The 116,150-nt window shown below is 38.4% G+C and overlaps 20 protein-coding genes, 2 long non-coding RNA genes and 1 pseudogene across 43 annotated transcripts in view; 10 read left to right on the top strand and 13 right to left on the bottom strand.

Moving 5' to 3' along the window:
* Positions 1 to 11,028: 11,028 nt before the first annotated feature.
* LOC108170063 (serine/threonine-protein kinase BLUS1-like) lies at positions 11,029 to 12,329 on the bottom strand (annotated as a pseudogene).
* Positions 12,330 to 19,631: 7,302 nt separating this feature from the next.
* On the bottom strand, positions 19,632 to 25,025 carry LOC103453496 (cellulose synthase-like protein E1). Its single transcript, XM_070814646.1, has 8 exons — positions 24,338 to 25,025; positions 23,471 to 23,566; positions 22,077 to 22,217; positions 21,626 to 21,838; positions 21,406 to 21,505; positions 21,094 to 21,269; positions 20,541 to 20,894; positions 19,632 to 20,231 (listed from the first exon to the last, which is right to left on the bottom strand). The coding sequence occupies exons 1-8, from the start codon at positions 24,947 to 24,949 to the stop codon at positions 19,686 to 19,688; spliced, it is 2,238 nt and encodes a 745-aa protein (XP_070670747.1). The 5' UTR covers positions 24,950 to 25,025; the 3' UTR covers positions 19,632 to 19,685.
* A 2,709-nt stretch (positions 25,026 to 27,734) lies between these two features.
* LOC103451376 (photosystem I chlorophyll a/b-binding protein 6, chloroplastic) lies at positions 27,735 to 29,618 on the top strand. Its single transcript, XM_008390787.4, has 5 exons — positions 27,735 to 28,094; positions 28,195 to 28,374; positions 28,456 to 28,493; positions 28,766 to 29,280; positions 29,407 to 29,618. Exons 1-5 carry the CDS (start codon positions 28,045 to 28,047, stop codon positions 29,425 to 29,427), a joined length of 804 nt encoding a protein of 267 aa, XP_008389009.1. The 5' UTR covers positions 27,735 to 28,044; the 3' UTR covers positions 29,428 to 29,618.
* Positions 29,619 to 29,771: 153 nt separating this feature from the next.
* Positions 29,772 to 33,264, top strand: LOC103451387 (pollen receptor-like kinase 3). Its single transcript, XM_008390797.4, has 2 exons — positions 29,772 to 31,830; positions 32,326 to 33,264. Exons 1-2 carry the CDS (start codon positions 30,405 to 30,407, stop codon positions 32,892 to 32,894), a joined length of 1,995 nt encoding a protein of 664 aa, XP_008389019.2. The 5' UTR covers positions 29,772 to 30,404; the 3' UTR covers positions 32,895 to 33,264.
* Positions 33,265 to 34,209: 945 nt separating this feature from the next.
* On the top strand, positions 34,210 to 36,328 carry LOC103451397 (uncharacterized). Its single transcript, XM_008390806.4, has 3 exons — positions 34,210 to 34,583; positions 35,269 to 35,390; positions 35,806 to 36,328. The coding sequence occupies exons 1-3, from the start codon at positions 34,337 to 34,339 to the stop codon at positions 36,127 to 36,129; spliced, it is 693 nt and encodes a 230-aa protein (XP_008389028.2). The 5' UTR covers positions 34,210 to 34,336; the 3' UTR covers positions 36,130 to 36,328.
* LOC103451406 (sm-like protein LSM1B) lies at positions 36,276 to 38,756 on the bottom strand. The gene is made up of 5 exons (XM_008390814.4): positions 38,377 to 38,756; positions 37,560 to 37,628; positions 37,334 to 37,449; positions 37,170 to 37,232; positions 36,276 to 36,773 (listed from the first exon to the last, which is right to left on the bottom strand). Exons 1-5 carry the CDS (start codon positions 38,435 to 38,437, stop codon positions 36,696 to 36,698), a joined length of 387 nt encoding a protein of 128 aa, XP_008389036.1. The 5' UTR covers positions 38,438 to 38,756; the 3' UTR covers positions 36,276 to 36,695.
* A 1,368-nt stretch (positions 38,757 to 40,124) lies between these two features.
* On the bottom strand, positions 40,125 to 42,100 carry LOC103453506 (protein DEEPER ROOTING 1). Its single transcript, XM_029097647.1, has 7 exons — positions 42,095 to 42,100; positions 41,891 to 41,963; positions 41,511 to 41,809; positions 41,284 to 41,394; positions 40,572 to 40,744; positions 40,435 to 40,503; positions 40,125 to 40,224 (listed from the first exon to the last, which is right to left on the bottom strand). The coding sequence occupies exons 1-7, from the start codon at positions 42,098 to 42,100 to the stop codon at positions 40,125 to 40,127; spliced, it is 831 nt and encodes a 276-aa protein (XP_028953480.1).
* Positions 42,101 to 46,607: 4,507 nt separating this feature from the next.
* LOC103439005 (uncharacterized) lies at positions 46,608 to 50,952 on the top strand. 11 transcript variants are annotated; one of them, XM_070807314.1, is made up of 11 exons: positions 46,665 to 47,018; positions 47,289 to 47,383; positions 47,723 to 47,819; positions 47,905 to 47,946; positions 48,046 to 48,153; positions 48,792 to 49,065; positions 49,295 to 49,533; positions 49,665 to 49,877; positions 49,992 to 50,090; positions 50,179 to 50,259; positions 50,361 to 50,952. In XM_070807314.1, exons 6-11 carry the CDS (start codon positions 48,792 to 48,794, stop codon positions 50,835 to 50,837), a joined length of 1,383 nt encoding a protein of 460 aa, XP_070663415.1. In that variant the 5' UTR covers positions 46,665 to 47,018; positions 47,289 to 47,383; positions 47,723 to 47,819; positions 47,905 to 47,946; positions 48,046 to 48,153; the 3' UTR covers positions 50,838 to 50,952. The 11 variants fall into 11 exon arrangements, with proteins under 11 accessions (XP_070663412.1, XP_070663408.1, XP_070663427.1 ...); XM_070807321.1 differs by having other exon boundaries at positions 48,787 to 49,065; XM_070807311.1 differs by lacking the exon at positions 47,723 to 47,819 and having other exon boundaries at positions 46,608 to 47,018; positions 48,787 to 49,065.
* Positions 47,605 to 48,014, bottom strand: LOC139189067 (uncharacterized). The gene is made up of 2 exons (XR_011572568.1): positions 47,880 to 48,014; positions 47,605 to 47,793 (listed from the first exon to the last, which is right to left on the bottom strand). It is a non-coding gene; the product is annotated as an uncharacterized lncRNA (long non-coding RNA).
* A 1,861-nt stretch (positions 50,953 to 52,813) lies between the features above and the next one.
* On the top strand, positions 52,814 to 56,027 carry LOC103451293 (protein LAZ1 homolog 2). 2 transcript variants are annotated; one of them, XM_029089168.2, is made up of 9 exons: positions 52,814 to 52,926; positions 53,414 to 53,608; positions 54,004 to 54,060; positions 54,290 to 54,398; positions 54,543 to 54,730; positions 54,805 to 54,893; positions 55,006 to 55,255; positions 55,377 to 55,604; positions 55,699 to 56,027. In XM_029089168.2, the coding sequence occupies exons 2-9, from the start codon at positions 53,426 to 53,428 to the stop codon at positions 55,897 to 55,899; spliced, it is 1,305 nt and encodes a 434-aa protein (XP_028945001.1). In that variant the 5' UTR covers positions 52,814 to 52,926; positions 53,414 to 53,425; the 3' UTR covers positions 55,900 to 56,027. The 2 variants fall into 2 exon arrangements, with proteins under 2 accessions (XP_028945001.1, XP_008388937.2); XM_008390715.4 differs by having other exon boundaries at positions 53,346 to 53,608.
* Positions 56,028 to 56,110: 83 nt separating this feature from the next.
* LOC103451282 (uncharacterized) lies at positions 56,111 to 61,431 on the bottom strand. The gene is made up of 13 exons (XM_008390706.4): positions 60,880 to 61,431; positions 60,504 to 60,659; positions 60,164 to 60,376; positions 59,984 to 60,079; positions 59,779 to 59,895; positions 59,407 to 59,676; positions 58,932 to 59,088; positions 58,645 to 58,722; positions 58,201 to 58,301; positions 57,862 to 58,032; positions 57,326 to 57,400; positions 56,974 to 57,060; positions 56,111 to 56,691 (listed from the first exon to the last, which is right to left on the bottom strand). The coding sequence occupies exons 1-13, from the start codon at positions 61,270 to 61,272 to the stop codon at positions 56,338 to 56,340; spliced, it is 2,268 nt and encodes a 755-aa protein (XP_008388928.2). The 5' UTR covers positions 61,273 to 61,431; the 3' UTR covers positions 56,111 to 56,337.
* Positions 61,432 to 62,374: 943 nt separating this feature from the next.
* On the bottom strand, positions 62,375 to 66,218 carry LOC103451256 (protein trichome birefringence-like 16). Of its 5 annotated transcripts, XM_008390695.4 has the most exons (7): positions 65,965 to 66,168; positions 65,725 to 65,876; positions 65,315 to 65,466; positions 65,006 to 65,203; positions 64,458 to 64,670; positions 64,151 to 64,352; positions 62,375 to 63,652 (listed from the first exon to the last, which is right to left on the bottom strand). In XM_008390695.4, exons 3-7 carry the CDS (start codon positions 65,463 to 65,465, stop codon positions 62,824 to 62,826), a joined length of 1,593 nt encoding a protein of 530 aa, XP_008388917.2. In that variant the 5' UTR covers position 65,466; positions 65,725 to 65,876; positions 65,965 to 66,168; the 3' UTR covers positions 62,375 to 62,823. The 5 variants fall into 5 exon arrangements, with proteins under 5 accessions (XP_008388917.2, XP_008388907.2, XP_008388922.2 ...); XM_008390685.4 differs by lacking the exon at positions 65,725 to 65,876 and having other exon boundaries at positions 65,965 to 66,218; XM_008390700.4 differs by lacking the exon at positions 65,725 to 65,876 and having other exon boundaries at positions 64,151 to 64,346; positions 65,965 to 66,199.
* A 2,392-nt stretch (positions 66,219 to 68,610) lies between these two features.
* On the top strand, positions 68,611 to 71,409 carry LOC103451249 (methylthioribose-1-phosphate isomerase-like). Its single transcript, XM_008390678.4, has 10 exons — positions 68,611 to 68,696; positions 68,784 to 68,891; positions 69,017 to 69,072; positions 69,160 to 69,318; positions 69,399 to 69,498; positions 69,617 to 69,759; positions 69,888 to 69,993; positions 70,332 to 70,470; positions 70,553 to 70,821; positions 70,903 to 71,409. Exons 2-10 carry the CDS (start codon positions 68,796 to 68,798, stop codon positions 70,981 to 70,983), a joined length of 1,149 nt encoding a protein of 382 aa, XP_008388900.2. The 5' UTR covers positions 68,611 to 68,696; positions 68,784 to 68,795; the 3' UTR covers positions 70,984 to 71,409.
* A 1,529-nt stretch (positions 71,410 to 72,938) lies between these two features.
* On the top strand, positions 72,939 to 77,810 carry LOC103418090 (ATP-dependent DNA helicase Q-like 3). The gene is made up of 19 exons (XM_008356240.4): positions 72,939 to 73,245; positions 73,385 to 73,495; positions 73,626 to 73,633; positions 73,729 to 73,812; positions 73,937 to 74,077; positions 74,189 to 74,223; positions 74,563 to 74,646; positions 74,803 to 74,891; positions 75,010 to 75,162; positions 75,267 to 75,363; positions 75,558 to 75,561; positions 75,694 to 75,843; positions 75,939 to 76,031; positions 76,114 to 76,179; positions 76,273 to 76,406; positions 76,515 to 76,606; positions 76,716 to 76,840; positions 76,931 to 77,037; positions 77,177 to 77,810. Exons 1-19 carry the CDS (start codon positions 73,092 to 73,094, stop codon positions 77,631 to 77,633), a joined length of 2,184 nt encoding a protein of 727 aa, XP_008354462.2. The 5' UTR covers positions 72,939 to 73,091; the 3' UTR covers positions 77,634 to 77,810.
* LOC103418091 (protein STRICTOSIDINE SYNTHASE-LIKE 4-like) lies at positions 77,698 to 82,200 on the bottom strand. Its single transcript, XM_008356241.4, has 6 exons — positions 81,873 to 82,200; positions 81,444 to 81,656; positions 80,695 to 80,762; positions 78,692 to 78,928; positions 78,313 to 78,445; positions 77,698 to 78,190 (listed from the first exon to the last, which is right to left on the bottom strand). The coding sequence occupies exons 1-6, from the start codon at positions 82,020 to 82,022 to the stop codon at positions 77,918 to 77,920; spliced, it is 1,074 nt and encodes a 357-aa protein (XP_008354463.2). The 5' UTR covers positions 82,023 to 82,200; the 3' UTR covers positions 77,698 to 77,917.
* A 981-nt stretch (positions 82,201 to 83,181) lies between these two features.
* On the top strand, positions 83,182 to 83,631 carry LOC103406838 (uncharacterized). The gene has a single exon (XM_008345821.4). It carries the CDS (start codon positions 83,182 to 83,184, stop codon positions 83,629 to 83,631), a length of 450 nt encoding a protein of 149 aa, XP_008344043.2.
* Positions 83,632 to 86,034: 2,403 nt separating this feature from the next.
* On the bottom strand, positions 86,035 to 90,037 carry LOC103406954 (aldehyde dehydrogenase family 7 member A1). Of its 2 annotated transcripts, none has more exons than XM_029089097.2 (15): positions 89,785 to 90,037; positions 89,518 to 89,654; positions 89,203 to 89,289; positions 88,987 to 89,118; positions 88,745 to 88,817; positions 88,553 to 88,575; positions 88,362 to 88,425; positions 88,108 to 88,153; positions 87,685 to 87,865; positions 87,418 to 87,594; positions 87,103 to 87,267; positions 86,880 to 87,020; positions 86,689 to 86,786; positions 86,436 to 86,585; positions 86,035 to 86,336 (listed from the first exon to the last, which is right to left on the bottom strand). In XM_029089097.2, the coding sequence occupies exons 2-15, from the start codon at positions 89,650 to 89,652 to the stop codon at positions 86,282 to 86,284; spliced, it is 1,527 nt and encodes a 508-aa protein (XP_028944930.1). In that variant the 5' UTR covers positions 89,653 to 89,654; positions 89,785 to 90,037; the 3' UTR covers positions 86,035 to 86,281. The 2 variants fall into 2 exon arrangements, with proteins under 2 accessions (XP_028944930.1, XP_028944933.1); XM_029089100.2 differs by having other exon boundaries at positions 89,761 to 89,960.
* Positions 90,038 to 93,216: 3,179 nt separating this feature from the next.
* On the top strand, positions 93,217 to 95,827 carry LOC114819657 (cation/calcium exchanger 4-like). The gene has a single exon (XM_029089081.2). It carries the CDS (start codon positions 93,677 to 93,679, stop codon positions 95,636 to 95,638), a length of 1,962 nt encoding a protein of 653 aa, XP_028944914.1. The 5' UTR covers positions 93,217 to 93,676; the 3' UTR covers positions 95,639 to 95,827.
* Positions 95,828 to 96,187: 360 nt separating this feature from the next.
* Positions 96,188 to 97,454, bottom strand: LOC114819660 (protein LURP-one-related 6-like). The gene is made up of 3 exons (XM_029089094.2): positions 97,052 to 97,454; positions 96,695 to 96,937; positions 96,188 to 96,589 (listed from the first exon to the last, which is right to left on the bottom strand). The coding sequence occupies exons 1-3, from the start codon at positions 97,286 to 97,288 to the stop codon at positions 96,455 to 96,457; spliced, it is 615 nt and encodes a 204-aa protein (XP_028944927.1). The 5' UTR covers positions 97,289 to 97,454; the 3' UTR covers positions 96,188 to 96,454.
* A 1,988-nt stretch (positions 97,455 to 99,442) lies between these two features.
* LOC114819659 (uncharacterized) lies at positions 99,443 to 101,844 on the top strand. Of its 2 annotated transcripts, XM_029089089.2 has the most exons (8): positions 99,443 to 99,652; positions 99,785 to 99,828; positions 99,904 to 100,022; positions 100,404 to 100,486; positions 100,693 to 100,814; positions 100,953 to 101,117; positions 101,288 to 101,381; positions 101,484 to 101,844. In XM_029089089.2, exons 2-8 carry the CDS (start codon positions 99,804 to 99,806, stop codon positions 101,683 to 101,685), a joined length of 810 nt encoding a protein of 269 aa, XP_028944922.1. In that variant the 5' UTR covers positions 99,443 to 99,652; positions 99,785 to 99,803; the 3' UTR covers positions 101,686 to 101,844. The 2 variants fall into 2 exon arrangements, with proteins under 2 accessions (XP_028944922.1, XP_028944917.1); XM_029089084.2 differs by lacking the exon at positions 99,443 to 99,652 and having other exon boundaries at positions 99,659 to 99,828.
* Positions 101,845 to 102,388: 544 nt separating this feature from the next.
* On the bottom strand, positions 102,389 to 104,942 carry LOC114819654 (DNA-directed RNA polymerases II and IV subunit 5A-like). Of its 3 annotated transcripts, none has more exons than XM_029089065.2 (6): positions 104,632 to 104,891; positions 104,199 to 104,319; positions 103,876 to 104,084; positions 103,614 to 103,793; positions 103,012 to 103,125; positions 102,389 to 102,667 (listed from the first exon to the last, which is right to left on the bottom strand). In XM_029089065.2, exons 3-6 carry the CDS (start codon positions 104,074 to 104,076, stop codon positions 102,542 to 102,544), a joined length of 621 nt encoding a protein of 206 aa, XP_028944898.1. In that variant the 5' UTR covers positions 104,077 to 104,084; positions 104,199 to 104,319; positions 104,632 to 104,891; the 3' UTR covers positions 102,389 to 102,541. The 3 variants fall into 3 exon arrangements, with proteins under 3 accessions (XP_028944898.1, XP_028944908.1, XP_028944890.1); XM_029089075.2 differs by having other exon boundaries at positions 104,199 to 104,299; XM_029089057.2 differs by lacking the exon at positions 104,199 to 104,319 and having other exon boundaries at positions 104,632 to 104,942.
* Positions 104,943 to 106,607: 1,665 nt separating this feature from the next.
* On the bottom strand, positions 106,608 to 108,076 carry LOC103418201 (protein LURP-one-related 6-like). Its single transcript, XM_029089052.2, has 3 exons — positions 107,514 to 108,076; positions 107,156 to 107,398; positions 106,608 to 107,050 (listed from the first exon to the last, which is right to left on the bottom strand). Exons 1-3 carry the CDS (start codon positions 107,748 to 107,750, stop codon positions 106,916 to 106,918), a joined length of 615 nt encoding a protein of 204 aa, XP_028944885.1. The 5' UTR covers positions 107,751 to 108,076; the 3' UTR covers positions 106,608 to 106,915.
* A 7,604-nt stretch (positions 108,077 to 115,680) lies between these two features.
* Positions 115,681 to 116,150, bottom strand: part of LOC139192477 (uncharacterized) — a 2,403-nt gene continuing 1,933 nt past the window's right edge. For all 3 annotated transcript variants that reach the window (XR_011576652.1, XR_011576651.1, XR_011576653.1), the window contains one exon: positions 115,681 to 115,952. This is a non-coding gene — a long non-coding RNA (uncharacterized lncRNA). The remainder of the gene's footprint in view (positions 115,953 to 116,150) is intronic.

The following is a 116,150-nucleotide window of genomic DNA, read 5'->3' as shown; positions in this document are numbered from 1 at the left end:
ATGTCTCTTTTGCTGCAATGCGAAGTCATAACATTGCAGAAATATATACATCAAGAAGTCGACTGGTGGCAGGTTTACAATATTCATATGACTACTCGGTCGCTATGGATGAGCCACACCACCTAACACACTCAACTGGTTAAAGGGTGGGTGTCAAATTCACAATTATATAAACAAAAATCGTTGAGTTGTTGCGTAAGGTTCTTTTTCTGTTGCTCTTTGATCAGAGTATCACAAAATACTTGTGCAGATATTTCTTAGCATGAATATGTGATGTATAATTCACGAAAGTAAAATTTATAAGCTTGGTTGAACGATAAAAGTATGAAACAATGAATTGTCTTCAGTATATTTCATTTCAATATCAAAGCATAGGAATCAATACTATTACAATATTAGTTTTAGGTGTCGGATGATGGTAGCGGTTTACTAAGCCATTATGTCAGAAGATATTCGACACATCATTTAGTTAATGTTGGATAATAACGAAATACTGTCGGTTATATCCGACATAAATTCCTGGCGGATATTTAGTGTCAGATGCAACCGTCATAAAATTATTATAAACACCAGTATTTTTTAATTCTTTTTTTTTTATAAATATTTTTAACATATTCCGGCAATTTTTAAGTCAATGGTGGCGGTTATTATTTTAGTATTATGACAGTTATAACTGTGAGATCCCACATCGTCCGGGAGAGAGAATCCTCTATGCCTTATATGTGCATGCTCACCTCATTTAACACGAGACCTTTTGGGAGCTCTCTAGCTTCGGGTTCCGTAAGAACTCTGAAGTTAAGCGAATTCGTGCGAGAGCAATTCTAAGATGGGTGACCTACTGATAAGTTATTGTGTGAGTTCCCAGAAACAAAACCGTGAGGGCTTCGGGTTCTGTAGAAATTCTTTTCCTTCTCATTGTCCGGCTCTGTCATCAACTTTTCAATCTTCTGCCTCATTTGCTCATCTCTACTCACCTCCCAACCTCTTTCCTGCCCTTCTCACAACACCCCAACCAGATTCATCAAATTCTGCCTCTGCTCTTCCAAGCTCATATTCAATGCCACCAATCACAGCACCATCATTTTCCCTTCAAGTCCTTATATCCCACAAACATTAACACAAAGATCACCCAATATGGCTTCCCCACTCTCAACTCTTTCTACCTCACCCCCAAGTTTCACTCTCCCCACCCACCATGGCTAAAGTTTCCCTTCAATAGCTCATTTGATGATATTGCCCGGCTCACGCACACTCTCACTATTAGCACTCATATAGCCCTCGTCCTTCCAAGCTCTACTTGGTGAACTTAGTTGAGTGACAGCCTGTTTGGGTTAAAACCAAACTATAGGCCCAAAGGTGGAGTCGGCCCAACCGAAGGCCCAGACGAAACTTAGGGGGCAGGAAATGGGCCACTTGCCCACCTACTCAAGGGCCAAGTGTTGTAGGCTGATCAGACTACACAGCCCAATAAAGCACTTTATGGTGGCATTCATGTAAAAAGGCTGATGAGTCATCACCTTTGAACCGCATTCGGGCAAGGTTGTGGCTACAGGAACCCAAGCCAAAGTTGTCTATAAAAGGAAGCAGAGAAGGCAGGATTCAGGACACTCAAACAAACAAACAAATGCAAGCCAAAACTCTGCTCAAAGCCAGATTTGCCTTCCAAACAAAGCTGTAGTCAGCAAAGCCTTCCTCCCATTCGGGACCAGCCTTTATCCCCCGCGGGATACTCTTTTCTTCTAACCTTTGTAATAGCTCTGCTACCTTGTTCAATCTTGTTGGTAGTATCGATTCACTTTTATTATTCTCCCTCTCTCTCCTTAAAGCTTTCAGACCTTTGACAAAGTTGTAAAGATATGGACCTGCAAGAAGATCATCCTTAACTGACAAGGTTTAATCTTGCCCGACCTTCGTGGCTCTGTCTTTGTCTTTTCTTTCTTTAAGAGCCTAGCAATATGTTGTATATTTCCAGTTATATACAAGGTGTTTCTAGCAAATTAATCATGATGAAAAGACATCCTCAATACTTAGATCCGGTTTGAATATATCTTCAGTATTCAAACCAGATCCAAGTTCTAAGCCCGCAGGGCATGTAGATTTGATCAGTTTAAAAGTCCTTGGCCTCAAGGCATAAAAAAAGAACTTTATGTGGACTTAACCCATCCACGACAATCCTTGATAAACGAGAAGTCCGAAGTTACTTGGGGCGCAAGTAATCGACCTATCCCTTAGTTTTGTTTCTACTATATCCTGATTACTATAGAAAGCTTAAGTATGGAGTGAATTCTGATAGAAAGCCTCAAGGCCTACACCTAAGGCCCCACGAAGGCATCTATTTGGATTCACTCTATGCTGCGGTCTAGATAGTCCGAGTACAAGGATGAACTCTAATGGGAAGCCTCAAGGCCTACACCTAAGGCCCCACAAAGGCACCCATTTGTGTTCGTCCTACCTCTCGGACTCGGGTAATCAAAGATATGATAGTGATAAAACTCCAGCAACCATAAAAACCACATATGATGTATCCAAGCACTGGTTTAGTTTGACAGGAAGCCTCAAGGCCTACACCTAAGGCCCCATAAAGGCACCTGTTATATCTAACACGGTTTCTCGGGCATATGCATATGCACAACTAAAACCTAACATCTATTCAACATCTGCCATACTGAAGATGGCAGTGGCACGCCTGAGCACCTACAAAGTTAATCTTGATTGTGAGCCTCAAGGCCTATACCTAAGGCCCCACAAAGGCACCTTTCAAATTAACTCTGTCCTTCTCTTTCAGCACTACCCGACGAGTCTTGCTCGAGGAGTCTTGCCCGATCAAGGCTTGCCCGACGAGACTTGCCCGACTAAGCCCGAGAAGAAAGCAGAAGCCCGACAGAAGCCCTCGACCGGCGCCAATCTCCCAGGGGAGCTGTGTGCTCGTTTGCCAGGAATTCATCATCGACGGATATTCCTGCCCCGAACATAGTTTTGGCACGCCCGGTGGGATAAAGGCTGATCGAAAGATAAATAAAAACATGCCAGATGATTTACAGACCACTTTGTATCAAATGCTGCGAAGGTTGGAGAAAGCCTACACAGGTTCTAAAGGTGACGATGACTGGATTCCTCCCAAAGGGAAAAGACAAAGGACCAGCCAGACAGACGAGATGATCGTAGTTAACCCTGCATTCCCCTTCTCAGAGGCCCCCATAAATCTGCTTAATATGACATGGGCGGAAAAAGGAAAAGGGAAGATTACGAAGGAAGAAGAAGAAGGAAAACTGGCTAAAAGACCTACGGAGCAGATAAGCAAGCTGCCCGAATATCCAAAAAGCTGCCATAATCAAAGGGTTGGTTATGTGTAGTAAATGCCAGTGTGAATGCGAGCTCGAGGTTCCCCCAGCTGGAGTCCTCATTGATCACGAGTTAATCAGGAGGAAAGAAGAATATACCAGAAGAGAAGCCCGCGAAAAGATTAAGCAGGCAACAAGGAAGGATACTTCCCGAAGCGTTTTTCAACGTTTAGAAGGAGATTCCCAACCCAAGTCTTTGTCAGAAGTGTTCCGAAACCATGAAGTTTCTGACGAAGCAGAAAATTTGGAGACCAACCTCCGAAGAAATACAGATTATCTTCAGAATGGCCAAAAGGGGAGGGAAATCAAGAAAGCTGATGGGATAGCTAATCCTGTTAAGAAAACAAATCCTGCACATCTTGGGCGGAAATGGTATATAGTTGGAAAGGACGGGCAGCCCACCAAGCCAATGGGAGCCTCTATGGTCAGAAGGGTTCAAAGGCAGCACAAAGCCTACATGAATTCCCTGAAGACCCCTACCACCTCTGAAACTTCCAAAAATCAAAAGCCGGAGAGACCAACATCTGGAGGTAGTAGCCAGCTGCGTTGGCGAAGTAGGAAGGAGGTGGAGAAGGCCAACAGCAAAACGGAGGGCGTAGGAGATCATGTGCCACCGAGCCAACATCCTGGGAAATATAGGATCTTGAGAAGAGCTCAAGAAGATCTGATTATGGTGCCAACCCCTGGTTGGAAGCCAGAGCCTACCCATGAAGGAACTGTCACACCTGAAAGGAGGCCACCCTCTCTGCCATTGGTGGATCCTTTTGGAGAAGTTCCAAAGCAGGCGTTGTATGAGGGCATGGATCAACCACTACAGGAAGGAATGCTAGAGCCATTACTTCCAGCCGATGCAATGGCCTGGTTAGACGAATTCATGGACCAAATTGGGAGCAAGAAGGAAGATTTGCTCGAACCTAATGACTTCCACATCAACATGACGTATGTATTATCCGCCGCGTTTGGCGCCAGGCCGGATCAGCCCGCTACTATGGAGGGTGATTACTTAACAGCTGAACCCATGATGGCTCACGTTAATGTGGAAGTAGCTGAACAAATAGATTCGGGCAAGGCTGAGCCTTCAGGAGCATCCAGAGGTGGTCCTTTGAGGGTTTACACAGACGAAATGGTGTTCAGTCGCCCGAGTATTTCGTTGGCCAATCATCTGAAGCCTATATACGTTTCAGCTCACCTGGAAGGTGTGCCCTTCAAAAGAATTTTAATTGATGAAGGAGCAGCTGTTAACGTGTTACCAGCCAAACAAATGAGGAGGATGGGGAAAGGCACAGAAGATCTTATTCCCACAGACCTTACGGTCTCGAGCTTTTCAGGTGCTATCACCAGGACTCATGGGATATTGCCTTTGGAGGTGGACTTGGGGTCCAAAAAGATAATGCTGGCATTCTTTGTGGTGGACTGCACCGCCACTTACGGGGCCCTGCTGGGAAGAGATTGGATCCATCAAGGTTTAGCCATACCTTCCACTCTTCATCAACAAGTGGCTGTATATCATGAAGCAGGTGCAGAAGGACCAGGCTTTTGGGAGATAATAGAGGCCGAATCACGGCCATTCCTCCTCTCAGCCAATGTTGCGGAAGCAAGTTTCTACAATCCCAGCGTAGGAAACTTGAAGTGTTCAGGAGCTGATAAGAACGGCCGCCTAACCAAGGTGACGGCCCAAAAGCTTCTAGAACAAGGGATGCTCCTTACCAAGGAGGAGTGGGAAAGACCCTGTCTCATACCAAATTCCCTACACCATCAATGATTGAACAAAAGAAAAGAGATCAGGTCATGGCAGTCAGATCCCTGATTAAAAGACTGCTGGTGTATGGAAAGGGAAGAAGACAGGAAAATGAACTCTTAAATAAGGAAGAGCAGGAATGGCAGGAGAAAGCTTCAACCAGCCAGCAAGGAAACGAAGAAGAATCTTGCAAAGAAGAGTTAGATAGGGCTATTCAAATGGCCGAATGCATCTATGATATAGACGAGCCAGATGATCTGCCCGAGAACCCAGAATTGGTTGAGTTCTTGTGTGCAGAACCTGATAAGCCACCCCCAGAAGTCCAGGATCCTTTGGAAGTTATTGATCTAGGCACGGAGGAGGATCCAAGACCAATTCAGATCAGTGGTTTATTAGGAGTTGAAGATCGGGCCAGGATTATTTGTCTTTTGTAAGAGTTCAAGGACTGTTTTGCTTGGCATTATACCGAGATGCCAGGGTTAGATCCAGCCTTGGTGGAACATAGAATGCCCATCAAGGAAGGATATAAACCAGTCAAGCAAGCACCACGGAGGATGTCAAAGGAGATAGAAGAAAAGGTCAAAGAAGAGATTGAGAGGCTGGTGAAAGCTGGCTTTATCAGACCGGCCAAATACGTGGAATGGTTAGCCAACATTGTACCTGTTTTAAAAGCTATAACTAAAGCAGTACGATGTTGTGTTGATTATAGGAATATTAATAGTGCTACGCCAAAAGATGAATATCCCATGCCCATGGCCGACCTATCCATAGATGCAGTAGCAAAACATAAAGTTTTATCTTTTATGGATGGGAATGCCGGTTACAATCAGATAAAGATGGCACCAGATGACATTCATAAAACAGCTTTTAGGTGTCCCGGTCATGTGGGGGCATATGAGTATCTAGTCATGCCATTTGGGCTCAAGAATGCTGGCGCGACCTATCAAAGGGCAATGAATGCTATTTTTCATGATCTAATTGGCCAGAGCATGGAAGTGTATATTGATGACATCGTGGTGAAGTCTAAAACATAAGAGCAACATCTAGTAGACCTCAGACGAGCGTTGATGAGGATGCGGATCCACAAATTAAAGATGAATCCAAAGAAGTGCGCATTTTGGAGTGAGAGCGGGCAACTTCTTGGGATTCTTGGTGCATCAGAGAGGTGTAGAAGTGGACAAAAACAAGTCTCGGGCAATATTGGAGTCACCTCCACCCATTAACAAAGTACAGCTTCAGAGGCTACTAGGCAAAATCAACTTCTTGAGGAGGTTCATTGCTAATTTAGCGGGCAAAATCCAGCCGTTGACTCCTCTATTAAGGTTGAAGGACAAAGAGAATTTTGAGTGGGGGCCGACCCACCAACAGGCATTTGACAGCATCAAAACCTACCTAACGTCTCCACCAGTGTTGGTACCACCTCAAAGGGGAAATCCCTTGAAGCTGTATATTTCTGCTTCGGAAAAATCAATCGGGAGTTTGCTAGCCCAGAATAATGAAGGTGGAAAGGAGCAGGCTGTATATTATCTCAGCAGAATTCTAACCGAGGTAGAGACAAGATATTCTCCGGTGGAGAGATTGTGTTTAGCTCTATACTTTACTGCCAACAAGCTAAGACATTACATGCTACATTGTCACGTGCACATCATCGCCAAAACGGATGTGATAAAATACATGTTGTCAAAGCCTATGCTAGCAGGAAGGATCGGGACGTGGATTTTGGCACTGTCAGAATTCAGTTTTCAATATGTCCCTCAAAGGGCAATCAAAGGCCAGGCAATTGCTGACTTCCTGACTGAGTATCAAGAACCTCAAAATGAGGTAATCAACATCCCGGGAAGTCTGGAGGTTACTAGTGTTTGGATCCCATCGAGAAGTGATGTTTCGGGCGAAGAAGACTGGATCCAGCAAGAAATAAGAAGAGTAACTGGCCTCTGAATCACACCTTGGAAGCTGTATTTTGATGGATCCCACACTCAGAAGGCAGCAAGAGCTGGGATTGTGATTATTAATCCCCAAGGGGTTAATCATTACTACTCATTTCTGCTCGATTACCAGGGAAATACTAATAATCGGGCAGAGTATGAGGCTCTGATTATTGGTCTGGAAATCCTAATAGATTTGGGAGCAACTGAGGTGGAGATCTTTGGTGATTCAGAATTAGTAATAAACCAGCTGAATGGCGAGTTTAAATGCAGACATATCACCATGGCGGGGTACTATATGGCAGCGACGCAATTATTAAGTTTCTGGGAGTCGGAGATATCGGTCAATCACGTTCCTAGGGGATCTAACTTAGCAGCCAATGAGATGGCACAACTAGCTTCAGGAGTGCCAATACATGAAAGGAAGTATGGTGTGGATGTCGAGATCCAAACAAGAAACCTTCCTTCTATCTTAGACAGGGGATTCAGTCTGGACGTAATGGTTCTAGAAACCAAGGTAGAAGATTGGAGGTCACTTATCATTCATCATTTGAAGGATCCTTATTCACCCACAAGTAAGAAGAATAGGCAGCAAGCAACCAAGTATGTCTTGTGGGCGAAGAATTTGCTGAGGAAAACTCCAGATGGGTTATTGTTAAAATGCCTAGGCCAAGAAGAATCCATGAGAGTGATGGCCGAAGTACATGAGGGGATATGTGGAGCACATCAGGCAGGTACCAAGATGAGATGGCTGCTCAGAAGGTATGGTTATTTCTGGCCCGACATGGAAAAAGATTGCAAATCCTATGCCTGCGGTTGTGAAGAATGTCAGAGGCATGGACCTCTCCAGCACGTGCCTTCGGTGCCTTTGAATCCAGTGGTCAAACCTTGGCCGTTCCGAGGATGGGCAATGGACTTCATCGGGCAAATCTATCCAGCCTCCAGTAAAGGGCATACTTTTATAATTGTAGCAACGGATTACTTCACCAAGTGGGTGGAAGCATCAGCAGTGAAATCCATAACTTCAGCAGTGGTCAAGAATTTTATCGAGACCAAGATCCTGCATAGGTATGGGGTGTCTGAAACTATAGTAACAGATCGTGGGCCATCTTTTGTTTCAAAGGAGGTCGAGGAATTTGCAAGCAAGTACAAGATAAAGATAATCCAGTCCAGTCCATACTATCCTCAGTCAAATGGGCAGACAGAGGCTAGCAACAAAATCCTGGTCAACATTATCAAAAGGATGGTAATGGACAGTCCAGAGAAGTGGCACGAGATGCTGGGAAATACGTTGTGGGCATACAGGACTTCTAGAAGAGCGGGGATAGGCACAACTCCTTATGTCTTAACTTTCGGGTAAGATGCAGTACTTCCCATGGAGATCAACGTTAGTTCCGTAAGAATTCAAAACCAATTTGGGTTACATAGTGCGAAATATATCGAAGCCATGTGTCAAGGCTTAGAGGACTTGGATGCAGCCCGAATTGAAGCCTTGAACCAAATTCAAGAGGGAAAAATAGCTGTTGCCCGAGCCTATAATAAGAAGGTAAGAATAAAATCGTTCAAGGAAGGAGATTTAGTGTGGAAAACAATCCTCCCGCTGGGGGCTCAACTTCGAGGCTTTGGGAAGTGGAGCCCGACATGGGAAGGTCCTTTCATTATTAGTCAGGTCTTGACTAAGGGAGGATACTATCTAGCAGACCTCGAAGGCAATAAGCAGAAACACCCCATTAATGTGAAATTCTTGAAAAAATATTGTCCTACATTATGGGATGTTAGGGATTGCTATATTGACGAGGGGGCAGAATAAGGCGAACTTCAGAAGTTTCATATGCAGTATTTTGTTCGTCAAGCATTCAAAAAGGGGGCAGAAAGACAGAAATTGATAGAAGTATTTATTTCATGTCGACAAATTGGTGAAATTACAAGATTCAAAGCCTATGTATTACATTTGATCCTCTTTGAAAGTGGTGGTATCTTCAGCTGGTTTCCCGATGTCTTCATGGATGGAACCCGATCAGGTGATTGGGTTGTGCGGCCAACATGCGCCTGGTAAAAGACCCTCCAACGAGACCGTCACCATATATGATGGTGAAGCCCGATTTATCACCACAGATTGCGAGAGGATAAACCATCAGGAGGAGACCGCCCGACCAGGGGTGTTGGAGATAGAAGGGTGATCGACCAAGGGTGTTGGAGATAGCAGTTATCAGGAGAAGTTTTTTTTCTTCTCGCGAAAATGAAGCTTTAGAAATAGCCACTCAAAAACTGGAAAACCCATGTCTCAGAGGAGGCAAGAATGCTCAAGATGGGTTGAAGTCGAAGGCCAGAATGAAGAGGATTTGCTGGTGGGGTAGAAGGATTTCCATAGCCGGAATTTATAGAAAACCAGAGGGTAGTTTGGAGGTCGTGATAAGCTCAAGGGGCACGCATGCTGATATTCAATCAATGTTGGCGTTTGGGATCCCCACCTTAACATTAATTGAAGGGGGCACTGTTTGGGTTAAAACCGAACTATAGGCCCAAAGGTGGAGTCGGCCCAACCGAAGGCCCAGACGAAACTTAGGGGGCAGGAAAGGGGCCACTTGCCCACCTACTCAAGGGCCAAGTGGTGTAGGCTGATCAGACTACACAGCCCAATAAAGCACTTTATGGTGGCATTCATGTAAAAAGGCTGATGAGTCATCACATTTGAATCGCATTCGGGCAAGGTTGTGGCTACAGGAACCCAAGCCAAAGTTGTCTATAAAAGGAAGCAGAGAAGGCAGGATTCAGGACACTCAAACAAACAAACAAATGCAAGCCAAAACTCTGCTCAAAGCCAGATTTGCCTTCCAAACAAAGCTGTAGTCAGCAAAGCCTTCCTCCCATTCGGGACCAGCCTTTATCCCCCGCGGGATACTCTTTTCTTCTAACCTTTGTAATAGCTCTGCTACCTTGTTCAATCTTGTTGGTAGTATCGATTCACTTTTATTATTCTCCCTCTCTCTCCTTAAAGCTTTCAGACCTTTGACAAAGCTGTAAAGATATGGACCTGCAAGAAGATCAGCCTTAACTGACAAGGTTTAATCTTGCCCGACCTTCGTGGCTCTGTCTTTGTCTTTTCTTTCTTTAAGAGCCTAGCAATATGTTGTATATTTCCAGTTATATACAAGGTGTTTCTAGCAAATTAATCATGATGAAAAGACGTCCTCAATACTTAGATCCAGTTTGAATATATCTTCAGTATTCAAACCAGATCCAAGTTCTAAGCCCGCAGGGCATGTAGATTTGATCAGTTTAAAAGTCCTTGGCCTCAAGGCATAAAAAAAGAACTTTATGTGGACTTAACCCATCCACGACAATCCTTGATAAACGAGAAGTCCGAAGTTACTTGGGGCGCAAGTAATCGACCTATCCCTTAGTTTTGTTTCTACTATATCCTGATTACTATAGAAAGCTTAAGTATGAAGTGAATTCTGATAGAAAGCCTCAAGGCCTACACCTAAGGCCCCACGAAGGCATCTATTTGGATTCACTCTATGCTGCGGTCTAGATAGTCCGAGTACAAGGATGAACTCTAATGGGAAGCCTCAAGGCCTACACCTAAGGCCCCACAAAGGCACCCATTTGTGTTCGTCCTACCTCTCGGACTCGGGTAATCAAAGGTATGATAGTGATAAAACTCCAGCAACCATAAAAACCACATATGATGTATCCAAGCACTGGTTTAGTTTGACAGGAAGCCTCAAGGCCTACACCTAAGGCCCCACAAAGGCACCTGTTATATCTAACACGGTTTCTCGGGCATATGCATATGCACAACTAAAACCTAACATCTATTCAACATCTGCCATACTGAAGATGGCAGTGGCACGCCTGAGCACCTACAAAGTTAATCTTGATTGTGAGCCTCAAGGCCTATACCTAAGGCCCCACAAAGGCACCTTTCAAATTAACTTTGTCCTTCTCTTTCAGCACTACCCGAGGAGTCTTGCCCGAGGAGTCTTGCCCGATCAAGGCTTGCCCGACGAGACTTGCCCGACTAAGCCCGAGAAGAAAGCAGAAGCCCGACAGAAGCCCTCGACCGGCGCCAATCTCCCAGGGGAGCTGTGTGCTCGTTTGCCAGGAATTCATCCTCGACGGATATTCCTGCCCCGAACACAGGCAGTTCCCCCACCAAATCTTACCATTTTCACAATTGAATCGCTAAATGACTCGGTAAAAATAAACAAATTGATGCAAGAAGATTGAGTTGGAAAAACCGGGTCGATATCAAACTCATCCTCATTGAATTTCCCCTGCTAATTCTCATATCCCTAGTCATCTGCATCACCAACTCCCTTTCATCATCTTGTTTTTCCTCTTGAACCTATCTTCAACGCTCGCAAACCCAGAAGCACATTCATCATCAAAGAATCTCCTCCCTTGCAGTTCTTGAAAAAATAGTGCCTTAGCAGCCTCTCTGCAATAGGTCTCTTCCCCTGGTCTTGATCGAGGCAAGATCCCACCAAGTCTTTGAAAGCCTTAGAGAGCTTCTTGTTCTTGAAAGCTTTGTTCTGGGTTTCGTAATCTGAAAGCCAGAACCTTTTAGTTATCTTCAGAAGCAGAGACTTTGATGGCAGAATGTTAGACAGCGGAAGGCCGCCACGAGCCAATTCCAGTGCCGTGATCCCAAAAGACCAAATATCCCCATTGTTTTCATTCCCATTGTGCGAATATATCACCAAAAGACCAAATATCCGAATTGGCCTCGTAAACAGAAGCAGAGACCTCGAAACCGATGAGCTAAACAGACCCATCAGAATTAATCAATATATTTTCATTCTTGATGTCTTTGTGGAGGTGGCCCTGATTGTAAAGATACGACATGGCGTTTAACGTCTTTTTGAGAATGATAGCAATGCAGGGCTCTGGCAATCTTTCTGCTAAAGTAGAGAAGATTATGGATTGCAGTGAACTAGTGGACATGAACGGCTTAACCATCCAAAGACAGTGGTTGATGGTGAATGATCAATGCATAGAAATAATTTTGGGGTGGGAAAGAAGAAATAGAGTCTTAGTGCAAGCAAAATAGGCCTATGATTGGTCAAGATGGACTTAATGATGACGATAGTAGAATTCATGGCAGTGGAGACGGCCTTGTGGACGACAAAGCTGCTTCCGTATCCAATTTCAGCAATGATTTAGTAGGAGGCAGGGTCTAACAGAAATTGGACCTTTTTGGTTTCTGGGTTTTCTTGGTTGGAAGAGGAGGAAGTCGCCATTTGAGGCGAAAATAATGAAATCTTAAAGGATCGAAAATGAGTTTTTGGGATTTCTGGGAAGTGGGTTTTGATGGAGAACATGAATGTATTCTGAGGGAGAAAGAAAAGTTGGGTTTTAAGTAGTAATCTTGTGAAAGGTTTAATGGTGAGTGTATCTTTGGGATGATGCATGTAAGTGTCTACTGCTATCTTCTTTTTTGGAGCTTTCCTACTGCAGTTGGGGGTGAAATTATCATATCAAATCGCCCTATGATTAGGTTACTTAAATATAATCTTGATTCTGTTATTATAGGGGTTTATGGTAATTAGGATTGGTTAGTTTAGTAGTTTGCCATCTCAACATTTTCTTGGGAACAAAGGCAATTGACAATCTTAACAATTTTCTTCTTCTAAAAAACAATCTTGCCTTTTATTTTGTGATGCAAATCTTTGAGTGTTGGATACTAAGGCATCAAGAGTGGAGTCTTAGCGTCATTGGGTGAGTTGATTAAAGTTGTGATTAAATTTTGTGTCACCCATATTCTAAGTTCGATCTCATATATTTTTCAGTAGTAAAAAAGAAGTACAACTAGAAAAGTGATTAGTTGTAAAAAGTATTACTATGAATCCGTGGCAGATGCACATTGGAACCAAGGTGGTCATAAGACCACCTAGAGTCCTGAAAATACACATGTGAAGGTCTTTCGAGAACTATTCGAATGCTTGGTATAAGTCCCTTTTGTGCCCAACAAGTGTTTGAAGTAATGCATTCTAGGCATATTTAGGCAGCCCTCAGCAGGTTGGGTCGAGAGCACTCGACAAATTCTCTTGATAGCACTCATCAGATTGCTTTGGCATATGTTGATATTTGTTAACATGTGCACAAAATGGTTCGGTTGACGACAATTGTTCAATGAAATACCTTGATGAATAGACTGAATTTTTTTTTTTTGCGTGCTTCGAGCTCTATTTTGGGTCGAGAGCACTTGACAAATTCTCTTGATAGCACTCATCAGATTGCTTTGGCATATGTTGATATTTGTTGACATGTGTACAAAATGGTTCTGCTGACGACAATTGTTTAACAAAATACCTTAATGAATAGACTGATTTTTTTTTTTGCGTGCTTCGAGCTCTATTTCTAATAAACGATTTAGATCTTTAACACTGCGACCACCAATCTTCGAATCTTGGATCTGCAACTGTTATGATTTAAACATCAAGAGAGGTAATGCATACTAGATTATGAAGACAATGACTGAACTTAAACACATTAACTTTTCTTTCTATATCTAGCGTTCAACTTGTTTAAGAAACAAGCCAAGCTTGACTTAGACATGCACAACTCGTAAAGCATGTGAGTAGCTCGTTAATAAGAAGCTTGATGAAAATGTTATTGAAGAAGACCATCTCAATGTTGTAAATTAGCTTGTGTTTGACTTTTCTTTTTACTCCTCTTGAGATCGACAAAAAAATAAACGAGCCAACCAAGTTGAGCTCTTATAAAATTGTAACAAAGCCAACTTAAACATGATGAAATTCGCAACATTTATAGCCCTAGTTAAATTTGGAGAGGTGATTTCACATACCTTTTTTATTTTTTCACACACTCACTTTATTTATGATCGTTGTTGATGCACAAAACCGGAGGGGTCTTGGAACAACGTAAATTCGATCGTGAATCTGCAAGAATTGTAAATAACACAAGATGTATCGTGGTTCACCCCAATGTTTGGACTACATCCACACTGATATTGTATTTCTCTGAGAGAATTGTGAGGAAGAGAGCATCTGTAATGTGAGAGTGAGGCTTTGAGAGGGTGAGAGGGCTTGCTCTGAATATGAGAGCTTAGGGGAGAATTGGCCTCTCTTAATGAGGAGAGTGAGGGGTCATTTTATAGAATAAAGGCTCCTCACTTATTACATATTTGCCCCTCAATTTATTGCATAATTACATTTGAGTCCCCCGAGTATTTATACAAGATCTAAATACGGAGGCCCTAAGTATGGTACAAACAGTAGTCCTCCAAATCTTCAGTCAAGAGAGTCTTTTGGCTAAAGACTTGAAATTCAATCCATGTGTGGGTCGAAGTAACTAGATGTTGTCTTGAACTGATACTCGATATGAGGCGGTGCTCAATTTGAAATAATGCTCAACTAGAAGTAGCACATGTTGCGAGGTTGCTCAGTTTGTGGTTTATGTTGCCTTGGTTGGCTCGGCTTGTGGCGTTGAATGTGAGGGAGTCCCTTTTATAGAATAAATGCTCGCTCCTCAATACATAAGTGATGGGTTAGGAGTGATGCTCGCGGCGAGGCGGTTGCTCAACAGCCGGTGATGCTCTCTAATGATGGTGAGGGAGTCCCTTTTATAGAATAAGGGCTCGTTCCTCAATACATAAATGATGGGCTAGAGTTGATGCTCGTGGCGAGATGGTTGCTCAGCAGGTGGTGATGCTCTATAATGAAGGTGAGAGAGTTTTTTTTATAAAATAAGGGATCGCTCCTCAATACATAAGTGATTGGTTAGGAGTGATGCTCGCTAATGAAAGTGAGGGAGTCCCTTTTATAGAATAAGGGTTCGCTCATCAGTACATAAATAATGGGCTAGAGTCCCCCAAGTATTTTTCATGAGGCCCAGTTGAGGCCCAATATATGATACATAATGTAGTCCCCCAAGTCTTCGGTCAATAGAGTATGTTTGGCTAGAGACTTCAAATTGAATCCATGTATGGGCCGAAATGACGGTTGTTCGGAGGCAGTATTTGTATACCCTGCACTGAAGCTTTGTAGGTGAAGCTTTGCAAGTGAAGCTTTTGAAGCTGGAGCTTTGTAAATGAAGTTTTTGAAGCTGGAGCTCTGTAAATGAAGCTTTTGAAGCTGATTGACATGAGTGATGCTCATGAATGTTTATGTTGATTGACATGAGTGATGCTCATGAATGTTTATGTTAATTGACATAAGTGATGCTCATGGACGTTGACATGAGTGATACTCATGGATGTTGACATAAATGATGGTCATGAATGTTTATGTATGACTGACATGAGTGATGCTCATGAATGTTTATGTATGATTGACATGAGTGATGCTCATGTATAATTTTGGAGTACTGGACGTACTTTTGATCACCTGGTTGGTGATAATAGCGGCAGGCTGCCGAATAATTTTGGAGTACTGGACGTACTTTTGATCACATGGTTGGTGATAATAGCGGCAAGCTGCCGAATAATTTTGGAGTACTGGGCGTACTTTTGATCACCTGGTTGGTGATAATAGCGGTAGGCTGCCGAATAGTTTTGAAGTACTGGGCATATTTTTTATCACTCGGTTGGTGGTAATAGCGGCAGGCTGCCGAATAATTTTTTGTAGTATTGGACGTACTTTTAATCACCTGGTTGGTGATAATAGAGGGTCTGACTCTTTTGGGCATATGGGCCTTCGCTTTCCACATAACATTCCAGCCTATTACTTTAGGCTGGCCATTTTTTTTTTGTTTTACTTTTTGATGGGGTTATACAGATATCTGTGAGAGATAAGAAAAATAAATTACATCATTCAAAACAAAGGTTTCGACATAAAAGCTTCGACAGTTGCAGATCGTTGGTGTGTACTGCACTTACTGCGTACTGGGTTGTTGCAGATCTTTTTCCATGTGCATATTGCGGTGGCTTCTTCAGAAAAATGGGAACATGCATGATGAAAGTTTTCTTTTTCAAAAGTTGATGGCATCTTCTACGCTGTCATCGTGCCAAGTTGACTCCCTTAATCAATAAAAAGCTTGGCCTGCTGTGCATTAATTGCTTATTTTCTTGTAGTTTTTTCAGAAAAGTGGGAAAAGTTGGTGGGGATCAAGGCAGTCAAGTGCAACCATCCTTCATTAGGATAGTCCTTTCTTATAGCTTCCGCAATTTGCAAAAGATGCTCGATCTGGGGCTCATCCAAGTCGGGATCACTCTCATCCACAACTTGGTTGAGATGTTCACAACATTCCCATATGCTCATTTCCACCTTATCCAGTTTTCCATATTCTTCCCTCATCCGCTTCACAAAGTTGACGCTCTGGTAAATGTGATTGATTATGTAGAACTCCTCGACCCCATCTCACCTCTCGCTGCTAACATCATAATCCCTAAAAGTGTGGCCGAATGCATTCGTCGGAGGCTCCACAAATCCACCATCCAACACCAACTCATTTTTCTCGCCAGATTCAAAGACTTTCTCCTCCGTCTCAACCACTCCAAAGTCGGGCTGCTGAACAATGATGGTTATCCTGCGGGGTTGACGAACAATCTAAAGGATCGATTGGGGAGAAACGTCAGAGGCAGCGGCGATTGCAATAGCATGGTGAAGGTGTGGGGGGAAATGTGAAAGTATTTATAGTTAGCCGGAGAGTCTTTCCTTGAGAATTCCCAGTAACCGAGTCATTCCCTGACAATTCCCGCTCACCGAGTCCTTCACTGAAAATATTTTCGAGAATAGAGATCTGCGTTTTTCCATGAAGCTGACAGGTCGAGAGGTGTAGCCACAAGCAATGAAGTCAAAGGTTTCTCCTATGAAAGGCTAACCTGACTTTCATTTTGGAACTTGACCCTTTTGATTTTCCTTCCCATTCTTGTTCTGGTCCTTCTTGAATCCTCCAGTGCTAGAGGTGCACACATCATTAACGCTGATTTCAAGCACTATTTGGAGTGGTGGAGGCACTCGAGATAGTCTTCGCGGAGGAGGACGCAGTCATTGGGCTCACGGCAGCGAGACATGCACTCGTTGAAGTCCACCCAGAAATCGTAGCACCGCCCTTTGTTGCCGGTGATTCCCCACCTCGATGCCATTTTATTCTCTTGCGCGGTGGATGATTGAGTCGAATCAGTTGTATCGACGGTCGGTGGAGGTTAAAAGTTTATCAGCGATTGCGATGGTTGGTTCACTCTAGCTGCTGACTGTTGCTCTGAGCAAAAGAAATGAAGGGACGAGATCGCTTCGAGAGAGCTTGCAGAAGCCATAGATGGCAGATGAGATGGAGTCCGGTCTAAGTAAGAGAAAGTGGATAAGAAAGTAAGTGGAAAAGCACTGGCAGTGAAGAGGACAAATTAGAATATTGGTGTGGTGTTTGGTTTTCTTGGGTTTTTTGCAGATTTTGCAGATCCACGACGGAGGTAAAAAATGAAAGAGAACCGACACAGTTTTTCGTGTCGTTTCCCACAGAAGGCGCCAAATGTTGATGCACAAAACCGGAGGGGTCTTGGAACAACGTAAATCCGACTGTGAATCTACAAAAATTGTAAATAACACAAGATGTATCGTGGTTCACCCCAATGTTTGGGCTACGTCCACACTGGTATTATATTTCTCTGAGAGGATTGTGAGGGAGAGAGCCTCTGTAATGTGAGAGTGAGGCTTTGAGAGAGTGAGAGGGCTTGCTCTGAATATGAGAGTTTAGGAGATCTCAGGCCTAAGAATTGGCTTCTCTTAATGGGGAGAGTGAAGGGTCATTTTATAGAATAAGGGCTCCTCACTTATTACATATTTGCCCATCCATTTATTGCATAATTACATTTGAGTCCCTCGAGTATTTATACGAGATCTAAATACGGAGGCCCTAAGTATGGTACAAACAATCGTCAAATTGTATAAATTAAAAAAAAAAAAGCAAATAAGAATAAGGGTAAAAGACTGTTTACTATTCTCATGTTTCGTGGTTTTCAACATTTAGTACATCACGTTTTTTTCGTCCCAGAGTCATACCTAAAGTATTAATTTTGGGACAGTCTTATACATCTGTTAGTTAAACTATTAATTCTCCCGTTAAGTGATGACGTGGTGCCCATGTAGACAATGATTGAGCGCCACGTGTCATTAAAATATTAAAATAATTAATTTAAAAAAAAAACCATCCCTCCCCCCCCCCCCCGCCCCCGCCCCCAACCCAGAAGAAGGAGGAAGAACAAAAAAAACAAAAAACAAAATACGAATCTGCAACCCAGAAGAAGAAGAAGAAGAAGAAGAAGAAGAAGAAGAAGGAAGAAGGAGGAAGAAGAAGAAGAAGGGAAAAAAAACAAAAAATGAATCTGCAACCCAGAAGAAGAAGGAGGAAGAAGAAGAATAAGAAGAAGAAGAAGAAGGAAAAAAAAAACCAAAAAGCCGAATTTGCAACCCAGAAGAAGAAGAGGAAGAAGAAGAAGGAAAAAAAACAAAAAACAAAAACCGAATCTTCAACCCAGAAGAAGAAGGAAGAGGAAGAAGAAGGAGGAAGAAGAAGAAGAAGTAGGAAAAAAAAAAACCAAAAAGCCGAATCTGCAACCTAGAAGAGGAAGAAGAAGGAGGAGGAAGAAGAAGAAGGAAAAAAAAAAGAGGAGGAAGAAAAAGAAGAGGGAAGAAGAAGAAGAAGAAGGAAAGAAAAAAAAAAATCTGCAACCCAGAAAAAAGGAGGAGGAAGAAAAGGAAGGAGGAAGGAGGAAGAAGAAAAAGAAGAAGAAGAAGGAGGAAAAAAAAAATTGAATCTGCAACCCAAAGGAAGAAGAAGAAGGGAGGGAGAGGGTGAGGGTGAGGGTGCGGGGAAGATGAAGGGTTTTTTTTTAATTTTTTAATTTTTAATTTTTTAATATATATATATATATATATTAATTATATATATATATTTATTTATTTATTTTATAAATAATTTATTTTTAATTTCCATGTGGATGACACATGGCGTTCAGTCATTGTCCACATGAGCGCCACGTCACAATTAACAGGAGACTTAACAGTTTGACTAACTGATGTATGAGACTGTCCCAAAATTTACATTTTAGGTATGACTCTGGAATGAAAAAAACTTGATGTACTAAATTTTGAAAATCACGAAATATGAGAGTAATAAACAATTTTTTACCCTAAGAATAAAAATATAAGTGTGAAAGAAGCTAAAAAGAGTGTTTGATTATTCTTTCTTTAAACTCACTAGGGCATCATGGTGATTTGGAAAAAGTAGCTCAACACGAGAGGTCCAGAAATATTGTGGACTTGGACTATGGAGGTACATGTTCTTACTTATTAATGTTGCAGCCGAAACTTATTGGGCTTAGTTTATGGAAACTTTGCTTTGATCACTATCAAAGAATTTAATGGTGCATTTCTTTCTTCTAAATTATGGCTCCACTTGTGCATTCCTATTCTTTTGGAGGGTGAATTAGTAGAATTTTTTTTTAACAAACAATATTATTTACATTAAAGGAGAATGGGTGGGTTTATTCTTACAATGAGCTAGCAATAATTTCATTTAAATTCGCATTTGACGAAAATTGAATTGAAGATCTCTCACTTACAAGTAAAGAAGAATACCACTAGACCGTAATATTATGTAGCAAGTAGTAGAATTCTTAGACAAGAAAAATAAAGAGTACATCTTTTAGACACCCCTATATTTAATAGTAAAAAGATATGTATATAATGGATACATATATAGGCCAAGTCCTTGCTACATGAAAATAATAGAACCAAAAAAATAGAAAATGAGGGAAACTAAGGCAGATACTAGGGTAACAGATAGTGGAATGCTTCCCTTGTCCTTCCTTATAAGCATTCCTTCAATGATAGGGTAGTTCATTACTATGACATAGAAGGATATGAAAACTTGTATGAACATCTTGTCCAACTCCCCCACAAAGATCCCTCTAGCAATCCCCACAGCAAACGATGCCATGTTCAAGATGACTAGGGCAACCATTGGAGCAAGAAATAGTAGTGATGTTTGGAAATCAAATACTCCCATATTGTAACGCTTGAGTTGTTCGACGTTGTCGACTTTATTCGTTGGAAAAAAACTGGCTTCTCTCATACCAAGTTTCTTCATGAAAGCATCCACACTACCATATAAATGGGATGTGACTGACTTCATCATCCATATCCTCTGCTCATTTACCCAATGTCGAAATGTTAACCCCGTTGCGAGCACCTCGTATAAATGTTTAGAATGGGATGATAGGAATATGAACGAAAATACAATGAAATAAGTATTTGAGACCTGCAAAGAACAAGACCGTCATACTATCATGTCAAAATCCTTCTACTAAAGTTGTTTAACAACTAATTAAGAGGGTAATGCTTTCTTATATACTATACAAATACTTATATCAACAGACTGTGAGCTTAAATTTTTAACCACACGTGTTCATAATCAACCATAGTAAATGGTTCAGTTTCAATCTTAAGATCATAAAGCAAGTGGACATTTCCCTCGATAGTGGAAGTAATTATATATTTTGAATCATTTATACAAAAGAATTTTTAAAGAAACTTGTAAAAAAATATAGGTATAATGAGAGAAAATTACCTGAGGGTATAAAGGAATGCCATTGAGTAGGCAGAGTTGAGGAATGGTAGCAAAGCCCCAGAGCGACAAGAAATAGAAAATGGGGAAAAGGGCAAGTTCTGCATAACACATGCTGTGAAGAAAATTGCGCGTTTTGAAAGGGCCATATATAAGAGGACTAAACTTGGAGATAGCAACATCAACCAAGCCAGAGGACCATCTTGTCCCTTGGACCAAAAAATCATCCAAATTGGTGGTGCCACTGCCCAAGAATTGTGGCCTTTTTGGATCAAAATACACTGAAATCCAACCTTTGCAATGCAAATGAAACCCTGTGAAGTAATCTTCCACCACCGAACCGTATAAGAAACCAACCTGCATGCCACAAATAAAAGAAGATCACCATTAGCATAAAGTTGGAGGAATGCTAGGCTCAGTCACCTCCCAAGCCGGTTACTACAAGCTCTTGATATATTGTACAACTGACACGTATCAACTTCTCACAATTGACTAAACTTGGCACAGTTCTTTTTTTTCGGAATAAGTAAGGTTTCAATAGATTAATTGTACTTGCCTCTTTACCCCATTTGGTGCCATCTTCATAAACACAAGAGGCTAGTAGTTGGATTTCATTTGGCTGTGCATTATTTCTCTGGATGAGCATATGATCAGGCTTGTTGATTTGGCGGACGGATTTGATGAACTCATTGGATGGACCAAAACATTGTCTAAGTTTCATTGCATCCCCGGCTGATCATTCAATAGTGAAACTAATTTAGTGGCCTAAAAAACGTATGAACGCATATAGTACAGACAAGTTCATAATTTTAATATATATGCTTATTAAACCAAATTAAGGTATTTCATTAAGTGAAATTGTATTTACCTTCACTAATGGAACTTTCACATAAGGACACCCTCTTGATGTAGTAGCCAGTACCACACACGCACGGCCCTCCAAGCCCATCATAACCTTTCCATAGCACCTATTTATATACAAGTTGTCGAGACCAATTCTAGTCAAAGATTATTATTATATGCATTTCTACATATGATATGACATGTAATTGATTAATGTAAAGTTTGGTCCTTGAGTTCTTATGTACCTTAAGTGCTGATCTCAGCTGACTGTCATAGATATCGTTGTTACTGATGTTGTGAAAATTTTGAGGGAATTGAACAAATGCTAGAGAGGGTGATATCTTGGGGTCAAGGTGGAAACACATTGCTTGCCGAGCCGAACTTGCATCATTGCAATGCATGTCACAATCTAAACCTAATATGTAAGGCGAATTACTTATAACTCCCGACACACGTAGCTGATCAAAACAACATCAACGTTACTTATCAAATAGTCTACTATGTAGGTAATTATGTCAAACTGTCAATCTGAATTATCAATTAATTGAATGAACTATTTTTTAAGACATAGTAGTTAATTGACAGCTAACTTGACAATATATAAGTAAGTAATACACATATATGGTAAGAGAATATTACTTAAAATCGACACATAAATAGAGGAAATTTTACAAAAGGAGAGAGATGCATGCATACAAGAACATTGAGCGCTCCGGCCTTGAAATTGTGAGGTTGAGAAGGTCTTTTTTCACGAGAAACATAAATAAGAAGAGGCATATTTTTGGCTTCATTTGCTTGAATTGCATCAGCATCATCACCGGACGTTTCTTGTATTACCTGCCAAAATTCCAGATATGGTTCTTATGATGAATTTGTATATAATTAAAACAATATTGTCTTTCCTTACAAGAATATTAGGTTCTTTTGTGGTTGAATTCTTATAGCAAGCCTGATGTTGACAAAGTTAATGATATGAATTGTGTGGAGATCGGTTTTTTCCCACTTGTTGGATGTATTGGCAAAATAGAAAATAATTTGGAAATTAAATAGGCATGTCAGTTGTGAGGCACGGCTTATCAACGTTTCTATTACTAGGAAAATACTAATTACATGTTAATATGTAATGAAATCATAATTTTAGGGGTGTGCTATCCACACACTCCAAATTACTTCTCACGCACCCCTTGTTAATTTCTGTCCGTTGATCTTCTTCAATTCATTCGATCTGACGGTCAAAAATTAGAAGTGTGTATGAGAAGTAAAATGACGTGTGTGGATATCACACCCCTAATTTTAACACTGACAAATCAAAACTTCATATGACATATCGGTTCAATAATACAATATCTCGTGATGATAAACTTACACATAATATTATATTGGACTATAACGCCATAGTTGCAATAAACTCTTTCTATGTCAGTACTTTTCGTCACCGAGCATGCCTTTATTTTAGGGAACTTTAACGAAAAGCTTCCGGTACTGTTCACTTTAACGAAAAACCACATTTTTACACTAAAAAGTCAATCATGGTAGTATTCACTTTACCTTTTATTTTGTCCTTATCGTTAAAACTCAAAGTTTTCAAGTCATTTTCATTAGTTTTCCTTTTATTTTATTGGTTTTAAATAAATATGTCTTTTGCATTGAATCCGGATCCTCTTTGTGAGGATCCCGGGGATCTGTCAATCTTGTCCGTTCATCGTACTTCATGCAATCAGAAATTATTTTAAATATTTATATTTAAAATTAAACACAAACAGTATTTGGCAAAAGTTGACAGCACGATATACGATGAATGAACACGATTCATGGATCCCCAGGATCCTCACCAACTAGATCCTGTTAGTTTTGCATTGATGAGAATTACCCAAGAGGATCCTTGCCGGATCCTCTTTGTGAGGATTTTAAGAATCCTTCAATCACATATGTTCATCATACATCGTACGGTCATAAACCATTATAATTTTTTTTTATTTAAAATTGCATATAAACAGTATCTGACAAAAAATAACCGCATGATATACAATGAACGGATGTGAATGTACCGAAGCTAAAGTAAATCAACAAACAATGGACAACATTAATACCTCGACGACTGCAGAGTGATCTTGACGACTGTCGCTCCTAGTGTCCCCAATCCTTGCATTTTCTGTTACTCTTTTCTTAAACACCTCGTATTTCTCCTGCAATCAAATCTTCGCCATAAGCTTTGTTGCTGAGAAATATCATTGATAATTATATCTATAAACATGAGGAATTTGTTTTGAGAAATAACAAAAAAAAAAGTCATCATGCACTCATTCCGGCTATTGTTCTTTTTGTCATTTTAACTGACCATTTTATGTATCTTCTAAAAACTAATGATCCTCCCTCTATTAAAAAATTGGTACATAAGATATGCTCAATTGAATACTAAAATTAACTATCATTCAGAATACTAAAATTGCGTATGTTCTCTCACGTTCAACTAGTGAGAAAATGTAAGAGGAAATTTTGGTGTTGATTGACACCATTGTTCTAAAAATCCCTGCATAGGCACTATAACAGCTGACCATTACTCTGATTAGCCTTTAGGTGTTTGAAAATTAAGAAAATGCACCTAGATTTGCTTAGGCATCCGTCTAGCCCGCGACTTTGACTTAGATAGGAAATTGATGGCTTTAATTTTGCATTTTAGTTTTTCAGTAAAATGTAAAAGACTTGTTGAATACTTGGATAAAAACTTATTATATATACTTGTTTCCTATGTTTTCAATATATTTTAATACTTTATCATTTATAAATCATTTTATTTTATAATTTATGCATCTTGCCTAAGCCTCCACCTAGCCGCCTAGGTGCTAAACCTCAATCCGTTACCCGACAAAACGCCTAAACCCCAATCTGCGACCTGACAAAACGCCCAATCCGCCACACAAATACGTACAAAAAAAATTAAGGGAATTATAATTAACCTTCATATGCTTTTTCTCTTGTACGAACTCACTGCCCCCAAAACCACCATCCTCATCGCCATCATTCTCTCCTGCAGAGAAATAAGCCCCCGGAGCCGTACACTTGATTCCATACCTCTTACAAAACGGAAGCCACCATTTTGCAAACCTCCAAGCCTCTCTCATCCCATTCAAAGTCACGGCAGCACCGGCGTCATCAGAGAGATACACGTGAAGCTTTTCCGGTGGATAGTCCATTGCCATGGCAGATAACACCGTGTTCATCACCACCACGGTTGGCTCCTTCTCCGGATCCGCGGTGCAAATAAACACATCAATCGGCGGAAGCTTGTCATCCTCCGGAAGCCTCTCTGGGAACACGGTTCGCGAAACTGCGCACCATCGGAATGATTGGCTGAGGAGCCATTCGAAGGCAAGGATGACTTCCGAGGCAAAGACAAGAAGCCACGGTAGGGTTGCGGCTTTGGTTTTGGGGTGTTGGAAGAAGAAAGAGGCCCTATAGGAAAATAAGAAGACTAGAGCAACCGAGTGGACGAGGATATGTGTCCGGTTGATGAAGTTTGAAAGCTTGTGGACGTGGCAGAGATGGAGAGGGAGCTTAGAATTCTCCATAGCTTCTTCTGTGGCAATTATATGTGTTCTTGCACTCAGGCATCAACAAGCAACATCCTCCACCTCCTTTTAAAGGACAATAACACTGTTTAATTATCGTTATTAAAAATAATAATAATAATGTCTACTAAATGATGAAATCATAAAACTGATCGTCAATGTAGAGATTAGACAAATTGTTCACACATCACCAACTCTCAACACTATTTAAGTTAATAAAATTACTGGAAAACAGCTATATTTTTAATTTTTAATTTTTTTACTTTTGGATATAACTGAGTATTCAATGAGATCGATTGATATGCCTGAATTATCTATGTTTTATTTTTATTTTATTTTTTACGAAATAAGAGCGTTTTTTGTTTTTCTTGATCAGCACGGAGGTTGACTTGTATGACTTAATATTAATGTAATGGGTTACTTTATATACATTGACAATATACATCTTTGCTGCCAACTATATTCACACATATATACCATACCTAAATATCATCATATAATAATAACAATTTTGACCATACGTTTATACAATATATATATATATATATATATAGAGAGAGAGAGAGAGAGAGAGAGAGTATTCCACCAACTTTTGCTGATGAAAATCCTTTGTTCTAGGATTTTTTTGAATTTTTTTTTTGCTCCACAATATAAATACACCATATTTTTTATACAATATATATGGAGTATTCCACGAATTTTGATATGAATTTGTACCTCAATATTGATTTTTCCTCTGGATTATTACAAATAGACAATTTCTTGAATGAATAATTTTCACTTCCATACGTAAGATATATACTTCCTATTGTCAGAAGACAAAATAACAAAACATTGCCGATATTAATTTTGATGATATAAAAAATATATATAAAATTAACATCTTGAACTTGATTAAAAGTTCATTTGGTTGCTTTTAAATAATTTAAAGCACATATCAAGTTCTGGTTCTAATTAAGTTGTAAGTTCTAACAAATATTGTCGATTAAAAGCCCTTATGTAGATAAGGGTTTCGACAAAAATATACAAAACGGCTCTAACAATAGAGTAAAATAATTTAAACATGTGAAACCCTAATCAAACTCTAATCCACGGCTCTATAGCTAATCACCTTCTAATTATGATAAATTAGTAATTCCTTATGTCTGACTTTTCTCTTTTGTTTAATTCAAAGGACTTGTCATATATGAAATAGTATTAATCGAGCTTACGTTTCAAATTTCGCCAAGTACCGAAATTGTATTTGCAACCACGACTTCCTGGCTGCAATCTTGAGTCCCAAGTATCAAAGATTCAAATCCACAGCCATCAGAGAAAGAGGATGGAACCTTCTTCTTTTCCGTTTCGGAGGCTCTGTTTGGTTGATGTTTTGGTGGGTTCAAGGTCGACGGATCTGACGGCTTCTATGTTGTTAGGGTTTTTTGTTTCTGTATTTTTGTTTTGGGCTCAACCTTTGGGTTGGGTTTTGATTTCCATCCACCTAGTCGGCAGCATACAGAGGCTTGGACTAGGCAAATACCACTTTTCCTTGGACCAAATAAAAAAATTCTTGGAGCAGGACGTAAAATAAAAACTTGATTCACTTAAAGGAGTTTTGCTCCAATAGTACCTGTATCACTCAGTTATATAAGTTTTCTTTTATGTAAAATTTAACTGTTATAAAGATTTTGTGAACACGGAAAATTCCCGAAATTTCGATGTCTACAGATTTATTAGATCTTTATTTTATATACAAAGATTAACAATTGATTTTCATAATTGTGGGAAAAGAAAATGTTCTCTCTTTATTGAGAAAGAATTCACATTGATGAGAGAAATGACTTTACATGTGCTTATAAGTGGTTCGTCTATTTTCTCGGTTCGGAGTTTGGCTTTCTCTGAGGATGTGACGGCGGCGGCGGTGTGGTCTTTGCTAGCTGGTGTTGGCCTCCCGTTGTGTCTTGGGTTGCCGCTCTCATTTTGCTTGGGCCATTTACTTTCTATGTAGTTGTCTACCCGGTTGTTTTTTAGCCTTGTACTAGTTTTTTTATTTAATGAAAGTTATCTTTGTGATAAATAAATAAAAAAAAGCATTGCAAATAAACAAGGGAGTTAGTGACAAATGGCAGCTTGTGGTAGCTGGCAATTAGGTATCACGCATAAGTCCTTTCGGCTTAAGGTTTGGGTATGTCTGGCGTCGGTGGTGAGAGTAACCAATTTTCAAATAAAGTTTTATTTACCAAAAAAAATAAAATTATCATCCAGTGCTCTTTAATGAATAAAATAAAAGGAGGTTTAATGAAAATCGTTTGGAATAAGTCTATTTCAACAAAAAAAAAATCTATAATTTTATTTATAAAAAGAGCTTAAATTTTAATGAAAATGACAAAAGTTTAATATAATAAAAAATAAAATGGAAAGAGTAATAAAAAACTGATGCACACTATTTCTGAAACTGAACGGTACTATATTATTTTTTAAACTAAACAGTACTACATTATTTCTATAGCTGAACAATACTACACTGTTACTAAAATTGAACACTATTTCTGAAAACTGAAAACTAATTATTTCTTAAACTAAACACGAGTACTACATTATTTCTGAAATTAATTGAACATATTATTTATTAAACTAAACACAAGTACTACATTATTTTTGAAATTGAACATGAGTATAACTCTGGTTTAACCAATTGACCATATAGCTGCATTTGCACTCCAGAGATAATTGAATTGACCCAAAAATCTTTCAGCAAAACAATGGGACTAAATTGTTCTTTAAAATGTTACTTTTGCATATGAGGCTTTACAAAAGGTTAACTGGGTAAGTTGATTGACTGCATCTAGTTCTACTGCTAGCTCATAGCTGTGTCCAAACGCCAGTTCTGGCCACATCCAACCCATACCCCAAACTCTTTACTGCAGTTTTTACAAGGCTTGGATAGGAGCCTCATAGCTCGACAGACACGTGTCGAGTTCCCAATGGCTCTTTCTTGTCCTTGTTGTCATGAATTATCCATCTTCCTAGCTAGAAGCACAAGAAAAAACCTGGAGCAGAGGAACCTCCCAAACTCTTCACAATTTGAGTAGCTGAAATATATTGCCCATCTCTCTATGGCCTTGGCCATTGCCTCTTCTGCAATTTCAAGCATTATTCCAACCAGGTAATTACAATAATTTCGTAATTAATCACTCCCTTAATAACCATTAATCTTGTTATTAATATCCAAGCAGTAAGCTTATGGATGGAATTATTTTTTACAGGGAAGTGCCTTGGAAATTTTCCTCTGGAAAAGTAGTCACAACATGCTTGCTGGGAAGAACAACCGCAGCCACCCGTTTACATGCAACAAAAGGAGGAGTCTCAAGTGTATGTGAACCACTTCCTCCAGATAGGCCATTGTGGTTCCCTGGCAGCTCACCTCCTGAATGGCTTGATGGCAGGTTTAAATTAATTTTAACTAAATCTAATTAATTAATTTATTTATTTATGCTTTCACTCTGACTTCTTTGGTGAAACCGTAGCCTTCCTGGTGATTTTGGCTTTGACCCCCTTGGATTAGGTGAGAATTTGTTACTTTTAGAACAATTTTACGGTCTGGTCGGCTATCTTTTGAACACGTACTCAATACAAACATTTGAAAATTTCATTGTCAAGACCCCTTAGGTGGTGTATTTACTAGATTATCTGATTTGTAGGTGTTCATACTTAATACGTGTTTGCACCCTAAAAATTTTTGTGAAAAGTTTATATAATTTGTACACTTCTATGAACATGGTCTTAAGTTTTTAATTTCCACAGAACATATAAACCCCAATTTGATAATATTTGCAGGGTCTGATCCAGAATTACTAAAATGGAATGCACAAGCTGAGCTGATGCATGGCAGATGGGCAATGCTGGCAGTGGCTGGAATTCTAATTCCAGAGTGGCTTGAAAGATTAGGCTTCATAGAGAACTTCTCATGGTTTGAGGCTGGTGAGAGAGAGTACTTTGCAGACCCAACAACCTTGTTTGTGGTACAATTAGCATTAATGGGGTGGGTTGAGGGAAGGAGATGGGCTGACATAATTAACCCTGGAAGTGTTGACATTGAGCCTAAGTTTCCCAACAAAAAGAACCCTAAACCAGATGTAGGGTACCCCGGTGGGCTCTGGTTTGATCCCATGATGTGGGGAAGAGGGTCTCCTGAGCCTGTCATGGTTTTGAGAACAAAGGAGATTAAAAACGGGCGTCTTGCGATGCTCGCTTTCGTAGGGTTCTTGTTTCAAGCCCTTTATACAGGGAAAGATCCCATTGACAATTTGATGGCTCATATTGCAGATCCTGGCCACTGCAACGTATTTTCGGTAACGTGATAAAACTTCATTACCTGCTCTCAGTTCTGCTAAGAAACATATTTTTCAGGACTTTGGTTTTCGGTGTAATGCCCTTTGTTGTGTTGATAAATTGTTGCCAACAATTCATGTGTGCAGGCTTTCACTTCTCAGTATTGAAGCTGATGAGGACTTTTTGAGGCTTGCAAACACACCAAACTGCCTGGAATTAAGTGCCTCTGTGCGTTACGCAATACTCTCTTCATGTTATAAAAATCAAATATATATTTTACATATCAAATATATATTTTTTTAAAGTTTTTATGTTACAATTACTAGTTCCTTTAGAGATTGAATTCATCGTTTTGCCATTTCTGATCTTAAAATGAAAGTTTCTTGAAAAAGCATACTAGATACACAATCGCATGGTATAACCAGTATCACGCATATCATAACATGTGTATAATTAGTTATTAATATTATACCAACTATATAAACTCGTCGTTCGCCTATATTACAGCATGTGAATCAGTTACTTCCCGTGACATTCTATTGCAGATAGCATGAGTATTTGGTGATCAAGAACTCTAGATGAAAAATCTAGTTTCTCCTACTGGCTGCCTAGTATTATTTACACAACACATATTGACTTGTGATGAATCATGAAAGTGTGGCAGCTAGAAAAAAAAACAACACAAACATGGTGTCTCCCTCTACCAACTCTACCCAACTTTAACGAATGAATGAAAATAACGTTTGTTTTTGTACGTAATTTTTGGAATTGGGAGTCCTAAAATGTAGGGCATCCAGTGGCTGACAAGGTCAATGCAAGTTTCACAACCTCCACAACCTCTCTCTCTCTTCCCCCCTCTCAAATCCCCCACAAGAGGCAAATACAGCTCTCTCTCTTCTGTCCCCAACCTCTATTCTTAGATTTTGTCTTGTAAAATCTGGTAATCTCCATTCCCCCAATACACCTAAACATGTCACACCCAACTCCTCCTCCTCCTCCTCCTTCCCCTCCTCCCCCATACACCCTACATTGATGATCACAAACACACCAAACCCTCAGACAACAAAACCACCCCATATCGAACAGCGGCTCATTTTCTATCCGGTGGAGACGACACCACATTGTCCCCCTTCCGGCCCTGCAAATGGCCGCTGTTCCCTCGTTCCTCTTCCTCCTCATCTTCCTCTCTTCCTCCCCTCACCTCTCCCTCTCCTTGTCACAAGAACAAGATGCTCTCTTGAAGCTCAAGAGATCTCTCTCTCCAGCAGATAATCCGTTGGACAACTGGGACCCAAACACCTCCCCATGTAACGACAAATGGGCTGGGATTGTCTGCAACGAAGATGTCATCACCGGTCTCCATTTCGCCAACATGGGTCTCTCCGGAAATTTTGACGTTGATGCATTAAAAGACATTCCTACCCTCAGAACCATTAATCTCATGAACAACAAATTCTCAGGTCCAATTCCAGATTTCCACAAGCTTGGTGTCTTGAAATCCTTGTTTTTGGCGGGAAACGACTTCTCCGGCGAAATCCCAAAAGACTACTTTTCCCATTTGACGTCGTTGAAGAAAATTTACCTTAACGGTAACAATTTCACAGGAAAAATCCCAGAGTCATTGACCCAATTGACCAAGCTAGAAGAACTTCATTTGGAGAGCAACCAATTCACAGGCCCTATACCAAAATTAAAGCCAGGAGTATTGAACTCCCTTGACTTTTCAAACAACAAGTTACAAGGTCCTATCCCGGAAACCCTGTCGAAATTTGACCCCAAGGCGTTCGATGGAAACGAAGGACTATGTGGCGGGCCACTCAAGTCATCATGCAAGCCGCCTCCAACACCGTCATCTCCTCCGCCAAAATCCCCATCAAAGTCTCCGCCAGAATCCCCATCAACATCGCCGCCCTCAACTCCAAAGAAGAAAGAGGAAGATAGAAAATCAAAAACCATCATCATAGTCATCAGCGTCATTGTCGGTATCATGGTTCTGCTCCTGCTTTTCGTGCTGCTCACGAAGAAGAGGCGAAAACGGGAGGACAACTTCAACGTGCTCGGCAAGGAACAGATCGTGGATGACCATCGTAATGTACAGGAGAAGGTGGTTGAAGTTCATATTCCAAGCACCACAAATCGCAGCGTGGGAAGTACAAATGAGTCGAATCGTAGCGTGGAGGTCAACCAAAGCAATAGCAGAAAAGGTAGCGGGGACTCGAAAAAGGGGTCGAGTCAGGGGAAAAACAGCATGAACGAGCTTTTGATGGTGAACGAGGAAAAGGGTACATTTGGATTGCCGGATTTGATGAAGGCGGCAGCAGAGGTTTTGGGGAATGGAGGGTTGGGATCAGCTTATAAGGCGGTGATGTCTAATGGGTTTTCTGTTGTGGTGAAGAGGATGAGGGAGATGAATAGGTTGGGGAGAGATGGGTTTGATGCTGAAATGAGAAGGTTTGGAAGATTAAGCCACAAGAACATCTTGACTCCTTTGGCTTACCATTATAGGAGAGAGGAGAAGCTGTTGATCTCAGAATACATTCCTAAGGGCAGCTTGCTATACGTTTTGCATGGTATGAATTTGTCTTAGTTTTATTCAATTAATCTTGTTTTAGGCCTCAGTATATGCTAGAATCATTTTTTTTCGATTGACTGGTGAAGAGTACCAATCTTGCATATACTTGGTATGTCGTTAAAGTTGGTCGATATTATCAAATATCAGTAGACTATATTGGCCAAATATCAACAATGTACCAAGTACTAAAAGTGGTATTCGTAACAAAAAAAATTCCCGCTTAGAGAACAGGCTACCATTCTACGATTTCTTAGTACATTGTAGATTGGTATAGTGCCAAACTCTTAATTTTCCTAATAGATCATATTGTTTAACAATATAACATGTTAGATTGTTTAACAAGACACTTCTCACTAGACGAATGCAACAAAAATTTCCATTGGATAGATATAAATATCAATTTTTGTTTCTTGGTGGTATACATATATAAATTTCTGATGCACATAGAAATCTAACCAGACTAATAAATATATGCACACTATTGAATTTGCAGGTGATCGTGGAATTTCTTATTCGGAGCTGAACTGGCCTACCCGTCTGAAGATTGTCCAAGGAATTGCATGTGGAATGGGATTCATCCACACAGAGTTTGCATCCTATGACCTGCCCCATGGAAACCTAAAGTCCAGCAACATTCTACTAAAAGAAGACTATGAGCCGGTCCTCAATGACTATGCCTTACATCCTCTCATAAACCCTAGCAATGCTGCACAATCCATGTTTGCTTTTAGGACCCCAGAGTACATAGAATCCCAGCAAGTATCTCCAAAAGCCGATGTATACTGCCTTGGGATTGTGATCCTTGAAATCCTCACCGGGAAGTTTCCATCTCAGTATCTGAGCAACGGGAAAGGCGGAACCGACGTCGTTCAGTGGGTCCAATCAGCCATGGCTGATCAAAGAGAACAAGAGTTGCTAGACCCAGAGATAGCAAGTGAGACAGACTCAGTGGATCAAATGCTGCAGCTTCTGATGGTTGGAGCTGATTGCACTAAGAGTGAGCCTGAGCAAAGGCTTGATTTAAGCGAAGCCATTAGGAGGATTGAAGAGGTACAAGCTTGAGAAGCTTGCAGGCATGCATATATATAAAAATATATATATGCTAATATGCTTGCTATATATTCTTCAATGGATTTACTTCAATACAAATGGGATTTTCTTACAAAGGTGAGAAATTGAAAGGGCTGATGAAGGGATCAGAGAGTGTTACTGCAACCACAGAAGCAAACGGAAAACGAGTGAAAAATACTAAATTAAAAAAGGGTGCTAATTCAGGAAGTTTTTTTTTTTTTCTTACCATATATATAGGTGAGTTAAAAAAAGGGTAGGAGAGAGAGTGCTGGGTTGGAACAAGGGAGGAAAAATGGAATTTAGTGAAAAATACTGAATAAATTAAGTGATATTTCTATTTTGGAGGAAGGTTTGGATCTTAGTTCTTGTTTTTTTTTATTCTTTTTTTTTTAGTTGTACAGAGAAGGAACCATAATCATAATTTTCGTTTTTTTTTAGGAATACTAACACACAGATTCATTCACCTACTTACATGTTGATTGACTAAACATACATGTATCACATGATTTTATTTATTTTTCATTTATCAAGCTTTCAAAACTGCCAAAGACGTTGCCAACATCTATGTTTTATGCTGACTGTATCAATCAGTAAATCTACATTTTAGAAATAAATAAGATTGAATTATAAGAAAACTGCCACAACGAATAACATTTGGTGAATAAATTAGGTAGTCTAGCGATAATCAAAAGTTACATACGAGCCGAAAACGATAATAAAATAGAGAAATAAATACGACGATGCAAATAACTTCTATCTCAAAATAATTAAGAGCAACCGTTTTTAAATTTAACGCATGCGTTACACCCATGTATCTGCATCTCTCATCACGTAAAGTTTTTCTCCTGTACTGTACTTGAGGTTATGTTCCATTCCTTATAATTATCGAAAAAGAATGCAAGGACATGCCAAGAAAACGCGAGTCTTATGGTGAAAATTAATCACTGTTCATGAAGAAATTGGTTACGTAGACAAGAACTTGCATATAGTTGCATGTCAGGGAGTGTATATATTTGTTTCTTTCTCTTCTCTCATGTATACAGTCAGCAAGTCACATATGAAGAGAAATAGAGAAAAACGTGTATATTTTTAGAGTAGGCAAGCTTTTTTGGCCCATGTGTTCGTCAATTGAGGAAGAAATTTTTGCATGTACTAGAACATTGTCGCACGGTGTTATTATTCACATGTTATATAATATCAGTAGACGACGAATTTTATTACATCTCATATTTAAAGTATATTAATAAAAAAAGATTACAAATATTATAATTTACGATAAATAATAACACTGCATAGTGTCTCGGATACAATAAAAGTTTACTCCGATGAAAGCCCAAACCCACTTATCCCATATGGGTCGACAGGTTCTGGCGTTGTTGGGTTTCGGCTGCCATGTCTGACCAAAGAAAGTAGCTCCCTTTTACTATTTTTATATGTCGGTTTGTCAAATCGCCAAAACCTACCACATGTTAAAGAGGTACCAAACACAGATCACAATCGAATATAGTGGCTGTTGTCAGAGGAAGACGAAGAGTTTAAAGATCCCAGGAAGGAACATGGGAACTGCATCAGAGATTGTAGCTAAACTGAAACTGAATCCCCACCCTGAAGGTGGCTTTTATTTCGAAACTTTCAGAGATACTTCCATTGCCCTGCCATTGTGTCAGCTTCCCCCAGACTGTAAGATTTTCTCGCTTCTGCTTCTCATTCATTCATTCCTGTGAATTTTCATGGTTTACAAATGATTTGAATTTTGAATATTTGATTTTTGTTTCATTATGTATTGGGTTTTATTGTTATCTGCATATTGATCTTGGATTTATAATTTTTGGAAAATCTTTGGAAGCTCCTAAGTAGTGAAATAGATTGGTTTGTATGGATTAATGTGTTGTGTTTTATGAAATTGGATTTTTTGTTATTGGAATTTAAGGCTCGTATGCAAGCAATCATTCTCCTGTGTGTTTTTTTTTTTTAAATGAACGATAGCGTTTAGTGGGTTAAATTGTTAGTTATTAAAGAGGAGGGAAGGGAATCTTTGGAGATTGAACCCGTAACTATGGTGCATAGATATGATTGCTTTTCGCCGCTGTGATAAAGTGCGACATGCATTCTCCTATGTGTTAACTGCACTTTTAATCATATTGATCGCTTGTCGACAATTGTAAAGTTGAAGTATCGATAGTGTCAATAGTATTATTATCTACAATGTATCGACAGCATATCCGCATTCATACGTGGGATGTGAGAATCTTTTTAGCCCAATTGAATTTTGATATAGGATTGAGTCCAATTGTAATGTATGGGAATTGTGGTTGTATTATTTGTACCACTTTCTTTTACTAACATAAGTGTAGTTTATCTGCAGACAAGGTTGAGCGCCCTGTGAGTTCATCTATCTACTTCTTGCTGCCGTCTGGGAGTGTATCTCGCCTTCATCGTATACCAATGGCAGAAACCTGGCATTTTTATCTCGGAGAGCCCATTATGGTACACCTCGAATCACGGCTCACTGAACGATTGAATCATCTGCATTCACATGTCATTTCTGTACTCATTTCAAGATATTCATATGATGCATAACCATCTTACCGTACAAACATTTGCTCGGAATTGTGTAGGTTTTCAGCTAAATTGGTTGATAGTTGATACTCGGCCTCGGCTTTTGAATTAAGATAGATAATCTTACATTTGCTGTCCAAATGATTCGTTGTACTTTGATCTTATATCTTGCCTACTCTTGCACTCAAAATGATTCATTTCACTGTGAACTCCGGGTTGAGATTTCTCATCAGATTTCTGCGCTATGTTTTCCGTTTGGTAGTTGTGGGAAGCATTTAAATGTTTATAGAGAAACAGATAATGTAAAATTTCTGCTCTGTAACACCGCTGTATCTGCTATCAGGTCGTGGAGTTGGGGGAAGATGGGAAGGTCAAGTTAACCTGCCTCGGACCCGATTTGGGAGCGGATCAGCAACCCCAGTACACAGTGCCTCCAAATGTATGGTTTGGTTCCTTCCCAACAAAGGACTACAGCATTTCATCAGAAGGGGCATTGCTCAAAGCTGCTCCAAGGGATGCCGAGACTCACTACTCTCTCGTGGGATGTACTTGTGCACCTGCCTTTCAGTTCCAGGATTTCGAGTTGGCAAAACGCTCCGATCTTCTTCCTCTTTTTCCTGGTTACGAGGCTCTCATAACGCTGCTTACTTTCCCTGAAGAAGCATAAGCATTTGCTGCTGTAATGTTATGGTTGTATTAGCTCAATGTTCATTCTGAGTTTTTACATGTTTATGTATCCGAAGCGACCGAGGATTGTTCAAACATCGTTTCACATACTAATATGTTAAGACTTCAGATTTGATGATCCATTGATTTGGCTTGATCATACAGATCTTATATAAATATAATAAGGATTTGAACATGAATATCTTACAGATGTAATAACACTGAATGTGCCATGAAATGTGTACCTCCACAACGGTTAACAACCCATGGAAAATCAAAACTAATTATGTTCAACAGAGAAACAACTGCAAATCTAAATTCCGAATCAGTTCTGCAGAACCCGAAACCATGCTTGCACGTATCAATCAAATCCAAATGAAACAGGGAAAGATCATCGACATTGCCACACATCTAGTAGACCCAGAACACAACTTCCACTCAATGAGTCCTCAGAACTGATATGACTTCTCTTCTTGTTTGCACTCCTATATAGGTGAAAACCTCGGGTCACTGTCGCACTAAAATTCGCAGACATGGCCTGAACCCACGATAAAATGGGTGGGCAAGTTAATCAAAATCAAGGAACTCCATTCTTTTTCTCATGGAGCCTTTTAAATCTGTCGCATCCCTCTCTGCTTTCTGAGCCTGAACAGAAGAGAAATGTACTCGAATTATTGTAAAGTGCAAACGACCATAATAGCAAGGAACAATCCAACCCAACCACCTGAATAATACATTACAAAGATTGCTATTTATACAATAATCTTAAAAGGAAAGGATTTAACTGAAAGGTTGCAACATCCAGCCGTAACATCTAGGAAGAACCAAAGTGAATGTATTCCCATTCAAAATAGCAGCGCATAACGTTGCTCGTTTGTTAACCGTGGCAGGACAATGTAGAATTACGCGCAAAGAATTTAACCATAGCACATATGCATTCACAAAATTAGGGTTTTCTTAATATGACCTAATGCCATCACCCTAAGCATTGCAGATTGCAATTTTCGATTGCAGTCTTAACCAATAAACATACAGACTTACCCTTTTTATCTCTGCTTCTGGTACCAAAGTCATATGAGGGGGAAGCTCCTCCTTATCCAATTCCTATAAAATTAATAACAAGAATTTAATAAATGAACTGATAATGTAGTAAAAGATATTAACAATAGTCAAGTCTCACAGGACTGAAAGAGAATGCAATATACCAGCTCTCCAATTAAGACGACATTCTCCCCACGGATTACATATAGACCTAATGGGATGTCACAATAAAGGTCACCCACAATTACTCTTTCACATGCGCCTTCAAGAACAACATTAGCTGTGCAGATGAAAGACCACTACCATCATTAGCTATGGTTTCAATAGAAATAATAAGAGTGAAGATAATGATAACTCAGTAAGTCACGTGGAGTAACAGATTAGTATTACCAAACTGATCAAAAGACCGTAGCAATCCCAACAGCTTTCGTCCATCTCGCAGCAAGACAAGAAGCTTTTCTGAAAAATAAATAAAAAATCATAATATGCCAAGTACTTTGCAACGAATCAATCTCTAATGACAATCAGTTTACTGATACATCCCACATATTACCAATCCCTACAATCACATAGAGATTGCAGTGACCTTAAAGCACTATCAGCATCCGAGTCATCCTTATTACTGGATTGAATATTGAGGCATTACGAACATAGCTTTCCATTTTCTCAAACTCTTCACCAACGGGAATGCACAAAGTGATACTGCGAGCAGTTCTAATAGCCCGAATGAACGGTTCTCATTTCTTATTCAAACTCTTGTTTCATCATCACCTTCTACTTTGAGAAAATATTTCTCCCATTTATACTTTTGCTTATGAAGCAAATATACGCTTTCGATCCTAACAAATTGGGAAAATTGGATAACACCCCCATACACAAATCCTCAATTTAGCAGTAGAAATTCAACATCACTATAATTACTCAGTGCAAAGACCTAAAGTTTGAAGCTTCACTTCTTTATCTTCCTTATATCTCATCTTAATTCAAAATTTGCAACAAAACAGTACATACAATAAGGGATCTGCAAATCAAACAGTATAACAGCTGCTTTCAAACCCTAACAAAATTTTACAAGAAAAACACCGGAACAGAGCTCAAAAAGGTAATTCACAGCTAAAACATACAACACATAAAAATTTCACAAAACCCAATTTTCAATCACTTCAAATTAGATCTAGAGAGAGAGAAAGTTAGAGAGAGAGTATACTGTCAAGATAGGTAGCAAGAGAAGTGGAAAGGAAAGTATCTTCTGCCCCAGCCCACGACATGAAGTAAGAAGTATTCCTCCTCCTCTTAATCCTACTGGGAAATTGGGAACTTGAAACTGCAACCAAAAGAACCCTTAAACCTTCTCCAATGGCATTGGCTTCTTACCACCAAAAGAAATAAAAATCCCCAAAATCCCCAGAGCCCTAAACTTTCAATCACACACTGCCTCTACCAACCCTAATTCCAAATTTCCAACAATACCCATCAAAGATGGAAGATTGTGAGTTGGGTTTGAACCATTAAAGTCATCGGCTTGGCCGAAAAGATGACATCTTTTACTCTTTTATTGGTTCTCTCTCTCTCCTTCTGACAATATATTATAATTATTTGTTATTTACTTTTCTTTCTTTTTTTTATTGAAATAATTATCTGTTGATAAATAATAATTATGTTTAACTGGATACAATGAATTGGGATTAATACCTCGCTTAAAAGGGAAATCTTTGATTAATTATAGGTGTTTTATGGAGCGGATTAGATTAATTTTAGGGAACTTTAACGAAAAGCATCTGGTACTGTTCACTTTAACGAAAAACCACATTTTTACACTAAAAAGTCAATCATGGTACTATTCATTTTACTCTTTATTTTGTCCTTATCATTAAAACTCAAAGTTTTCAAGCCCTTTTCATTAGTTTTCCTTTAATTTTAGTATCATAGATCTACACGATCTGATTAATTATACGTTCCCTCATACGTAATCCTTTCATCATCATAAATGAAGCCATTGGAGAATGATGTTTTTTTTTTCATTTAGAAAAGGTTGAGAAATAATGTTAAACCTTAAAATAAGGTTTTCAAACAAAAGAAAAACAAAGGTTCCTTTGAATGAAAACTTTAAAGATTTTTGCTTATTTATCAGGAGCTAAATTTATTAAGAGCATTTATATGTGTTTTCAGATTTGATCCCTCTTTCCCGCATTATCATTTGAGTTAAGAAATCTTTTTTTTTTTTACTTATTTACAAAATGCTTTGAATTCTTAATTATGTTGATGCAGGGCGCTCTTTTTCTCTTTATTCGGGTTTCATGTCCCGGAAAGCTCATTGTTAGCACCCTTTCCATTTGCTTGTACGTTGTTCCACCATGAAATGAATATCGTATTTGATTTAAAAATAATAATAATGTCCAATCATGGAGATGGAGAAGTTTAATGTAAGAACTATAATAATTGTTAGAGAAATGTTACGAAGATTCTCTCAAAAGTGTGACTCTCCATCAATTTTCTGTCACTTCATGTTTTTAGATGTTTCATAATAATATGGTTTTTAGCACAATGTTTTACAATATTGGTAAAAAAAAATTAACACTAAAATGTAAGGTGATGAAGAGTTATAAAGAGTTCTACTTTTGAAAAAGTTGCTTAGCATTTCTCTAATCATTTTGTGGTATTATATTGTTGATCCGGACTAAGAAAAAGTTTTCACATATTGGTCTCGTATTATCTTATTACTGATTTTTTGTTGCCTTATTTCAATAAAACTATTTATTTGGAGTAAAGAAAAACAATATAATTTTATTAAAATATCAAATACAACACAACACATCAATAGTAAGAGCTCAAAGAGTCTCCACTTTAGCAATATTCGCCGTGCAAAAAAAAAAAAAAGGAAAGATAATAGTCTCCTTTTTTTGTGATGAAATTATGAAAGATAAACAGTCATTTATTTCGTTATTTTTCTCCTGATTATGTTCTAATCAAACATAGGCCAAAAATGTCACACTTCGCATTCCACATGCCCAACTGTAGAGCCCAACCAAACAACTTTGCAGCAATTGACAGAACTCTGCACATTAAATTTAAATTCAGCATAACCACGAAGAATTTAGCTATAACACTTACACATATACAATACAAATTTCGACGTTAAATGATGATTAAATACATGCATTCACATAATTATATAACCGTTAGATAAAAATGACATTATAGTCAGTCATAACAAGAGAAAAGTCAAGTGACAAATCAAAATTTGTAAGAGACGTTAAAAACTTACCTTGTATGGTTTGAAGCCGCAACAAAATGGTAGAAGTGATTCAGTAAACTTATATCTCTAGAACGATATCTGCAACCAGAAAAAAAAAATTGTGTGAATAAAGTTATTTCCAAAGCATATGTGTCTTTTGCATAAACAGACTCTTAATCCATGTCTTAATCATGTTTAAGTGCTTACATTCAGAATCAGTCTTGTCCCATTTAGCTTTGGCAGACTTGGGGTTGCTGTTCTCCAAGTACTTTTTCATGGACATTGTTGAAGTACTTGAACTTCGGGGGTATATATTCTTGTGAAGGATTGCCCTCAGTATCTAGCATTGACCCAAAACAAAAAATATGTTAAAAATGATTAAAAAAAAAAAAGAAGAGATAAAATCTTGTTATGAAGTATTGCAAATCGTAATAATTTAAGGACATTTTCCAACTTTTGTTAATTTTTTGCTATGTAATCCATTAAATTTACTCTCTGGTCTCATGTGGTGTGAATGTGGAGATTTAGTACAAAAAATTAATAGAATTTGAGATGTATCTTTCGCTTGAAATATATCGTTTGGAAACTATATTCTACATGACCAGATGACCAATTTGATGCCCTCTCATTTCATGAAGTTTCACTTTGTTCCTTGTATTTTCAATTGCAACAAATTTTGTCCCTATAGTACGCAAATTGTATGAGGATATTTTTCAACTTCTCATACTTACCCTCTCACGTGTCGCGCACTTGGCTATTTCATACCAGAAATTAACGCATGTTGCCAAAGATGACCGTATATGATACAATACAGGCATGAAAGTTAAACTTTATATATTAATATTACAGGGCCAAATATATGTTGTATAATGGATTTACCTTCTCCATTCTTGACTCCGGGACTGGATCTCTTAGACCAGGAGCAGCGGCAGCTGGTGCAAACCCACTGCTACAAACAAACACTTTCTTGAGGAGAAAAGAGAGTGATTTCTTCGCAATGGTGGAGTTTGTGTTATCCAAACAAACATCTTTCCACGGCTGAGAACGACACTCGAGCTCCGTTGGAATCGACTCATATTTTCTTTCGGCAGCTCGTCACAATCTACATTGTCAGTACTTGTTATCTCAGGTTTCAAGCTCGACTGGTTGCTTAGAAACTTGTTAGGAGCTTTTTCAAGCTCTAGTAATGCAGCTGAGTTTGATTGGTTCAAGTACGAGCTCAACTCGTTCTGAATGTGTGTAGCGTCCTCTGGTGTGAAATCATGGAGGTGGTCGTTGGGGGAGGGTGGTGGATTGGTTTGTTGATCTAGTTTCAAGTCACCATTTCCTAATGTTCCAATTGCCAGCAGCCCGTGATGCCATTCATTTGCTTCTTCTTTGGAAGGTTTTTGTTGCACCTTCTCGTCTATAAAAGAATAAAAAGAACAAATTAAATATATTGATCCAAGAATAATTAGCAAATACAAATTAATAAAAAATTAATTACCATCAAAGAATTTTAAGCTTGGTTTTTCAAGCCGGGGTTTCCCAGTGAGCTTGCTTTGCATCCAATCAAATATCTGCAATCAAACAAGTCAAAACACTTATAAATTACGAGAGAAACTTATTTACACACGATATGTTACTATGTCGGTATTCTGAATACATGCCACTGTTAGTATATTTTACAAAAACACAAGTATCTTGTTACCTTCATTTGTTGAAGTGTCTTCTTCTAATTGGGTGATTAGCAGCAAGCCAGGTTTGCAGATTAAAAGAGCTTAGAGAAAGGGTGTGGATAAAAGTGGGCTTATAGAGATAAGGTAATTTTTGTGTACACAGATCTCATAAGCCAGTGAGAGCTTAGCTGCAAAAGCCTTTATATAGAAATAGAATAGAGCTGTGATTTGAGAAGTTCCATAGTTCAAGTTCCCAAACACTTACTTTGGCGCCTTTTCTCTCTCTCTCATCTCTTTGCATTTGATCACCTAAATAAGAGATTTTTTAGCATATATGCTGAGAACACGATTCGGTACACCAAATGCAATAATATAATTGGTTAGAAACTTAAAATAAATTCAACAAATTATAGAATATAGCAGTATGTTTACCAACACACTAAATAATTTCTCCACCTAAGTATTTTATGTTTCCCAACCAGTACTATCTCTTCTTTTTTTCACACTACATTATTATTGTTCGTTCCCAACCAGATTTCCCACTAATTGAAGAATTCTGAAAATTGATGAGTATCTGATCACATAATTTTTCATGCAAATCCCCCTAAAATGGGGGTGCTAAAGGAGACAGTATCTATCTTCCAATTGACCAGAGCAAAAGCAATCTGCATATATGAGCAAGAACACACAGACATTACCAATTTTACCATCTTACAGTCAACTAACAATGTCCCGTTACTCTATTTAGAGAGGTATTAATTAAAAACAAAACTACCAATTTCCTTATTTGTAAGAATCACTAAAATATGCCCCAACTAATGTCATGAAGAAAACTAACAAGTTTATGCAATAAGATGGAGTAATTTATCAGTCTATTATATTCAAATATGGACACATTCTGAATCTCACTTATTTTTTACAATACTTTAATTAGTACGTGTTAAAACAATGACGGATTTACATAAAAGTCTGATGCATGCAATTGCCTCTCATGCACCCTAACTAAATAGTACAATATTTTCGTGATATTTTTTCTTGAGCATGGCTATATATGGGTAAGATTCTTGATAAAATGCTTTTAAAAATGGATAATGTTAAGGAGTTCAATTATTTAAATCAAATTTGCAAACCAAATGATGTAGTTGTCGATGATTGGATTATTACTTCGTTGATTAACGTATTTATTTCCTATTGGCGACGTCACATCATTTGATTTGCAAATTTAGTTTAAAATTTTGGTCTCCTAGCATTACTCTTTCAAAATGTTGAGGGTGAGTAGGTAGCGAAGAAAAATAAGCCAAAGTCACGTTCGGACATCTTGCCTTTGAAAGAAAACTTCATGGATCAACCACTGATCTTAAGCAAATTTAACTCGATTTATAGTGAACATAGGGTTGATGAGAAAAATTAGTGCGTGTGGTTTTATGAATTTAAATAACAATATATGATTGAATTGTTCACCAAAATCCACTAAAATTCTCCCTCACAACACTAGTAGAAAAAACACTTTGCGCGACGAAAACTTGCGCGACGCAGCCAAATTCGTCGCGCAAAGTATGTTTGCGTGACGTCAAACACAAAGCGTCGCGCAAACGGACTTTGCGCGACGGAAGTTTGCGCGACGAAGACCGACGTCACACAAAGGTGTTTTGCGCGACTTAACTGAACCTACGTCGCGCAAACTTGTTTTGCGCGACCAAGACCGACGTCGCGCAACTTGCCGTCACGCAAAAGCCGTTTGTGCGACGTTTTGTGCGTCCCGCAAGATTTTGGCGCCAAATATAGATTGCTTTACCGTTTTTTTCATTGACTTTGCGCGACGCAAGGCCACCTACGTCAAGCAAACCAGCTTAGCGTGACGGAGGTTGACCTACGTCACGCAAAGCTGTTTTGCGTGACGTAGGTGGCGTCGCGCAAAGTCAACGACCTTTTCTTACTTCATTTAATCAGTTACCTCCCTCCCCCATCTCTCTTCAAAACATTCTCCATTCTTGGCGTATGAGATCTTGAAGCATATAAAAACATGTTTGACAGTTTGATCGTTGAAATTAATTTCGTACAATGCGTTTCCCATCAAAACAATTGATTTACTAACACTTAGAGTTTAATTATATTTTCATTAAGTATAACTTCATATTTTGTGGTATCCGATTGTGTAAATACTTTAAATTGACGATCGAATATGTTCATTGTATTCATAAAGGGTCAAGGAGTGTATCTGTAAAAATTCATCAAAATCGGAGTTAAATGTACCGCTAAATCGTGATTTTTCGTTTATAACCGTCGAAATATTTTGTCATGTTACTTGATCTCTGCATGTTCGTTTTTTGCCATTCTTGGCGTATGAGATCTTGAAGCATATAAAAACATGTTTGACGGTTGGATCGTTGAAATTAATTTCGTACAATGCGTTTCCCATCAAAACAATTGATTTACTACACTTAGAATTTAATTATATTTTCATTAAGTATAACTTCATATTTTGTGGTATCCGCTTGTGTAAATACTTTAAATTGACGATCGAATATGTTCATTGTATTCATAAAGGGTCAAGGAGTGTATCTGTAAAAATTCATCAAAATCGGAGTTAAATGTACCGCTAAATCGTGATTTTTCGTTTATAACCGTCGAAATATTTTGTCTTGTTGCTTGATCTCTGCATGTTCATTTTTTGCCATTCTTGGCGTATGAGATCTTGAAGCATATAAAAACATGTTTGACGGTTGGATCGTTGAAATTAATTTCGTACAATGCGTTTCCCATCAAAATAATTAATTTACTAACACATAGAGTTTAATTATATTTTCATTAAGTATAACTTAATATTTTGTGGTATCCGCTTCTGTAAACACTTTAAATTGACGATCGAATATGTTCATTGTATTCATATAGGGTCAATGAGTGTATCTGTAAAAAATCATCAAAATCGGAGTTAAAAGTACCGTTAAATCGTGATTTTTCGTTTATAACCGTCGAAATATTTTGTCTTGTTGCTTGATCTCTGCATGTTCGTTTTTTGCCATTCTTGGCGTATGAGATCTTGAAGCATATAAAAACATGTTTGACGGTTGGATCGTTGAAATTAATTTCGTACAATGCGTTTCCCATCAAAACAATTGATTTACTAACACATAAAGTTTAATTATATTTTCATTAAGTATAACTTCATATTTTGTGGTATCCGCTTGTGTAAATACTTTAAATTGACGATCGAATATGTTCATTGTATTCATAAAGGGTCAAGGAGTGTATCTGTAAAAATTCATCAAAATCGGAGTTAAATGTACCGCTAAATCGTGATTTTTCGTTTATAACCGTCGAAATATTTTGTCATGTTACTTGATCTCTGCATGTTCGTTTTTTGCCATTCTTGGCGTATGAGATCTTGAAGCATATAAAAACATGTTTGACGGTTGGATCGTTGAAATTAATTTCGTACAATGCGTTTCCCATCAAAACAATTGATTTACTACACTTAGAGTTTAATTATATTTTCATTAAGTATAACTTCATATTTTGTGGTATCCGCTTGTGTAAATACTTTAAATTGACGATCGAATATGTTCATTGTATTCATAAAGGGTCAAGGAGTGTATCTGTAAAAATTCATCAAAATCGGAGTTAAATGCACCGCTAAATCGTGATTTTTCGTTTATAACCGTCGAAATATTTTGTCTTGTTGCTTGATCTCTGCATGTTCGTTTTTTGCCATTCTTGGCGTATGAGATCTTGAAGCATATAAAAACATGTTTGACGGTTGGATCGTTGAAATTAATTTCGTACAATGCGTTTCCTATCAAAACAATTGGTTTACTAACACTTAAAGTTTAATTATATTTTCATTAAGTATAACTTAATATTTTGTGGTATCCACTTGTGTAAATACTTTAAATTGACGATCGAATATGTTCATTGTATTCATAAAGGGTCAAGGAATGTATCTGTAAAAAATCATCAAAATCGGAGTTAAATGTACCGTTAAATCGTGATTTTTCGTTTATAACCGTCGAAATATTTTGTCCCCGTTACTTGATATTTGCATGTTCGTTTGTTGCCATTTTTGGTATACGCGATCTCGAATCATATACAAACAAGTTTGACGGTTGGATCGTTCAAAATATTTTCGTACAGTGCGTTTCCTTTCAAGTTCAGTGGTATATATATTTACTATGTAGATTTTAATTTATTTATTTTGTAGTTATAACACTTAAGAGATTGAATGATATATATGTTAAAAAATTATTATGGATTTTTGTTAGAAAAATATATTATTGTGGGGTTTAAGTAAAAAAAAGAATTGAACTTGAATGGAGTAAAATCACATTTTCAGTAAAATTTTTAATAATTTTTTAAAAATAAAAATAACTTGCGTGACGCTTTAATGTAATCGTCGCGCAAAACCACTTTGCGCGACGTCAAATTGTATACCTACGTCACGCAAACTTGATAATTTTGGCGGTGAATAATGAAAAATAGGTGAATAATGAAAATTTTTGGCGCTGAACCCGTTGACCTATTTCTTCCCTTTCGCTCTTTCTTTCCCGTATCTCCCCTACCCTTTCGCATAATCCTTCATCTTTCCCCTTTCCCGTATCTCCCTCTCGCTATATCTTTCCCTCATCTACTCTTCCCCTTTCGCATTATCTTCATCTTTCCCCGCATAATCCTTCATCCCAATTAGTTGCAGCAAAAGAAAATTTCTTAATTGTGGATCCGCAAATGCTTCATCTTTCCCCTTTCCCCTTTCCCGTATCTCCCTCTCGCTCTATCTTTCCCTCTCGCCCTCTCGCTCTATCTTCCCCGTCACTCTATCTCCCCTTTCCATAATCCTCATCTACTCTTCCCGTAGTCCTCATCTCCTCTATCTCTCATTTTCGCCTTGATCCCCAAATCTTGAACCCAGTACCGCAGCCACACGAATCTCGAAGCCGACGTGAATCAAGTCTCAAATTCAAGGTAAGGGTTTCTGATGCAAATGTTGGTCTGGTTACTGAATTTAGCTGATGCAAATCTCGAAGGCTTCAACATTCGAAGGCTTGACTGATTAATTTATGATTATGAGATGGGTTTTGTTTAGTCTCCAATAACTCTCAATATCTCTGATTTTATGAGATGGGTTTTACTGATTAATTTATGCAAATGTTGGTTTGGTTGAAATAGCAATTGAGTCTCCAACATTCGAAGGCTTGACGTTCTTGTGTGGTGTTTTTCTCCCTCTGTGTGCAGACGGTTCCTGCTTGTCAAAATCTCCAAGGCTTGACGGTTCCTGCAGACGGTTCCGGCTTGACGTTCTTTGCTGCTCCGTATAAATTAGCTTGAGGGTGAGCCTATCACTGTCCCTCACCTAATTGTAAACAGCAGTTTCTCAGCAGCCTCACCTACTTGTGGGGTTTCCTTCTTTGAATGGTTTTAATATGGTATTCCTGACGTTGCTGTTATGTAATTACCTTTTCTTTTCAAAATTTCCCTTAATATGATATATGTAAGAAAAGGAGGGCGAGGGTTTTGGTTTACAGTGAGGGATGAATGGGCACTATTCAGCTTTGAATTTACAGAAATGCCAAAAATTTAACTCTTGATATGTTTCGTGTGTTAAGGAACTAGTACATCAAACTGTAGAGCCAATAGGTAACTTACTATTGGGCTTTGCTTCTCATTAGACTTGGTCTCCAGTCTCAGCCAGAATATTCTCCAGTGAAGACTCAATTTTCAATACAACTCCAGTGGATGCCTTTACCAAACCAAAAATGAATAAACGTAAAATGAACCAATAGAAATACAATTCCATTATGATTTCTTGAAAAATGTGTAGAGTACCTTTTAAATTGTTGCTCGTCCTCAGGTCTTTGAGAAGTCTCTGCTATGCACTTTAACCCTTGATGAGGTACATATGTTCTTATAATTGATTTGTCTTTCTGTCTTTGTATCTAAACATGTGACAATATTTTTTAATATCTTTGTTCATTGAGCTTATTTTCTTTAGTACCTAGATTTGTACCTCATCCGCGTAGATGGCTTAAGAAGAAGAATATCATGCGCTGTTGAAAGAGAGCATGGCTTGGAGTATTCATTAATCAGGGAAACCTTTCAGGTTTGTTTTTATTTTTCACTTATATAAAAACGTAATTCATTTTTGCGGCGAAGTTACAAGGAAAACTAGTTGGGATTAAACTTACCACAATTACTAAATTGCAATTAAATTGTATGTGTCTCTTGGTCTTCTAAATTAAGTGAGGTTTGGTCAGGGGTGGGTGGGGTGGGATTACAGGTGTTACATTGTTGTTTGCATATTCACTAGCTTGTTATTTTGTATATAAGCGTAACTCAGCTAAGTTTATTACGAAAGTTGCTTGACAAGTGCTAAATTGCTGATCGGGCATATGTCAAGTTTTGTTTAAACTGCTGAAATGGCATGCTGTTAAATGGAAGAATGAATAGAGAGTACTAGTGTATTTGGATATGTTTTCGGTGATTACTGCCTAGTTGGTTGTTAACATAATTTTGTTATTCTTCTGCCTGGAATCAGGTGGAAGGTTGCGTTATATGTTTGTTAAAATCATTGTGTCTCCTGCTGTCATCTCCGGGATGACTAGAGCACATGTAGTGAGCAGTCTTGCAATTTTTTCACACATGGTTTATTTGTTCAGTTTTCTTGCCTTTTTCTTCTAGTTTCAAATGCAAGAAAGGATTAGTTTCTAATGTTATATTTTTATGGTTCAAAAAGTGTAGATGTCGCGGTTGATCACTCGTCGTAGGAGTGTGACCAATGCGCCTCCCGCATTATCACCATCTACTGCTCCGGCCGTGAGTGCTCCATTGATTGGGGAGCCTACACCTTTCATTGAGGCTACTGCTACGACATCCCAGGTGCCATTATCATCGACGTCATCAGTGTCCGTTCAGTTTCTCAATGCACGGCGGCCTCACCGGCGCCGCCGTGATTCAGAGTCTTCTATTCACAGTTCCTCGTCATCCAGAGTCGAGGATGGGGGCTCCCCTCCAGGTAGTTTTTTTTTTCTAATTCTCATTATGTTGTATTTTTTTTTCATTTTAAAATTATTATTTTTATGATTGTGAAAATCTGCTGGATTGTGAAAATCTGTTACGGGTTGTGAATTACTGTTATTTTACTTTTTTAAGGTTTTGGGAAATGATATATTGTTAGGGGAGGTTTTGCAGAATTTTTTGTAGAAATTTAAGCTTAGGGTTTTCACCATAGTTTTTTTGGGCAGCTAAAAAAAACACCAGGGGGCCTAATCGAATGCTGAAGGCGGCACAAATGGTACGTCTGTCCGCCTCCTTGATCAAGATTGCATATGACTCGCGACATCGTGGAGCGGCTACCTCACAGCAACATAGTATCGTCGTTACTAGCTGTGGTTATGTTATTAAAAATTGTTGTCCTATGCAATGGAAATCTTGGGCAGAAATTCCCGAGGAGACGAAGATACTGGTGCGAGACAAGTTGTCGGTTAGTATATTAATTTTTAGCCTTTTGTCATTTTTTTTTTCAATTATGTTTACAAATATTATAAGCCAAAGTGTACTATCTTAATATTATTAAATTTCTTACTATTATTTTGTTGTTTTTCATATTTGTAGGTCAATTTTGATTTTAAGGACATATCCCCCGAGGTCATCACCTACTTAGATGAGACCTTTGCAAACCGGTACAAAAATTGGAAGAGCGATCTTCATTTTAAGATATGGGGTGATGTGGAGACTGCTCGCCTACAGGGTTGCCCATCCGAGTTGGCGGACCGGCGAGAGGATTGGGAGTGGCTTTGCAACCATTTTACGGACCCAAAATTTGTGGTATGTACATAATATTTTAATAATAATTCATTAATGTTTTAGTTATTTTTTTAAGCATTTTAAAATAATTGCTTTTAAATCGTCACACTAACATCTATATTATGTGTTTCACAGAAGAAATCTATTGCTGGCAAGATTGCTCGGGAGTCAAAGACACTTCTCCACCATTCCGGTTCGAAACCCTTTTCGTATAGGCTTGAGGCACGACGTGAGGTAAAAGTATATTACTTTTGAAATTTTATACAATTTATTTTTTATTATTGATTAATAAAATTTTCTTAATGTTTTTTTTTTTCTTCAGGAGGGTTCTAAGTTCCCAGAGATCGACGTGTTCAATGACGTTTACGTTCAACCTGGCGATGAGACCAGTGAGCAGCTTTATGTAAGTATATGTAATTGTTATTATTCTTATATTTATGAATCGTTCAAATAATATTTATATTTTGTTATTAAACATTATATGTTTTTTCTTTATTATTACAGGCTTCTATGGTGGAAAAGCGTGATGTTGTTCTCCAAGAAGCAACATCGCAACTTCCCCCGGATACCCCGATTGAGGACGTCACTGTATCCGATGATGCAGGTTTTGAGATCATGACTGAGGTCCTGAATCAGAAGTTCGGTCGTCGTCATGGCAAAGTTGTTCGGGGCATGGGGAAGGCGCGTGTTCGTGAAACGGGTGCCTCTTCTTCCAGATCGACCACAGGAGAGGTCAATGCTCTGAAGGAGGAAGTGACAACCTTAAAAGGTCAGCTTGTAGCCCAGAATGAGCAGATGAAGGTTCAGAACGAGCAGTTGAGGGCCGAGAACGAGCAGATGAAGGCTCAGGTTAGGACCCATGACGACAAGATGAATATGATTCTACAGGCCTTAGCGATATCCGGTCTTCAAATCCAGATGCCATCACCTGATCTTGTTCCACCTTCGACTTCCCAGCCATTTCATCCAACTGATACCTAGTAGTTTGATGTATCAAACCTAGAAGACTACTTATTGTAGTTTTTTCTTTTTTTGTTCGGACATGTTGTATGTATATTTTTATGTAGTTTATAATTAAATACTTTTTATTGGTTTATTATTTATTTTTTAGAATTGAATTACAGTATTTATTAAAAATTATATCAAAACTTTTTTTGTCCCCAAAAAAAAAAAGTTTGCGTGACGAAGAAGTTGCATAGGTCACGCAAAGTGCCTTTGCGTGACGCAAAATCCTACGTCATGCAATTTTTTTGTCCAAAAAAAAGTTTGCGTGACGACGAAGAAGTTTCCTACGTCGCGCAAATATCTTTGCGTGACGCATATACGTCGCGCAAAGTAGCTTTGAGCGACGCAGGCAACTTCTTCGTCGTCACGCAAAGTAGCTTTGCGTGACGTAGATGTACGTCATGCAAAGCTACTTTGCGCGACGTAGGTAAGTGCGTCACGCAAAGTGGCTTTGCGCGACACATGCAACTTCTTCGTCACGCAAACCCTGCTTTCACAGGCTTGGCGCGACGTGTGGTGCGTGACGAAGGTTCGTCGTGCAAAAACTTGCGTGACGTTTTTATGACTTTGCGCGACGAAGGACCTACGTCACGCAAAGTGTTTTTTTTACTAGTGCAAATCACAATTCGCATAATATGAGATCTATGGCGGCCGGGCCAACGTGCTGTTCATGGGAGTTCATGCATGCACGTGAACATGTTCAATCCATTGCTAAACCCTAAACCCAAAGCAAGTTGGGGGAGGCTAGTGAGGTGGAGATTTGCCAAGTGTCAAATTACGACATAGTGATGACTACTCATCTGACCGTATCCGACCAACACGTGTCTCAAAGGGGATCTGACTAACATTTCCATTGCTCGTGAACCTATGTGCTATATCTAGATTAAAAAATGAAGCAACTTTAATTTATCAACTCCATGCGATTGTCTCTCGCTTTGCTAGAACTAACCATTAGATCATATAGTATGTGTTTTATTTATTTTTTTATTTTTCTTTTTTATTTTTTATTATAGATTTAACGGTTGAAAACTTAAAGTATTTGTACTTTAGAGTTCAATAAAGAATCGTCTCTACGATCTAAATAATGTTGTATTTTTATTACCATAACTGTTTTCAGTGATATATAGCTTCTAAATTCAGCATACATGTAAATGTAGCCATTAAATCGTATACATTTAACTTGAAAATCAGTCAATTGATTATTAATTGAGAGACTCAAACTATTACATATTAACACGAAATTTCATCTTCAAAGCCGATGCATGCTCAACATACCTCTTTAACTACGTGTTGATAATTCTGACACGCGATTCACTTGTTATACAACCCGAGAATAGACCAATTAGTTATTGATATTAGGACTTTACAAGAAATTATATAAATTAAGCCATTGATGGCCTTGAATCAAGTAACAATTGCATGGGAACTCTTCAAGATAGTAGTCAATCACCTTGACCAATTGCTTCTACTTTTCATGGAATGCACGCTTAATTAGGATATATATATATATATATGCAATCAAACATATCAATCTTTTATATATATTAAGAGTTTGTTTGACAACAATTTTATTATTAATTTTTATTTTTATTTTCATCTTATTTGATACTTAATTTTTAGTTTTCAAAAAAATAAAAATTGAAAACTATAGTTTTAAGTTTTTAGAGTTTGACATTGAGTTTTTATTTTTTGGTAAAAAATTAAAAGTAATTATAAAACAAGTTTTCGAATTTTCAAAAAAATAAAAACGAAATGGTAAGCGTGGCATGAAAGTGGCATGCATTTAATGCTTTAGAAGTGGCCGAAAAAAAGTAATTTGATTCGGTTTTTTCTGTCTTACCAAGTACGTGTCGTTGGTCTAACGAGAAAGTTGCAACAAAAAGTACACGTGTTGTGTCGACACGTGAGCTTATAATGTAAGTCTGCCTAACAGATAGTAACTAACTGCCGTTGTTTCCTTTGAACTTATCAGTTGAGATTCGAAGGAATATATTTTCTGCAACAGCAATGGCAAAACCATGTTCATCACAAGGCAGAAAAGAAGACAAATCTCACGCTTTGTAAGGTTGGCGGGCTCTTAATTATTTCTTTTGGCGGGAATTTGCATGAATATATATATACACACACACATTGATGTTTATATATTGATTTGTTGTCTTTTCGTTTTGTTCTAAAGTTAGGAGGATTAAAATTGGGGTTTCTATTTAACATATAAACCTTTTTAGTGTTTCTGGTTTTGTTATCTACTAATTAATAATAAATTAATAATGAGTTGTGATATGGAAATGATCATGCACTTTTTAGTCATTCGATTGAACAAATAATTGAGAGACAAGGGCCATAACGGAGCCAGAATTAAGCCTTCAAACACTAGGGTTTTGATTGCATTGTTAGCCTTGTAATAGAGTAAGAGAGATGTTCTATTAATTTGGAGTTTACTTTCTCTCTAAGTCTCTATTTAATCGAGGATTTATGAATTTTCAGGTTGAGTTCATACATATTCACTGTGAGAGCTGTTGTAGCTGTATTGATAATTATCGTCCCTCCTTTAGGGTTTAGGATTTATGAATTCTTTGGGAGCGGAACATGTTCGAGTAATGGCATCAGATTATAATTCAGTCCATGGAAACATATACGCAGATCTCTACAAACCAGCTGTTATCATTGGAGCCTGTTTTACAGCTGTTGCACTCGCCCTCTCCATTTTTCTCATTTTCCAACATCTCAGATCGTACAATAAACCCAGTGTTAGTTCTTTTTCCACCATATATATACCTCCATAACTCTTTTAGGGTTCCTTTTATTGGTATTTTTGTGATATTAAATGTTTGTTTACTCGGGAATAACTTTAGCAATAATGCAGTTTATATATTAATTTTACTGAATTCTGCAAATCTTGCATGAATGTGATATTGTTCAAACCGGTGTATGCTTATTATTCAATTCTCGGTTGCTACACCGGTGTGAAAATGAATGCATCATGATCGAAATTGAAAAGCAAACTACCTTGAAATTCATCTGTCGTTTGTGCTTAATATGTATTCATTGATTCAAATACTTTTAAAATTGAAAATATAGAAATTGCTTGGTGGTTTCCAGTTTGGACTAGCAGTATTTAATTCCCTAATTATTTATTTTCCAGGAACAAAAATGGCTCGTTGCCGTAGTCTTCATGGTACCTGTATATGCTACTGAGTCAGTAAGATTTCCTCTATCTAAATATCATATGCTTGTCCTCTTAATTTTTGGTATACTGCCTGCAGTTCAGAAGGAAAACAAAATAAGAGAAGGCAACATGATATTATAGGTTTCTTCTCTGTACCGAATCTGTATCCTTCGTCAACGGATTCATTTTCTGTTGTGTTCGTTGTTTTTGGTGTCTCCGTCATGCAACATTGGCATTAATTTTCTGGTTTTGACTTCTACAGATTTTATCCTTGTGGAACCCGAACCTTTCTCTTGCCTGTGACATTTTAAGAAACTGTTATGAAGCATTTGCCTTGTATTCTTTCGGAAGCTACTTAGTTGCCTGTCTCGGTAAGTCACTTGTTAATTTCTGCATTGGTTTCAGAAACATATATATATATATATATATATTACTACTTGTATCTGCTCTGGTACAATCGTGGCAGTTTGACGATGTTATAATTTTCCTAATCACTTTTGATGGTTATTATGTAGGAGGTGAAAGAAAGGTCATAGAACTACTTGAAAACCAATCGGAAAAACTGCTCAACAGACCACTGATAGAAGGAGTGGCAGACGAGGATCACACCGTGCCACATTGGTCCCTTCGAAACTTCTTCTTACGACCATCTGTTCTTGGGAAACATTTGCTCAATATAGAAAAATTTGGCCTTGTACAATATGTAAGTCGCTACTCTTTTTCCCTGATAAATTTAATTCAACTTTGTTGGCTCTAATACGTGCTAGGTGTGCCCAGATGATTCTGAAGACAGTTTGTGCATTCTTAGCTTTAGTGTTGGAGCTCTTTGGTGTGTATGGAGACGGAGAATTCAAGTGGTATTACGGGTATGTAATTCATGCAGATATGGCTTATTGCTCTGGCATTCTTCATGGATGCTTTTGATGCGCCGGTTTAGATGCATCTCCCACTTCACCCGTAAGCCTTACTTCTCTGCAGGTATCCATACATGGCTGTTGTACTGAACTTCAGCCAGATGTGGGCATTGTATTGCCTTGTGCAATTCTACAATGTAACACACGAAAGACTTGAACCTATTAGGCCGCTCGCAAAGTTCATCAGCTTTAAAGCTATTGTGTTCGCCACTTGGTGGCAAGGTGTGGGCATTGCGCTATTATGCGCATTTGGTGTTCTTCCTAAGGACGTTAAACTACAAAGCGGCTTGCAGAATTTCCTGATTTGTATTGAAGTATGTCGCGTCTTTTGCTTTGGCAACTCTGTTTCTCATCGAACAACGATGGCCGCAAAGCTTCACTATAATTTTGTTTACTCCTAAAGATAATGCAGGTTTTTATCTGTTTGATTGGCAGATGGCAATTGCAGCCGTTGCGCATATGTTTGTCTTTTCAACTGAACCATACCATTACATTACAGCATACGAGTATGGGAAGGTCACCACTGAAACAACCAAGGCAGAAGTGAAGTTGGAGGAAGGTGACGCCCCAGCCAGGCTCGAAAAAACGGAGACCAAGGTCGAAGCGCCTGGAACAAGTATCACTGAGAGTGTTCAGGACATTGTTGTTGACGGCGGTCAGCGTGTAAGTTTCTTCCCCATCGATAATTATCCACCGGATATTATGTAGTCTATCGATTCTTCTAAATTTACACATTCATATTGCACAATGTAAGCAGGTTGTCAAGGATGTTGTGTTGACCATAAATCAAGCAATAGGGCCAGTTGAGAAGGGAGTCGAGAAGGGCGTGACGAAGATCCAGGAGACGCTCCATCACAGAACAGTGGACTCGGAATCGGGAGAACACGAAGATAAGTCAGAAGTAGAAGTTGAGGAACAATTCGGAAATACTGTCAGAGAAACTCATATCGACCTGTAGGAAAACATAGAACCCACTTTCTGCTTGAATTGAAGGAATGGTCACTGTATTTAATTTTTTTGACAGAAATAACGATTGAAGAACACGAACAGATTCGAATGTTTATTCGGGACATTCTTGTACATAAATATTTCTTCAACCGGGCATAAAACAGTGTTGAAATTGACGAAACGCAAGTTTTAGCCCTCTGGAAGCACACTGGCTGTAAGAATGTGAAGAATGTGTCGTAAGACTTTTTAGTTTTAACCATATATATCATTCCTGTTGAAATGTACAAGGTTCACCCACTGTAAAAAAAGAAATCCGAAAATAGTAACGTTACAACGGTGTATGAATTTCTCGTCTACTCGCCGTCTAGCTGTGCGTATTTGATGCCATGAACAAAATCCTATACGCTACTTGTATTCTACAAGATGGTCCAATTCGTACTGCCAATTTTTACGATCCGCCATCTCCTCCGCAGCATCCACGCCAGCAGAACGCACAGCAGTTGAGGCAGCCAGCACACGCAAGACCAGTGAAGAGCTGAGTGAATACGGTTGCACATTGAGGATTTACCTTGGAGCAACACTGGATGCAGGCCATGCAGCAGCATCTGTTCCATATTGCGCCACAGCAACTTGAAGCTGCTCTCACAAAAATTTCAGCAGCTTCCGGGAGTTTTTGTTCTTCGGATCCAGGAGGAATGTTCTCGGCTGTAGCCACTAAGTTGCCAAAGCCAACGGATAGTGTCGGAAGCAACATCGGTTTTTCAGAGTCTTTTGTTATGTTTGTGCAGCTTTTCTTTGATGCCTGTTATCATGTTTATTGAACAATCAATCAGAAAGATGATCTATCAAATATACGAAAGTACAGAGTTTCATCTATTTAAGTTGCAATAATTTTGGAAATAAAAAAACTGTTCACAAAAGACATACTATCATTTCACTATAAGGTGAAGAATAAGATAGAACGAAACACTAATTTTGCACGACGAAGTAGTTATGGACTTGATGATAACCACAGGATGCGCTATCAATTGTCCCAGTAGATCAACATGGCGGAATTTTAGTTCTGTTTTAGAAAAATGCTTACCTCTTGTGATCCAGATAGTTCTTTGTGAAGTATCACCATGCGCGTATACTCACTCACGACATTGGTCTGCAAGCTCAGTTTAGCTACCTGCAAATAGTAGGATATAACATCAGAATATTCGTAATTACTATGAAGTGGAAACTGATTCGTTAAATTAAGTGGCATATGGCACAACTTCGAAAATCAAGGACGCTTGGTAAGATTTTCGTTTTTAGTTTTTGGTTTAGAGATAGAGAGGAAATACGTGGAGGAAAAGAGAGATAGAGGAGGTTGAGGGAGGTGGTCATCTTTTCGTAACCTCTCTATTTTTTAATTTTCAGGGTAGGGAAATGTAGTGAAGCAAGCAACAAACCTTATCCTCAAGCTTTTTGTTATCTCCATACCATGCCTGAGCAGTCAGCAACTCAATCTGTCCTTTTGTACATAACTGTACAGAAAAGGGAAAAATTGTCAGGAAACAGGAAATAAAGTACAGTCCTGTCGATGGCTTGTTGCAAAATTCGAAGGACAGGAGGATTTATTTTTAACTGGAATAAGAACATAGAGAACCCTAACTTGTACTGAAATGGCAAAATAAGTCATTAATGTGATCATGCATGAGTGCTGAAACAGATATTTTGTATGGGACTAAGCAACTACAACTTAAACCAAGACAAAATGGAACGTGAACTGGAATTGTGCAAGCATGGAGAGAAGTGTACAATCCAGTAGGAGGAACCATCATTCAGTTCACGAAAATACAGAACTGGCAAAGCCAACTCAATAGCAAAACTATCAGACTAGCCAATAATATACATGTTTACTCATAAAAAATATTCTAAAAAGATTTATGAGCAGAAGTCAAACTGTAGTTAAGCTAACAAGTCAATGGCTTAGTGGTGCCCTTACCTTGTCAAGAGGTAATTCCTTTGCATCTTGTAACTTCAAATTGATCTCAATATTAGACATATCCGGTAAAAGACCTTTAACTTTAAGTGTGCTGGGAAACTTTCCTCGGAATCTGCCAGATACAGTTAATGGACTCTCAGATGAGAGGTCTGGAATATGGGAAGGGAACACCTAATACATAAATTGCAGATATGTCATGGTAAGTCAAGATAAATTGTTAAAGTTGATGTAAGTTGAATATAATGTCCAAAATGAAACAGCCAGTAAGTCGATGTGTAATGTTGGTTTCGAATTGTAAATACGAAAGGTCCACAAACTTTTAAAACAGAATGAGCATACCTCAACATCATCAAGATCATCCAATGTCTCAACGGCTATATTTGAAAGAATCACAGATGAAGCTCTGGTAAATAGGTTCTGCATTCGAGACTCGACCAAATCTGAAAACAAAAGAATATAAATTTATAAAGCTTAGGGTTTAATTAAGTACGTACAACAGCTAAAAGAAGTTAGTATAAATTTCTGATAAACCATTGCGATATTTGTTCACGGCCATATGACAACATAAGGTGAGTCATATAATTTGTGATTTGAAGGTCAAGTTTCTACAAGTTTAGGGTTATAAAAGCTTTTTATTTGACAAGAGAGACCAAGATTCATACAAGCTCTAAGGTCCAGTATTCATATGTTTTTATAAGATATCAGATACTTCATATTAGCTGAAGTACAAAACACAGTCTCCGCAATAAAAGATCGTTTCCCAGAAAAAGATAGTCAACTTACCTATATCATACACAGCATCATATTGGCCCCTGCCAATCATTGCAAGCATCCGCAGGAAATAATGGTTGCAGAATGTACCTGGAATATTTTAGATGAAAGTTAGCTAGAAGCCTAGAATGCAAGTGTAATAAAAACAATGTGTGCTTGATGATAAAATAAATGTGACTTTATGCTGGCAGAGGCAAAGTACTGTTAACTGATCTTAAATCATCAGAAAGAGGCTATAATGTCACTTGAAAATATAATACTAGCCTGGTCTCTAATGGCACAATAGCAAAAACCCTTACCTATTCCAAAAGTGTATATACGTGGAGCTATAGGACCTGCTTCTGTAAGTCGATTTTTCATTGCATCACAAATTTGCCTCTCATCTTGAACAGACCCATCAGTAACAAGGAAGATGATAGGAAATGAACCCCGAGTATTTGATAGCATCTCTATTGCCTAAAATAGAGGAGCAACAAAAGATAATAAATAACTCTCAAATGATATTATTTTAGACAATCCTTGAAGACCATATAAATAGGGGTTAAAAATTAAAAAGGTAAACCGGCAAATATAAATATCCACACAAACACTCATATCCGGATGCAGAAGGGCTAGACCATTAAAAATGGATACTCCTTAAAATTATCATTTTTTACTACTGTAATGTACCTTAATAGATAGCCATGTGCTTATGCATGAAAGAATCAGAAAGAAACATAACTGGTAAACTTAATGGCAGAATTCACAAAGAGGCAAAGAAGCTTGAGAAAATACTTGGGTAAGGGGAGGCAATATATCTGTATCACCGCCAGCAATAAGATTTATGCCAATCCACTCAATGGCCCTTTCAACAGCTTCCTTGGTAGCCGATTTCATTGATGTAGAAGATAAAAAAGTCTGTCCATTAAAAGCTATAATACAGAACGAATCTTCTGGATGAAGCTTCGAGAGGGCTGCAGATATTACATTCTTAACATCATCAAGTGGCTTTCCCTGCATACTTCCACTAATATCAACAACAAACACTACATCCCTTCTGAAAACCTGAAAGACCAATTAGGAGGGAAGATAAGAATAAATTTTTAAGAAAAATGAAAATACAGAGTAAGAAATAAAAAAATGAAATCTATTTAATATAACACCAACCTTCCTGCTCTGCTCGTTTCCTGGTAGAAGATAGACAGAGAAAATTTCTCTTTGATCAATGTCATGCATGGGCGGTGACTGCACGAGAACAGCACCATGTGTATGACTTGAAGAGACCTAGAAATGCCCAAATATGTTAGAATGACAAAGACCTTGTAGAATCTGTCCACATCTAGCTGGAAAAAAAAATGCATGCGAGCCTTACCGTGTATGAGAAATTAAAGTCGGTATTTGACCAATTGAGAACATCTGCCTCATACAGAAAACCCAATTTTCCAACTTGGCTTATTCCCCGTAATTCCTGGAAAAGTCAAGAGAAATATAAAAAGGTTGTCACCTTGCTTACAAAAATAATATGCCCTCAGAGTTATGATCAAAGCTGCACCTTCAAAGAATGACTAGCTGTCTTGCACGAAACTTCAGTTCCAACGCCAGAGTTCACGTTTAATTGGATCTTTTCCTTTTTCAGGTATTTTTTTCCTGGGGGAATGACATACTCCGGAAAAGTGAATGGTACATTCAAGGAGAAATTGCCATTTGAATACGATAATTTCTGAGACCAACTCATTTTGATTGAGATATTGGCTCCCCCATTGACCTTGAAAGAACAAGAAGAGTACATTTTAGTGAAAAGAACAAAAATTAAAATACAGGATTCTGATGATAATAAAAACCGAAAACTGTAAAAACGAAAGGCATGCCGATTCTTGGTAAGCTATTATTACCTGAGGGGTTGTCAATGTAAATATATGAGGTTTGACTCTGAGAAAGCCTCCCTCTACATGGGTCATCTTCTCCATCTCCTTGTCATCTTCCAATTGACTGAGTTGAGTATGGTACGATTTACCGTTTACGTCGACCTCAACACCTAGAATTGAACCCTGTTAGCACAAATATATAATTTGCTTAACAATAGGGATCAAAACCAACACACCTAAAAATTCAATCAATTTCAAAATTTCCACATTTCAGCAACAATATCATCATTAAATTCAAAAACCCAATAACTAGTTCAACAAATCAGAGACACCAAAAGCAATAATTTAACGGATTGAATCCAGAGAAGCAAAAAAGATTCGAACTTTATTCGAATTTACGCACCTGTTCACCCATAGGAATGGCGACGCGGCAACCGCAGCTCTTGCTACCCTTTATGCAATGGACCCTCCACGACCCAGAAACCCGAATGAAGGCGGTGTCCATGTAGCAATCGACCTGGAGCTCGACCCGGTTCATCGTCAACGGAATGAGCGCCGGGGGGTCGCACCTTCCGTGCACGTGGGGCTGGTAGCTGGGGATGTCCGGATTGTCTACGATGCCCGGGTCGGAGATGACCGCGTAGACCATCGGCGCCGTCGGGAGGAAGGCGCACGACGTCGCTTTGTCCATCGACGGCGGCTGCTTCGGCGGCGACACCGCTCGATCCTTCCCGAAGTATAGTCGTTTGGAGAACTTGAGACCGTCATCCACGGCTTTGGAAAAATCCTCGGCCATTTCCGACGATCAAATGGGGAATTCCGGAGCCGAGAATTTGTGGGTCAGCAGGAAATCGGATGTTATAGCAAATTGGGAGTCGATTGGCGATCGCAGAATTAGAGGAGCGAGAGAGAGAGAGATGCGTGTGACCGTTGGGAAACGCTGGGGCTTTTCCTTTTTTTGAATATTTAGAGCGTTTTTTGCTTTTCGATGCGCTCGAAAACCAGCTGGCGAAACGACGAATGGAAAATCGACGCGTGGAGGATCTCGGGGCGTTTGGATCTGGTGTTTCGCGGAGGACGCTGTGGCGCATGTTTGGCGCGTTGGAATGCGCGGGTATTGGTTGGAAGATTGAGTGCGTTGGTGAATGAGAAGCACATGATCGTGGCTTTTGGACAGGAAGGTTAATCTGGATTTTATGGGTGCTTACGTGGGTGATCAAGTGGGTAGAGGGTGGGATTGATTAGGACATGGATCCTTTTTTTCCCTAAAAAATATTAAGACAACGACACGTGGAGCGTTGAGGTGACGCCATGTGGTATGTAATAGTAAGTTAGTGGGCTGTCTATAAAAGTAAGATGGGAAGATTTTGACATAATAAACTTTTATCAACATTAATCAATATCTTAAAAAGTTGAAAAAACAAAGAATCAATATCTTAATTAGTAAATAAGTTGAATTCTTAAAGTTTTGATAAATATTTTAATAAAATGGGAGAAATGTATGAGAAAATTTAAAAAATAATGATTTCTTACCTATTTTATGGATGAGTTAAAACAAAATAGAGGACAAGTCGTATTTTTTTCATAATATCGATTTATTTTCTTAATATATAGGATGGTTGCCTAATTTTACAAATTCAGTATCATCATTGTTAAGTTTGATCAATTTAATCTACTTTCAGTGATGAACTGTCGTATGCACTTGAGTTTGAGTTTGCATTCTTGTAGTTTAGATTATTTTGAAGTAAATTATCCCTTATATCGAAAACACAATAAATTATTGAATAATTTCAGTTTCTTTGGTTTGCTTCTTGTGCTTGACTGTTCGTTTTCAATATTCTCAAGGGATCAGATGAATGCATACAAAAGCAACAAAATTCCCATAGAAAATGCCGATGGAAGATTAAAAAGCTGTATATATTCGACTATTTGGAATTTGACATTACAAAATATTCATGACTTGAAAATCTCATTCTTTCAATCCTGAATCTCTAATCCTACCTCCCTCTGCAGAATATCTGAAATCTCGCAGCCTCAATCTCGGGGGTTAAGCAAACTAACCAAAACTGAAGCGAAGGTATCGATCAACGAAGATAAAAACCTACAACAAGAGATAAACATAGGACACCACAGGAACTGGGATTCACATTGTCCACATAATGTTGTGGTCGGTGAATCATCTGGTCGCCATTTTCTCCAGCAATCAAAGTCTGCGCCCAACTTCAATGTAGAACTTCGCCGGTGACATCTCCCCTTCTTTGGGATAGAGGCCTTCAGCCCTTGACCTGAACCATGGAGCCGTTTTGAGGTGTTTAAGAAAAACTTCACTGGTATCAATTACATTGGACTAGATTTGTGCAAAAAGAATTTCATTCCATGTATCTGGAACACCAGGTAAACACCAATGCAGACAATCTTGCACGCCTGGTTTCGCTGTTATGCTGAATCGGGACATATGACCCTCATCCCTAACCTGGGATAGAGCTGTTATATCCAAGAGCTTAACCCCTGTTCCCTTCGCTGCACCTGCAGCATCTGTGTCACTAGACACGTCTTGCAATACTTCCTTTCCTATTGACATAGGAGTGGTGTTGTCACAGCTTCCTCCTGTGTTCCATTCACCACCTACAAAATGCCTCGGCGAGATGGTCCGGTAGAAAGCTTTGAGACCTGGGTATTTTGGGAGCTGGGAGTTCACCCAATTAATGATACTGTGGACTGTCACGTTCTTGGCCTTCCAAATCACAGCTATCTTCCTGTCAGTGTTCGGCACACCCCCAAGATGCATTACCCAGCGGTTAGCTTTAAGCTTTCCACGATTCCAGTGGTGCCCAGTATTGAGGACCAGGACGTTAAGTTTATGAATATATTGGCGCAAGAATGCGGGTGGCCTATCAAGGTGCATGGCATAATCAGTGGCTGGGTTTGAAGGATCAATAGGCTCCAGATCACAGAGGGTTGATGACCAGTAATAGAGGATGGTAGTGTTGGTGCTTGGGAACCGATATGCCCACCCACCAGGGCGGAGATCACCACGCGCTTGGACTATCCCGTATTCTGGCCCCACATCTATAACATCATGCCTCTCCTTACCACCTGTGATCATGCACATTAACGACTGGAACTGCTGTCGGCCCAATGAATCTCCAACAAAAGCTAGAGTTTTGTGTTGCATCCTGAATACAATAATACAATACTCACATTATCACAGTATGTCAGGCTATAGTCGCTATGACAAATAAAGAAGAAAAATAAGCAAATAAATCACCCAAAGTGATTAAAACCTAAAGAAAAAAAGGTTAAAAACTTAAATTCTTCAAATAGATGAACGGACAAGAGAAACTAAAATGCAAGGTATCTTATGAGGTGTCCATTATTTGGAAAGTGCTGCAAGCCTTAGCAAGGTCAAGTGTAGAAACACTAATGGTCTATGAAGCCACCGAATCCTCGATTGATACTTATGTGTACGAAATAAGAGATCTACTAACTAAAACAACATAACTTGTTCGTTAACTTGAGCGCAGAATGGATTGCATCTATAGGAGAAACAAGCATTATAGATCAGATTTATGCATACGAGGGGGCTAAGGTCACATCAGACCAGATCCAATAAAAAAGATAGTATTAATATGAAACCTTGCAATCGAAACTGTTTAATTTTAACATTTTAATACCTTTTCAAGAACTTAGAGCCTTCAAATTCTTCCATTTGGCAATCTTTGGGCTGCCATGAAACCTTCTCATAGGCAAAATCCGTGCGCTGTGTCTTCCGGCAAGACCACATACTTGACAGCCATTGCTTACAGCCATGCCCAGAATACAGAGGCTTCTTATGGTCCACAACCCATTTTCCTTTCGCATAATTGCAGACTGGAGCTATCGTCAGATAAACGACAATCAGTAATATAATCACGAAAGCTAACAAATAACAAATTGGTCTAGGTAGATTCTTTTATGGCATAACTTAAAAGAGATTATTACCTGGAGTTTGCGTGTGTGTTGTCAACTTGTCAACTGAGGTATTTGCATACGTAGAACCTAATGATGTCCCTATCTCCCCATTTTGCTTTTGTACATCTGCATTATTTTCCTCTGCTTTTTCTTTCTGTCTTACATCAACGGCCTTGCCATCTATTTCTGCTTCCTGAACTTGTTTATGTTTTTCTCTTTCTTTTGACACACTTGTTAAAATCCCTGCACCATAATAACATACAATTCAAGTCCATATTATTACTTGATGTTTAAAGCATATAGATGACATGTTGACAAGAGAAATAGAATTACAGGGATGAATGTCAACATTTGAACATGTCTGTACAAAAAGAAAAACAAGATAGTAACATCATAACAAGATAATTTTAAGAGAATACTTGATTTGGCACAACACCACCATGCTACTCTAGTAAACACAACAGTTTGAATTACAAGACGTACGACAACTTAAGATATACAATCAGAAAACCAACATATCAATCACAAACTCTTCACAAGGATCTAACTCCAAGAACACAAAGGAAAACAATACTTACCATTCTTCTCAACCTGGTTTGATGCTATGTCACTACTAATCTCTTCACTTTTATCAGAGTTTTGTTCAGAGTCTGGTGGAGCTCCTAGTCGTAAATCTTCTTTTACAGTATCCTTTTGGACAAATGTTGCTACCCCTTTGCCCACATCTATTTCTTGTTCTAAAGGTACAGTGTTATCTACAAAATCATCAGTTATCTCTGCACCGAACACCAAATGAAAAGTACGAATAAGCTATTGAGTATTGACAGAAAACCAACAGCGTTTTGTCTAAAGGAAAAGAAATGCACTACTAAAGTGTAGAGACAAACCTGGACCCAAATGCAAACGGGTTTGGGGCGGTACCAAGTTAGTAAGAATCGGGGTTTTCTTCCATCCCCATATAAGAATGGTAGTGCACAAGAGAACAATGGTAACAAGAGAGAGGTGTTTACCCTTCAGTCCATAAAAGCATCCTTTCATTCTACATCCACAATACAAAGATCATACAAGCATGTTAGAACTTAAAAACATCATACAACTTTACACAGTTTCCCGGTATCAAAAATGTGTCTGCTCAATACAAATCACAAGATAGCAATGAACAACTCCGTCTATCGACATGGATTCGCTCTACTACCGCACGAAAAACACGCATCGAATCGATGAAAGAGCCTAAGATTCAATGCATCATAAATTAACGGTTTAAATTGACAAACAGTAATCCAACAAGCTCCCCCACCTCAAACAAATTGAATGCAGAAACAAAATCCTAGCATATGAAGGCTTAAGCAATCATGGGTTTGTCCTAAATTATACAAAACTTCGAATTCGAAGCTGAAACAGTAGCATTTCTCCAATGGAAAACCCCCGGATCTGAAAAGGGTTCGTTTCCTGCATACAAGTAGCTAAATTGGGGAAAAAAATACAAATTAAAGCTTGAAACTTTAGCTGAATCTGAGAAGAAGACAGACCGGATTACCTGAGACGAAAACCGCCCAAAAACGCCAGCAATTCTTCCCAGAAACCGGATTTACCGAATTGAGAAAGCTAAGTGAAAATTTGTGGAGAAAATGGAAAGACGTGTGAGAAATTTGTTAGGAGAAAAAAAGGGGGAAATGGAAAGTCTGGTAGTTTGGTGGGAGGGCTGGGGATTTGACGGAACGCGTTGAGGCGCATTACAGTTGAGGAAAGAAATCGTTACGGATTATTCAAACACTATGCGCGTCGACAACTGTTTTTTTTAATTTTTTTTTCAATTAAATTATATAGTTTTGTGTTTAAATTAGAATAAAATCTTCTTTTTCTGCTACTAAATAAAATTATTCGTTACCAATTCATAGAACGTTATTCTTATGATCAGAATTGTTTATATTATAAATCATTTTATAAAGTCGCTTCTGCATAAAATTAAATTAAAACTAAGATCGTTTAGTAATCGAACTGTATAAAAATAGATGAATGAAATTACTAAAAGCATTATGAATCTTCTATTTATTTGGTACAATATATTGACTAAGCAATCTAGTTTTAATTCATTTTTTGTAGAGGATATTTATATAATAATTCATAATTTGAACGGTTTTAATTATAAATACAATGTTCTGTAATACAAATATGAAGAATTTTGAATAAAAATTTATACGTATCCTTAAGTAATTAAATATTATTTTTTGAGAGATGAAGAAAAAAAACATTGTTTTGGTCGTTATATTTATTTTCTAAATGAAGAAAAAACTTTTGTTAATCGGTGAGGTTTGACGACACAATGACTTTTGACTTGTGACCATCATTTTCTTTCACGAGAGTACGTCAGTTTCTTACATAAAACATTTTTAATAATCTAAATTTTTCTTTTTATTTTTTTATTATTTTAGGACATATTTGTTTTGTTATTTTAAGACATATTTATTTACAAAACTTGAGAATTAAAATTATTTTGATTTTTGAGTTGTCTATGTTTATTAAAATAATACAAAGAACGGAAATCAGTTCGGTTCTAAATTTTTCATGAAAATAAAAAAAATATTAACATTCTATTAAAATTTGTAATTAAATATCTAAATATCAGAAATCAAATCAACTCTAAATTCTTCCATTCCTTTCTTATTCCTCCTTGAAGGAACTTTTTCTTACAAAAACTGTAATTTTTTAAAGAAGAAAAGTAGTCAAAACTACAATAGTATTCAAAATGGTACAGCCAAATATGATCATTTTCTGACCCATATTTTTCACACAAAAATATTAGTTGATTTTTTTTTTAATAAACGATATTATCTACATCAAGGAAGTAAATGAGTGGCTAAGACCCAACAAATATATAAAATAATAATTGATGAAATACGTAAAAGAAATAAACGTAGTCACTTAGTACTATGGTCTAATGATATTCCTCTTCACTTGTAAGTAAGAGGTTTTAGATTCGATTTTCGTCAAAAACCACCCTTGAACCACATTATTGCTAGCTCATTGTGAGGCTAAGCTCACCTCCTCTCTGATAATATTATTTATTAAAAAAAAAGTGAAAAGTGAAATTCATAATATATACTTAGGACCACTTGACAAGTCACATTCACCGTCTCTTGATACTGGACAAATCACTTAAACTATACTTTTTCTCACTCGAATATTTTCTTGGCTTGTGCCTCTTTAACATTGACCTTTTTAAGAGTGGTTTGGTACTGTTGTTGGCTGATGGAGAGCTGATACTTCTCGTGAAACTATTGTTTCTTTGTTTTTTTCAAAAAGAGAGGCAACTGTGGCAGACCACGGTTAACCATCCTTATTTAGAGTAAAAAAGACTTATAGAGTCATTTCAGCTTATCTCTGACCACAAGTTTGATTTCCATACTTTTGATTTCCATACCGACAACCAATCAATAAGTTACATGTCCTATTTTAGATCTCGAATATTGGGATTAGATTTTGAGCCAAAGATAACTGGTTTTGAGTTCCAAACTAATTATGTCACGAGTCCTAAGTTGCGGTCTCAATTCAAGAGGAGCACGAACTTGTGAGTCTTGCTTATGTAAAAAATATTTTTATCAATAAACGTTTGTGAGTCTTGCTTATGTAAAAAAACATTTTTATCAATAAACGTTTTTCATTTTAGAAAAAAAAACACTTAAACTAATGAAAATTGTTTAAAAACTTTGAGTTTTAACGATAAAGATAAAATAAATGGTGAAGTAAATAGTACAAGAATTGACTTTTTAATGTAAAAATATGATTTTTCATAAAAATAAATAATACTGAGAGTTTTTCGTTAAATTTTTCTTTATTTATAAATACGCATTTTTAGTATTTCTAAAAGCATTTCTAGACAATAATCTTTAAAGTCGCATGCCAAACGGTCCCTAGTTTTGTAAAAAATGATACAACCTTTAAAAATCGGACAATGATTGTCTGCCATTCCATTTTCGGTGTCTTTCCGTGCCCTCCTGTTTTGTGTGGTCACGGTTAAGCCACATTAACATTTTATATTATTTTTTTATAGAGATAATAAGATAAAAATAAATAATAATATAAAATGTTGACGTGATTTAACCGTAACCACACAAACAGGAGGGCACGGAAGGGTATGGTGGGCAGACAATCTTGTCCTTAAAAATCACATGCCAAATGGGCCCTAAATTTTGTAGTATTGGGCCCGTTCCACAGAAAAAGAAGAAGGGGGAGAGAGAGGCTGACCGGAAGCAGAAGCAGCACCGTCAGGTAACGTTAAATTTTCCTCCTCCCATTCCTTCTTCTACCACTGAAAACCCTAAAACTCTAACGCAATTGGAAACGTCGTCGTACTAGGCTCAGCTGGAAATGGCCCCTAATTCGGAGTTCACAGACGGTACCCCAGCGCCCAACTCCCTCCAGGCCATTTGCTACAAGCGTGGCTCCCTTCAGCTACTCGATCAGGTCTCTCTCTCTCTCTCTCTCTCTAAGAATTCAATTGTATTTATTTGTTTTTTTTTATGGGATTAAGCTCTCTCTCAGTGAAAAAATGGTTGAATTTAACTATTAGGTTTGTGGGTTTTGAACAGACGAAGCTCCCATTGCAAAGTACGTATTTGGATATCCGGGACTCCACAGATGGATGGTGAAAGACTGAAGCTTTGATCCTTCCAAGTGCTATGAATTTTTAGTTTTCTGGTTTTGCGAATTGGGTTCTTGTTTTCTTTTTCAGGCACGCAATCAAAGATATGGTGGTGCGCGGCGCACCCGCCATTGCTATCGCGGCGGCTCTCTCATTGGCTGTGGAAATTTTTAACTTGGAGGATTTCAATGGAACCCCCGACGAAGCGTTCTCTTTCATTGTCATGAAATTGGAGTACCTTGTCTCCAGGTTAAGCATGTTAATTGTAGTTTTCAAGTTTTGAATTGTGGAATTGATGCGGCATTCTGATTGTGTGGTGTCCATTTTAGCCGACCAACTGCTGTCAATCTTTCGGATGCTGCAGCTAAACTGAAGCAAATTGCATCCGAAGTTGCCACTACTACTTCGGACGCAAGCAAAGTGTTTGAGGTGCTGTATCCTTCGAAATCTGAAACATTACTTTTCTTGTGGTTTGATTTTGGCCCTAAGAATCTATTTGATAATGCTATTGATCCGTTGTACTTGCTTTGTTTGCTCAATTTGATAGGCTTACATAGAAGCTTCCGAAATCATGCTCAAGGACGATGTAGCCTCAAACAAGGCTATTGGATCTCATGGAGCAAATTTTATTCAACACCTGCTGGGAAACTCTAAGAACATTTCTATGTTGACCCATTGCAACACTGGCAGGTATTTTCCCGCGAAAGCATACTTGATGATTTGGTTATTTACATTGAACAAACAAAGGGTGGTTTTACAATATACACTGAATTTTTCGTATTGGTTTTGTCTGACCGTGATATGTTTTGTAAATGCAGTCTAGCAACAGCTGGTTATGGTACTGCTCTTGGTGTCATCCGTTCACTTCATACCGAAGGAGTGTTAGAAAGGGCCTATTGTACAGAGACACGTCCATTCAACCAAGTGAGTGTCTACTCTTTAGGTGTTCAAGTTTTTCTTGGCATCAAACATTCTCCACAGAATTTCGTGATATTCACATATGTTAAGTGTTGATATTAGTTAAACAAAGTGGTCTTGAGAGTGGTAGCATGCTGTTGATTGAAGTCGGGTGAAAGTATCATTGGGATATAGTATTACATCTGAACATGGTTGGAAGCCTGCATTGGTGTTATATTTAGCCACCCTTGTGGTGTAAATGTCAGGTCATTGAGCTGATAGTTGTATTTATCTACTCACTTAAGTGAAAGTATTCAAAATGCGTTACTGAATGTTATTGATACACGATTATAAATCAATTACAGGGATCCAGACTCACAGCATTTGAGTTGGTGCATGATAACATACCGGGCACTCTTATAGCAGATTCTGCTGCAGCTGCATTAATGAAATTTGGACGTGTGAATGCTGTAGTTGTTGGAGCAGATCGTGTGGCTACAAATGGTATTTGAAATGGAATCTACCACTCATCTGCTTTAGCATTCTATTCATATGGAGGTTTGTGTAACTGATTTACTTAATTCAGGTGACACCGCTAACAAGATTGGAACCTACAGTCTTGCCGTAAGTGCAAAGCACCATAACATTCCATTTTTCGTGGCTGCACCACTCACTTCCATCGACTTATCTCTTTCCTCCGGGGAAGAGATAATAATAGAGGAGAGATCCCCAAAGGAATTGTTGAACACACACGGAGGGCTCGGGGAACAAGTTGCTGCATCTGGAATTGCTGTCTGGAACCCAGCTTTCGATGTTACACCTGCCAATTTAATAACCGGTATCATAACCGAGAAGGTATACTCACTCATCTCTATGTGATATAATCAATTAGAGCCTATTGTGTTTGAATGTGATGACCTTGTGTTCACTTAGCAGGGTGTTATTACCAAAAAGGGCACTGATGCTTTCAACATCAAGGGTTTTGTTCAGAAGGCAGCCGTGCAGTCCGGTGCATAACGGAGCCTTCTGGCATTGGATGAAATATTCCCCGAGGTGGTGACTGTTAGTGCTGTGTAACGTAATATGAAGAGAGCTAGTCGAATAATGGGGAGAATCGGTCTTACTCCAAGTGATGACTGTTCTCCCAAAATGTAAGCAGGCCATTTTTATGGTATCATTGGTAGATGTAATAAGTAGAAATTTTATAGTAAATAAGGGAAGTAGGTGAGAAGATTTGGAGGAAAATTCATATAGTTTTCTTGGGACTTCGTCCATGAATGTGAATGTTTTCTCGGTCGCTCCATCCTCGGCCGATCCCGAAAGTTTGTGTAAGCATCTAGTGGTTTTTGAGACTATTTAAGTACCCTGAGCAATACAATATTTATGGGCTTCATATGGGATGTTTGTAGAGCAATCATCAATAAGAAGTTTCTTGGGGATCAAGCATCACGTTTTTGTTACATAAGTAGACTAAATTGATTGAAGGGTGAACAAATTATTAAGAAATTCACACTCGCACCGGACTTCGAGTGTAAGAGAAGATGCACTTAACTACTTTAGCTACAAAACTGTAGTGCAAATTTTCATGAAGTTCGCCCTCTTCGTTCGGTAGAGACTAGTTCACACCTTTGAGCAAACATTGGTTAACTCAACCCTAACAACTCCCAAGACAAAGTTAGTCCATCACTAAAACATAATAACCGGAGGAAAAGAAAATTATAGCCCGTCCTGTTGAAAATTACTGATTCCGCCCTTGACTACAACATCACATGTGTCTAAGGGTTAAAAATTCATGTGTGTCGTTAATTAACGTGACATGAGCATATAACTGGGTCATAATAAAACTGCTAGGGTGCATTTGTTTGGCCTCATTAAATGGGACTGGACTGGACTGGACTACAGTCCCATGTTTGACAGGTGCTGGGACTAAGTTAAGTGAGACTAAAGGGGATTCGTGTGGACTAGAGGCCTCCTTAAAGGTTCTTAGCGAGGCCTTCCCCAACCATAGGACTTGCTAAAACCGGCTTCTTCTTCCTCCCTGCGAGCCCCTCTGAGAGTTATGGGCTTCTTAATTTTGGATTTCGATGGGATTTAATTAAGATCTGTAGACTATCCCTAGCAAGCTGCTTCGCTTCGCCATGGTCATCATCCTCTAAAATATTGAATCTCATATTTCCCACCACCAACATCAACCACAAAAAATCCCCCATCTCATATTTCCCACCACCAACCATCACCCGCAAAAAATCCCCAATCTCATATTTCCTATCGTCACCAACGCCATGGACAAGCCATCCGAGAAGCTCCAGAACCTCAAGTCGCTGAATTCTCTGCTGCTCAAGGAAACCAAGGACCGCCAGGAGCAGGTGGAGTCACTGGTGCAGAGCAAGGCAGATTTGGAGTTCGAGCTGAGTCGATTCCGCCGTGGAGAATGAGCTGCTTGTGAGTGAGTTGAGTGAGTAGAGCAAGGAAAATGTTGGGTTAAAGTTGGAGAAGAGTGTTTGTGGTGTTTTTGTTTTGACCCAGATGGAGCAAATGATGTGAGATAAAGTTTGAGATTGAGAGGGCGATGAGTAGAGAGATGGTGAAATTATGAAGTTAATGAGGGAAGTGGAGCAGCTTGCTGATGGACTCGAGATCGAGAAGGGAAGCTGAGAGAGAGATTATGTGAAGAAATTAATAATAAATTAATTTCGACAATAAACTACAGTATTATTTTTATTATCATACTTGTTAATCCGACACTGCACCAAATGCTTCACTAAGTTAGTCCAGCTTAATCTAGTATAAGCTATTCCAACTTAGTCCCTGAAGCTAATCTAGTCCGAGACAGTCTGGTGCAACAAACGCCCCCTAATAGATTGTGAATTTGGGCCGGGCTCCGGTTCGGCCCAATATTTAGGCCCATAATATCGACCTCTTCCTCTCACTTCCCCTCACAAGGCTTGCTTCGCGAATGACGACCAGCTTCTTCTGTAATCTGTGAAATGCAGAGAAAAAGGTCTTCATCCGATACAAGTATCCAAGCAATTAGCTTTTCCAAGGGTTAAGGGATAACAGTTCATCGAATTTCAATTGGGTGGTGTTTGGAGACAGGGATAACCGAGCAGGTGAAAAAACGAAATATGAAGAAATCGCCATTGCCGTTGCAGAATGCAAGCGGCAGTAGCAAGAATCGGAGTTTGGAGAAGGAAGCTCTGGTGAAGCTGCTGAGGTGGCATTTTGGGCATCCTGAATTCAGAGGGAAGCAATTGGAAGCCATTGAAGCTGTTCTATCAGGTATATTATGTGTATTTTAATTACATTTTACTCAGTGCGGTAGGGATTGCTTGTTTGGTTGCTGAGAAAATGCGGGAAAATATTTACAGCTGACTTTGGAAAAACCCCATTTTTTGTTTTTGTGTTTTGTGGGTTGCAGGGAGAGATTGCTTTTGTCTTATGCCCACTGGTGGCGGGAAATCCATGTGTTATCAGATACCGGCTCTCGCCAAAAAAACTGGAATCGTGCTTGTTGTCTGTCCTTTAATAGGTGAATTGTGTGCAAATTTGTGTGTGTGTGTGTGTGTAAGTGCATTACATATCATGCTTGATGTTTTACATGTTTTAGCAAATGAAAATGTTGAACTTGACTCGAATTTTCTTTTGCATTTTGTGTACAGCCTTGATGGTAGGTAGGCCTATGATTGCTCTCGGTCGAATTTAGGTAACTTTCATGCTCTGAGAATTGAGTGTGGGATTTTGGTATGTTTCTTATTTGACCAGGAAAACCAAGTGATGGCATTGAAGGAGAAAGGAATTTCTGCAGAGTATCTCTCCTCGACTCAGACAACCCAAACCAAAACTAAGGTAGACTTCGGGTTTATGACGTCTTTCTTGCTTTGCATCAAAATGACTTCCGCTGGGATCAAAAAATATTGGAGCCTATGTATTTATGCATGAGAATATTGATGTCTCTCTTTTGCATTTTAAGATTCATGAAGACCTTGACTCTGGAAAACCATCTCTGAGGCTGCTTTATGTGACCCCCGAATTGATAGCAACATCTGGATTTATGACGAAGCTGACAAAGATTCACACGAGAGGGTTGTTGAATCTCATTGCCATAGATGAGGTGTGACGCTAGATTGTTTTTGTACCGATAACCAGTGTATGTGAATGTTTGAGTTTCCTTGACATTTTTTCAGCTTTTGTTTAAGTTACATCTGTTTTTCAAAAATTTCAGGCACATTGCATCTCTTCATGGGGCCACGATTTCAGGTTTGTAATAGATATATTGTCTCTTCCACATTTACTATTTATTATGTTTGATCCACGCAATTGGGGGATTATAAATCATCAGAAACTCTTAAGTGAATGCGATAAGAAAAGCAAAACTGTCTAAGAACCTTACTAGTGGTAGTAAAAATCAAATGCCAGCATAAGCCTAATCCCTATCAGATATACTGTTAGATTTCATGACCTATTTAAGTCAACTTCCCTATCATTAGTATTCGAATAAAGTGAGAATGAAGCGCTACAATGTTGATCTATACGCCATAGAAACTCTGACATGCTTTCTTTTGGTTCTCTGTCTCCTTAATTGCTGTATTGAAATAGGCCTAGCTACCGTAAGCTGTCATCTCTAAGGAGCCACCTCCCAGGTGTACCAATATTGGCTCTAACAGCTACAGCCGTTCCTAAGTGAGTCTTTTGTCACACTCTGCATAGAAAATTAGCTCGTCTTTACCATTTATTTTTTAATTCATCTGTAGATTTATAGAGCAGTATTTCTTCTTTTTAAAGTGAGAGGAACTGGCTAATTATATTCTTTGATCATCAAATTCTTTTGTTGTGCAGAGTTCAGATGGATGTGATAGAGTCCTTATGCCTTCATAATCCATTAACCCTAAGATCTTCTTTCAATCGTCCTAATATACATTATGAAGGTTCACCCTGCGTCTATGACTTGATTCAGATCCTGTTTTGTATTGTCTTTTGGCTAATATTTATTACCTCGCATCACATGCATATAGACAAATCTGACCAGATTTCTCTATAATGCAGTTCGATACAAAGATCTTTTAGATGATGTCTATGCTGATCTGTCTGGTGTGCTAAAATCTAGCGGAGATGTTTGTGCAATTGTTTATTGCCTTGAACGTACAATGTGTGACGAGTTGTCTGCTCATCTATCACAGAGTGGAATTTCATGTGCTGGTAAATCAAATTTTTTGGCATTGTAAATTAACTGCTCCTATACCTTTGTGTTTTTATTCACATATAATGTATATAATTCTTAGTGTTTCTTTTGCTTCTTTCAGCTTATCATGCAGGGTTGAATGATAAGTTACGAAGTTCTGTCCTAGATAATTGGATTTCCTCTAAGATACAAGTTGTCGTGGCGACGGTGGCTTTTGGGTATGATTGTATATATAAATTAAACCTTTGTTTTTTGTTTTTCTTTCTTTTGGGTGTGTGGGTGAGGGGAATTCATCTTATTGCTCCCAGCTCATGATTGTGATTGTGATGTCCTTGCCTCTTTGTCTTTTATATATGCGTTTGGAGCTTATTCCGGTGCATGGACAGTAATTGTGCTTTTGGTGTCCCTTTAGGATGGTATGAAACTGAATTACCATTTATTTAAAAGAACTCTTACAATAATTTTTTGTTTTGTTTTTCTTCTCTCCGTGTTGGAGATAATGTTTACCAGATCTGATGTGCCTTTGATGGCTTGTGGTTAATTTTAAGGGCATAGATAGAAGAGATGTCAGAATTGTTTGTCATTTTAATATTCCCAAGTCAATGGAATCCTTCTACCAAGAGTCGGGTAGAGCTGGTCGTGATCAACAACTCTCCAGAAGCCTTTTGTACTATGGAATTGATGATTGCAAAAAAATGGTTGGTTAGATAAGACTGCCTACTAGCAACTCCGATGCTGGTCTATACTTGGTTTCATTGTTCACTTCATTTTGTTTTTCAAATTATTTTTGTAGAAATTTATTCTAAGCAATGCTGATAACAAGAAGTCAAAGGCCTCAAACTCGCGGGAAGAGTTGTCAAAGAAAACTCTGACCGACTTCCAGCAGGTAAAGGCAATAATTGTTTTATGTCTGTGAATGAACTCTTTATGAATATTGTTTATTGGAATCTGATTTCAAAAACATGCAGATGGTCGAGTATTGTGAGGGTTCTGGATGTCGTAGAAAAAAGATTCTTGAGACTTTTGGTGAACAGGTAGTATAACCTAGTGAAACTTTTGCTTCATTGTACTTTAGAGTGCAAGATCAGTGCTCCAAAAGAGCTACGTACTGATATCATTCGAAACAGGTACCTGCATCACTATGTAAGAAAACTTGTGATGCCTGTAAACATCCAAACCTAGTGTCCAAGTATTTAGAGGAGCTCACAACTACTTGTGTCGCCCGGCAAAAATTTGGTTCATCTCGAATTTTTATGAGCAGGTGCTCTCTTTTTACATAGTCCTGATATTTGATTTTTTTTATTAGCAGGTCTAAGGTTCATTGACTAGTAACTCCGGTTGCTTATTCATTAACGTCTGTCAATTTCAGCTCCTCAGATGTGATAAATGAAGATCAAACCTCTGAATTCTGGAATCGCGATGATGAAGAATGTTCTGAGGAGGACATATCTGATTCCGATGGTATATTTTTTACAACATAGTTCTCCTTTTACTTCTTTTGGGAGAGAAAAGGGGGATTTAAAGAACACTGCAAGTTTATGTCTTATTCATTGTATTTGTCAAATCGCAGATGGTCTTGCTGCCAAGAACCTTTCCAGGTCAAAGTTGCCAGCAAAGTTGGGATTCAATGAAAAGATTGAGTGCTTGCAGCGTTTAGAAGAAAGATATTACAAGGATAAATCTTCTGATACGCAGGTTCGATCTGATTATTTTTTGCAGTTTTTTTGTTATTATTTAATTTTATCTTTTCCCGTGAATACCTATTATTGCCCAATTTGATGACAGATGAATAAACCCGACAAGAATGCTATATCTGATACGCTGAGGAAAGCAAGCAAGCAAAGATTACAAACTGCTCTCAAGCAAGGTCAGCAGCGGCTTGGGAACTTAGCGTAAGCTTTTATTGGTGTCTGATGTATTATATCGTTATATGCAACAAACCAGTTAAATCACTTGAGATTTTAAATTCTCTCGCAACTATGGAATATCCTTCGATCTGTAGGTTCTAAAAGTTGACAATCTTCTGTGCAGGATTGAAGTGGAAAAATCGGCCTCTTTCCTCGAAAATGAGTGTTACAACAAGTATAAGAAAACTGGGAAATCATTCTATTATTCTCAAGTGGCAAGTACGGTGCGGTGGTTATCAACTGCAGATTCAACTGCCTTAACTAATCGCCTTGGAACCATTAACTGTTCCCCAGCGGATAATGCTCTCCCCGAAACAGAACCTCCTGCAACAACATCACCTTTGGTGGATGGACCAACAGAAGCTCCCAGCGGTGACTCCCACAACAGTGTTAGATCAGAACATTCTGTAGCTGTGTCACCAACGGAAAGTGCTTCCCCAAGTATAACTCTTCCATCAATTCCATCCTTCTCAGAGTTCATCAACACCAGAAAGGCAAAAGACCTCAGCTCAAGCGCGTCGGAAAAGCAGTCACCAAACGGAGTTAAAGAGAAAGGGTTGAAGAAAATGCGATTGCATTAGGTTGAATGTCTTGGTTTTATGCATTCGTACCGATTTATGCTGGGCACAAAGAAAAAGTTGAGGAGACGATGTAAATCTACTTTTGTTTATTTCTAGATTGGATCGCGGGAATTACATATTCGATACTCTGTTCTACCTTGATATAAATGCTATTTCTTGCTGAAACAGCATTCAGAATCTGATTACCTAAAAACAAGCATGGCTTATGCGATTCGGGGACGAAAAAGTCAAGAAAAACCAGTTCTTCATTCTTCCTACAAGCTTCTTATTCACTCTGATTCATATTATGCATCTTTCAGTGGTAGCTTGCCAATGAAGTTAGTATTCAGGCTTCCCAAGTAAAGATGATCCTCAAACTCCAAAGCATTCGTCACAAAGGATATTACGCTTCCATCAGGATCCATAAGTTTCTTGATAATCTTGCCGTCAGCTGCCACATTCACCGCCATCGCTTCTGTTCGCATTCCGCTCACTAGTTCAGTCAGTTTCCGTGACGCTGCTACTAGGTGCTTGGCTGCTTTGGAGGTGTGCACAAACTCAAACCCTTCCCTAGTCAACTGCGTCATTCATGCACACATCATAAAAACACGTATGACATACGAATATTGTTTGAACTGTTACATCAACAAAAGCCACGTAAGATATATGAACACTATCTGAACAGTTAGGATTGTATTACCTGAAGTAGAGCAATCCAAAAAGACCCATCTGGAGCAAGATTGATGTTGTCAGGTCCACCAGGAAGATTCTCAACGAAGATCTCTGTCTTCCCCTTGTTCTTTCCCTCCAGCCAATACCTTAAACACCTAAATCTAAGCATGCACATGCTTTAATTGGTTGCCACGCACTTTTCTTATCGATAATGTTATTTAGACACATAAGATTGCTGACACACTCTCAAACACAGGTGCGCCGTACAATTATGTATGAGACCCATCTGTATAATTGTTTTAGAGTCGAGTGTGTCTACAACGTGGTCAGCATTGTGTGTCGAAATAGCATTACTTTATTCTTATCCAAAATATAGAGTGAGAAAGAAGTGTTACATCAAAACTTACTTCCAAGTTTCACAGACCACCAGATAATCTTGGTCTTTTGAAACTGCAACACCATTAGCAAATCCCAAGTGATCAAGTAGGATTGAAGTCTCTCCGGATGATGGATCATACTTGAGCAGCTGCCCATGGGGCTTTGCCTCTAGCATGTCAAGATACCAATCATGGAGACCAAATTTGGTGCTTGCAACACTAAAATATAGACTACCATCTGGTCCCTCAATCACATCATCTGCAAATCTGATTGTCTTTAACATGTAAGTTAAAACTTCAGGAAACATCAACATATGTTCATTTACTGGGCCTGTGTTTTTAGTTTTGAGAAATGTTAGTGTTTTTAGTTTTGAGAAATGTTAGAACAGTCGATACATAACTAGAGAGATGACCTGAAGCAACAAACAAGAACCAGTGAATTCAATGTTTTTAGTACTAAACATAGCTAAATATGTCCAATACTAAGTTTCATTGTGCGACAATTCTATACACACATGAGCTAATTTTGGCCATTGATGATTGTAGGATCCGCAAAGTAAAATAGCCAAAGATCAGTTATCTATGTATTCGTACAAGAAATGTTAAGACCAATCGCGTATGCACATGTGACCTAATTCCGACCATTTATAATTGTGAAACCTATAAAATAAGAATAGTCTGAACACGTAAAACGACTAATCTTAGCACCACTAAAGTATTTTCCAACTCGTGCTAACATTTTGGACTATTTTGGGATAAGAACCACATGCATATGGCAGAATTGTGGACCCATGAGTCCTTTGGACCATATTGTTAAACTCTAGCTCCATGAAATATACAGGTGGAATAATTCTTGGTTGGACATGGTCTCTACTGAATCATGTTTTTTTCATTTCCCTTTAGTTGAAAGGAAAAAACAGTACCAAACTTTGATGGCAACAGTCATGGATTCATCTTACAAACCAACAAACCATGATGTTTGTATGACATTTCGCAATCGGTCCCAATATTAAGAAATAGATTCCTTACTTTATAGTTTTATTATACTAGATCAGTTTAAATGAAATGAATTAAATAATAAATTGTTAGGTTCGGAAAAACTTATACATAAAAACACATTACTGATCAAGATATTACGTGACAGTTCGTTTCACATAAGCCATTCTTTTAATAAAGTGTCTAATAACCAAGCAGAAGCAGTACAAGTCCCCATTTCATGGAAACATATCTCCAAATCCGAACCATCTGGATCCTGCGGATCTCCCTACCATCACTCACCTCCCCCTCCCACCCCAATTCCAACTCCATAATTCTTCAACCTTCAAGCCTTCTCATTTCTTCTTCTTTCTTTCTTTCTCTGCGGTTTTGCTTCGACGATGGCCGCCAGAGTAGAAGATAACGATGTTGAGGTGAGGTGAAAGAGTGAGAAAGTTGAAAGAAAAAAAATGATTTCATCCACATGATTTTACGTGAATGGTTGACATTATTTGGTTCACATGATCTGGAGAGGACCCATTTCGTGAGGAAACTGCCACACCTCACAATATGTAATAAGATGACCTTATTAGTAATGTTCTGGTGGTGTCACATCAGAATTGTATTGGGCGTGGGTTGCACATGGATGTTGTTTTCCAAGTGAACACATTGCCTTCCAGTCATTTTCCACAGTTGGATGGAACCACTGACTACCTATTCATCTAGTTTTTACTTTTCACCTCGAGAGTAAACCTCGAGAGTAAATCTTTGCCTCGGGAAAAATATTCAGCGATTGCTCAAGGAAAATGATTTTCACGCTTTTATTTTTCTGGCTCTCGATAACTTGTTTATATGTATTACATACAATTTTAACTTTTTTGCATGTGAAAAATTTCAAATGTTTTACGATGAATAACGGATCAAATATATAAATTTTAGTTCTCCAATTGAATAGATGACGCATTGAAATAGGTGATTTTTCAAGACATTCCCTCCAAACTAACATGCAATAGCATATGGTAGTTTAGGATAGATTGTGTACGGGAAAGTAGTCTTACCTTATTTTGGACCCATTAACATGTGAAGTGAGAACAGTCACACCAGCTTCAGTAATCTTCAGCAAACCCTACACATACAAGGGGCAACAATCAAAATTCAGGATTGGAATGTAGATTCTTATGAGTAATCAGCGATTTACGGTTTAAACGGTTTACTCTCTCTTTATCTCACTCATTAGGTGAATCATTGTGATAAGTTAGAAGTCTCGTGAGTGAGATAGTGTAAGCGGAGAGTTAAGGTTTAAAAGGTTTGCTCTATCACTATATCTCACTTATTATGTGACTGAGCGTGTTAAGTGAGCAGTGGGTGAGTCAGAATTTTAGCCTAGAAGGGTCCAAAGTCTCAATCTGAAACACTCTCCTAATTTTACAAAAATTACTATGTTGTGTAGTGAGCAACCGGCCACTGTCGTCTGGAGTTTGCTATGGTCCCATCATCTTCTTCTTTAAACATAAACCCCAAGTTTCTTTGACTTTCTTCATCTCTCCCTTCTCCTCAAAACTCACGAGCAAGCCACCAATATCAAATCTAACTTGATGAAACAAATTAAACTAAAAACATCGGATTTGGGCCCTGACTCCTATGGAGAAAATGACAGGATTAACCTGGAACTATCGTGGTCCCTTCATGACTCCGCCTTTGTGAGCGAGAACGAAAAAGTTATGTGATAAGCAAGATTGAGAGATAAATAAATCTCTGGGTGCATATATTTTTTCTCCATTTTTCGGTCAGAATGTTATGCTATTACCTGATCAGTATCACATGCAACAAGATCACCATCTTTTGTGAATGTGATTCCAAGAACTGTATCAGTATTCACCTTCTTCCAGTTTTCCCAACTCCCATTTTTGTGAAGCCTTTTGATCCAACCATCTCTGGTTGCTGTATAGAGTGTGCCATCCTTATCCACATCAACATCTTCCGGTTCCAGAAGCACACCATCCCCAAGTTTAATCACTTTCTACATAAACCCAAAAAAATAATAAAAATCAGAAACAAACACCATGGTTACAAGTATATACTTCAAACAAAAAGCTCATGGCCCGTCTGCTAACTATTTCATTTTCGGTCCTTCAGTTTTGTTACCATACAGTTATGAAAACTGAAAACAAAATGGTTGTCAAACGGCCAGCTAGAGCTTTTCGTTTAAGAACTGAAACCGAAATGATTATGACACCTGTAATATGTTGTTTTGGGGAAGGTGGGAAGGTGGAGGGAGGTGAAGTGCATCTGGAGATATTGGGGAGAAGTAGATTTGGAGAGAGAAGGCAACCAAACATGCCAACAGAAAGCCAGAAAATGGAGTGAGCAAATGTTTGAGAGCCATGAGGTCTGTCTGGTATTTCTCCAAGAATATTGCGATAAGGATGATAAGGTGGGGATTATGTTCTGTGCGGCTTCATCTTTTTTATGCGAAACAAAACTGCAGTTGTCAGGATAATGCTATAGACAGGGAAAGCCAGTCACTCATTGCTTTTTCTCACATAAACTTGCATGCCAAACAAGACTTTAGGGTTAAACATACCAGATTTTTTAGTATATTTCGGAGTTTTTAACTATTAAATTATAGTAAATATCTAATGACGATATTTTATCGGCTAAAAACTTTAGAATGTAAAAATACTCTGAAGGAAGAACAATAATGTTCCGAATACGATAATTGCGCAATTCTAAAATTCTACTTTTCATTTAATCATGGATTCATGGTGAGTAAGAACAGGGATTGCTCTTGACCAAAAAAGAAATGGTAGTTACCAAAATTATGGCCATGAGTCTCATAAATTTCCCATGACCCATTTTCCACCTAATGTCACAGAATGATGAAAAACCCAATTTAGGCCCCGGCTAAATAGTAAGAAAATCCGTTTCCAAAAAAAAACAAAAACAAAAAAGTAAAAAATCCATGACACAACCCCTAATTTATAGAAACAATTTAATCTTTTATGTAACGGAAAGCTTGGTATAGCAGTATTTGAAACCAATATATATTGACACGTAAAAATAATATGTGATTGATTAAAAATATCGCTACCTTAGACTTGCAGAGAAATTTTTTATTGTGATCTGAATATGGGTGGTACATCACGTGTTATTATATAAGTGATGAGAAATTTTAGTTTTTAAGTGATTAATTTTTTAACATATATATCTCACCATTTGTATAGTGACACGTGATGTACCATCTAGTGTACCGGTCATACTGAAGTGTGACTGGTACAGAGATGGTATACCATGTGTCATTATACAAATGGTGGAATATGTGTGGTAAAAAGACTTAAAAAATAAAATTTCACATCCCCTATTAAAATACGTGATGTATCACTTGTGTTATTGTCCCAACTAACAATTTCTCGAGATTCGCGTTGTTGGTTGGTTTCCCACACACATCTACATAACATAGACCTCCACTCTCTCTCCTCTGTTCCCAAAAAATAGAGATAAAACAGAGAGAGAGAGAGAGAGAGTTCAATGTTCTGCTACGTTCCATGGCTATAACAGGCACAGACTCCCAGCACCAAACCTCATCTAAACCATCCCCAGTTCCTCCACCAGTCGAAGTCCAGTGCGTAAAATGCCACTCCTGCGGGTTCACAGAGGATTGCACCCCAGCCTACATCTCCCGCGTCCGAGACCGCTACCAGGGCCGTTGGATTTGCGGGCTCTGCGTCGAGGCGGTGAAAGACGAACTGGTGCGATCAGATAGGCTCATCTCCACAGAGGAAGCCCTGAACCGCCACATCAACTTCTGCAAAAAGTTCCGGTCGCAGAAAGAAACAGAGCACCCCATCTTCGCCATGGGTCGGATTTTCCGGCGGAGCTTGGATACTCCGAGAGCCCTGAGGTCAAATTCCGGTAGTAACCTCGGGGAAGTGGAAGGGGTTCGCCGGCCGCCGCTTGTTCGATCGGGAAGTTGCTTCCCTTCTCTGTCTAGGTGAAAATGGTAAAAAACAGAGGATTAAAAGGTAAATATGTGAAACAGAGGAACTCTGTTTTTTACTTGGATACAGTAATAAATTGGGACTTAGGTAATTTTGGGTCGGTTTTTCTTGCTTTAATTGGGATTATTAGTATCATTGTTTTTTTTTTCTAGAATTTTATGTACATATTTCATGGGTTTATGTTCTCTTTCATCTAATTTAAATTGTTTATGTATTTAACAACCGTCGTCCATGAAATTTGAACTCAGACCTCCTTCGACAAGATAGAGATCGATGAATTTTTTAATTATTGGGTTTGGGAGATTAATGGAAATAAATCTAGACCTCCTCTATGCATGCACCTCACTAAACCTTCCATTTTTATGGTGTTTAATTGCTAATTAGCGGTGGTTTAGTGACTAATTAGCTGGTTCTGATCTGTTTTAGTTGAGTGTAATATTGGCTTATTTGGAGCAAGAAAAAGTTAAGAAAATAGAAGCACAAAACGAAATTGCTGAGAAATTTCCTATAGACAATGTTGTTTGATCCAACAAAAAAAACAACCACCGAGTTCACTCGTTAGCAAATTTTAGCACACTTACATGAAACTGAGACGTTAAATTAGCGTTATTTCAAATACAGTTGTATGAATTGATTTGAGACATGAAACTGAGACGTTAAATTAGCGGTATTTCAAACACAGTTGTATGAATTGGTTTGAGACATGAACGGTTTTGTTTCGTACCGTCTCATTTGTCGCACTTGTAGCAAAACATTTGTCCCTCCCAAGTATGAACACTTGAAATATAAATCCAGTACGACAAAATAAAGAGTGTGGGGGACAGGTGGAATGGCACCGACTCTAGTAACTTGGGTCAGCTTCGTTCCAGGTTTCTTTTTCTCTTCTTTTTTGGGTTAAAAGTTAAAAGAATGCAGTTGTTCCAGCACTCACTCAATCTCGTCTCGATACCAACTTTTGTTGCCTCGGTTTTTGCTGTGTCCCAAGGTTTTATTGGTCAAAGTTTTAATACTGATAATGTTAGCGAGAAATACGTGAAGAATTAGATTACGGGAAAAAATTACTAAGCGAGAAACATGTGAAGAATTAGATTACGGGAGAAAATTACTAACTTGTCGTGCAATCATAATTGGATGCAATAACGTAACAATCAGATATAGTAGCAGTCAAGTCTACGAGTTATTTTTCTTCAAAACGTGATTTAAGTGTTTTTAATTATGAAATTGAGTTTTGACGAACTGTTCTCTCTAATAAACTATTCGTTTGCTTTGAACATGTATTTTTCTTTTGGAAAACGATAAACGCACATTTTATTTAGCTTGGTGGTTGTTTTTATTTGATTTATTTAATCTGATGGTTAAAAGTAAAGAGCAGGGTACGAGAGATTTAAAACGCATTGTTAAAACTATTATTTTTTTAATTAAACCTCTCAATAATTGTCGGTTCAGTAGTAATTTTCTACGCTTTGTTGCGTTGTTCTTGGTTACGAACTTTTGAATTTTATAATAATTCGTCTGTCTTGTTTCACTAGTCGGTTGTTTGACTTAGAAACGACTTGAAATCAATCACAGAGGTTTTCTGTCATAGATATTGTGAAGAGTACGGCGCCCCCACATTTAACAACAAAAGGGGTGGAGGATTCTTCCATCTGCCCCCTCCTCCGTATGCGGTGTTAGACTCATGAGTCTAATGTCGTATACGAAGAAAAAGATGAAAGCAGTACGATAGGGGGAGAGCTCTTCGGCTAGATTTGATTCGGAAATAGCTGTATAATAACGAACGGAACGCTAACTATATGCTTAACACATCTATCTTGGCTTGGTTTTAAATCATTCGTACAGGCCGTCCGAATGTTAGAACTTTGCAGTGCGTGTACTGCTATCAAAACTTCCCTTGTAACCACTACGGGATGGCCCAATGGTTAGGAACGAAGTTCAGGTCCATATTCCACACGACACATTCTGAGTTCGATTTCTGACGCTCGTGAATCAAATGATGGTACGACACATTCTAAGTTCAATTTCTGACGCTCGTGAATCAAATGATGGTAGCCAGGGAAGGTTGAAAGACATCAGTGAGTCTTTCTGACCCCCTCAAAGGATGGACTGTCGTGGTTAAGCCACCAGCTAGTGTCTTTTAAAAACAATAAATAACAAACACATAATTACATACAACGGATCAGGGAAAAGATATTCATCACCGGTTGTATACAAGTGGTCAAGGATCGCAGGAGATATCGGCCACACTCGTTCGGCCTGTCAACCTTGGCAGCGATAGGTCTAAAGGGGCTTTCTGCTACCACAATCATCTGTTGGGCCCGTTTGATGTATACTGGATCGGTTCACAGATGGACTTTAAACAAAAGCAAAAAGCAGAAGTGCCACAAAGCACAAGCACAACCATTTGAATACACTGCTTTTATTTCCCAAAAAAAAAGATGAAAGAAAGTTCCATTTATTTGTCAAGATTAGAAATCTGGCATCAGCCAGAGACCAAATCATCATAAACATCTGTTTAAGGTTTCTTTTTCACACATTCAAGCTGGCACGGTACTCGTAACCATGACAGCAGCAGATTCGGCAGAAAGTACCTTCCTTGACATGTCATGACCAAGAGTTTAGACCGAGCTTTGCTGTGATGCCTGGTTCACTAGCCGAAATTTATACCCTGAGCAAGTGGTAGTTCAGTCCCGTAGTTGATTGTACTGTCAAGGATAAGAATTGCTCATGTCAATGATGAAACAATCATAAAACAGTCCTGCAATCAACTTAGATATGTGATCAATTTAGATATGAAAGATTACCATGTTGAACGCCTCATATATTGCTTCCAGGAGTCGCTCCCTGCTTCACGACCACCGCCAGTTGCCTTTTCTCCGCCAAAGGCACCGCCAATCTCAGCTCCATTTGTAGGTATATTTACATTCACTATACCACAATCACTACCATGTGGCCTGCATCGTTTTCAAATGCAAACAGTTAAAACACTGTAATTTGAAATCTCCCTGTCAGAAAATTGGTCACTTTCTAATCTCATTACCCATTTTAGACACTTACCCAATCCATTTGAAAATAGTATTCGGCTTGCTTGTGAAAATTGAACTACTCAGTCCTTGTGGTACTGAATTGTTCAGTTCAATTGCTTCTTCAAGAGTCTGCATATTTTTGAACAAAAGCCGCAACATTTATCGGAGAAGAAGCGCATAGAAAATAATAATGCAAGATAAACTTTTCATAAGTTAGACTACCTTAAACTTCATAACATAGAGAACGGGGCCAAACAATTCTTCTTTCACCACAGAAGCATTTGAAGCAATCTCAACAATTGTTGGTTGAACAAAATTGCCATCTGACTCTATAACCGATCCGCCTGTAAGGATCTTTCCACCCTGAAAAAATAAATTACGTCGTGTAAGACATAAGATCCATTTTTCCTCTGGGGTGTGTGTGTGTGGGAGACAAAGAACATGCCTGAGATTTTATGGTTGAAATCCCCTTCTCAAAATTCTCCCTCGATGCCTTAGTATGTACTGGACCGACTAGAGTTCCCTTCTCTAAAGGATCCCCAATTTTGACTTGCTTGTAAAGTCCAACTAGTTGATCTAATAAATTTTGGTATATGCTTTCGTGAAGATACTGCACTCCAGTGAAGCCATATATGCACACAAATTTGTATATATTACTTTCAAGAAAAAGAAAAAGCAAACAAAAGCAACAGTGAAAGAAACCTTAACTCCTATAACCACATCAGATACCAAAAATGGAATTTTTAAGATAAAAAGTTACCAATCTACGACAAGTTGTGCAGCGCTGACCAGCAGTACCAACAGCTGCAAAAAAGATAGAACGCACTGCCAGCCCAACATCGGCATCATCCATAACAATTAAGGCATTGTTTCCACTTAATTCAAGTAAGCATCTACCGAATCTCTCAGTGACAATTTGTTGCACCTTCGAACCTACCTATATTTATTTGGTTATGTGGAATAGAAGCTTAGCGTCACAGTGATGGGAGCAAGAATGTTAAAGGGAACATGTCTGTAACCAGTGTACCTTTGAACTTCCAGTGAATGAAACCAGGGGTATCCGTGTGTCTTTTGCTATTGCTTCACCAATTTCTGCTCCTCCACAAAAAGCGGTGAATATAGCACCAGGTAGGTTATTTCTCTTAAGAACCTCAGCGATTAGCTTTGTCACAGCAATAGTCACCAGAGGAGTTGTTGGTGCGCCCTTCCTGCAAAACATAATCAAAAGAAACCATTACATTATAAAATCACATCTTCTTAATAAAATAATGCAATAAAACTCAATTATTTGAGAAGATAACATCATATCATATCAAGTTACTTATGGTACCTCGCAGTATAACAATGAAACAGTCAAAATATTTTGACTACACTTAGATGCCTATATTATGCACTGACATGATTAATTTGCTCAAAATTCCAATTCTGAAATTAAGACATTTAAACTTACCAGACAACGCAATTACCGCAGACTAACGCAATGCAGGCATTCCATCCTAAGACACCATAGGAAGAAAAATGTACGGTTGGAAATCTCGCAGTATTAAATTTATAATGTATTCAGTAATTTATGGTGACAAATAAAGAAGCAAAGATCAATGATGACACTAAATCCTCAAGTTCGTGGATGCTCTTAATGGACTATAGATCCAGCATCATGCACTAACTTATGTTGCAGACTTTTAAGGCAAAACGGGAACATACCAAGAACAGCGCATGGGAAATTGAAGGCAGTGATGACACCAACTATTCCCAATGGATTCCAGACCTGTGGTGTATAAAAATGTAAATCATTGTTAGCTACAACATATCAAGTTAATTATGTAAAATGAAATAATAAAAGTCCCATCAATATACTAATCGATCAAGGTTCAATGTAAGAACTAGCAATGCACCTCAAACATCATATGATCCGGACCTGCAAACAAAAAGTAGACAGAGGGATTAAGTTGATTATACAACGACAACAAAGCCTTATATTTACTCATCCTTGAGATTTATAATTTTTAGAAAGCAATTCATACATTAACAATTAGAGAAAGGATTATAAAACAGAAATTAGCATAAAATATAAATTTTGAGCTCACGTTCAGAAGGTATGATCGATCCATTCAATTGTCGGCTCAGTCCAACAGCATAATCACACATATCAATCACTTCCTGCAAAATTAGTGCTCCAGAATTACTTATAAAGTTTGACAAAGATTTCGACAACAACAATAACGGTAACTTAAAATTCCATCTTAAACACTCACGGACAATTCCATAGCTCATTCACTACTCAACAGATGCAAAACATTTTAATCAAAGATATAATCTTTTTTCATACCTGCACTTCTCCAATTCCTTCAGCAAGTATTTTTCCCATCTCGAGGGACACAAGCTTCCCAAGATGCTGCAGTTTCTCTCTCAATGCGTCCCCTATCTGCCGAACAATCTCACCTCTCTTCGGCGCCGGAAGCTGCAAAAATACATTAACTTTGTCAAAACAAAGACAAATTCAAATACCATTTATCAAGTGAAATGCAAAACAACAAGAACTAACAGTCTTCCATGTCTTGACTGCCTCATTGCAGCTGCGCAGGCCCTCCTCATAATCTTCCATTGACGCTTCCGTGACTTTCGCAATTTCCTAATATCCAAATGCAAAAACAACATCATCAGAAACATCGAAATTCTGGGTTTTGTGATCGAACTCAAATCTTCATGTTCTTCTGATCAAAATTACATCTTTACGCAAAAATTAACAAAGAAAAAGTAAATTACATCTTTACGCAAAAATTAACAAAGAAAAAGTAACCATCGATGAAAAGATGGAGATAATAACAAAAGAAACTAAATGGTTTACGATTTCACAAACCTGATTGTTGGAAGGGGTGACAGTGGAGATAACCGGGCCGCTTGCCTTCCAGTTGCCATTGATGAATCCTCCAAGATTCTCGGGAGCCAGACCGATCGCGCTCAGAAACTCGTGCTCCTTCTTGGCAAAACCCATCTCTGCAAATTCATCATCTCAGTGTCTTATGATTCATTTCATCAAAAACAGAAACAAAACAAAAAACCAAAATCTGAAACAAAAGAACATAAAAATCAAAGAACAAACTTTTTGACGATGATGATCAATTACCGATGATTTGATTTGGATTATGAGAAATGGGGTCGTGGGAAATGGATATGTTTGGATTTTCACGTAATAATTGAGGCTATTTAGTTGAAATGGAGGATGAATAATTGAATCAGAAAGGAGTGGGAGGAAGAGTGCAGTAGCTGATTTGCTGGCTTGGCTTTTATAGAAATGGGAGTGCTGGAACGTTACGACACGCCACACATAAAAAAAAACCCATCGTTATCTTGGAACTGGTTCCTCTCCTGAGCTCAGGATGGGATCCTCATGGCTTATCTTTACAAAGTATGCACACGTGTGAAGCACTAAAGTACATGGATTGTCCTGATTATTTAATATAAATATAAATATATCGTTGTACCACCTAATATATGAATAATGCTAGAGAAATTACATTTGATAAATTAATATCAGTAGTATATGGGTATGAATGCACATGTATTTTCATTTCATGTCATGCCTCAAGAGGCCCTATTAACACGTTAGGCTAAATACATACACCGTAGTTTGAGTGAATGTGATAACTATATATGATCCAGATAATTTAAGTTTGGTACCTATAATACCATTGCTACACTAGTATGAGTTGCATTTAACAAGTTAAGTTAAATATACAATAGTTTAAGTAAGTGTGATACTTATATATGACAAATAGAACTTGAGTTTGATATCTACAACATTACTACTACACTCGTGTGAGTTTAATATAGAGTAAATTATAGCAATGATCCCTCAACTTTAATCAAATTGAAGCAATGGTCACTCAACTAAAAATCTATTACTATTAGTCCATCAACTCATCAAAATGTGTAGCTATAGTCATTTTCATCAACTTCTTCAAAATTTTGTCAAAATGAGTTATGTTGGAATGACCATTGCTACAATTGAGGTCCTTCAACTCATCAAAACGTGTAGTTATAGTCATTTTTGTCAACTTCGTTAGAATATTGTCAAAATGAGTTATGTTAAAATGGTCATTACTACAATTGAGTTAAAGTTGGAGACCATTGCTCTAATTGGATTAAAGTTGAGAGACCGATGATAATAGATTTTTAGTTGAGGGACCATAGTTCCACGTTTTGATGAGTTGAGAGACCAATAGTAATGGATCTTTAGTTGAGGGACCATTGCTCCAATTGAGTTAAAGTTAAGGAACCATTGCTACAATTTACTCTTTAATATATTGAACTCACATTGGCCCCAATATTGGCATCACACTCAAATTTTTCAAGCCAATGTAGGAATGTGATTCCTATATAAGTTCAATGTATTGGTATCCCATCGCTTCTTGCTTACTGTGGAATGGCTTATAACAATTTGAGCACATGCAAAGATGAAAAGTTTTCACACCAGCTTGTTTGAAGTTGCAAAATAAATTTTTTTTGGTAAAAAAGTTACAAAATATTTTAAAAGGAAAACTAATGAAAATAGCTTGAAAACTTTAAATTTTAACGATAAGGACAAAATAAAGGGTAAAGTGAATAATACTATGATTGACTTTTTTGTGTGAAAAATGTGATTTTTTGTTAAAGTAAACAGTACCGAAAGTTTTTCGTTAAAGTTCCTTTTTTATTAATCTTAGGTAATTCAATTTTGTGCTTTTGAGAGGAGGTCTTGTGCCATAGTGGAAATCAATTACTATTGTAACCGTCTTCATACAAATTTGAGTCTCCCCACCTGTCCCTTATCCTAAGAAACCCTAAATATATATTTTGTTTCTAGCGAGAAGTCGATTAAGATAAATTCTAGCAATTTATATTGACCTTAGCTGCATGTGGTACACGATACTAGTAAATAGGGTGTCAAGTTATTACTTATACGCCTCAGGTTCGAAACTATCCAATTTGAAACGAGTTCCCTTCCATGGACTTACTCGAAGTGCTGGCTAGAAATTAACAACTTCGACTATTGTATTTGGTAGATGCTCTCATGCGTCATCACTAGGGCTGGAAAAAATTCCCGAAAATCCCAAAGCAAATAAAAAAAGTCCCTAACCCAAACCGAAAAATCCCAAACCAAAACCATCCTGAAGTTTGGTAATCCCATCCCAAAAAATACCGAAATTTTCGGTATAGGATTGGTTTCCAAATTCCATTTGATTGGTAATCCCGAAATCCCGAAAAATACCGAAATATTCGGTTTCTTATTGACTTTTGGGTTTCGGTTCCCACTTCCCAACTCAAAAAGTAGAGCCTTTTGGCTCCCACTAACAGAAGGCACAAAATAATATTAAAAAAAGAAAGAAAAGTAAAGGCACAAAATTCAATTGGCTTTCGGTTCCCACTTCCGAACTCAAAAGAAGGAGCCTTTTGGATCCCACTAATAGAAGGAGGAATGAGTAGAAACAGGATGGAGTAACACTCTTCGTGTTGAGAAGCAGAGAGATGAAGAAGCTACTACTGCCGAAAGCTCTCTCAAATCTTCGAAGCTTTCTCATCTCTAGTATCAACCTATCTCATTCTCTATCCTCTCTAAAGCTTTCTCTGAATTAGGGTTCGTTTTGGATTTGGATTTGGATTTGGATTTCCATGGTTGATTTCTGCTTTGCATGTTCGATTTCTGGATTTCCATGATCGATTTCTGCTTTGCATGTTCGATTTCTTTTCTGCTTTGCATTCTCGATCTGCAGGTTCGAATTGAATTTATCAGCTTCTTTCGTTAACAAGAAGACAAATTTCTGCACTCTGATATCCTAAATTTATTTCGGGAATCCTGAAATTTGGTAATACCTAAGAATCAGTTTGAGATCGGGATTCGGATTTTCATCCCAAAAAAGATCGGTTTGGGATTCAGGATCCCATTTTCGGGACGGGATCCCATATCAGACCAGCCCTAGTCATCACCTTGTTGCCTCAAATAATCAATAATATGTATGTATGTGTATTTAACTAGATGACAACGTTCATGATTTCTCCGTATATCCAAATTGATGAAAAGCGAAGATTCTACAAAATCACTCAGAATGTTCACTTGGCTAATTTATTTGAAAAATAATATAACAGTTTGCATTTACGATTATATTAGTTTTCTCAAATATCTCATTTTTTATGCCTCAAAATTAAAATATACATCGTTTTCGGAATGGAAAAAAAAAGAATCTAGTATGTAAGTAAAGAAAGAACAAATTGCACAATAAATATACAAACGAGTACCGATTAATTTCATGAACTTACAAAGAATCATGAACATGAGATGTTGTCTCATGATAGACATGAACAAGATAACATAAAAACTATGAATCACTTTCATTTCACTAAAATCATATAAAACGTGTTATAAATTTATAACGCGTGAACTAGTAACATTATCTAACACGAGTAAATATAATGCTCAACGAATTGGGCCTATTGGCCCATCACCAGTCTTTCTAATCTGGGCCGGACCAGCCCCGCGAGTAGGACAGTCTTCGGTCTTCCCACCAAACCTTTTGGATCTTGGGACCAAGAATTTGAGAAATCCAATCGCTGCTGTTGCCTGCTGGTACGCGCGCGTAAAGACACGGCCGAGAAGAAAGAAACTACGACGGAGCTACATTTCTTCGTCTTCTTCCTTGGCACTCTCTCTGTATCTATCTCCCTCTCCTCGCAGAAAGAGTGCTAAGCCTCTCTCTCTCTCTCTCTCTCTCTCTCTCTCTCTTTCTCTCTCTACCTAAACGTACCCTCTGAAACCCCTTTCTAATTTCGCTTGAATAATTTCAAATTTATCATCCCACCACATCAATTTCTCGACCCCTTTATCGAATTTGATATCTTTTTGTTTTTCCGATTTCCCATTGGATTTTATCAGAACCCTCGAGTTTCTTTGTTTGTTCTGCCCGGTGGTTCTCGATCGGCGTCTGTTCGAGTTTGGAATTCAGAAATTTAGGGTTTGATCGGTGGGGTCGGGAATAGAAATCATGATTAAACCCAAGTGGTTTTTGGGGGAGAAAAATTCCCAATTTCGTGGGCTTTTCAATGGAATTTGTACTTTGGTATTGGTCTTCTTGTTCTACAGCCAGGACAGTTTTCTAAGAAACCCTTTTCTGGGTAGCTCGCATTCGGTTCTTCCTCCTCGATGGAGCTCCAAAGTCAATGGATTTGGCGATCCGGGTAGTCGGGTTGATATTATTCGCAGGAGAATGGCCGAAATTGATGTTTCTCCTTCGAATTATAGTGTCAGTGTTAATGAGTCGGATGCCAAATCGTTATCAGAACCTAATCCCGAATTATGCATCGGGTTGTTCAAACACGAAGGTTATGGGAGCAAATGTGAGTTCTTGATCGCCCATCCGGAGTGCACTTCCGGTGGTTATTTTAATTACATTCATTTCTTTTACTGCACCTGTGAGAAAGTTAGCATTTTGGGGTATGTAGTGTTGGCAATATGGTTAGCTGCTTTGTTCTATCTATTGGGCAATACCGCCGCAGATTATTTTTGTTGTTCTCTGGAGAAGCTGTCGAGTCTCTTGAAGCTACCGGCGACTGTGGCCGGTGTGTCTCTGCTTCCGCTCGGGAATGGTGCTCCTGATGTGTTTGCCAGCATTGCTGCTTTTGTGGGTAAGGATACCGGGGGAGTTGGTCTTAATAGTGTGTTGGGTGGAGCTGTCTTTGTTACTTGTATTGTTGTCGGGACTATATCCCTATGCGTGGCGGACAAGGGGTTTCAGATTGATAAGAAATGCTTTATCAGAGATATATGTTTTTTCCTCTTTACTGTTATGTCTCTTGCCTTAATGTTGATGGTCGGTGAGGTTACTGTCGGGGGTGCTATAGCGTTTGTCTTGATTTATGTGGTTTATGCGTTTGTGGTCGCTGCAAACGAGCTTCTGAGGAAACATGTTCGGAAATTGAAGTTGGATGCTGTAACACCGTTGCTACCGGTCAGGGGAAGTATATTTTCTCAGGGACGCGACGAGGAGGAATCTGTATATGCTTCGCTCCTTGAGTCTGAATCAGACAGTGAGGTACCTCATCTCCTAAGTAAGTTGCCACAGTGGATGTGGGCATCAAATGTGGCAATTTATTCGAATCAGAATGTGAAGGCTTGTTCAGACAGTCCAAGGTCATTGTGGGGTTGGAACGAGGATGAAACAGTGAAGGAAAACTCTTCCTCTTTTAGATTTTTATCACTGCTGGAAATTCCGTTGACGCTGCCAAGACGGTTGACAATCCCTATAGTCGAGGAGGATAGGTGGTCCAAAGGTTATGCTGTTGCCAGTGCTGTACTAGCTCCCATTCTTCTGTTATTTTTATGGAACACCCAAGAAGATGTTGGATCTCTGAGTAAGGAAATTGCCTACTTTATAGGCTTTCCCTGCAGTGGTGTCTTTGGTATTCTTGCATATCTACACACAAGACCGGACCAGCCCCCTCAGAAATTTTTATTTCCATGGGTTTTAGGAGGGTTTTTTATGAGCATCATCTGGTTCTACGTTCTTGCAAATGAGCTGGTCGGGTTGCTGGTGGCGTTTGGCGTAATTTTTGGAGTAAATCCATCAATCCTTGGATTGACTGTATTAGCATGGGGCAACTCAATGGGTGATTTAATGTCGAACACTGCATTGGCAATGAATGGTGCAGATGGTGTACAAATTGCAATGTCAGGATGTTATGCCGGGCCTATGTTTAACACACTTGCTGGTTTGGGGATCTCAATGGTCCTTGCATCCTGGTCTCAGAGACCGAAACCATACAAAATTCCCAAAGACAATAGCCTGTTTTATACAATGGGATTTCTAATATCAGGGCTTCTTTGGTCACTTGCTGTGCTACCGAGGAGTGGCATGCGCCCTAACAAGACCTTAGGACTCGGCCTCATAACCATCTATCTGGTATTTCTCTCCCTTAGGCTAGGCACGTCAATGGGTTTATTGTGGTAGATCTATGAGGAAGATCTCATTGATTGATAACTAAAAATATGTTGTGTCTTGTACAGTGTTGAGTTGGAATGGTAATGTTGACGCTATTATTTGTGTCTTTCAGCATTGTTAACTGATGCCGAATTATTATCCCAGATAATGTATTACAACTTCCATGTTAATATGAAAACGAGTTTTTGTTTCCACGAATTCAATTTGCCTACTTGTATAACCAACCTTATGGTTATTTGAGATTGTTATTTCTCTGTGGCGTTTTACACCTCTATTTGGTGATGGAATGTTGCGATACTTCTATTCATTAATCGGTTTGTTATGTATGGTTCTGTTGAAGAATGCTTGGCATACTTTTGTAACATTTCCCGTGCCTACTGCGAACTGGTTAACTGAACCGGGCATCTCAGCTAATGTTTAGATTTCGCGGTGCATGCCTGCCTGCGAAGTCGGTAGAAACATAAAGCTGAGATGTCCGAAGGCCCGTGGACAGAAATCTTGCACCAGTACTCGGTAGGTTAGCATCAAAGATGTTGTCATTTATCCGTCTCTTATAAGCAAATTTCCCATCCCATTAGTTGTAGCAAAAACATGTTTCATTTCAGAAACGTTTCCTTTGTTTGAAATTCCCCGTTTTGGCAACTGAGAAAAGTAAAATGCTGCAAACTAAATGATTATCCATCAAACAATCCATGAAAAATGAAAATTAAAGGATTAGCAGCTTCCAAAATGCAGAAAATTGAACTCTCGTCTGCTGCAGAATCGCAGATCATCCTGTTTCGACGTGAAATCAAGGAAAGCTTCTCTTTAGAATCTGTATAAAATTTAACACCTGGTGGATTCACCATAGATGTAGTCGAGAATCGTAATGATTCCAATAACGAAAGCTTGATCCGTTCCCGGTGTCACCACGACATGGTAGAGATCCTCGCTTGCCATCAGTTCCTTCTTCACCCCGATCTGCGTTTCATTTTAAACAACGTGGAGTCCACACCTTAATCATTTCAGAAGCAATTTACAAACAAAGAAAGTCTTATATGTTCATCGCGAATGCAAATTACTTACCTGTGCCATTGTTTTGCCCTTGGAGTCAACAATACAACAATCCTTATCAGGAAAATTGCCCTTGATCTCAAAGTCCCAGTCTTTGTTCTTCGTGGCTTTCATTGAGATTCTGATTGCTTGAGTCTTTGCCAAGCACGAGTTTGGCTCTTTTAAACAGAAAACCATCTGGTCCTGCGATCCTTCGTAGTCTAAACTGTACCCCCTCCATCTCCGATAAATGCTTAGGGCCTCGACGGTTGCACCCTGGTACAGATACGAGTCAAAATGCATGAGCTTAATTGATTAAGCATCCCTAACACCTCTGCATGCACATGTACAATTCAAAAGATACACGTATATGCGTGATTGATAGTGTACCTTTCGGCGAAAGAGAAGCAAGGCGTCTCCATCACTGTCCCTCAGAATCATCTCATCCTTTTTCCCCAGAATTCCACATCCGTCAACCTTGAAAGCAACCTTCTGACTGCAGTCCGTAACCACAAAACCACCTCCGCTTATCACGTGCGGCCTCCTCCTCACGACAAGCACAGCCTGAGAAGACGAACAGTACATCTGGCTAATTATAGGCATGACGGTATTGTCTTTTGCTGCCATCTCTTTCTTTGATATCTACCGGAGACTGTTCTACTGCGCTCGATGATAAACTTCAAGCTTGATCTCGTTGCTAACAAGGGTCTTTTCTTTTATACACCAAGCTTAGAGAGAGACTAGTTGTTTCTTGCGCAACAAGAGTTGGAGGAATATCTGATTTCAAATGTTTGGCAAGTCTTGACTCTGCACTGCATATACAATATCTATTAGTTGGAATAATATCTGAATTCGAATGTGCTTGGCAGAGATGCAGTTGCTTGCTCGAGACGACGATTTCTGGCCAATGAGACGGCAGAGTTTTCGGGTGGGATCAACAGTTTTCCTCAAGGTAAGAGGCTTTTGGTTTAATCTTTAAAAGAGGTAGACCAAGTTTCTTAATTTGGTATAGCTTTTTGTTTAATTATCTGAGTTTGGTAGCTCAAAGTCTTAAAAGAGAATACTTCAAAGTGTAAAGCACTTCGAAAGCATCTTGTTTGGAGTCCCAATTGGACTGCAGTTCAAAGAATCGTTCATATCTTCATGTGAGCTTTTGAATTATTGCAAGAGATGCTTGTCACCTTTCAAAGTAAGCAATATTTAACAAAAGGATTCAACTCCATATAATTATGTTAATTTTGCACTTAAAGTTGTATCCAAGGGAAGGGTGGGAAACAAAAAAAAAAAAAAAAACCCAAAATTGGGGCTCAAAAACCTCTCCAAGGCATGTATTTTGGGAAGAGAGTTTTGGGATTTTGTGTTTGGGGTTGGGAATTTGGGATTGGTACCCACTACCCACCCCAGATAGATAACAGCATCTCTAAATGAGATGTCAAAAGATAAATGTCAAATGTTAATTTGATGGCTAATGTCAGATTTTCTCTTTTTCTAACCGATATATTTTTTTTGTTATAAATGATATTTGTAGGACTCATTTTAAAAAAAAATAAATTAAAATAAATTTTCAAGATTTATAATTGGTACATTTTTGGGACCCACACAATAAAATAATTAAAAATTATTTGACATCGCCTTTTCTCATATGTCAAATTTGACATATGAAAACTCATATTTCAATCCACATAGGACATATCGGTTGGAGTTTGATCCTACCTTTAAATTTGATTACATGGCATTCCATTTAGAATTTGATATCTTATTCGGAGATGGTCTAAGGTTGCACAAGTGAGCAGAGGGAACCACAATTCACCACTTGCAAATTGAAGAGCAGATAGAGGTAGGCCTAGCGTGTCTACAACATTAGCAGGAACGGTTGTATGCTGGTGAGCGCATGGAAGACACAATTTCTACGGCCTAAAGGGTCATTCAGATCCAATGGTTGGTGCACCTCTTGAGTTTTGATCCAAAGTGGCGTGCCCAACTTCATTCATTTATGAGATTTTAAACCCTTGAGTTGCAGATAGCCTAATTGCCCCTTAAAAGTTGTTTTGGATTGTGTTTTATGGTCCATTTCTAATTGGATTGTGTTTTGTGGTCCATTTCTAACCTACAATATAGGAGCATAAGCAACATTCTTATCAAGAGCATGTGTCACCTGAATTCAATCACGAAGTACAAGTACAAAATGCCATATGGGGAAAATGGCCTACCAATCCACTGGCTCATATGCCAAACTAGACCTGCAAAACGGGTCAAGTTTATTGGATTTGGGTTGGGTTTCATCCGATCCGTTAAGTTAACGGGTCATCCAAACCCAACCTGTTAAGATAACGGGTCATCCAAACTCAACCCGTTAAGCTCATTGGTCACCCGCTTCATCCGTTTCACCCCGTTAAGACCCATTAACAATTTCTTTTTTGTTTTGTGTTTAATTTTGCATTCCAATACAAGTTACACATTTGAATCAAAATTTCAAGCATGGAGGTACAACACATTTGGAAGCCGCAAATGCAAAGTTCATTGTCCACGTGAGCCGATAGTATAAGACCTCCCAATTACGAATAAATACGAATGTTACCGATCCTCTACTCAACCTAATGGTTGAGTGCACTTGCATGAAATTTTTGGTTGATGCTGGTGTTGCTATGCTATTGTCGAAGCGTATATTATATTGTTATTTTGCTTGAATAAGAAAAAATAATAAGTTAGAAGACAACAAACATGATTAAACACGATCCCGTGAGAAGCTAAAAATGGTGTATACATTGCTTGAATATCCATATACGTTTATCATTTTCTAAAAGAAAAGATAGATACATGGCAGTTTTGAGAACACCATGAAGAATCAGGGTCCAACTGGTAAAAAGGAAACTGTTGTGGACCAAAACCTGAAAACGCGACTGGACTGGTCCGATACCCTCCCAGTTCCAAACTCACAGGAGCTGTGTAGATCGCATCGCAGTGCAACGAGCAGCAAGCAAAAGTTTATGGGTAAACTTCCACTGCCTTTGAGGATTAATTAATCGTTAATTAGCTTATAATCTCAATTAGTATGCTGCTCTCAAGTTCTTTCACTTCCATAAGCTTCCCTTCACCAAACTTTAATCTTCCCCGCAATCGCAGCCCGAAACGAATCTTGAAAATGGCAGAAGCTGCAAAAAACCCAGGTCAGAAATTTCATCGCCTCAAGTTGTATATGTTTGTCTGTGAATTTCCATGTTCTTATTGCCATCTTGTTTCAGTGGGTCAGCAACAGAAAATCATCGTACCCAACAAACACGGTGAAAAGCTTGTGGGATTGTTACACGAAACCGGTTCCGCGGACCTTGTAATCTTATGTCATGGTTTTCGAGACACCAAGGTTGAATTTTTGATACATCAAGTGTTCTTATCATTGTTGTTGTTGTTGTTGGATTCGCTTCCAGCTTGATTAGGATGTTCTTAATTTAGGTTTTTTTCTAATATTTCGTTCACAATCTATCGTCCAACTTTGATTTTTAGATGATTTAGTTTGTCATTTGAAGACGACGATGTTTAAGAATTGATGAATAAAGAATAATGCACCCTGGGTGGGTTCGATCCTCACCGATTCCCTACCCCCTGACAACTATCTAACCCACTAACGCTATCGCTCTACTGAAAGAAAAGAAACACGACATCGTTGGTGGAAAATTGTAATGCTTGGTTGGCAACTTGGCATCATTGTGGGCAAAGTTCACAGCTTGTGTCTCTTGATTTCCAGGAAAACTATATTATGGTGAACCTTGCTGTTGCACTGGAAAATGAAGGGATCAGTTCCTTCCGTTTTGACTTTGCCGGAAATGGGTAAGGCTGTCGAATTACAGGGTTTGAAATTCTTGAATATAACAGGATTTGTGTAGAGTTTCGTTGTGTGCACCTCGTTTGTTTCATAGCTGCAAGCATGGCTCTGTCTTCGCCATACTGTTCCTACTTGCAAAGTTTGCGTTGTTGTCAGTTTGAGATCTAACGATTACATTGATGCTCATTAGTTGTGGGATCTTGGTTGTCAGGGAAAGTGAAGGCACCTTTCAGTTTGGTAACTATCGGAGAGAGGCGGATGACTTGCACTCTGTGGTCAAGTACTTCTCTGGGGCAAAACGTGCACCCAGTGCAATTGTTGGACACAGTAAAGGTACATTGGATTGTTTTGCACAATCGTTATGTAAGATTTTATTCGGATCAAATAAAGAACAAAATGCTATTGATGAATGTTTTGAATGAGTAATTTCGTACTGTGTACCAAAGGTTTTGCTGAAAATTGTTACTACAGGAGGCGATGCTGTGCTCCTGTATGCTTCAACCTATCATGACATTCGTACGGTTGTCAATGTTTCTGGACGTTATGATCTGAAGAAAGGCATCGAAGAACGCTTGGGGAAAGACATTATGGAAGTAATCAAGAAGGAAGGGTTCATTGATGTTAAGAATAAGTCAGGTAATTTTCTAATTCCTATCGTTTGGTGAATTGCAAAATACGTTTATGAGGGCAGATGTATGCAGATGAATTGCGTAATTTTCAGTAACACATGCACACACTTAAAACACACAAAAACGAGCAACGCGTATGCTGGTGTTTAACAAGGTTAATGGATGCTATGCTTGTAGGAGATGGTAGTTATCGTGTGACCGAGGAGAGTTTGATGGATCGCCTAAGTACTGATATGCACCAATCATGCCTTCAGATTGACAATGAATGCCGGTAAGCAAACTTTAGTTAACTCGGTTCTTATGGTTTCATGTTTCCTCTCTTTTTGTTGCATTTCCCGCATGACCAAGTTGATCGGCCATTATCCACATACAGGGTGGTGACAGTCCATGGAACTGCCGACGAGGTCATCCCTGTTGAAGATGCATTAGAGTTTGCCAAGATAATACCTAACCACAAATTACATCTTATAGAAGGGGCTAATCATTCGTACACCTCGCATCAAGCCGAGTTAGGATCGCTCGTCGTGGACTTCATTAAGGCAGCCCTGCAGCAGGACAAGGCTACTTCAAACTAGATACTCTGCCAATCAGCATATGAATTTCTCAGAGTGTTGCACCCGTTGAAGACTCAGCCGGGTGGAGTCCTTATCTTGAATTTTGATGTTGCTTGGTACATACATGCTTTGCCACAAATTTGTGCTTAGTAATCGAAATCTCATCTTCTCGATGGTCAATTGTACGCGAATTCAACGGACTGTTTTCACCTCAGAATTTGGTATAATCGGTAAATTTATACCTCAAAGATCAATAAAATAACACAATGAACAATACTAGCAAGTCGTAATTAGGCCTGGTACTTTGAAACTAACCCGTTAACCCGACCCGATCCGACCCAACCTGTTAATATTTGTATTTGGATGGATGCTTAACGGGTCGAGTCGTTAACGGATGAACCCGTTAACAACTCGTTAAATAACGAGTCACTTTGGGTCAATCCGTTAGACCCGTTAGTTAAGGATATTTTAATAATTTTAGTAAAGTCTTAATAACAAAAAATAAATTTTATGCAAAAAAAAAAAGAAAAATTGTTAACGGGTGTTAATGGGTGACCCGTTAGCTTAACGGGTTGGATTCAGATGACCCGTTAGCTTAACGGGTTGAGTTCGGATGATCCGTTAACTTAACGGATCGGGTTCAATCCAACCCAAACCCAATAAACCCGACCCATTTACAAGTCTAGTCGTAATGTGTAATCATATAAACTAGAATTCAGGTCCATACGAGCGCACATAAAAGTATCACATAATTATGAGTTCAAAACATCATCTCAGTTCCCTAGAATCCGGAGTGCAGCAACTGCTCGCTTTAGAGCTCCAATTCCGACATAATTATGAATGAAAGAATATCAAGTTGAACTGACATAAAGAGTAATTATATAACGTAACGGTAGGTGACATATCGCCCTGCAGTCTCACTTGGTCGAATTATCTTCACAACTTGTGCGCGCTTAAGCCCGTAGTATTTCGCAATTGGATCAGTCACCTGAATCCGAGGGAGCTGGACAGTAAAAAACACAAATACAAGAGAAACAGTTAGTATGCAGATTTCCCTAATTTGCCACAGATATGCAGGTTAAGATATGTTTGGAAAACAAACGTAAAATAGCCATTAGGAGGAGAGAGAAGGCTTTGTTACTTTGTCGTAATAGTTTAGATGGTATTAAGACGCATTAAGCATGACTCTGTACTTGAGTTCATATTCCAACACAAACAGTTGAATAAATGAGGTGGTAGATTTGTAACACTTCTTAGTGTTATAAATCAAGATTTAAAGTCATGGCATGCCTTATGTAGCATCGGAATTTCGTAAATGCAAGATTAACAACAATGTGCAGCACTGACCTGTGTTTCTTTTACGGTGTATCTCTCCAGCAAAGTCTTCTTTTCCTCACTTGTAAGCACCCGATGCTCAGGAACTAGAACGTGTTCTTTAATATTCACCAACAATTCTGCCTCCTGAATCAGTAGAGACAGAGCAAACGTTAATATCCTCTAAGTTCGTATTGAAAGCACCTGATACAATTATAGGTGGAGCCAATTCTTTGTAAGTGGGGTAAAAATAATTCTCTTACAAAGCTGAAGTTAAAGCTGTATACCCAGAAAAAGCAAATCAAACAATGCAAAGTAATTATTCAAGATGACCCTAGCTAGGCCTCTTGGTTAAAAGATGACCTATGCATCCAACCCGTCCCTCTAAAAGGTAGGGCCATACCTACTCATCAGATTAACAATACTTTTACGAGCATTTGATCAGATAAAGGCCCTTAGAAGTTAGAATATAAACAAACTAATCAGGCAATTGCAACGGCAATTTGTATGTGTATAGCCTTCAAATTTCTGATACTAAGAACTCTGATATTTGTGGTTTAATTGATTAACGTGATATTCGTGAGGTTTCAAGAACAAAACTTCGTACTAACAACAGATTAAGCAATGAACCTCACCAGAAAAACCTCCAAGTGGAACTTTCCCGATATCTCACTGATACAGGTTTTTGCAAAGGGCGTCAGACTTTGTTGAGTAACCAAGATTGCTCGGAACACATTCTCCGATTTCATGCGGTTGGTATAAGTCTTCATTGTCTTGACCCCAACCTTTGGTTCATCAGGAAAGAAGACATAAATCTGAAACACATAAAGCAACAATCAGACACCGTCAACAGTTAAAGTACTACATCCACTGCAATAAAAAGCATCAGGGAAACACCTGATCATTGCTATCACTGCGCTTAGTTTTATTGATGATAAGATCTTCCCTTTTCATGTTCTCTCCGTATTTGTCCTTGAACTGTTCTTTTGACATGTTGATCTCAAAATCTCCAACCAAGTAATTCCGATCTTTCAGCATTTGCATCACAGTCTTTCGGACTCTGTAAAGCCTTGTGATTTCTTCTTCTGTTAAAACCATCTTCGTCTCTAATATGTTACAAAACACAGCTTGTCAGTTATGTTCCACTTCCTCCAGAAATACGAAATTTCGGTTTCACAAATATTACAACAAAAATCCCCATTTACAGCCTAAAATTCAACCTTTTATATTGAAAATTTGTCATATAGGCAGCCTGCCAATCTGCCAATCTGTTGGACATATAAGTATATAACCAAGCCAATCTGTGCACAAATCTGCCAATCTGCCAAGTATATAGCCAGGCTGAAAATTTGCCATATAAGAAGTCTGTAGCGGAACAGAAGCAAAAGGTTGAAAATAAAGGCAATCATTTTGAAGACATTAAAGAAGTCGGTAGCGGAACTTGAAACTAAAGTTGCGAAATCCTTTTACAAGGAACAAAGAAACAAAAGTAAAAAAGCTCTGATTGCAGAAGGTATTCCAAAAGCCCTAATTCAGAAACCCTAATTTCAAAATTCCTAATTCAGAAACCCAAATTCAAAATCCCTAATCGAATTTGGAATCAAACAATTTGTATGAACTTTGGTTGAGTTTATTGCAGCAGGAATTTCTTACCTTTTGCAGTGAGGAGGAGTGCGGACTGAGACCGAGCTCGATTCAGGAGCCGGATTCGGGTGGTATAGACAGTGGGTGAAGGTGCGATTCAGGTGAGGAGTGAGGATTGAGAGGAATGAGGACTGGTGTGGGTAGATTCGGGAGAGACAAATCGGCGAGGAGAGTGGTGAGGTTCCGTTCACAAGATACTGAGGTGAGGTGAGTTTGAGTCTGAGGGGAGAGGTGAGTGTGATAACTTTCATTTATACTCAACGAAATGCAGAAGCGTCTATTACAATTCTAAATATATATTTTAAAATTAAATAATATATAATTTTTTTTTCTGTTCGGTTGGGGATTACCAAAACCTCAAAAACTTAAGACCGATTTCTGTACTAAAATTTCAGGATCGGTTCGATATTGGGTACCAAAATTTTCGAGAATTTAGGTTTGGGATTTTTGAAAAATAACTAAATCAATACATGAAAATCATGATTAATTATTTTAGCCGTTGGATTTAAATTTAGACTGTTAGATTTTTTTTTTTACCGTTAGATTTGATTATATTCGATCTAAGCCGTTTGATTCAATATATATACATAAAAAACTAAAAAAAAATAAAAAATTGAACTTGGATGATATAAAGTAGCCAACGGTTATTTTTTACATTGGGCTGATGATATAAAGTATACAACAGCTACTTTTTGCATTGAAAGCTGGGGGAACACTCCCACATGAGGTTGCTTTTCTTCGACAGAAATGTGAGGCCCAATTTACTTTGTGGCTTAAAATGTGACGGGAATTTGGCCCCCATTTGGGTTTTAGGTTTTAGGTTTTAAGTTTATTTTAGGTCATGGGTTGGAGTGGGTTTTGGAGGGAAAAAAAAGGGAATTTTAGGTTATAAGTCATGGTTGGAGTTGGTCTTAGGCTAGGCACGTCAATGGGCTTATTGTGGTAGATCTATGAGGAATATCTCATGGATTGATAACTAAAAATATGTTGTGTCTTGTAGTTAGACCTGTAACCGGGTCGGGTTTATTGGGTTTAGATTGGATTCAACCCGACCCGTTAAGTTAACGGGTCATCCGAACCCAACCCGTTAAGCTAACGGGTCACTCGAACCCGACCCATTAGGCTAACGGGTCACCCGTTTCACCCGTTAACAATTATTATTATTTTTTTTGCATAAAGTTTATTTTTTGTTATTAAGACTTTACTAAAATTACTAAAATATCCTCAACTAACGGGTGTTAACAGGTCCTAACGGGTCTAACGGATTGATCCAAAGTGACCCGTTATTTAACGGGTTGTTAACAGGTTCACCCGTTAGCGACCCGACCCATTAAGCATCCATCTAAATACAAATATTAACGGGTTGGATCGGGTCGGGTTAATGGGTTGGGTCCAAAATACCAGGCTACTTGTAGTGTTGAGTTGGAATGGCAATATTAACGCTATTAGTTGCGTCTTTCAGCATTGTTAACTAATGCCGAATTATTATCCCGGATAATGTATTACAACTTCCATGTTAATACGAAAACGAGTTTTTGTTTCCACGAATTCAAGTTGCCTACTTGTATAACCAACCTTATGGTTACTTGAGATTGTTATTTCTCTGTGGCGTTTTACACCTCTATTTGGTGATGAAATGTTGCGATACTTTTTCATTAATCAGTTTGTTATGTATGGTTCTGTTGAAGAATGCTTGGAATACTTTTGTAACATTTCTCGAGCCTACCGTGAACTGGTTAACTGAATCAGGCATCTCAGCAAATGTTTAGATTTCGCGGCGCATGCCTGCCTGTGAAGACGGTAGAAACATAAAGCTGAGATGTCCGAAGGCCCGTGGACAGAAATCTTACGCCAGTACTCGGTAGGTTAGCATCAAAGATGTTGTCATTTATCAGTCTCTTGTAATCAAATTTCCCATCCCATTAGTTGTAGCGAAAACATGTTTCAAGAATTCTTGTTTCGTTTTCTTTACGTTGTGGAATTGGTTTTCACTTTTCATTGCTTATTTATATAGAAACGGATTCTGTATCGACGGTTAGTACATTGGTGGTGCATCTTTTTGAGAAAAGTAAAATGTTGCCAAAAAACACGTAAAAGCTTTAACAGATGAGTTCCCAGTTAGTACAGGTTGGGGCAACTAAATGATTATCCATCAAACAATATGAAAAATGAAATTAAAGGATTAGCAGCTTCCAAAATGCAGAAAATTGAACTCTCGTCTGCTGCAGAATCGCAGATCATCTTGTTTCGACGTGAAATCAAGGAAAGCTTCTCTTTAGAATCTGTATAAAATTTAACACCTGGTGGATTCACCATAGATGTAGTCGAGAATCGTAATGACTCCAATAACGAAAGCTTGATCCGTTCCTGGCGTCACCACGACATGGTAGAGATCCTCGCTTGCCATCAGTTCCTTATTCACCCCGATCTGCATTTCATTTTAAACAACGACGAGTCCACACCTTAATCATTTCAGAAGCAATTTACAAACAAAGAAGGTCTTGTATGTTCATCGCGAATGCGAATTACTTACCTGTGCCATTGTTTTGCCCTTGGAGTCAACAATACAACAATCCTTATCAGGAAAATCGCCCTTGATCTCAAAGTCCCAGTCTTTGTTCTTCGTGGCTTTCGTTGAGATTCGGATTGCTCGAGTCCTTGCCAAGCACGAGTTTGGCTCTTTTAAACAGAAAACCATCTGGTCCTGCGATCCTTCGTAGTCTAAACTGTACCCCCTCCATCTCCGATAAATGCTTAGGGCCTCAACCGTTGCACCCTGGTGCATATTCGAATCAATATGCATGAACTTAAATTGATCAAGCATCCCTAATACCTCTGCATGCACATGTACAATTAAAAAAATACATGCATATGCGTGATTGATAGTGTACCTTTCGGCGAAAGAGAAGCAAGGCGTCTCCATCACTGTCCCTCAGAATCATCTCATCCTTTTTCCCCAGAATTCCACATCCGTCAACCTTGAAAGCAACCTTCTGACTACAATCCGTAACCACAAAACCACCTCCGCTTATCACGTGCGGCCTCCTCCTCACGACAAGCACAGCCTGAGAAGACGAACAGTACATCTTGCTAATTATAGGCATGGCGGTATTGTCTTTTGCTGCCATCTCTTTCTTTGATATCTACCGGAGACTATTCTACGGCGCTCGATGACGAACTTCGAGCTTGATCTCGTTGCTAACAAGGGTCTTTTCTTTTATACACAGCTTACAGAGAGACTAGATGTTTCTTGCGCAACAAGAGTTGGAGGAATATCTGATTTCAAATGTTTGGCAAGTTTTGACTCTGCATAAACAATGTGCATTAGTTAGAAGAGTATCTGAATTCAAATGTGCTTGGCAGAGATGCAGTTGCTTGCTCGAGACGGCGATTTATGGCCAATGAAACGACAGAGTTTTCGCGTGGGATCAACAGTTAAGAGACTTTTTGGTTTAATCTTCAAAAGAGGTAGACCAAGTTTCTTAATTTGGTTCAGCTTTTTGTTTAATTATCTGAGTTTGGTAGCTCAAAGTCGTAAAAGAGAATATTTCAAAGTGTAAATCTCTTGGAAAGCATCTTGTTTGGAGTTCAAAGAATCATTCATATCTTTATGTGAGCTTTTGAATTATTGAAAGAGATGCTTGTCACCTTTCAAAGTAAGCAAAATTTAACAAAAGGTTCAACTCCATATAATTATGTTAATTTTGCACTTAAAGTTGTATCCAAGGGTAAAAACCCAAAATTGGGGCTCAAAACCTCTCCAAGGCATGTATTTTGGGAAGAGAGTTTGGGATTTGGTGTTTGGGGTTGGGAATGATTGGTACCCACTATTCACCCCAGATACAATGTGCATATACAATGTGCATTAGTTGGAAGAGTATCTGAATTCAAATGTGCTTGGCAGAGATGCAGTTGCTTGCTTGAGACAGCGATTTCTGGCCAATGAAATGACAGAGTTTTCGCGTGGGATCAACATTTAAGAGGCTTTTGGTTTAATCTTCAAAAGAGGTAGACCAAGTTTCTTAATTTGGTTCAGCTTTTTGTTTAATTATCTGAGTTTGGTAGCTCAAAGTCGTAAAGGAGAATATTTCAAAGTGTGAATCTCTTCGAAAGCATCTTGTTTGGAGTCCAATTGCACTGCAGTTCAAAGAATCATTCATATCTTTATGTGAGCTTTTGAATTATTGCAAGAGATGCTTGTCACCTTTCAAAGTAAGCAAAATTTAACAAAAGGATTCAACTCCATATAATTATGTTAATTTTGCACTTAAAGTTGTATCCAAGGGTAAAAACCCAAAATTGGGGCTCAAAACCTCTCCAAGGCTTGTATTTTGGGGTTGGGAATTTGGGATTGGTACCCATTATCCACCCCATATGGATAAGGTTGCAAATGGGCTGAGGGAACCACAATTCACCGGACTAGGATTCTCTTCTCTCCTTTTTTCATCATCTTCTATCTCCTCCTTTTACATTCTCTATTTTGTCTTTCTCTTTCTATAAAAAATTACTATAAGATGTTGACGTGGCTTAACCGTGACCGTTCAAATAGGAGGGGAGAGAAGGGGAGGAAAAAAAAGATAAGGGGAGAATCTGCAAATTGAAGAGCAGATAGAGGCAGGGCCTGTGTGTCTGCAACATCAGCAGGAACGATTGTATGCTGACGAGCGTAAGGAAGACACAATTTCTACGGCCCAGATTAAAGGGTCGTTCAGATCCAATGGTTGGCGCGCCTCTTGGGTTTTGATCGAGTGTGGCGTTCCCAACTTCATCCATTTTTAAGATTTTAAGCCCTTGTGTTGGAAATAGCTTAATTGCCTTTTAAAAGTTGTTTTGGATTGTGTTTTATGGTCCATTTCTAATTGGATTGTGTTTTGTGGTCCATTTCTAAACGACAATATAGGAACATAAGCGACATTTTATCAAGAGCATGTGTTACCCAATACAATAACGACGGACAAGTACAAAATGCCATATAGGGAAAATGGCCTACAAGTCCACTGGCCCATATGCCAAACTGAACAGGAAAGCCATCTTTCTAACTCATGTGATCGTTTATTTAAAACTCATTTCCTAGATTGGCTTGGTTAACCATCACAAAATGGCTCAGTGGTTGAAGATAAATTTTAAGTTTGTATTTCACACGGTACGTCTTTGTTTGATTTCTGGTGCTAGTGAATTACACGAGGGTGATCAGTGGGAGGTTCAAATGTTTTTGTGAGTCTTCCCATAACCCTGAAAAAGTAAACTACCGTAACGAAACCGCCAGCTAGTCCATTTTTTGAAAATTAAAAAAAAAAAATAATTTCCATGAATTTCGGTGAAGGACAATATGGTCATACTAGCGTACCAATGAACTGCACAAATAGGAAACGTCTATAAAATAGTGAAAAAAATTGTCACAATTCTAATTTGTGTTAAGTTCAGCCTTCAGTTATCAAAGAAGATCAATTAGCTCAAATCTCATAAACATGTCTTCACTTTAACGATTTTTCCTCTCTTTCACATTTTTCTCAAACTTTTCTATCTCCTGTATATTACCAACAACAGCAAAAAACTTTTATATTTACACTCACATTGTGTTTTATCTGGTGTATATTAACAAAACGTTAAAAGAAAAGATAAATTCTCCACTCGTCGAGCTCTCTCTCTCCCATGGCTTTTCCATTGATTTTGATGTAGCTAGAGGTTAGAAGCTACGATTTCAGAGATATTTTACTTTCAATACAATTGCGACTCGTTTCCCACTAGTTCAGTATGAATTTAAGCTGCAAAAGACTTTGTTAGGGCTTTGATTTGTTGAGATTCGAGGTAATTTAGTGTTCTTCAGCGTTGAATCGTTTCTTATGATTGGATTGAATTGTTTCGATCCACATTTTTTTCATTTTTTTTGAATTTGTTTTTTATTTTGTTGAAATTAATCCAATCAGTTTTTCAAAAATTGAAATAAAAATCAAATTTAGAAAAATGAATAAAAAGCGAATCGAATCAATTCAATACAATCATAAGAAACAATTCGATTCAATAGTCAAGAATACTAAATTTCCTCGAATCCCAACAAATCAAAGTCCTAACGGAATCTTCTACAACTCGAAATTAGACTAGATTAGTAGGAACGAGTTGAAATCGTATTGAAAGTAGAATACCTTTGAAATCGTAGCATCTAACCTCTAGCTCACATCAAAATCGACGGACAAGCCATGGGAGAGAGAGCTCCCGACAAGCTGGAGAATTTGTTTTTTTTTCTATGATTCGTTAATATACACTAGATGAAACACATTGCGAGCGTAAATAGAAAAGATTTTTGTTGTTGTTGGATAATATGTGGAAGATAGAGAAGTTCTAGAGAAATGTGAAAGACAAGCTTTGCCTGTGAGTCAGTGAGGGCATATTTGCCAAACAAGGTGACTGTAAGCGTGCGCACGTGTGGGCTGTTGCACGGGCAACTATAGCAAAGGAAGAAGAAGACGCCAACCATTACAGGCTTACAGCTTTTACACACCACTTGCGCACGTTAGCATCCTCACGGAGGAGAGAGAGAGAGGCAGTAGTGCCTTGGGTTTGTAGCCTGAGAGATGGTGGGCCCGGCCCACTGGACACGTTACCAGTGACCGATCGTTTTGCCGTAGTACTTTGGGAAAGAGCGGGAAATTCATCGGTTTACATTATGTGTCGCCTCAGCGGCGGGACCCACGCGAACGAATGAATTATAAGACACTGTGGTCCACCTCCTTCCACAAACGTGCCCACCCCACCGATGGCGCGTGGCGCTCAGAAACTAGTCCGCAACCGTGCAGAAGCCTCAAACTTGCGTAATTAGTTAGGGACTAGTATATGGCACACATAAAGTATGTGACAAAATTTTTTATTTTTATTTTTGAAATAGCAGGAGAGAGGAAGAAAGGAAGAGCGGAAGAGAGTGATAGAGAATGTGGGAGTGGGAATTTTTTTTTTTAAAATTAGAGATATGTTAGGATTACATATAGGTAAGACTTTGAAAAAAAAATCAAAATTTGGTTGTGTGAAATTACATTTCTGCTCCATATTTCTTATTAATATTTTGTTTTAATTAGAGGGTTAAACTAGTAATTTCATATAATTTTGGTTGACAATGAGTGTTTTATTAATTAATAGAGATAATGTTTTGTACGCACCTATTTTTATTTCTAACATATTTTTATTAATTTTTTATCATTAATTTTTTTTTTTAAATTCATTTGCTCCGACGATCAAAAATCGAGAGATATGTAAAAAGTAAAAATGGGTATTTGTGTTGAATAAATCACTGCCAACTCATCTCTGCCAGCTCATCAAAACAGTTGTAAAGGATTGGATGATGTAATAGTTAGTTGGAAGAGTTAATTAGTTCTTTAGTCAGCTATATATAGCTATTGTAAACAAATAGTAAAATTAGTTCTTTGAGTTTAATACAAAAGCTTCATTAATTTCTTTCTCACATTTCTCTTCTCTCTGTGAAACTTCATTTCTTGATTTTATAATTGTTCATCTCTGTTACTTCTCCAATGTAGTTAACAATTTGAATAATACTATTCTTGATTAATCTGATTTGGTAAATTCATTCTCTATTTCACTTAGGCCAATCGATCAAGACATCCCTAGTTCAAATTATCATTCCGCATCACAAACGATAGTCGGTTGAGTTTGGCACATGAAGCGGCGGGTTTGCGAATGGTTGAGTTTGGGTTGGGGGAAGAGGACATTTTTATTGTGTACATATATGTGTTAGTTAACTACAAGTCTACAAGCACGCATCAAACTCACAACATATCTATATCATGATTCTATTTTTGTGAAAGTCAAACGTAAGACAAAATCACTACATCAAAGAACTAATTGGTAATTGGCTTGACAAGTTTGTTTGCTCCGTTTGAGTTTCGAGTAATATTATGGTAGGGTCTTACCAATTTTATGCTTTCATACATAAATTTAAATAGGGTAAATTATACCTTATCATCTTAGATTTGAGGTTTATTGTAACCTCATATAACATCTTTAAAACATTTCACTTTCATACCTCAAGTACTATTTTATTTCAATATAATACATCCATTACATTTTCCATCTATTGATCCGATAAGAGCTGACGTGGCTGCTAAATTTCTGCCACATGCCAAAAAAAAAAATTTATACATTAATAATATTATAATAATTTATCCTATTGAAAAAAAACATTGAAACCCTCTCCCCCTTACCCACCTTCTCCTCCTCCACTCTCTTCACCTCCACTCCCATCTAAAAAACCCACCCCACCCCCACCTCTCCCACAACCCCCCACCCTACATCTTCTCCAGGTCGTCTTCTCCAGCAACCTTTCTCTTTCACTATGCATCTCCATCTTCCTGAGCTATTCCACCGAAATCACTCAGATCTAGTCGTCAGGGATGACATCTCCGTCACCAAGGACGACTACACGTCGTTAGGTCTATGAGCCTCGCTAGAAAAAGGCGAATCGACACTATTGCCGTGTTAGAGAGATTTGGGAAGAGGATGTCGGCATTGTATTTTGAGAATTGGCACGGCTAGCATTTTATAATTTTGAGTGTTGGGTCCGACCAATTTTTTTTTAAAAAAAGGTCGGAACAATCAAATCGAAAGCTTCGACTACAACGACAGCACCCCCAGAAGCATCGCCATCCTCACCGACTTGTAATGGTCCGAAATAGCGCACACCTGTCAGCACAAATGGTGGGATGGAGATAGAGCTTTGCTGCGAGGGATTTGGAGTTGCTGGGTTTTGATTCAAGGTGTGTGGGAATTGCAAGGATTTGCAAATTGTGTTGGTGGGAAGGAGGGAGGAAAAAAGAGGTTGAAGATGAGGGGTAGGTGAAGATAGTGGATGAGAGGGAGGTGGTCGGGGGGAATGGGTTTCTGGGTTTTTTTTATTTTTTTTATTTTTTATTTTTTATTTTTATAATTTTTTATTTTTTTAATAGGGTAAATTATTATAATATTTTTAAGGGTAAAAGACTGTTTACTACCATCATGTTTCGTGGTTTTCAACATTTAGTACATCAAGTTTTTTTCGTCTCAGATTCATACCTAAAGTGTAAATTTTGGAACAGTCTTATACATTCGTTAGTCAAACTGTTAAATCTGCCGTTAATTGTGACGTGTCGCCCATGTGGACAATGACTGGGCGCCACGTGTCATCCACGTTTTTTTTTTCTTTTCTTCCTTCTTCTTCTTCCTCTGACTACAACTATTTTTTTCTTCCTCCTTCTCCTTCTTCCTTCCCCTTCTTCTCCTTTTTCCTTCTTTTTCCTTCTCCTTCTCCTTCTTCTTCTTCTTCTTCCTCCGAATCTGGGGAAGTTTTTTTTTTTTTTTTCTTCTTCTTCCTCCTTCTTCCTCATTCTTCCTTCCTCTTCTTCTTCTTCTTCTTCTTATTCTTTTCGGTTTTTTTTCTTCTTTCTTCTTTCTTCTTCTTCTTCCTTCTTCTTCTTCTTCTTCCTCCGACTACAACTTTTTTTTTTCTTCCTCCTTCTCCTTCTTCCTTCCTCCTTCTTCCTTCCCTTTCTTCTCCTTCTTCCTTCTTCTTCCTTCTTCTTCCTCCAAATCTGGGGAAGATGAAGGTTCTTTTTTTTTTTTTTTTTTTTTTTGAGGAAGATGAAGAAGAAGGAAGAAGGAGAAGAAGGGGAAGGAAGAAGGAGGAAGGAAGAAGGAGAAGAAGAAGAAAAAAAGAAGTTGCAGTCGGAGGAAGAAGAAGAAGAAGAAGAAGGAAGAAGAAGAAAAAAAAAAGCTTCATCTTCCCCAGATTCGAAGGAAGAAGAAGGAAGAAGAAGGAGGAAGGAGGAAGGAGGAAGAAAGAAAGAAAAAAAAGTTGCAGTCGGAGGAATAAGAAGAAGAAGAAGAAGGAAGAAGAAGGAAGAAGAAGAAAAAAAAAGAAAAAAAACCGAAAAGAAGAAGAAGAAGAAGAAGAAGAGGAAGGAAGAAAGAGGAAGGAGAAGGAAGAAGGAGGAAGAAGGAGGAAGAAGAAAAATTAAAAAAACTTCTCCAGATTCGGAGGAAGAAGAAGAAGAATGAGAAGGAGAAGGAAGAAGAAGGAAGAAGGAGAAGAAGGGGAACGAATAAGGAGGAAGGAAGAAGGAGAAGGATGAAGAAAAAAAAAGTTGCAGTCGGAGGAAGAAGAAGGAATGAAGAAGGAGAAGGAGGAAGAAAAAAAAAAGTTGCAGTCAGAGGAAGAAGAAGAAGGAAGAAGAAGAAAGAAGAAAAGAAAAAATAAATAAATAAAACAAAAAGAAAAAAAAAAACGTGGATGAAATATGGCGCTCAGTCATTGTCCACATGAGCGCCACGTCACAATTAACGGCAGATTTAACAGTTTGGCTAACAGATGTATGAGATTGTCCCAAAATTTACACTTTAGGTATGAATCTGAGATTAAAAAAACTTGATGTACTAAATGTTGAAAACCACGAAACATGAATGTAGTAAACAGTCTTTTACCCTATTTTTAAGGTATAAATTTTTTTTCTTCCACGTGACGCAAATTTGGCAGCCACGTCAACTCTTAACGGATCAATGGATGGAAAATTTAATGAATGTATTATATTGAAATAAAATAGTACTTGAGGTATGAAAGTGAAATGTTTTGAAGATGTTGTGTATGGTTGCAATAGATCTCAAACCTGAGGTGGTAAAATGTAATTTATCCATTTAAATATGATACATGTTTACAGTTTAATATATCAAATGCAAAATTAAACTATATGCATTCACAACCACGAGCTGGTGGTCCAGTGATAAATGATGGATTACGGGGCATAACCGTGACTTGGCATTAGTTGTCCCCCTTTTATTAATTAAAAAAAAAACTATATGTATTCACAAAAGTATCAAGTTACCAACACTTTTTAATTTATTTAGAAGAATCAACTTGATCAACGATTCAGATCAACTATAAATAATAATCAACCTTATATGGACATGTATTAGGATTCAATTATTGGAGCATATACTCCATGACTCAACAAGTTTATATATGCAATTTTTTGAACAAGAAAGTCAAGCTTTGGTACCAAATTGGCAAATTATTGTAAGAGGAGGCATAGGATTTTATATTTTTATTTAAATTTCATATAAATTTATATATTTTTTGTACTTTGTCATATAAACTAAAATTGACACACCCCGTCCCGAAGGAGGGCGTGCTGGCCGTCACGTGAGAGTGACGTAACCATTTACATAGTTCAGAAGCTTTAAAAAAAAATTTCCAATTACTAAGATGACACACCCGAGGGTGAGTCCTACTTTTGTGAATTCTGTCAGAACACCGTTGGATTCCTCGTGGCCACCAAAGCTCTGCTAACTTGAACCTGGAGGGGCGCAAAACAAAATTGAGTGGGTCAGTAAAACAAAGTTTTTCGAAAACTTTTCATTTAAAATATTTCTAACCCCTCACCGTAAAACCTGTATACTTTCCCAGAAAATAGCATATGTATAAACATATATATAAGCAAAAATCTCAAATCTCAAACCTTTAACACTTTTCAGAAAAATATATATATATAACC

The sequence above is a fragment of the Malus domestica genome, chromosome 02, assembly GCF_042453785.1.
Source record: "Malus domestica chromosome 02, GDT2T_hap1".
NCBI classification, from domain to species: domain Eukaryota; kingdom Viridiplantae; phylum Streptophyta; class Magnoliopsida; order Rosales; family Rosaceae; genus Malus; species Malus domestica.
Note: the sequence above shows the minus strand (reverse complement) of the source record. Positions and strands in the feature narration are given on the sequence as shown.

Coding starts and splice junctions, on each gene's coding strand:
- LOC103451249 (XM_008390678.4), top strand. CDS start 68,796: ATGGCCCCTAATTCGGAGTTCACAGACGGTACCCCAGCGCCCAACTCC. Junction 69,319..69,398: donor TTGGAGTACCTTGTCTCCAG/GTTAAGCATGTT, acceptor TGTCCATTTTAG/CCGACCAACTGCTGTCAATC. Junction 69,760..69,887: donor ACCCATTGCAACACTGGCAG/GTATTTTCCCGC, acceptor TTGTAAATGCAG/TCTAGCAACAGCTGGTTATG.
- LOC103418091 (XM_008356241.4), bottom strand. CDS start 82,022: ATGGCTCTCAAACATTTGCTCACTCCATTTTCTGGCTTTCTGTTGGCA. Junction 81,657..81,872: donor CCCAAAACAACATATTACAG/GTGTCATAATCA, acceptor GGGTTTATGTAG/AAAGTGATTAAACTTGGGGA. Junction 78,929..80,694: donor GTTAATGGGTCCAAAATAAG/GTAAGACTACTT, acceptor AAAGACAATCAG/ATTTGCAGATGATGTGATTG.
- LOC114819660 (XM_029089094.2), bottom strand. CDS start 97,288: ATGGCAGCAAAAGACAATACCGTCATGCCTATAATTAGCCAGATGTAC. Junction 96,938..97,051: donor TGCTTCTCTTTCGCCGAAAG/GTACACTATCAA, acceptor TATCTGTACCAG/GGTGCAACCGTCGAGGCCCT. Junction 96,590..96,694: donor AGGGCAAAACAATGGCACAG/GTAAGTAATTTG, acceptor AATGAAACGCAG/ATCGGGGTGAAGAAGGAACT.
- LOC103451406 (XM_008390814.4), bottom strand. CDS start 38,437: ATGTCGTGGGCTGGGGCAGAAGATACTTTCCTTTCCACTTCTCTTGCT. Junction 37,450..37,559: donor ACGGTCTTTTGATCAGTTTG/GTAATACTAATC, acceptor TCATCTGCACAG/CTAATGTTGTTCTTGAAGGC. Junction 37,233..37,333: donor TCGTCTTAATTGGAGAGCTG/GTATATTGCATT, acceptor TTAATTTTATAG/GAATTGGATAAGGAGGAGCT.
- LOC103439005 (XM_070807305.1), top strand. Junction 47,947..48,045: donor GCACTTTAACCCTTGATGAG/GTACATATGTTC, acceptor TATTTTCTTTAG/TACCTAGATTTGTACCTCAT. Junction 50,091..50,178: donor GGCTTGAGGCACGACGTGAG/GTAAAAGTATAT, acceptor TTTTTTCTTCAG/GAGGGTTCTAAGTTCCCAGA.
- LOC103453496 (XM_070814646.1), bottom strand. CDS start 24,949: ATGGAGAATTCTAAGCTCCCTCTCCATCTCTGCCACGTCCACAAGCTT. Junction 22,218..23,470: donor ATCACTCTGCAGTCGTCGAG/GTATTAATGTTG, acceptor GAATTTTGGCAG/GTAATACAAGAAACGTCCGG. Junction 20,232..20,540: donor GCATTCCTTTATACCCTCAG/GTAATTTTCTCT, acceptor TGTTCTTTGCAG/GTCTCAAATACTTATTTCAT.
- LOC103451397 (XM_008390806.4), top strand. CDS start 34,337: ATGTCGGTTTGTCAAATCGCCAAAACCTACCACATGTTAAAGAGGTAC. Junction 34,584..35,268: donor GTGTCAGCTTCCCCCAGACT/GTAAGATTTTCT, acceptor GTTTATCTGCAG/ACAAGGTTGAGCGCCCTGTG. Junction 35,391..35,805: donor ATCTCGGAGAGCCCATTATG/GTACACCTCGAA, acceptor ATCTGCTATCAG/GTCGTGGAGTTGGGGGAAGA.
- LOC103451376 (XM_008390787.4), top strand. CDS start 28,045: ATGGCCTTGGCCATTGCCTCTTCTGCAATTTCAAGCATTATTCCAACC. Junction 28,494..28,765: donor CTTTGACCCCCTTGGATTAG/GTGAGAATTTGT, acceptor TAATATTTGCAG/GGTCTGATCCAGAATTACTA. Junction 29,281..29,406: donor GCCACTGCAACGTATTTTCG/GTAACGTGATAA, acceptor TCATGTGTGCAG/GCTTTCACTTCTCAGTATTG.
- LOC103451256 (XM_008390685.4), bottom strand. CDS start 65,465: ATGAAAGGATGCTTTTATGGACTGAAGGGTAAACACCTCTCTCTTGTT. Junction 64,353..64,457: donor AACACACACGCAAACTCCAG/GTAATAATCTCT, acceptor ATCTGACGATAG/CTCCAGTCTGCAATTATGCG. Junction 63,653..64,150: donor GGCTCTAAGTTCTTGAAAAG/GTATTAAAATGT, acceptor TATTGTATTCAG/GATGCAACACAAAACTCTAG.
- LOC103451293 (XM_029089168.2), top strand. CDS start 53,426: ATGAATTCTTTGGGAGCGGAACATGTTCGAGTAATGGCATCAGATTAT. Junction 54,731..54,804: donor AATTTGGCCTTGTACAATAT/GTAAGTCGCTAC, acceptor AGGTGTGCCCAG/ATGATTCTGAAGACAGTTTG. Junction 55,605..55,698: donor TTGTTGACGGCGGTCAGCGT/GTAAGTTTCTTC, acceptor CAATGTAAGCAG/GTTGTCAAGGATGTTGTGTT.
- LOC114819659 (XM_029089084.2), top strand. CDS start 99,714: ATGCTGCTCTCAAGTTCTTTCACTTCCATAAGCTTCCCTTCACCAAAC. Junction 100,487..100,692: donor TTTGACTTTGCCGGAAATGG/GTAAGGCTGTCG, acceptor CTTGGTTGTCAG/GGAAAGTGAAGGCACCTTTC. Junction 101,382..101,483: donor CAGATTGACAATGAATGCCG/GTAAGCAAACTT, acceptor ATCCACATACAG/GGTGGTGACAGTCCATGGAA.
- LOC103451387 (XM_008390797.4), top strand. CDS start 30,405: ATGGCCGCTGTTCCCTCGTTCCTCTTCCTCCTCATCTTCCTCTCTTCC. Junction 31,831..32,325: donor CTTGCTATACGTTTTGCATG/GTATGAATTTGT, acceptor TTGAATTTGCAG/GTGATCGTGGAATTTCTTAT.
- LOC103418090 (XM_008356240.4), top strand. CDS start 73,092: ATGAAGAAATCGCCATTGCCGTTGCAGAATGCAAGCGGCAGTAGCAAG. Junction 75,163..75,266: donor GAGTGGAATTTCATGTGCTG/GTAAATCAAATT, acceptor TGCTTCTTTCAG/CTTATCATGCAGGGTTGAAT. Junction 76,841..76,930: donor ATAAATCTTCTGATACGCAG/GTTCGATCTGAT, acceptor ATTTGATGACAG/ATGAATAAACCCGACAAGAA.
- LOC103418201 (XM_029089052.2), bottom strand. CDS start 107,750: ATGGCAGCAAAAGACAATACCGCCATGCCTATAATTAGCAAGATGTAC. Junction 107,399..107,513: donor TGCTTCTCTTTCGCCGAAAG/GTACACTATCAA, acceptor AATATGCACCAG/GGTGCAACGGTTGAGGCCCT. Junction 107,051..107,155: donor AGGGCAAAACAATGGCACAG/GTAAGTAATTCG, acceptor AATGAAATGCAG/ATCGGGGTGAATAAGGAACT.
- LOC103406954 (XM_029089097.2), bottom strand. CDS start 89,652: ATGGGTTTTGCCAAGAAGGAGCACGAGTTTCTGAGCGCGATCGGTCTG. Junction 88,154..88,361: donor TTTCCCATGCGCTGTTCTTG/GTATGTTCCCGT, acceptor ATGGTGTCTTAG/GATGGAATGCCTGCATTGCG. Junction 87,866..88,107: donor TGCGGTAATTGCGTTGTCTG/GTAAGTTTAAAT, acceptor TATGTTTTGCAG/GAAGGGCGCACCAACAACTC.
- LOC114819654 (XM_029089057.2), bottom strand. CDS start 104,076: ATGGTTTTAACAGAAGAAGAAATCACAAGGCTTTACAGAGTCCGAAAG. Junction 103,126..103,613: donor TCCACTTGGAGGTTTTTCTG/GTGAGGTTCATT, acceptor CTACTGATTCAG/GAGGCAGAATTGTTGGTGAA. Junction 102,668..103,011: donor ACACCGTAAAAGAAACACAG/GTCAGTGCTGCA, acceptor TTTACTGTCCAG/CTCCCTCGGATTCAGGTGAC.
- LOC103451282 (XM_008390706.4), bottom strand. CDS start 61,272: ATGGCCGAGGATTTTTCCAAAGCCGTGGATGACGGTCTCAAGTTCTCC. Junction 60,660..60,879: donor CCATTCCTATGGGTGAACAG/GTGCGTAAATTC, acceptor TTGTGCTAACAG/GGTTCAATTCTAGGTGTTGA. Junction 58,033..58,200: donor ATGATCTTGATGATGTTGAG/GTATGCTCATTC, acceptor TTTATGTATTAG/GTGTTCCCTTCCCATATTCC.
- LOC103406838 (XM_008345821.4), top strand. CDS start 83,182: ATGGCTATAACAGGCACAGACTCCCAGCACCAAACCTCATCTAAACCA.
- LOC114819657 (XM_029089081.2), top strand. CDS start 93,677: ATGATTAAACCCAAGTGGTTTTTGGGGGAGAAAAATTCCCAATTTCGT.
- LOC103453506 (XM_029097647.1), bottom strand. Junction 41,395..41,510: donor AGATAACAAGTACTGACAAT/GTAGATTGTGAC, acceptor ACCATTGCGAAG/AAATCACTCTCTTTTCTCCT. Junction 40,225..40,434: donor GCGGCTTCAAACCATACAAG/GTAAGTTTTTAA, acceptor TTTAATGTGCAG/AGTTCTGTCAATTGCTGCAA.